The following is a 144,179-nucleotide window of genomic DNA, read 5'->3' as shown; positions in this document are numbered from 1 at the left end:
TCCCCGACCAGGGATCGAACCCAGGCTCCCTGTGGTGGAAACATGGAGTCCTAACCACTGGACCACCAGGGAATTCCCTAAACTTTTGTTGTTTAATACGCCTGTGGTACATTGTCATGGGAGCCTAGGCAGCACATACACAGAGACTCAGGGTCTCAGCGTTGTCACCTTCCACCTTGAACTTCACCCTGCCTTCCGTAGATTTTCGTATCCTGAATCCCACCTGGTCCTCTCTTCTAGGTTGAAACAGCCATTTCCTAAAGTTCTAACTTGATGGAATCCTGTTCTTTCTTCCCACATGGTGGGAGACAGTGTGTTTCTCTAGGCCTCTGGCAGACCCCAGGGACAGCAAGCCAGCCTCCCCTCGGGCCATTCAGTGATTCGCAGCCACATTGCCCAGTGACCACCTGACTCCTGTGTATCCCATAAACCCAATTTCTGTTCCCAACTTTACAGGCCTTGCATAGCCATGGGGAGTCCGTGGGAAGGCTGCCCTGGCCAGAGAGCTTCCGTCAGAGCGTTAATGAGATGGAAGAACGAAGCTGTGAGAACTGATGGACCCTTGAGTAAGGGACCCCAGAGCCCAAGATGCTCTCCACACATGCGCTCCCGTTTCTGGGGCAGCCGTAGGAGAGCACAGATCCCTGCGCAGGGAAAGGCTCAGACCCCGCTGGAACCCCCGCCCTCAGAGAGGAGCTGGGAGGGTTTGGCACAGTGACAAGCTCTCTGTGTCTGCTTGGTCCCCTGCAAGTGGGTTTCTACATAGGTGAGAAGCATTTATCCTTGTCCCAGGGCTCGGATCAGACTTACTCAAATTTGGGGACAAATGAATCACCTGAGATTTTGGTGAAATGCAGATTCTAACTCGGCAGGCCTGCAATCCTGCGTTTCGAACAAGCTTCCAGGAGACGCTGATGCTGCTGGTGCAGGACCTCCTTGGGGTAGCGGGGCCTAGCTGACAACCCCAAAAGTCTCACTAAAGCCCCTATTACGTTATCAGTAGGATGCCTGCCAGAGTGAGTGCCACCCCACATACAAGAGCAGGGAAACTCTTAAAATGGTCTTCGAATCATGTGAGAAATAATTGAGCCATATGAGTAAAGAGTAATGCAAAATTTATGTCGACTGTTAGAGTGCAAGCAATCTTAGCATCATTTTGTAGCAGCTCCCTCCCTGGATCTTCCAGACGAGGAAGCTGAGGCCGCAAGAGGGAAGCAATCGGCCCGGGTCACGTGGCCAGGTGGTGACGCCCACGCACTTTCCACCGTGATCTACACGGCACTTGGGGAGCTCACCGGTCTTGAAAATCAAGACCGTGTGACTGCGACACAGGGTTACAAAGCACAAACTATGAGAAGAAGCCTGTACCAGAAATCAGGACCCATTACTTACTCTCTCTGGGCCTGTTTCCCCACGGGTTAAAGCAATTTTTTTTGATAGACCTGTCCTTCCGAATTCAAAGGGCATCACAGGAGGCAGTGATTGTGTTGCATCATTTGAAAATGGTGGAGCTGAGCGCCCAGTGGGAACCCATCACACACAGCTCTTCTTGCAAAGGACTTCAGTGAGGTGCAGGAGGTGGGGGTCAAGCACACGAGGCCGGAGGAGTTTGGGGAGAAAAGGAGAAAGCTAGAGGGACAGGCCTGTGCTAGGCTCTGGGTGAGCCATGAGCAGGCAAGAATCAGGCCCTCTGGCCTGGGGGCTACTTCTGCAGTGAGGGAAATGTCTCACGTCTGTGCTGTCCACTGTGGTCGCCACCAGCCACATGTGGCTGTCAAATCCTGGAAATGTAGCTAGCGTGTCTGTGGAACTGAGTTTTACATTTTAGTTAATTTTTACTAATTTAAGTTTAAATAACCACATGTGGCCAGTGGCTCCTGTATTGGACAGGGAAGATCTAGACCACGCCCAACATTTGTTGGGAGCTGTAAAAGGAAAACTATGTGTTAGCTCTTCTTACCGCCTGATAAAATGCTAATTAACACCACTGCGATGAACCACCGTTCACAGCTCTTCAGCTGCTCTTGTGAGACCTTCACCTTGCTCTGAAATGAATGGCCATGGTGGCAATGGGTGCGGAAGGGGTGGGAGTGAGGATATATGTTTATCCTTTCACACACTCTTTCTGCCCTCAGTCACAAATGCTACAGGCTGGGTAAAATTCCATTAAAAAATAAAGAGGTTTTAGGGCTTCCCTGGTGGCGCAGTGGTTGAGAGTCTGCCTGCCGATGCAGGGGACACGGGTTCGTGCCCCGGTCTGGGAAGATCCCACATGCCGCGGAGTGGCTGGGCCCGTGAGCCATGGCCGCTGAGCCTGTGCGTCCGGAGCCTGTGCTGCGCAACGGGAGAGGCCACAACAGTGAGAGGCCCGTGTACCGCAAAAAAAAAAAAAAGAGGTTTTTTTTAAAAAAAACAAACATTAGGAATCTTGGTTGATTCCTGACTACATATCTGGCTGGAATGGGATTGATAGGCACTCAGAAGTACCGATTCTTGCTAGGCTGGAGGGAGGGATGGAGCCACTGCCCACAGGTTCCTGACCTTGTGTGGAACAAAGACCCCTTGGACAGGCTGTAGAACCCTTCTCCGAAGAATGACTTTAGGCTGTAAAGGACATTAGGCTGAGATATAATTCTACCCTAGGGGACAAGGAACTGCAGATTAAGAGCTCCTTGATTTAAGCAGAGTGACTGAGCCTTTGCTTAGCCACCTGTCCCCTCTCTGCCCCACTGCCCCCTTTGCCACCTCAGGGGCAATCAGGATGAGAAGACCAGTCAAGACTTGCCTTCTTCCCTGGAAGGTAGGTGTGCCATTGAAAGGCAGGGGACCGCCTCCTGTGACACAGTGAGGGACAACACTGCCCCAGGCAGAAGGAGCGTGTGGGCAGGCGAGGGGCTCCCAGACGGCTGCAGAGGCTGCCCCCTTGTTAGCCCTCCCCGACCCCCGTGTCACTCCCTCAGTGGACATAATGCCATGTGCTGAAATGAGGCATGGTATCAGTGACAGGAGAACATAACAAGGCAAATTGAAATAGCACTCTTGATGCAAACACCCTTTTAAAGTTTACCACCCTGATCCTACGCCATTAGACAAAGCAATTATGGACGCTGTTGTCAGGCGCCGCCCCCCCACCCCCCACCGCATAACCACCAGTGGAAGTGAAAGCCTCTAATGGAGACTTGGGCTATGTGGCTGGAGAGGCTGCATGTGCCTGGGGGGCCGGGGGGGCAGGGGTAGGGGAAGGGCTGAAACAATGGCCACAGCTGGGTTAATTAATCCAATGAGGAAATGGGATAAAAACTCATCTTGCAATAGTAACCCAAAGTGTTCAAATGCAAAGTGTGCAAAGTAAACAAAGCAACCCTCTCTTAACAGAAACGCTTGGTGACTGTGAGTGGGAGGACGAGACTGACGAACTCAGCCTTTGGTTGAGAAATGAGAGGGGCCGTGTGCTAATGAATGCTTTTATGATGATCCCAAATAATAAACTGGTAACGTTACATCTGACAGGAATTTTTCCATTCTTTTTTTTTCTTTTTGTTCCCCCAGCATTTATAGTATGCACATTCATGCCCCAATATAACCTTCATGGATTCTGATAAAGCTGGTCTTAAAAGCAAATTTATTTCTTTAAACATTCTAATGCAAAATCAATTTAAAAGGTTCTTCAGATTTTACAAGGCATGAAAGCTATTCAAATAGAATTGACATGAATATTTTAATGTCTGTTTAGTAACGGTTACAATGAAGCTGTTCATGGTTGTGTCAGGTACTAAAAACATACTTTTCCATTAAATATCACCATTGTAGAGCTTTCTGCTGAAAATTTTAATAAAGTCTGTTTCTAAAAGTTATGATGGGGGCTTCCCTGGTGGCACAGTGGTTGAGAGTCCGCCTGCCGATGCGGGGGACGCGGGTTCATGCCCCGGTCTGGGAGGATCCCGCATGTCGGGGAGCGGCTGGGCCCGTGGGCCATGGCCGCTGGGCCTGCGCGTCCGGAGCCTGTGCTCCGCAATGGAAGAGGCCACAGCAGTGAGAGGCCCGCGTACCGCAAAAAAATAAAAAATAAAAAAAAGTTATGATGGGTCAGTTCTGCTTAGTAAATGCAGCCATATCATTTTGTACACAATTCAAGTTTTTATTAAGCTTCAAAATACATGCCTTTTCTGAGTAAATAAAGAGCTTAGATGCAGAATCAAAAACAGACATGGTCAGACATGGCATCTGTGAGGAGTAGGACCAGGATATTTTGGCTTTTCCCTTTATACCTTCTCCACTGTTGGAATGTACATTTCTACATGCATAGTAACTCTAACAATAACGATCCAACAATGATAGCTGAAGGTTTGTCTTTTCAAATATAGAGTTGAACAGAAAAATAGAAGACAGTAGTTTTTTGTTTGTTTGTTTTGGTTTTGGGTTTTTTTTGCGGTACGTGGGCCTCTCACTGTTGTGGCCTCTCCCGTTGTGGAGCACAGTCTCCGGACACGCAGGCTCCGCGGCATGTGGGATCTTCCCAGACCGGGGCACGAACCCGTGTCCCCCACATCGGCAGGCAGACTCTCAACCACTGCGCCACCAGGGAAGCCCGAAGACAGTAGTTTGACGTATAAAATTCTCAAATTATTCCAAATGATTTTTATGTGAATGAAAAGTCTTCCCTTCAGAAAATTAAGGCTAATGCTAACTAAAATATACCCATCTTTTAAAAATTGGATTATTGGTTCTTAATGATTTCAAACTCACTAAAAACCATCCTATACTTTAATAAACCCTCCAAAAATTACAGCTAATGCTATTTAGATTTAAGGAAATTCACCCTTTTCTTCTTTTAACGAGTACCATTCCTTTTTTCCCCCAAGACCAGGAAGTGGTCTCCAGCTTACTAAAAGTGAAACAATGCCCCCTCCTCCCTCTTCCCCAGCTGCCCCCCACCCCGCCACTTCTTGGTTCCCTTGGCCACTCAGGCCTGTGAAACATTTCCCTCCTCCTTCCTTCCAAAGGAGCCCCACATTCAGAGCACCAACCCCACTCTTTCCCTGGCCCACTCCTACCCTGAGTCTAGGCCTTGACCATCTATCAGAGTTTGTATTCTTGACGATAAGAAGCCCACCTGACAACCCCATTCCCAGAAACGAATATATGCAAAGCACCTAGAACAGGGCCCACCTGCCAGGGGTGTATAACACTCGGTCCCTTCCTTTGGGATCGTTCTCATTGTCACCATCGGTATTACTATCTGAACGCTGAGTACCAGTTTAAGGTCCCACCTCTGCCGTCAACTACAGTAATCTGAGCTTAGGTTGGACTCACACTACCCTTCGAGAAACCTCTTCTCCCTCTCTTGATCTGTAGAGAGCGGGTAACATTTACCTAGCCTGGGACACTGGATGGAGTAAGTGTGCTGCTGCACCGAGCCCTGGTGAACCGAGCTCTCAGCCACTCAGACCACTGAATTGTCTTCTCTGTGGTCTTCTTGTCTGCGGTTTTTGTCCCCAGTTCTGATTGGCCGTATATATTGTTTCAAATAGATCTTCATAAATATAACTTTATACATTCTTGCTTTAAAAAGTTGAACGGCTCCTCACTATCCATACAATAAAATACCAAGTTCTGCATCTTGGCCTGGGAGCTTGTCCCATTTGGATGTCCACCCACTTTCCCTCCATCCCCACTGCTGGCCGCCACAGCCTTCAGCCTTAGCCCCCAAAGGTTCTTCATCCACCTGAAAATCCAGCACCTCTTAGCTGCCCTGGTGCCCACTTTACAGGTTTTCCTTTGGCTGATGGGGGCTGTGCTCCTTTGCTTTCATCCCACTCTTGAGCCAGGCTGGTGATGACTCGGGACAGGATCAGGGCCCCATGGGCCTCCATCAATGTTTGCTGTTGCTGCTGAAATAAAACGAGAAAATGCTGTCAAACCCACAAAGCAGGGTGGAAATTGAAGGTGTTAACTAAAGTGCCACTTTCACATAGATCATTAGCCATCGTTGTGAGGAAAGAACTCTGAGGCACATCCACAAGGAATCCGGGGCTCTTGCAGGTGGCCCGTCCTTCTTCCTGCACTTTGTGTCACCTGATGAATCTTAAATGTTTGACTGTGAGAGCTCTAGTTTACTATGAATCCAAGGAGGAGGCTAGCTCAGCTCTCCTGCAGGAATCACTAGGGGTGAAAAGTGCAATCTTTAAAAATCTCTGGACCAGCTCTGTAAAAAGCAAAAAAGTTTCTCAAATAAAAATGCACATTAAAAAATGGACTAGTGATACAGCAACAACATGGGCGAACCCTGAAAACATGCTCGGTGAGAGAAGCCAGATACAAAATATCACATACTGTATGATTCCATTTATATAAAATTTTAGAAAATGCAAACAATCGTGACAGAAAGCTGCCCAGCGTTGCCTGGCATGGGGCGGTGGAGAGGTACAGGAGAGAGGGGTCACCAAGGGGCTTGTGACTATACTCACTGCCTTGAGTGTGGTGAGGGCATCACGGGGGTACACGTATGTCGTGTATCCATCTGTACACTTTAAATGTGTGCAGTTTCTCGTATGTCGGTTTATCTCTCAGTAGAGCTGTTAAAACCAAACACTTTGTATTCAATCAACAAGAAGAAAAATAAAGCCACACAGTCCTGTGCCTTCAGCATGATTAGAAGACAAAAAAAAAAAAAAAAAAAAAATGCACACACTTCCCGATCTCCCCCAGTGTCAGCCCCTCGGTGAGTGTTCAAGCCTGGTAACCAGGTTGGATGAGCCTTTGTTTATCTTGCTTTCAGCTTTAACTGAAGAAAACACTACTGGGTTTCCCCACCAGGCTTTCCAAAGTCAAGATTTGGGATATTCTTGACAAGATGTCAGTCAGACAAATATAACTCTCTTTTCCATACTGCTATAATACATTTGGCAGTACACTAGTGTGTGACACTTTCACCAATCAACAATGACACATCTTGTCATCAGGAATTGCTTTACTTTTTTGGTATTTCAATTGTTCTCTTCAGGTAGGAAGAATCTGTTTTGAATAGTTCTAGAATTTTTGAAGCAATTTTATGGCTGTACAACTGTAGGCCAATCAAAGTTGCCAAAGCAACAATCTATATTTGGAGACTCCCTGTTCAAAAGGGCACTTTTGAATTATGTTTTAAAATTTAACTTTGTTTTAAAATTATTTTAAGCTTTCAGAAAGTTACAAAAATAGTTCAGAGAACTCTTCATCTGCTCCTGACCCAGATTCCCCCGAGGTGAACCTATTACATAACCATAGAATGATCATCACTATCAGGAAATGAACCAGACTCCCAACTACAGACTTTGTTTGGATAGCACCACTTTTCCACTGATGTCCTTTTTCTGGCCCCGGACCTACTCCAGGATCCCGCTTTCCATGTAGGTATCACGTCTCCAATCAGGGCAGGTCCTCAGTCTTTGTCTTTCCTGACTTTGAAACTTTTAAAGTGTACTGGTCAGTTATCTTATGAGTGTCTTTCAGTTTGGGTTTGTCTGATGCTTTCTCATGAGATTGAAATTGTGCCTTTCGGGAAATGCACGGAGAAGAAATGTTGGATTCCTCTCAGTTCATGACGTCAGGGGTACATGGAGTCGATGGGTCTCATCACTGGTGATGTTAACCCTGATTGTTTGGATGAAGTGGTGTCTGCCTGGTGTCTCCAGGGCAAGGATACCAGCTTTCCATTTGTAATTAACAAGTATCTTAGGGGGAGGGGAATATTTAAATATTCTGTTCCTCCTCAAATTTTGCCCTGATTTTGGCATCCAGTGAAGGATCTTGCCTATGGCAATTTTTATTGTGATGTTGGCTTAGTGATGATTTTGTATTTCTCTCATTCACAAGGACACTTCTGCACAGATGTGTAGGTATTTCAGAATAGAGTTCATGTACTTGAAGATTTCGTACAATGATCTCAAAACCTCCAGGGTCAGCTCTGGGTATCTGTTCCCCTCCTCTCACCCTGCCTATGATTTCTCACGGTGGAAGTGGAAGTTTGGTCTTAATAAATCAAACATTAAAGGTAACCCCAAAGATGAAAGGCTACGGGAGTAACACAATGATGGTGAGAAACAGGGGGAGGGAAGCAGAAAGGTGGATGCTGTGCACCAACCCCAGGATGCTCTGCCCCCCCCCCCAGTTTTTATACACTTTTGGGAAGCAGGCAAGATTTTTTTAATGAGGTAAATTTAAAATGTGCTATTTGTATCTCCATTTGTGGGTATTTATTTTTGTGTTTATTAACTGGAAATTTATTTCAAAGAATATAGCGGCTTCTCCTCAAAACAACTAAGAATGTACCAAAGGTGGCCACAGACTTCTGCTCTGCCCTGTTTCCAGGATAGCTCTGGATACTCACGTTCAAGGAGAAGAACTTAGTCTCTGGTTTCCCAAGAGTGTGGCCAAGGGGCGAGGGTTTTTTCTCGGGAGACGGGGGATAAACAAGCTTCCAGCCGGAAATACAAAACTTTGTAAGAAAGAACTTGTTTTGAGTTACTCAAAACCCACAGGGAAAGTAAAGGTGGTTTCGATCTTCATAAGCAGATATTTGGAAACTATGCAGATTGAGAAAAGGCCCGTTCAAAACATGATCTGCCCAGCTCAGCTGAAATCCAAAGTCTTGATTTTGAAGTACCCTTTTGCTTCAGAGTGATCCTTACCTGGCAAGGTGAGTTCTTGGTACTGAAGAAGGGAAGTGATGTGGGTGCTGATTTAAGCTCCAGCATTGTGCAGGGGGCTGTGTCTTTTACAGTCTTTGTAACGAAGGGTAGTGAGGTCACAAGTCAATTTTACATGACAACTGCTCATCTAAAGAAAATAAATTTTTATAATCATACTGCACATTTGTTTAGTATTTACTATGTTCAGGCACTGTTCCAAGTGGTTTATATGTATTAGTTCATTTACTACTTATAACATCCCTGTGTGGTAGGTACCACTTAGTGCACCCACTTTAGAGATGGGAAAACCACATCATGGGAACGTTTAAGTTACTTGCCTGAAATTGCACAATAAATGGCAGATGTGGGATTCAAACCCATGCCATCTGGAGTCAGAGCTGGTTCCTTAGCCTTCCTGTTCTACTAGCCACAAAAGAAGTGGCTCATCAGGTAGTATCAAATAAAAGGCAAATGTTATCTTTTATAATGTGAAGTGTCAGAGGGATGTTTAGAAAAACCACCATCAGCACCACCTGTCAATCAAAAGTCCAATCTTAACTGTTACAACTGTATCGCATAAGCATCATGCATGCCTACTGGGGGTGGACAGCTCCTCTGGGCCATACTGAAGGCATGCAGCAAAGGTGCATTTTCACACCTTAGTGCAGCCTTACCTAAAACACCACTCCCTTCCCCCTTGCATTCCATCAAGGAGGGGGCATGGGGATCAGAAAGGATCCATTTGTCATCAGCACTCAATGTCCTGACAGGCTCCAGACAAAACCAATCTCAGCTAACATGAGGGCTTTTTCAAGGAAAATAAGCCTCAAAGCAGGCAAAAAGGTGTTTTAATTATCCTGGACAGTTGTGGACACGGGTAGGTTAAAGTAATGCTACTAGAAGGAACGTGCATTCTTTACATGGGACTGGAGCCTTTGGAAGGAAATGAACAGGCCCTGGCTGTGGCTCGGCGTGTTCTCCTGTAGGTGAACTCCAGAGGCGAGGAGCAGCAGCATCACTGCCAGGAATGGAAGCAGGAGGGCCACGTCCACAGTGTGCTCCCAGCCCCCAGGACCACAGGCCGTGTCCACAGCGTGCTCCCAGCCCCCAGGACCACGGGCCACGTCCACAGCGTGCTCCCAGCCCCCAGGACCACGGGCCGCGTCCACAGCGTGCTCCCAGCCCCCAGGACCACGGGCCGCGTCCACAGCGTGCTCCCATCCCCCAGGACCACAGGCCGCGTCCACAGCGTGCTCCCAGCCCCAAGGACCACAGGCCGCGTCCACAGCGTGCTCCAAGCCCCCAGGACCACAGGCCGCGTCCACAGCGTGCTCCCAGCCCCCAGGGGCCACAGCCTGGGGGGGGCCCCACTCTCTGGATCAGCAGAGTCCTGGGCAAGGAAAACCCCGAGCTACTGGAGTTTTCAAGAAAGAAGGAGGAATTGAAGTCTGGGACTTCTTTCCTTCTTCCAAGAAGGAGGCAAGTGTGCTAGAGGAGAAGGCTGGGAAGTAGCGACAAAAGAGAGACAGAGGAGGAAAGAGGGTGGGGGAGAGGTACCCTGCCATGTCCTTCACAGGGTCCACACAAACATCACCTAGATTTCCACTCATTTTTCTTTCAAATTTTTTATTTCCCCCAGAGTAGCAGCTCTGAATGTCAGGAGGAAAGAAGTATCATTGAATTAATTCATATCACATACAGAACACCCACCACTGAGAGACACTGGTTCTGTCAAGAACCTGCCCTGGGCTGGCGCTCCAGACCCCGAGTTCTTACCGGTGTTCTCGGGCTTCTTCCCACCATTCACACTCTATGTGGACTATAAACAAACAAACAGAAAAACAAAATAACAGAACAAACCAAGCCAAACACACACAAACATGCAGGTACAGAGTACAGAGTAGTGGTTACCAGGGGGGAAGATGTAGGGGAGGGTGAAATAGATAAAGGGGTCAACTGTATGGTGATGGATTGAAACTAAATTTTTGATGGTGAGTATGCTGTAGTGTATACAGAAGTACAAATATAATGCTGTGCACATGAAACATAATGGTATAAACCAATGTTACCTCAAAAATAAAAGACACATATGATAAGTGTATGACTTGATGAACTTCTACAAAGTGAACACATCAGTGAAACCAGCATCCAAATCAACAAAGAGAACACTCCCAGCATCCCTACAAAGCCCCTGCTCCCTCTCGGTCACTCCCACCCAAGGGTAACCACTATCTTGACCTCTAACAGCAAAGATTAGTCTTGCTCGGTTTTGTAGTTTATATAAATGTAATTCTACAGTATGTATTTTCTTGTGTCTGGCTTCTTCTACTCAAGATAATAACTGTGAACTTCATCTGTGTATTTGCATGTAGTTGTGGTTCGTGCATTCTCATTGCTGCATTTGTTATGTGAGTATGTATAGCACGATTTACTTATGCATTTACTATAGATGGTCCTTCAGGTAGATTCCAGTTTGGGGGCTATTATGAATACTGTTTTTACGGACATTCTAGTCTATGTATTTTGTTGAAAAGATGTATACATCTCAGTTGGATATATACCTAGGAGTGGAATTGCTAGATTTTTTTTAAAAAAAATATCACCTGTTCCCAAAAGAAATTTATGATGGATTTTTAAAAAGTCACAGATAGACTAAAATTCAAAACTATTTTATCAAAATGAAAGGTCCTGAAGTAAAGAAGGGAGCATAGTTTTATACACACCAACAAAAAATTCACTACTGTTCACAAACATGGTTCATTGTTCTTACCTTCTTTTCTTTAAAGAACTGAAACAAACCCTACCTTTTAATGATGAATTAAAATTTACTCCTGAATTACCAGGCTACTTCATGTGCAATTTTCACTCCTAATTACTTGAGGGGTGGGGATAGTCTATTATGTATTATATAATATATATTATAAAGTGGTTTATATTTATCCCAAATTATCACACAGTAAACACAGACCAACTTCAATCATATTTTATTATAAAAATAGTAGAGTAATAGGTCTATATTTGCCTTAATAGTATTGTACAATGTCAGTTTCCTGGTTTTGACAGCGTACTGTGGTTCTGTGAGATGACTATTTTTGCAACTTATGTCTTAAGTTATTTCAAAATAAAAGGTTTTAAATAAAAAATAATAAAATGTTTAATTAGCCATAATTCTTTGCCTATCAGAACCATCTTAGTATAGCATATTTCCTTCTACTTTTGTCCCTATGAAATAAGTGCAATTTTCTAGTCTACTCTTTTCCACCACCTAATATATATTGAAAAACATTTCCCCAAGTTTTCTCACCAATCTTCTCTAACAGCTTAGAGACGTTTAATCATCCAAGTTTCATCATCCTGACTATTGAATGTTTAAGTTGATTTCCATTTTCAGGCCAAGGTAAACAACAGCTATCCTGCAGTTATCACAGTCTCGCTGGGGAGAAGCCAGAATGAGCCTGAGGCCCCCAGGTGTCTCTGCAGGAGTCCCCTCACCAGCGTTGGCTCCCCACAGAGCAGAGGGTACACTGGCCACGCCACCTACTTTGCAAAACAGATGTCAGGTTCTTGCCAGGCAACTCCACTGCAAATTTTAATGCAACAATTTTTAAAATTTGTATTCTGAGAACTATTCTGTGTGCAACAAGCTCCCCAGTCCACTAAAGACAGAGAACCTAATATTTCACAGAGACAGTACTTAACGAATCACCATGTCCTCTGGCCCATCAGTTCCACTCAGCTCTAGACATTCATCCAGCAGACACCACCACCTCTCTTCTAAATGCACTACATATGTAAGGCTGTTCTCAGTGGCAGTGGTGGTAAGAACCGCAGTGCTCACCAACAGGACCTTGGTCAGGTGACCGACGGCAGCTCCTTAAGATGGAACATTACGCTGCTTAAAAGAAAAAGAATGAAGAGGCTCTCCCTTTGAACTACTGTGGAAAATCTGTAAGATACATGATGAAGTGTAAAAATGCAAGTTGAAGTACACCAGTGTGCTACCACAGAAGGAATATAATCATATTTATTTGAATTTACATAAAGCGTCCACACAAGACATGGATAACAGCAATGGCCCATAGGGAGGAAAATGTGGAGGCTGGGAAAGGGGATAGGAGGACAGAATGTTCACTGAATATTCTTTTTGGTAAATGATCCCCTTTGATTTATGAGGGGTGATATTTATGAGGTAGGTGATATTTTCTGTTAAGGAAATAAAGTCCCAAAGTTTTCCAATAAGACTGAATTTTACATAGATAAAAGCAGCCGCAGAGCACAGGGAGATCAGCTTGGTGCTTTGTGACCACCTAGAGGGGTGGGATAGGGAGGGTGGGAGGGAGGGAGACGCGAGGAGGAAGGGATATGGGAACATATGTATATGTATAACTGATTCACTTTGTTATAAAGCAGAAACTAACTCACCATTGTAAAGCAATTATACTCCAATAAAGATGTTGAAAAAAAAAAAGATTGCATTTTACACAAACGAGTACTGCTCCAGGAAGGAAAGAAGGAATGGAGAAAGAAGAGAGAGCGAGAAAGGGGGAGGGGTCAGGATGGGGGTGGGGGAGTCAGAGGGAGGGACTGAGGGAGGGAGAAAGGACAAAAGGGAAAAAGAAAGAACCAGACCCAGAAGCAAGCCCTTGCTCAGCCTCTGGAGTGGCTGTCTACTTCCTGAATACGGAGTGAGCTGTTGAAAGAAGGACTACTTTGAAGACAGGAGTCTGATAAAGCTACTGTGAAAGCATTGGCCTCATAAATCCCTCCAGTGGTAATGGCAGGGCCGACACAGGGATATCATTTACCAAGGGGCCAAAAAGCAAAAGGAATTTTCATTCTTTTTCCCTATCCCACCATGTGAAATTCATCCTCGGTGTCACTGAGTGTCAGTGGTATTGGCTCTGCCATGATGGTGCTCTCTAATGCTGCCCAAGCCCACATTTGCCAGAGCCCGAAAGAGGTGCCTTGAGAGTATCTGCAGCAGCTGCTGCTGCTACAGAGGTTCAGAAGCAATATGAAAGCATAACAGTAAGGAGTAGGTTCGTCTGGGAATGACAGGAAATTCCAAATGAAAGTAGCTTATATCAGATACAGATTTCCTTTTCTCTCTCACAAAATAAATCTGGAGGCAGACAGTCCAGGATGGCAGAGCTGCTCCACACAGTATTCAGGAACTCAGGCTCTCTGGAGTTCTCTGTTCTACTACCCCTATAATGATCCTTGTCCTCATGATCCAAGATGGCTGCTGGAGGCCCACCCATCACATCCATGTTCTAGGCCAGCTGCTAAAGTAAAGAACAAAGAAAGATGTGCCTCTTCTCTTGAAGGAACGTCACACAACACTTCTACTTTCAACTCATTGGCCCAAACCTAGTCATATGGCCACACCCATCCAGGAAGTTGGGAAATGCTGCTTTTCAGTTGATCACATGTTTATCCTAAATAAAACTGAGATTCTATTATAAAGGGGGAAGGAAAGAAGAGGTTAGTGGTACGCAAACAGCAGCCTTCTGCAGGAGCCAATGTATATGAAGAGTTTACAATAATTTTATCCTCAACACATATTTTTATCCACCAAGAGTTAGTTATATTTTTTCAAAAACTCTTTATGGCAGTCCACATTTGGAAAAGATGCTCATAATTGTTTTGCACTTAAATTGAGTCTGTAGAGTTGAAGCTAGGGAATTATCTTCATAACGGTATTGATAACAGCGAAGCTCGGGACCTCCCTGGTGGTGCAGTGGTTAAGAATCTGCCTGCCAATGCAGGAGACATGGGTTTGATCCCTGGTCTGTAAAGATCCCCCATGCCACGGAGCAACTAGGCCAGTGTGCCACAACTATTGAAACCCGTGCGCCTAGAGCCCATGGTCCGCAACAAGAGAAGCCACCACACTGAGAAGCCAGCGCACTGCAACGAAGAGTAGTACCCGCTTGCCTCAACTAGAGAAAGCCCGCGTGCAGCAATGAAGACCCAATGTAGCCAAAATAAATAAATAAATAAATTTTTAAAAACTGTGAAGCTCAGTGAAGAATTAGCAAAATTCTTATGTCCCTCCACTTTCGAAGGCTCATGAAAGGAAATGTAGTTTTGATATTAAGGTAATGTTGCTTTGGTCATAACTATGACCTTAAACAGAACCCACTGTTCTCCTCGTGACTCACATTGTAGTTTAACAAAAGCCTAAATCAAGAGATTCTGATGCTCCCTCTTTTTTCTAGGTGGCAGTCCTTGGTTAGACAAAGAACAGGCTTAGATTTAGCTGTAGTTTACTTTTCAGTAGCAGTTATTTATGAATCTGCTGTTATGCCTATTCTAAACTCTACTATTTAAGCAAATTTACTTTCAACTCTCAACTGAGTTCACCAAAGACAAGTAATCCTTCTGCAACTGGCAGGGCTGAAGATTAAGCCACCCTGGGCAATTAAGCGTATCCCAAGGTTCAGCTGGTATGCTGCAGTTTACATTAATTACAGGCGTTTAGCAAGGTTCTACAGCTTACACCCCTGCTTTGAAGGAGGATTTGTAGCCTTCATTAGCATCCTGTATCAGGCTAGGATGCTGTGGCATACGCCACCGTCAGGCTGTGTCACAGTATTATGAGATTAGGGCTGCAAACGTCATCCTTCTGCCACTAGTGGAACCCTCTAGTACTTGGCCTCCGGGAGCAGCTGCACCAGTTTTTGAAGGCAAAGCCTGAGAGGGTGCCAGTAAGGAAGTGCAAACAACCAGGGTTAACACGGTTATGAAATTTGAAATTGGGGATTCCATTTTGAATCAAAGCCCCAAATGGGTACAAATGAACATAACTTTCAGGATGTCCAATTTGGTGTTTTTAAAAGGAGACTACAAGTATGGCAGCAATATCAGTTAACTATTGCTGTGTTATAAACGTTTCCAAAAGAGTCTCAGCAGCATACAATAATAAGCACTCACTTAGCTCCCAAATCTGTGTGTCTGGGCATCGACCAATTTAGCCTGGGCCTGGCTCGGGTGACTCAGCTGCCCCCAGGATTCTCATTCCCCTCCTGGGACTGGCAGGTTAGCCTAGGCAGGCCCTTCTCATGATGGTGGCGGGAGCAAAAGAGTGAGAATTCACAAGTGCTGTCCAAGAGTTTGCTTGTGTCACGTCTGCTGACATCCCATCGGCCAAAGCAGGTCATTTGGCCAGAGCCAAGGTGTATGGAAGTATGCCCTGCCCTACAAAGTTACATGGTGAAGAGCACAGATGTAGAAAGGGATAAAGAATGCAATGCAATCTACCAGGTGGGACAAAGAGACTTGAAAATATACACCTGATTAATGATGAAGAAAGGAAATGAGTCAATGAAAAATGAAGTCCCACATTTAAAAAAAATTACTAATGGAAGACTGCCAACTATGTTTAGGACCTAGAGGATCATGTTCTATATGGCTGGAACTCTATTAATTTAGGGTCATCTAGACCAGTTGTTCTTAGCATTCCTGAGGTCTGGATTTTTCTTACACACATGCATAAACATACAACATTTTATAAGCCTCCTGTGGACTGTCTGAAAACCATCTATAAGCCCTGGTTAAAACTGCATTTTAAGGCAAACTTCTCATTGTGACAGGTGGGGAAACTGAGTTACATTATGGTTTCTTTATGCTTCAAAGAGGTCTTTCAGCTGGTGTAAAATGTATGTGTTTGGTTGGATTTGCTTTAAAACCTCCTGAGGCGTTCCTTCACACAGTGTAAAATCCCTGACCCTTCCTGTGGCCTTCAGGGCCCTCCAAGAACTGACCCCTGCCTACCTTCACAGCCTTGCCTTCATCCCCCATCCTCCCTACATCCAGCCACACAGCCTTCCATTCTGTTTCCTGCACCTGCCAAGTTTGAGGCCTGTGCAGTTGCTGTTCCCTCTGCCTGGAATGTGTGTTTCCTGCATATTTACACTACTGGCTCCCCTGCTTCATTTAAAATTCTGTATAGAGTCTGAGAGTCTGTCTCTGAACACCTCATTTAAAGTGCCACCACTCAATCGCTCTTGCCTTGTTTATAATTTGAGTCATTTGTTGTTTCTCTCTCCATCTGGGGGTAAGACCAGAGGGCAAAGACTTTATCTTGTTCCCCAGTGCATCCTTGGCAACCAGCAACAAGTCTCAAACAGCAGGCACTCAGTAGGCATTAAATGAGTAATTTGACATGTTACACTGTAAGGTGTACATCCACAGAGAAACCATCTCCACAGAGGAGATGAAAACATACTGGAATACATTCCACAACCAAATAAGAGAGAGAATTTATACAGCTCATTCTTGCAAAGAAAGTGGAACCCTTCTACAAGTCTTCTGGGTGGCTTTCCTTTAAGAAACTTAATGTTTAATATCAAAGTAAATAAGGACAATTCATTAAGTCAAACTATTAACCATAGCTAACTAGCCCTCTCAAGGATTTTGTAGGGTTTTTATTATTGAGTGATAGCTCTGTTGGTACAAATGGGAATGTTGTCTGAATAAAGCTTTGGGGTAAGAACTTGTAACTGACAGACCAAGGGGCATGTTGGTCCCTTTACAGGTGGGTGCCATATGGCTCCGTTTCTTGGTGTGTGGCTTTCTTCTGTATTACCAATTTGAAATTTGGAGCATCTTATAAAACACCAAATGGAAATGGTGAGTTGGCTGTGAGGAAGTTATAAGCTATTCTTAGCAGTGATTTATGGAAGTTCTGATTTCAGAGGTTAACAAAGATTTGCTTTGGGTTTATGTGCCATTTTCCGAAGTCATTCTGAACTGAGAGATAAATATGTAGCCCTCTTTGCTGACGCCTTTTATGGGTAGGTGCAGCTGGATGAAAATCAGCCACAAAGGAGATCCCGGTGTTATCATTAATGGTGACTGTGTAACAGATGTTGTCTACATATTAGAGGAGGCTGCTTAATTTGTCTCTTGCAAACATGAAGCCTCTTAAAACTATTATGTACTAAACATTGTCTGGAAAATTCCATTCTTTTGTAACACAGTCCTCCTTCAGGAAGAGCAGCAGTTGAGAATTAAAAGAATAAAAGCGGGACTCAGATGAAGGAATACTACGCCCTTTACATTTGTGTGCATCATGATTACGGCAAAGAGAGACCAAAGGGGGGAAAAAGACATTATGGTATTGCCAAAGGAGAATACATGTATTAAAAACAAAAGTCTAAATGAATTCTGGGCAAATGGTGACAAATTAGGGCGGAAATGGGGTTTTGCCTCCTGCCATTTGCAAGGAGGCATCCCCATTGACTTTACTAGCTAAGGACAGAGTGATGACAAAGACCTAGAAATCTTGTGCACAATGTTAGGAAAGTGACTTCATCCCACTCACCATCTGGTCAGCTCAGCCTATTTTTCAGGCAAAAGAGTAATCTCTTGTTAGGCACATTAAGCCCCAATTCTCCACACTGCCTACCATGCACACACACACACACTGTTGTGATAGTCCTATACCACACTTCTCCACCTTTTCTTCTCTCTACAAATATGTGCGAATTCCGTTTTTATTTTGGGGCATCTCTGGGGAAGGTATCATGCATATCATCAAACAAGTTGCTTTCACCTTTTTCTCAGTAAATAAAAGGAGACTTTCACGAGACCATTAAAAAGAAGGTTGTAGATGGTAGAGTTATACATTGATATAACCACTTTGGAAAGAAATTTGGCAATTTTTATCAAGAACCAAAAAGACTTCAATTTATAAAAATATTGAACCACTGTTGCACACCTGAAACTAATATAATATTGTAAGCCACTATATTTCAGTAAAAAAATGAACCAAAAAGACTTCAAACATTGTGCCCCAAAACTTCACTTCTGAGAATCTACTCTAATTCAAAATAATTCAAAATAATAAAAAGACATGTCACAGAAATACATTTTTATAATAGCAAAAATGGAATTTTTGTAATAATAAAATTGGAAGCAAGCCCAAATTCTTACATTAGGTTATATTTAATAAATTATTATAAATTACCTAACAAAATATTTTTCAGCAATTAGAATTATGGTCATCAAAACTAGTAACATGAAAACATTTATGCTAGATGTTAAAGGAATTAAAAAATGAAAAATTGTATATATATGATTATTTATATCCTTGTACAATATGAATATGAAAAAGACTCTAGGGAAATATACCATAAAGATAAATATTTTTGTAAAACCTAGAAAGATATAGAAAGGAGGCATGGTGCAATCTTAAGAGTAATTATTTTCCTCAGTAAGCACCAGCTAGTATATATGAGAAACAGTTTTCCGCATATTAAACTACTTCATTATACATTTATCGTTCCTGGCAACCCTCCTCCCTGTGGCCATATTTTCCGACTGTTCATTAGATCATCAGTATATATGAAAGAGTAAATGTTTGTATCAGCACTCATTTCAACCCTAAAAACAGCACACTTGTTTCTCCTCTTGACTTAGAGGAGGGGTGCAGAAGCCCCTCCATCATGTTCCCAAGGAAACTCCAAGAGTCTCAGAACAAAGGTCGATACAAGAGAGTTGAGGCAATAAACTGTCCTGCAATGTTTCATCTAATTAATTCCTCAGCACAATGATTTCAAGGTGTGTAATTGCAATATATACTCAATAATAAGGACCTTTCCACCTTGGAATCCATTTTAGCATTCTAAATACAGAGAGGTTGGTTGACTTAAGACATTAATAAAGACCTCCAAGACTGCTCACACTTTGAGGGTCAATACAGAAACACCTGATACCCACAGGCCCTAAGTGTTATCACTGGCTGCCAAGGAGCACCAAGAGCTGGCAACAGAGACTATCTGTGGACTCATAGATGACCAGCCTCAGAGTCAAACATAACCTTCTAAAAGTGTAAAGTAGCTTACTTTTTGTTGTTGTTGCTAGTGCCATATTGCTCAGGTATTGCACATAACTTAGCTCAGAGATGTATTTATTTTATAATAACCTCCCCCACTCCAGAGATGAGAAGTCCCTAGTTTAAAACAAACAAACAAACAACTGCACCACCAACAGACTAAGCAGAATGTAAATACTACCCAGGAAATGGGGCAGAAGCCAGGTGGAGAATTCCTCCTCAAGCATCACATGTCCTGAAGGTCCTACTCTTGCCCAGCACAGAGCTGGCCTCGGGTTGCTTCAAAGGCATTAGGATCATTCCCTGCCCTTAAGGACCTTAAAATCTGGTGGAAGGGCATGATACATGAGTAATTGATGGTTAAGCAGTCCCTACTAGTAAGCCATGGACAGAAATTGTTTTATTTTTCTCCAGCCTCTGCTTCCAACTGGGCTGCATCAGATGCCCCTATTCTGGTCCTTAACATCTTCAGTCCATCACAAACTTCCCTAGTCCAGCCACTATGGAAAACAGTATGAAGGTTCCTCAAAAAATTAAAAGTAGAACTACCATATGATCCAAAGTCCCACTCTGGGTATATATCCAAAGGAAATGATAACAGGATATCAAAAAGATATCTGCACTCCCACGTTTATTGCAGCATTATTCACAATAGCCAAGATATGGAAATGACTGAAGTGTCTGTCAACAGATGAATGAACAAAGAAGATGTGATACATATATACACAAAGGAATATTATTCAACCATGAGAAAGAATAGGCTGCCATTTGCAGAAACATGGATGGACCTTGAGGGCATTATGTTAAGTGAGTTAAGTCAGACACAGAAAAACAAATATTGTATGATCTCACTTTTATGTGGAATCTAAAAAAGCCAAACTTGTAGAAACAGAGTAGAATGGTGGTTACCAGGAGCTGAAGGTGATGGAGGAATTGAGGAGATGTGGTTCAAAGGGCGCAAACTTCCATTTAGAAGATGAATAAGTTCTGGAGACCTAATACACAGCATTATACACAGCATTATTATAGTCAACAATATCGTATTATATTCTTCAAAGCAGCTAACAAACTAGATCTTAAATGTTCTCATCAAAAAAGAAAAGATAATTATGTGATGTGACGGAGGTGTTTAGCTGAAGCTACAGTGGCAATCATGTTACAATATATAAATGTATGAAATCAACACTTTGTGCACCTTAAATTTATACAATGTTCTATGTCAATTATATCTCAATTTAAAAAAACTTCCCCAATTGCTTCTGGTTATTAAATTAAGTACATATAATTCTACTGAAATTTCATTTTCCTTATGATAATTTCAATTTTTTTATATTTGATATTTGGTAAAATACAAATGTAGTATGTTGTATTCCTAATGAACCAAATAATGACAACAATAATGATAATACTGCAGTGAACAACTCTGTATTTCTCACTGCATTTTGGATGATTTCTCAATAATCCTGCTCTTGGTACACACTGCCAAGTCCTTTTCCAGGTTAGCTGTACCAATTCACACTCCCACAAGCCATTATGAAAGCCCCTGTCTTAACACAGCCTCAGTAGCATCATCTATTTTTAATCTTTTGTAATTTCATCAGCAAAATGGTATCTCATAGCTGTTCTGATTGACATTTCTTTCTTTACAGATCAGTCTGAATTTTTCACAAATTTATTTTTCATTTATATTTATTTTGCAATATTACTATTCTTGTTCTTTACCCATGTATCTATAGGGATTCTAATGTATGAACTTTTTATAATTTAAAGCCATTATATTTGAAAGTCATTTTTCATAAATTGTTTACTTTTAGTATTTTATCATTTCTTAAGCATAGAGATAAAAGTTTATGAACTCAAAAATACTGATATTTTCCTTTGTGATTTTTCATTATGTTTAGAAAATGGTCTATTCTTCTAGAGATCAGTTTTATATTTATCAATTTTTTTTCAAATACTATTACTTAATTTTCTTATATTCAATTCTAAATTTATCTGAAATTTATCATAAGGTTTGGGCAGAGAAGGAGAATCTATATTTTTCCCGCAAATAGCCTGCCAACTTTTTCAAAACATTTATTGCATTATCCATCTTTTACCTACTGACTTGTGATGCTTTTCTTATCAAATGTTGTTTTCATGTACAATTACAATCATGTAGCTAGCTATTCTGCTGCACTTAGCTATTTTTAAGCCTTAACCACTGTGTTTTAAATAGCATACCTTTAAAGCATGCTTTTATAGGGGATATCCCATCACTGGCTTGACAGTATCTGTCTTTTTATCTCTTTCAGATTAACTTTAGAATTATTTTCTCAAAGCCCTCAAAAACAGACCTTAAATTGCCTTAAATAAATTATCTAATTTGAGAAGAATTAGGTCTCATTACTCATGGCCACTAGCCATCCTTCCCAGAAACACAAGTGTCTTCATTTATTTGAAGCTTCTTTTATATTTCTTTTTCATTACTGAGATTTCTTGTTAAGAATAGAGATTTATTTTTTTAAATTAAGTATACTAGTCCCATTATCTGCAATATTTTCATATTAGATGTTATGTAAATAGTCTTGAAGCTTCAAAGAGTGAACTGATTTTTTTTCCTGGTTGGCTTGTGTGTGTGTGCTTCCATATTAATTTCAATAATGTAAACCTCTAATTGTCTCTTTTGGGTTCTATCTATACAGGCAAAATATAATAAAGAAGCAAATTGAAAACCAAAAGAAAATAAAAGGGATAAGATAAAAAAGATAAAAGGGAAAGAAAGGAAAGTGCTGCTTATTTCAACTGGATCATTGGTACAGGTCTTAACTTTCGATAAGGAGACATAGCTTATTAAAAGATATACTACTGGAATTCCCTGGTGCTCCAGTGGTTAGGACTCAGCACTTTCACTGCCATGGCCCGGGTTCAATCCCTGGTGGGGGAACTAAGATCCCGCAAGCCAATGTGGTCAAAAAAAAAGATATACTACTTAATTTTGTAATGATTATTCTAGCTTAATATCCATGCATCTGTGTAGCATGTACAAAGTTAAATGCTCAAAGTGCTTGTTGAACATAGCTAAAGCACTGGGTTTGAGCTAACCTGACTCTCTAACATTAAAGCCACTGAAGAATACATTTCCTCCAAAATGCAGGGGTCTATATGGAAATATAACATTGTATTATGTTTGTTATTACTATACTGTATTCATAATCCTCCCAAATAGTTTTGTTTCAGGGTGATTCATTTTCCCTGGGATTTGGACTTCATACTGGTGATTTTGTCATCATGTTCTTAGAGAATTGCAGGCACACATATTTGTTAATATTGAATACATGAGTGTCACCACTGGCTTCTATATAGAACAGGTGCATTAATTACATCCTAAAATGAAAAAACTTGTCTTCTCAAACATTTTTTAACTCTAGAAAATATGATAATGGTTTTTTATATCAGAGAGTTTTCATTCTTCACTTAGAAGAAACTATGTCTTCCAAATGCAGAACACTTTGCTAAAGATGATGGCACATAAGAGAAAGTGTTTTATAGATAACACTAGTTTTTCATTCCAAATGTTTATAGTTTACGTAACAGTATATATGGAGCTTAACTGCCACAGAAACATTTTCCCACATGCCTCTTACTCTGCACTTGAATTTTCTACCTAGAGTCTCAGCAATTGCAACACTTTAAGTACTTGATTGTGGTGAGTGATTTTTGAAGTTTTTTGACAGTTTGCTTAAGTTCCACTTCAGACACACCTCGACAGACGTCTGTATCAACTCTCCCCGCTTCTCTGCAACAAATGTTTTCTGCAGGATGTTCACAGGGCTTGATCACATCTCTGCTTCACACAGGGTTGAACATCAAGGTCATCTGACCTAAGTTCAGGAGAGCTGGACGCTGCTTGATAGGGACAAGTCCAATGATGTATTTTTTATCCAGAAGGTTAAGCAATTCTTTTGAAGAATTTTTAAAGAGGCCAAGACACATGGGCCTTCTTCTGAAGGCAGCTCTCCAATCAGACTGAAATTTCAAACTATCTTATAACATTGGTCATACTGTCAATACCATTTTGAATATCTGTGACTAGTTTTCTGAATTTCACCTTGATAAAAGTCTATTGGTGAGCAGTTCTTTTTCTTCCGCTGCACCTTCAACCTACAGCCTACAGCAACCACCCCCTCTAGAAAGCTTTCTTTCCAGTTAATAGCAGTGTTTTGGTGAGTTACTGAGTTTTAAAAGTACACATAGTAGACAGAGGTATAGAGTATGTATGTTATCTTAAGGCCAGGAAACACCTCTCTATTATCATACACTAAAGAATGTTAACAGGTTTTTGTTTTACTCTACATAATTTTTTTGAAGAAACTAGGAATATTAAAGAGTCAAAGAGGTAAAAATGAGAAACTTTTCCTCTAATGACCTTATAACTACAAGCCAATCTATATACAATTCCAGAATTACAACATATTTTGGGATCTCTCTCTCACTCAATGTCACCATCATCAAAATCACCAACAATATTCACAAATATCTGTGGTATATTTTCTATGTGTCAGGCCCTGTGATTAGTATTTACTTATATGGATTAACTCATTTAAGCCACACTATTATCCTTTCAGGAAGATGCTCCTACTATTTCCATTTGCAGATGAGAAGAAGGTTAGGCTCTCGGCTGTACTTCTCACAGGTAGTTGGAGCTGGGGCATGAGCCCAACTGGGTGGATACCTGAGCCCTCAATCTTCATCACTTGTATACTGTCTTGCTTTCTGTCCTTGAGGTTCAGCCAGGAGCCAACCTTTGAATCTCCCTTTCCTCCACACCCTTTATTCAATTACTCAGGTCCCATGGAGTCTCACTTGCTCTCAAACCTCCATCCTCCCCTTGGCTGGGCTCGCACCAGCTCTTAACAGGTCTCCCCTCCATGACTGCAACTGTCCCCTGACTCCAGTCAACCCTTTGCACCGGCACAAAGCGAGAACCCAATCAGCCCAGGTTCCACTTAACAAAAGCAGAGATGTGACCATGTCACTCCCCAGTGAGGACAGAATAAAGTTTCAAACCTTGAGGATGGTATTCAGAGTTCTTGTGTTCAGGTTCCAAGCCACCTTTCCCGCTGGATGGTCTGACACTCCCTCTTGCCAGCCTAAGATCCAGTAACCCCAAAATTACCAATAATCACCCAGACAAGCCAGGGACTTTCCTGACTCTGTGACTTTTCTCAAATTCTTCCCTCTATTTGGAATGTCCTTTCCTCTATCCTACCTCTAATCCCCAGTTTCTGCTAGTCAAAAGCCTAGCCCTTCTTCAAGACCCTGCTCAGGTGCAAAGCCTTCCTTGACTCCTTGAGTTGGGAGTACTTGCTCTCAGAGGACTGTTTACATAGGTCCACACTCTTTTATTCACAGTTCAGAAATGTAAAATGCTGTGAAAACCAAAACTTCTTTTTATAACTTTGATGCAAACTTTTTTGGTGGCCTCATCTAACCCAAACTGATGTGAGACTGTCATTTATAGTCAGTGTGAAAATTTGCCTTTCACTTTAGAAATGTTGGCTTCACTTTAGAAATAAAAACTGCGTGTGATTACCACATACTGCCCCAGATTCTGCTGGGGTGTTACATAAAATATGGTATATGTACCATATTACCATACGTTCTGAATTCCATAGTGCCTCGGGCCTCAGTAATTTTGGATGATGGATTGTAGACCTATACTTAGTGCTCTCCACAGTATTTGATATAAAAGGTAGTTTTATCATTCATCTCACCAGCCACCTAAGGTTCGTCTTAATAGAATCAGGCACATGTGTGGCTGATGTCACCACATACTTCATGTAAGCAATGAGGGGCATCAGGAATGAGTCCCCTAACCTTCCTGCTGCAGTCCCCTGCCTTTTCTTCCGTTCTGGTTTTACTTTGCTTAGTTCCCACACCTGTGCAGGACCAGCTCCTTCAATTTGCACTCTGAATCCCATCCCTTCTTCAGACTTGACTGCTTTAATTATCCCCTATATATTCCCTACATTACCCATTGGGTCTTTTCATTCCATCTATAAGAAAATTCAAGTCTTCCCACATTCTTTTTAAAAACATTTATCCACACTGACATAAATAAATAAATAGTTGCTCATCCTTATAGTAATAAACCGACTAATAAATGCAGAAGGAACACATCTTTTTAGAAAAAAACACATTTTATAACCATTATAGTAATAATTGATTTAGGCAAAAATCATCAATGAATACTAAATATTAATAGTAGGTGACTGTCTAATGAGGAGCAGGATATTTACATAGTCTCAAAGTATCTTTCCATAAATTACTAATTATGGAAGGAAAACAGCTACTTTACAATGGAGAAATATGGCAGACCCCACATCACCAAGTAATGTAAGATCATATCCCCAATAAGGGAACAAAACAACATCATGTGCTTCCTGATACGATGCCTTGAGAAAGACACATCACTTCTGGGGCAGTCCTGGAAAATTAGAAACCTTAATCAAATCTGGAGAAAGCATCATCAAATCCACAGTGAAGGACATTCTATAAAATAACCAGTCTGTACTCCTCAAAAAATGTTAATGTCATGAAAGATAAAGAAAGACTTAAGAACTGTTCCATTTCAAGGAAACCAAAGAGACATGACAACTAAATGAAATACACAATCCTGGCTTGCATCCAGAATGGAGAAAAAATAGCTATAAAGGATTTCTTAAACACGATTACTGAATGTAGATTAGATAATGGCATTATATCCGTATGAAAGTCCTATTCTGGTAACTGTACTGTTGTAATGGAAGGTAATGTCCTTATTCATTGGAAATCTGCACTGAAATATCTGAATGTAAAAGGGGCATGACGTCTGCAACTGACATAATTCAAGAAAAGAGAATAAGAGACAGGATGATAAAACAATGAGGCAAAATGTTAACAAATGGTGGATGGTGAATTTGGGCACATGGGAGCTCTTTGTACTATTTTTGCAACTTTTCTGCCAGTTTGAAATAACAAATGAACCAAACATTCCTTAGACTCTAGCTTCACCTAAAGCCAACAACTTCTTTGTCTCCTCTCTTATGGTCTCATCCTTCTTATACTCACTGACTTCACTTCGTTTTGTGTTGACTTAAGTTCCAATTCCATTACCTCTTTTTCTCATCCATCTTAACCTCCTTTGAGCTTTTTAAAAAATTCCCGACTCTTCTGTAAAATCTTAACCTCCTTTGGGTTCCACAGTACAACTCTCTCTTGTCTTTACCCTACTCTCCTCATCTTTCCTGGTATGTTCACTGACTCCTCATCAGGTGGTTTTCCCCCCAAGACATCTTCACTTTCTTTTCTTTCTGTTCACCATTCTCTCCCGAAGCATCTCATCCACTCCCACTGCTTTCTCCTGAGCAGTTAATCCAGCCCTGGCTCTCTCCCAAATTCCAGAACTACATAATCAATGGCCTAATGATGAGCTTCTCATGGATGCTGCCAATTTTACCAAATTAAATTTACCATCTCTCCCTTCAAACTTTCTTCTGTAGCCCATGTCTCAATCAGTAAAGTTCCTAACCACTCAGTCTAGCTTGGAACCGCAAGGCTGCTGTTAACTCCTCTTTCCCTTCCTCTCTCTGCCCCTCCTTCTCTCCTCTCCTCTTGGACACTTACAGCGTCTGGGCTTGGCTGCCTAGACACCTGTGGGAATGGCTGGTTGAATGACGCCATCCAGCCTCTCACTGGGTTGTGGCCCAGACTCCTTAGCATGAGAGTCAAAGCACCTCCCAGTCCCGGGGCAGCCTCTCTTCTGGCTCCACCTGCTCCCACCTCTGCGGCCCTCCTCCTGCTCCAGCTACACTTACCCTCTCACTGGAACCAGGCACATCATGTCATCTCATTCCTTCACCCCTCTTCACCTGCTGTTTTATCTACTCTTCCCTAATCCTCCACCTGATGATCCTACCCATCTCCCAAGGAAGGTCCAGTTTAAATATCACTTGCATTACAAAGCCTTCCCTTATCCTTCCCAGTTTAGTTGAACCAGATTTAATTCTCTGAACTCCCACAGCACTTGATTTAGACTCTTGTTTTAGAGCCATCTGCAGAGTAAAGTATAGCCCAGTTAGTGGTGTACACACCTGTCTCTCCAAATTTTAAACTCCTAGGAGGCAGGGCTACATGTGATTCACTTTTGATTTCCAGTAACTCCCAAGCACATGGTAGGCTCCCAGCAAGTGTTTACGTGGACTTTCATGTCTGCTTGCTGCGATTATGGCAGTTGCCCTGAGACAGTTCTAACAACATCTGTGGCTCTTACTTTGAAGTGCCTTTGTTGGGAGCCCATTGGCCAATTACAGTTCCTTACTCCTTTCTCTGCTGCTCAGTCTTGGCTCCATGCATAAGCCTTGGCTTCCACTTTGGCTCCTACCTCTGCCCTGAATATCAGTCAGGCTGATGTCCTGCACTGTCCTGATGTCCCATTTTCCTCTTTCCTGCCCTCTTCTCTGGAACCTGAGCTTCTGGAAGAGGTGGGGTTATACCTTGACTTGGAACGATGGGTAGAAGTAACCATTCAATTCTCTTCAAAGACTTCCATTCTGTTCTTTTGTCCCCATAGCCCAGCCCCCGCCAGGTGAGCCGTGCTCTGCTCCGGGTCCCTCTGGGTTAAACAGACATTGACTTTAAGCTCCCAGTGAGACCTCATGGAGCATCTGGTAGAAACCCTTCAACACACAGAGAAGGGAATTGAGACTCAGAGAGATAAATAGACTCGTCTAAGGTCATCTGGCAGTTGGCAGCAGCCTTTTGAGCTCACTTCTTTTTCCACTTTGCCTCTGTGAAGAGAGGTTTACATATCATCACTCATGATTATGAAACAGACTCCCCTTATGTTATTTAGTACCAGACAGTCATGTTCCAATATTTGATTGCTGAATATATTATATTTCTCTATGTTTGCTAAGTAGGTTTTCATGTATTATAAATAATGCAGACGGACAATGTCTCACAGATGGGAACTGACTAAATATTGGTCCTTATTTTGCCAGATAATTGTAAAATAATAAACACCTGGGGAAAAAAATCAGATATAGTTTTCTATGCCATATTGTCTTCAATAACATTGGATCTGATTAACATGGAAAAAAAAACAAAGCTGAAATGAGAAAAATAAAGAGGGTTATTTACATCCTGCTCTGTTTTTATGTCCTCAAAAAAGCTGTAATGCAGCACAATTTCAATGATTGTCACAAAATTGGTAGTTCTCAGCAGCACCTAAGATTCTCCATTGACCTGATTGTTCCTGGAATTCATTATAAAAGAAAGATAAGGATAATTTTCCTGGGATTATTATCAAGCGTCTGATTGTATAAGCAACTACAATTTTCAGGTGTTTTCTGAGCATAAAAGTACAGCAAACAGAAAGCAGTGATTAAGAAGAAATCCACAAAACATGTTATATTCAAACCTCCTTGTGTCTGTATTTGTTTTGTCTTCTTTAGAATTCAAAAATCAAAGAAGGCAGAAACTATTTATTTTGATTCACTTTTACTTAATACTACCCTTCCTGTAGCTTATGTAAATGCCTTTTCTACTTCTTATATTTTGGCATGTGTTAAGTGCTTTTACCAAAAAAAAAAAAAAAATCTTCTAAACAATGCATGAGCCATTTCCAAAATAAAATGTCTTCCCCAGCACTTAAACTATATTCAGTTACAAACAGGAGTTTAATGATGTCCAGTATGAATTTAATTATACAACCGTTCGTGTGATGATTTGTCTCCCTCACTCTACAGTAAGTGACATAATGTTTTAGTTTGGGTTCCTCCATAAGCGGGTCCTGAGCTGAGGATTTTAGTGCAAGTAGTTTACTGGGAGGTGAAAGCTGGAAGCACCTCTGGGAGTGAGGAAGTGAGACAGAAAAGAAGGAAGTAAAAAGAGGGTGTATTACTGAGCAGGTCACCACTATGGGCCATTGGGCTCAATGCTGCTGGGGACCTCTGGGATGCTATGTGGAACATGCCTCAGACTTGTTCCCCCCTTGGGAATACCAACCCACGCCCATCTGGCATAGTGTAAGGGCAGCTGGGGTGGGGAAGCATTAATTTTGCAGTTTTTTTGGCCTGAGGCTAAATAAAACTTTCAGCAAAGAAGTCAAAGTGCTGATGGTTGGAAGCCGTAGTGTCAACATACACAGGAATGATGAGTGCAAAGGACATCTGGGCAGGGCACCCACAGTTGTGCTATCATAGTTTATGCCTATTTAGGGACTTCCCTGGTGGTACAGTGGTTAAGAATCTGCCTGCCGATGCAGGGGACATGGGTTCGATCCCTGGCCCGGGAAGATCCCACATGCCACGGAACTAAGCCCATGCGCCACAACTACTGAGCCTGCGCTCTAGAGCCCGCAAGCCACAACTACTGAGCCTGCGGGCTGCAACTACTGAAGCCTGCATGCCTAGAGCCTGTGCTCCGCAACAAGATAAGCCACCACAGTGAGAAGCCTACGCACCGCAATGGAGAGTAGCCCCCACTCGCCGCAACTAGAGAAAGCCCGCGTGCAGCAACAAAGATCCAACACAGCCAAAAAAAAAAAAAGGTTATGCCCATTTAAAAAAATAATGGATGTGTTTATTATTGAATAGGTGACACACACATGGTTGAACTTTTTTACCTTCTTAACCATTTGTTTTTATTGAAGTATAGTTGATTTACAATTTTGTGTTAGTTTTAGGTGTATAGCATAGTGATTCGCTTTTGTTTTTGTTTTGCAGATTATATTCCATTATAGGTTATTACAAGATACTGGGTATAATTCCCTGTGCTATATAGTAAATCTTTATTGCTTATCTACCCTATGCCCATTTTTGATCACCACTGCATCACGCAGCAGAGAGTGTGCCACGTGGTAGATGCTCAATGTGGAAGGAAGGAAGGGAGGGAGGGAGGAAGGAAGGAAGGAAGAGAGGGAGGGAGGGAGGGAGGAAGGGAGGAAGGAAGGAAGGAAGGGAGGGAGGAAGGAAGGGAGGGAGGAAGAGAGGGAGGGAGGGAGGAAGGGAGGAAGGAAGGAAGGAAGGGAGGGAGGGAGGAATTGCCCTTCTAAATCCATAACCAATCTAAGTATCACAATGAAACTGAATCATTGATGGATATGCTGGTTCTTAATGTGTCCCTTTATTCTATTTTATGTATCAATATTTTCTACTGTACATTTGCAGCCTCCCAAAAGCCTTTGTGGAGGTAAGAAATGCAAACAGCATAAGGAAGGGCAAAAAGTTCACTTTTCAGATGACCGGGAAAAATGGGCAAGACTGTATTTAGAGAGAGGTGAGGTTGTCCTCGTGACCAGCAGAGCCTTAAAGGATTTAAATCAGCTCTTGGAACTAATGCATCTGTAATGGAAGGGGATTCTGAGGAGGGGGATTAAGACCTGCCCAGGCAAAACTCTTCAATCTGAGTTGAGATATTACTCCTCAGTTTGTACATTTTTTCCCTTCTATTCCTAATTCCCATACCCTCATCCTGACCAAGGCGCCTGCCTTCACACACAGACTCAATATCAATCTCTTTCCCACCATAAAGGCTACTCCCATGTCCTAGTCAGCCCTAATTCCTCCTCATCAAAATGTACATGTCCTACATCCTATGGAACACTGCCCCCTCCTGTTCCAAGTTCAGCCATGCCAAATAGCACTAAATACGAACAGGTGAAAGAACATGTGCATGATCTCTCCCAACCGCACATGTGCATTTTTTTATTAGGGTACAGTTGCTTTACAATGTTACGTTAGTTTCTGCTGCACAACAAAGTGAATCAGCTCTATGCATACATATATCCCCTCCCTCTTGGACCCCCCTCCCACTCCCTCCATCCTTACTCCAAAGTGGTGACTTCTAAATACCACAAGCTTATAAGGGAAATTCTTTAAAATAAGATACAACCCTTTTATTTGGGAATCATTTAAAACTTACAAAAAGCAGCAAAAATAAAAATAGCACAAGGCAACCCTGTACCCAGATTGTCTTCCCTCCCTCTTTTCCCTGCATACTTTTTGCTGAACCATGAGGGTAACATACATCATGGCCCTTTATCCCTAAATACTACAGTATGTATTTCCTATGAATAGGAATACTCTTTTTCTTTAACTTTTTATTTTATATTGGAGTATAGCCGATTAACTATGTTGTGATAGTTTCAGGTGCACAGCAAAGTGACTCAGCCATACATATACATGTATCCAATTCTCCCCCAAACTCCCCTCTCATCCAGGCTGCCACATAACATTTAGCAGAGTTCCCTGTTCTATACAGTAGGTCCTTGTTGGTTAATAGGAATATTCTTTGGGGGAGGGTTTGTTTTTGTTTTTTGGTACGCGGGCCTCTTACTGTTGTGGTCTCTCCCGTTGCAGAGCACAGGCTCCAGATGCACAGGCTCAGCGGCCATGGCTCACGGGCCCAGCCGCTCCGCGGCACGTGGGATCTTCCTGGACCGGGGCACAAACCTGTGTCCCCCTGCATCAGCAGGCGGACTCTTAACCACTGCGCCACCAGGGAAGCCCCGCAAATGGAATTTTGACTCAAGAATCTGGTATATGACAAGCTTTTACAAAAGGCACAAATTAATTATATAACATAGCATTAAGTGGTGAAAAAATGAGTAATATTTGATTCTTCAGTTTTCCCAACCAATCATTCAGGCCTTGAAAATTAGTATTGGACATGAAGCCCAATATATCTCAGAACTACGTATGTTCACAAAGATATACGTAACTAATCTAAGTCAAAGAACCCACTGAAATCAAATGGCCATTTACACTCTCAACAAAAGCAAGAATATCTAAGAAATAAATACTCCATTACGTCAGTTTGTATTGTTGAAAGTGCTTACTGAGAAAGCAGAAAATCTATAAAGCAAGCAGTCAAGGGCAGTAACTGCTGTCTAAAGAGAGAGAATGAAATTACTGACAATGATGAAGTGATTTCAGGAGGAAATGAGAAAATCACATATCAACAAATAGAATTTTTACAAAAGAAAATAGTTTATCCAAGCCTTGATACTCAGCATTCTGGAAATAAATGCATTGCTGACATCTGATTCATATGACATTAGTAACTAAATCACCAAGTAATGGAAAAACTCAGGACTGAGGCATTATCGTTAGAGGAGTATAAGGTCATGTACGTCAGTGTGGCTGAGGAAGTCATTTAAAATCTGTTTCAACATAAATGTCTAGGCTATCAAGGAACCTGAGGTTAGGTGTGATGAATACCTACAACATTAGTATTTGGAGTTCCTGACACATATATTTTTAGCTTTTTAAAGGTGTTTGGGGACTTCCCTGGTGGTGCAGTGGATAAGAATCCATCTGCCAATGCAGGGGACACGGGCTGGATCCCTGGTCTGGGAAGATCCCACATGCCGCAGGGCAACTAAGCCCGTGCACCACAGCTACTGAGCCTGCACTCTAGAGCCCGCAAGCCACAACTACTGAGCCTGCACACCACAACTACTGAAGCCTGCACACTCCAGAGCCCGCGTGCCGCAACTGAAGCCCGCGCACTCTAGGGCCCATGTGCCGCAACTACTAAGCCTGTGTGCTGCAACTACTGAAGCCCACGCGCCTAGAGCCTGTGCTCCCCAAGAAGAGAAGCCACCGCAATGAGAAGCCCATGCACCGCAACGAAGAGTAGCCCCCGACTCACTGCAACTAGAGAAAGCCTGCGTGCAGTGACAAAGACCCAATGCAGCCAATAAATAAATAAAATCAATAAAAATTTTAAAAATTAAAAACATAATAAATAAAGGTGCTTCGTTTGTTGGTTGTCTCCAGCTATTAGCAACTATAGAAACACCTTTGAGCATGAACTAGCATTTTGTGGGGGATGGACTCTTCAATATGCAAAGGTGCTCCTACCTTTCGGCACTTCTGGGAACGTAAGGATATATAAATGTAACTGTTCAGGGATTGGTGGTTACAATAAGAAATCTGACTGCTATCAGCTTTTAAGCCACACCCTTCCCTCTGCCCCTCTGCCCCACATTTGGGCAAGTGGATGGGAAAACCTTAGTGCTCCCTCTGCTGACGTCAGAGGAAGGTTCAAGCCAGGCAAGGCCCTGCCCGCACGCAGGAACCCTGTTCCCAGCCCCACCCCAACCACAGGAAACACGCGTATCTCCTTTCCTTACTCTCTCACCCATTCTGGACCTCTTTGGCTGCCTGCCCTGCTCTCCCTAGAGACTTCCTATTGTGGACATAATTACACTTTTCATACCCTCTTGGTGTGTGTGTGGCACCATCAGTGCTACAACTGAAACAAATTTTGAGAGGGTGTCCATTCTGTTTCTCAGAGTGGCTGCAACAGTAATGAATAACATATTGCTTAGCCAGGCTTCTTTCCCCTTATACAGAAAACTCTAGGCCAACTGGTTAGTAGCTTAAAAATTATAAAGCTAGTATATATTTGGTCAAAGCTGGAAACAAAAGATTTGTTCAACTTAATAACAAGAGGATCATATGTTCTACCTTTCATTTACTTATAAAACATCTGGGACAATTGTATTAACAACTCTGTAGACACAACCAATGGTCATCAAACTGGGCTCTTGGTTATACTCAACTTCTGTGGTGCTCATGAGAGTCTCCTTCACCAGAACTGTCAAGAAGTAACTTCATACTACCCTCCTCCATTAAGCCTGGAAGAAGATTTTTTAAAAATCATCAGTAGCGGGCTTCCCTGGTGGCGCAGTGGTTGAGAGTCCGCCTGCCGATGCAGGGGACACGGGTTCGTGCCCCGATCCCGGAAGATCCCACATGCCGCGGAGCGGCTGGGCCCGCGAGCCATGGCCGCGGAGCCTGTGTGTCCGGAGCCTGTGCTCCGCAACGGGAGAGGCCACAGCAGTGAGAGGCCCGCGTACAGCAAAAAAAAAAAAAAAAAAAAAAAAAATCATCAGTAGCAATAAATACACTTAAATATTTTATAATTTTTGCGTGGGAAAAGAGTGAAAAACTAGAAGCCACAAAGGAAAATAACAACACATTTGACTGTACAAAAATTTAAAGTCCTTTTGGCAAAAGACACTAGAATCTAAATTAAAAGACAAACAACAAACTGGGGGAAATATCTGCAATGTATACACAAGACAAAGAGTTAACATCTTTACCACATAAAAACTCTTACAAATCAAAACAGAAAAAATGTTACCAAGTTTGGGATTGACATTTACACAATGTTATATTTTAAATGGGTAACCAACAAGGACCTACTGCATAGCACAAGGAACTCTGCTCAATATTATGTAACAACCTAAATGGGAAAAGAATTTGAAAAAGGATACATGTGTATGTATAACTGAATCACTTTGCTGTATACCTGAAACTATCACAACATTGTTCATCAACTATACTCCAATATAAAATAAAAAGTTAAAAAAATAATTTAAAAAAACAGAAAAGATGAATATTACAGTAGAAAAAATATATGAACAGGCAATTGACTATTAAGTATATGAAATGATGCTCACCCTATTAATAATCAAAGAGATACAAACTGAAACAATAAAATACTCTGTTTGCCCTAGTATGGGTATGGTCTGAGATAGATGAAAAAGAACGATAAAGCTCAGTGCTGACCACAGCATAGGAAAAAAGTGAACCTTATGTACTGCTGGTGAGAGCATAAATGGTGCTGTCTTTCTAAAGCGTAGTGTGTATCAAAATATAAATTTTATCTGTTCCGCCTCTAAGGATACATCTTAAGTCAATCATTGTTCAGGTGCACTAAGATGTACCTACAGGGATGTATGTGGGAGTATTGTTCACAATATCTGAAAATTGGAGCAACGTGAACATCAGTCAGTGAGGCACTGGTGAAGTAACCCATGCTATAACTAACTATACAGTGGAATTTCACACAGCTTATAACATGAAAAATGCCATCAACACAGGAGTGAACAAAGAAGACTACAGTCTGTGTAGTATCACCCCATGTATGTTTTTTTTAATGCATAAAAGAATCTAGAAGACTACACACTAAGTTTTTAAATGGCTGACTCTGAAGTCATGTCTTGGAAAAGGGCAAGAGGCAGCATGACTGAAGGCCCTGGGATCATTTGCACACAGGTGCCTTCCTAGAAGACTGAAATTTGGAAAGCGAAATGGAGTGATGAAGACTGCAGGTAAAATCAGCTTCTCCTCTGGCCCCAGATGGCTGCTGCTCCAAGTATTGGGCCATTAGGGTAGAGGGAGATGTCTTCCACTGACAGCAGCCCTACAAATAAGGAACCATGAGCTCAATAAGGATGGGTGGCTGAATCAGGTGGCTGAGATGCATTTTCATTTAACACCACCCAGCCAGTTATTCCTGGCTATACTGCCCTCAAGAAAAGGGAGATGAAAGCACCTGTTGTAACACTGTGGGATGGGGATGGGGGCTGGGGGGTGCTACAAAGTTCTGAGGAACTCTGTAAACAGCCCAAGGCTGGCTTCGTGAGTTGGCTCTGACCTAGGCAGAGGGGACGGTAAGGACGACTACTCACTTTATCAGGGAGGGAGGGAAATGACATCAAGAAAATGCAAGCTGTCGATGGGAAGAGAGAGAGACAAGCTTTGTCAAGCAGGAAACACCACGGTATAGTGGAGACAACCTAGTGCCACCGTTAGCAGGTGCAGTGAATGTCCCTATCTGTAAGCCTAGCTGCAACATTCTGGAATCTGGTGCTCAGCGATGTGCATGGAACAGAGTGGGAGGTCCCCACAGTCTGTGAGTGACCGTGCTCATCCAGTGTCAAGGCAGAGGTGAACGTTTCCAAGGCTACAGAAAGCCCACCCAATGGCAGCTAGAGAACAAGAGTCACTGAGGAAGAGAATATAGTAGATCAGGGTTCTCTGGTCAAAGCAAAAAACTTCCCCTCTCATTCCTCTCTCTTCCATAGCCATGGGATCCCCAGGAGAGAGTGACTAATTTAGAAGCTCAGACCCTGGAGGTGTATGGAGCATAGTTTTTTAGTGGTTGGTGCTCCAGCCCTTGCTCCCTTCACCCCCCCCCCACCACCAAAATAGACAAATCCACCTACAGCTAAATATGGACTCAGAGAGACAGTACTTTAGAAACAAAATCTCTGATGAAATACAGCTCTTGTCAAAGAAAGCAGAGATGTCTTGCTTTGAATGTAGGCAGGGGAGAAGCTCCATCCTCCATCTTGATGCACACTCTGCCATTCAAACTCAGGCCAGAAAAGATGAAGTTAGACAAAAACAAAGAGACCCTTACTAGGAGTTCAAAGAAAAAAATATTTCTACTTTCTTTGTAATGTTTTACTCTTGAATACGTTTAATATCGAAACAGATTTTCTGGAAACTAGAAATTATGGGACCAAAGACATTTATAACTTAACCACACTAATGAATTTAAAATTTTTGAGATTTATACTCATAGAGATCAGTGAAACAGAAATGAGAGCTCAGAAACATTAGATATACCCATAGATGGTGAATTAATTTTCAACAAAAACAGAAAGGCTATTCAACAAATGGTCCTTGAATGACTGGATATCCATTTGTGAAAGAAAGGAAGAGAGAAAGGAAGGAGGGAGGGAGGGGGAGAGAAGAAAGAGAGGAAGGAGGGAGGGATGGAAGGAAGGAAGGAAATAACTAGATCCACACTTCCTCATAGTCTCACAAAAGTGGACACAAAATGTATCACAGACCTTAAAGTAAAATCTAAACCTTTAAAAGGGCACAGTTGATTTTTTTGTTAATGGAAATATTCTATATTTTAATTGTAGTGGTGATTACATGACTGTATACATTTGTCAAAACTCACAGAATTGAACACTAAAAAGTGTGAATTTTAATGTATGTAAATTATACCTTAATTTAAAAAATTTTTAAATTATGAATGTTAAGGGGGCTTCCCTGGTGGCGCAGTGGTTGAGAGTCCGCCTGCCGATGCAGGGGACATGGGTTCGTGTCCCGGTCCGGGAAGATCCCACATGCCGCGGAGCGGCTGGGCCCGTGAGCCATGGCCCCTGAGCCTGCGCGTCCGGAGCCTGTGCTCCGCAATGGGAGAGGCCACAACACTGAGAGGCCTGCGTACCACCAAAAAAAAAAAAAAAAAAGTTATGAGTGTTAAGAAAGGATCACTTTACATAAAACCTATCAACTCTGCCACTAACCATCAAAAGTGATTTCGGCAAAACCCTAAACTTTCTGGGCTCAACTCTTTAGTAAGTATATTGAAGTCAACGTAAGTGGTTCCTGAAACATATAAATATGTTTATAAATATATCTGGGGTTGACTAGAGGAGAAAAAAACATGAATTGTACAGAATTTAGAGACCATGAATTATATAAAATTCAGAAACATCATTACTTCAAAATATTTCCCAGCCCTTGAAAACAACATTTAAAAGATTTGGTTTACTTTTTAACATTTGGGAACATGTTTGTTTCTTCAAAATAAAACAGTAAAATGTAAAACAACCAACCAAGGTCTTTCTCTCTTTTGTCATTAACAAATAAAGCTTTTAGTACAAAAGCAATACAAAGTAGCTATATTGACCATAAGCTTTGTATTTTCAGCAAGGTTGCTACACACAGCAGTTTCCCAGCAATGGAGATAAATTTTAAGACATCTGAGCCTGTCTCTTCCCTGCACATAACCTCCTGCAAAAGGGGAAATTCACTTCACAGGAGCTTGGGCACAATTCATATCCTCTGTCCTCTGCCTCACAGGCATATTGTAAACAATGTCACCACAGCCCAGCACTACACACATATGCAAGCTTGCCCACTGGGGTCTCATTTAGATACATGGCTCCAGGCTGGGCTGGTACTCATAACAATCTCCTGCTGCACAGAAGCTCCATGCCTAACCCTTAGCTCCAAAGCTGGAATGGGATTTAGGACACTGAATATCAGTTTCCCCTAGGCCATCCCATTAAAAGTGTATAAATGGATTTAAACTCTACTTAGAAAAATTTGGAAGAGAATTGGACTTTTCCACTTTGGGAGGTTTAAAGGGCACAGTGTCTGAGAATCAAAGAATATCTACATTGGAAGTTATATAGTGTCCCCTCACATCCAAGATAGTTATGCCTTATTGTAAGTACCTGAAGAGTTGTCGCTTAGCTTCTGCTTTTACAGACTCACCTAGGGGAATAGGAAAAACTTAGTGGCATTCCCAAATCAATTCACAATTAGGAATGGATTTTCAAATTTATCAACTACCCAACACTGTTGAATAATTTTCCCAGAAGTTTCTTACATTGAATTAAGATCTGCCTACATATATAAAATTTCCACCAATAGATCTTTCAAAAAAATTTTAACTGAAGTATAGTTGATTTACAATGTTGTGTTAACCAATAGATCTTTTGATGCTCCTGATAACAAATCTAATCTCCCTTTTATAACTCTAAGTATTTTCAGACAGCTTTAATTTTGCATTAAAATTTTTTTAATGTAAGCTGGCAATTCCCAGAACAGCAAAAAAATAAAGTTCTTAAACAAATACATAAAATTCTACTGTCTAATAAACTGCTTATTTAGTGGCTACTAAGTGCTTATTAGCATATTTCACTCCCAAAAGTAAAGAGCTTAGAAGTCATCATTCTCTTCTTTACAGCGAGCAAAAAGCTGAACAAACTGAAATATCAGTGGCTTTTCTTGGACCCATTAGAGAACTGAGGATGCAAGGCTATCTGCCACCTTGAAATCTGGCAAGATGGGAGAACTCTCAGAGTCACACCTGAGATCTGCTTAACTGGAGCAGAAGTGCTAGAGCCATAAACTGGTAGGGGCACATAAATGGTAAATGTGATGAATCGCTGGAGGCTGAGGGTAAACTAACATAAGAGTGAGAATCTCTTTGGGGGGTTCAGCCTTAGGGGGGTCCACACTTCTGTGGGTTTTACCTCCAAGAACCCCACCAGGTTCTTGTGATAAAAAGCCAAGAAAGATCCCTTCAGGGCTGTGGCAGGGGGAGGGGAAAAGTAATCACTGTGAAATATACCCAGAGCACTGCCCTACAAATGCCCATTCTTCAAGGGGAAGGACTTTGCTGAAGACTTATCTGACCTGGGGGAAGGGCATTTCTCCAACCCCAGCCCTCTCTAGTTTTTCTGCCTCACTGAAGGCTGGGGAGAGCTAAAAGACACTTGTGAAGGTCACATCCAGGGACACAGGCCCACTAAAAGACTGAGATTTAATCATAAGATTATAGAACACTTCCCCTCCCCTATGCTTTACCACTATATCATTAGTATTACAGTATAGTAACAGTGGGACTGCAGCTGAAAGAGCTTTGAGACACAGACTGTATTTAAGGAAGTCCTTAGTGCAGCCCTAAAACAACGAGAGAGACAAAAGCAAGGACTTCACTAGAAAAATGTGAAGGCCTCTGGCACCTACAACTACAGAAAACATTAAACACAGCAAAACTCCTAAGCAGATTAATATTAAAATGGAAATCGAAAAAAAAGCTGGGGTAGCAATACTTGTATCAGAAAAAATAGACTTTAATACAAAGACCATTCAAGAGACAAAGAAAGACATTACCTAATGATCAAGGGATCAACCTAAGAAGAAGATATAACAATTGTAAATATATATGCACCCAACATAGAAGCACCTAAATACATAAAGCAAATATTAACAGACATAAAGGCAGAAACTGACAGTAACACAATATTAGTACAGAGCTTTAACATCCCACTTACATCAATGGACAGATCAACCAAACAGAAAATCAATAAGGAAACACTGGCCTTAAATGACACATTAGACCACATGGACTTAATAGATATATATGGAAAATTCCATCCAAAAGCAGCAGAATACGAATTCTTTTCAAGTGAACATGGAACATTCTCTAGGATAGATCACATGCTAAACCACAAAACAAGCCTTGGTAAATTTAAGAAAACTGAAATCATATCAAGAATATTTTCTGAACCACAACACTATGAGACCAGAAATCAAATACAAGAAAAAAAAAGTAAAAAACACAAACACGTGGAGGCTAAACAATAGGCTATTAAACAACCAATGGATCATCAAAAAAAATCAAAGAGGAAATTTAAAAAAATACCTGAGACAAATGAAAATGAAAACACAATGATCCAACATCTATGGTACAGAGAACTTCCCTGGTGGTCCAGCAGTTAAGAATCCACCTTCCAATGCAGGGGATGCAGGTTCGATCCCTGGTTGGGGAACTAATATCCCATATGCCACGGGGCAACTAAGGCCGCATGCCACAAGTACTGAGCCCATGTGCCACAACTAGAGAGCACACATGCCACAACTACAGAGCCCACATGCTCTGGAGCGCAGCCACCACAACTAGAGAGCCCATGTGCTCTGGAGCCCATGAGCCACAACTAGAGAGCCCACACACCACACTAGAGAGAAACCCACATGCCACAGCGAAGATCCTGTGCATTGCAATGAAGCTCCCACATGCCACAACTAAGACCCAACGTAGCCAAATAAATAAATAGATAAGTAAATAAATAAATAAGAGTTTTAAAAAATTATAAATATTGGGCTTTCCTGGTGGTGCAGTGGTTGAGAGTCCACCTGCTGACGCAGGGGACACGGGTTCATGCCCCGGACTGGGAAGATCCCACATGCCGTGGAGCGGCTGGGCCCGTGAGCCATGGCCACTGAGCCTGCGCATCTGGAGCCTGTGCTCCACAACGGGAGAGGCCACAACAGTGAGACGCCCACGTACCACAAAAAAAAAAAAATTATAAATATTTATTTATTTATTTATTCTTGGCTGCATTGGGTCTTAGTTGCAGCATGTGGGATCTTTCATTGCGACACGTGGGCTCTTCGTTGCAGCACACGGGCTTCTCTCTAATTGTGGCGCGTGGGATCCAGAGCATATGGGTTCAGTAGTTGTGGAGCGCAGGCTCTCTAGTTGTGGTGCACGGGCTCCAGAGCGTGCGGGCTCAGTAGTTGCAGAGCGCAGGCTCTCTAGTTGTGGCGTGTGGGCTCTAGAGCACATGGGCTCAGTAGTTGCAGCACATGGGCTTAGTTGTCCCATGGCATGCGGGATCTTAGTTCCCCGACCAGGGATCGAACCCACGTCCCCTGCATTGGAAGTCGGATTCTTAACCACTGGACCACCAGGGAAGTCCCAATAAATATTTTAAAAGAAAAAAAAAATCTATGGTACACACCGAAAGAGGTTCTAAGAGATAAGTTTATAGTGACATAAGCCTACCTCAGGAAATAAGAAAAATCTCAAATAAACAACCTAACTTTACACCTAAAGGAACTAGAAAAAGAAGAACAAACAAAATCCAAAGTTAGTAGAAGGAAAGAACTCATAAAGATCAAAGCAGGAATAAATGAAATAGAGACCAAAAAGATAACAGAAAAGATCAGTAAAATAAAGCTGGGTCTTTGAAAAGATAAACAAAATTGATAAATCTTTAACCAGATGCATCAAGAAAAAAGTCAGAGAGCTCAGATCAGTAAAAAAAAGAAATGTAAAAGAAGTTACAACCGACACTACAGAAATACAAAGGATCATCAGAGATTACTAGAAACAACATATGCCAATCAAATGGACAACCTAGAAGAAGTAGACAAATTCCTAGAAATGTACAATCTCCCAAGACTGAACCAGGAAGAAACAGAAAATAAGAACAGACTAATTACCAGTAATGAAATTGAGTCAGTAAATTTAAAAAAAAGCAAAACAAACAAAAACCTCCCAACAAACAAAAGTCCAAGGCACGATGGTTTCACAGTTGAATTCTACCAAACATTTAGAGAAGAGTTAGCACCTATCTTTCTCAAACTATTCCCAAAAATTGCAGAGGAAAGAATGCTTCTGAACTACTCCTGTGAGGCCAGCATCACCCTGACACCAAAACCAGACAAAGATATCACAAAAAAAGAAATTTACAGGCCAATTCCACTGATGAACATAGCTGCAGAAATCTTCAACAAAATATTAACAAACTGAATCCAACTATCTGTTAAAAAGATAATAAACTATGATTAAGTGGAATTTGTCCCAGGGATGCCAGGATGGTTCAATATATGCAATTCAATCAATGTGATACATCACCTTAACAATATGAAGACTAAAAACCATATAATCCCCTCAATAGATGCTGAAAAAGCTTTTGACAAAATTCAACATTGGTTTATGATAAAAAGCTCTCCAGAAATTGGGTACAGAGGGAACATATGTAGACATAATAAAGGCGATATATCATAAGCCCACAGCTAACATCATACTCAACAGTGAAAAGCTGAAAGCATTTCCTCTATGATCAGGAATGAGAAAGGATGCCCACTCTCACCTTTATTCAACATAATATTGGAAGTCCCAGCCACAGCAATCAGACAAGAAAAAGAAGAGGAATCCATATTGGAAAGGAAGAAGTAAAACTGTCACTGTTTGTAGACAACATAATACTATACATAGAAAATCCTACCAAAAAAAAAAAAACTACTAGAGCTTATCAATGAATTCAGTAAAGTTGCAGGATACAAAATTAATATACAGAAGTCTGTTTCATTTCTATACACTAAAGATGAACTATCAGAAAGAGAAATTAAGGAAACAATCCCATTTACAATCACATCAAAAATAATAATATACCTAGGAATAAACTTACCTAAGGAGGTAAAATTAAAAAACCTGTACTTGGAAAACTATAAGACACTGATGAAACAAACTGAAGACAACACAAACAGATAGAAAGATATATACCATGTTCATAGATTGGAAGAATTAATATTGTTAAAATGTCCTTACTACCTGAAACAATCTACAGATTCAATGCAATCCCTATCAAAATACCAATGGTATTTTTCACAGAACTAGAACAAATAATTTAAGAATTTGTATGGAAACACGAAAGACACCAAATAGACAAAACGACCTTGAGAACGAATAACAGAGCTGGAGGTATCATGCTCCCTGACTTCAGACTATGCTACAAAGCTACAGTGATCAAAACAGGATGGTACTGGCACAAAAACAGACACATAGGTCAATGGAACAGAATAGAGAGCCCGTAAGTAAACCCACACACTTATGGTCAATTCATCTATGACAGAGGAGGCAAGAAAATACAATGGAGAAAAGAAAGTCTCTTCAATAAGTGGTGCTGGGAAAATTGGACAGCTACGTGTAAAAGAATGAAATTAGAACATTTTCTCACACCACACACAAAAATAAACTCAAAATGGATTAAAGACCTAAACGTAAGACCAGATATTATACAACTTCTAGAGGAAAACACAGGCAGAACACTCTTTGACATAAATTGCAGCAATATCTTTATGGATCCATCTGCTAGAATAATGGAAATAAAACAAAAATAAACAAATGGGACCCAATTAAACTTAAACGCTTTTGCACAGCAAAGGAAATCATAAACAAAATGAAAAGACAACATAGAGAATGGGAGAAAGTATTTGCAAATGATGCAACTGACAAAGGGTTAATCTCCAAAATATACAAACAGCTCATACAGCTCAATCTAAATAAAACAAACAACCGAATCAAAAATGGGCAGAAGACTTTAACAGACATTTCTCCAAAGAAGACATACAGATGGCCAGTAGGCACATGAAAAGATGCTCAACATTGCTAATTATTAGAGAAATGCAAGTCAAAACTAAAATGAGGTATCACCTCACACTGGTCAGAATGGCCATCACCAAAAATTCTACAAATAATAAACGTTGGAGAGGGTGTGGAGCAAAAGGAACCCTCCTACACTGCTGGTGGGAATGTAAATTGGTACAGCCACTACGGGTATGGGAAACAGTATGGAGGTTCCTTAGAAAACTAAAAATAGAGCTGCCATATGATCCTGCAATCCCACTCCTGGGCATGTATCTGGAATAAACATAATTCAAAAAGATATGTGCATCCCAATGTTCATTGCAGCAGTACTGACAAGAGCCAAGACAATGGAAGCAACCCAAATTTCCATTGACAGATGAATGGATAAAGAAGATGTGGTATATTTATACAATTGAATATTACTCAGCCATAAAAATGAATGAAATAATGCCATTAGCAGCAACATGGATAGACCCAGAGATTACCATGCTAAGTGAAGTAAGCCAGACAGAGAAAGACAAACATCATATGATATCACTTATATGCAGAATCTTTTTTAAAAAATGATACAAATGAATTTATATACAGAACAGAATAGACCCACCAGCATAGAAAACAAATTTATGGTTACCAAAGGGGAAAGGTGGGGGAGGGATAAATTAGGAGTTCGGGATTAACATATACACACTACTATATTTAACACAGATAACCAACAAGGACCTACTGTATAGCACAGGGAACTGTACTCAATATTTTGTAATAACCTATAAGGGAAAAGAATCTGAAAAAAATAGATATTTATGTATGTATAACTGAATCACTTTGCTGTACTCCTGAAACTAACATGACATTATAAATCAAGTATACTTCAATAAAAAAAAAATGTTAAGGTACTTCCTTTATGCCTGAAGAGTCATGTTTTCCCCAAAGGGAGGATAATGTTATTCAACATTTTGGCTGTAGAGGGGCTTACCTGGTGGTGCAGTGGTTAAGAATCCACCTGCCAATGCAGGAGACAGGTTTGAGCCTAGTCCAGGAAGATCCCACGTGCTGCGGAGCAACTAAGCCCGTGCACCAAAACTACTGAGCCTGCGTGCCACAACTACTGAAGTCCGTGCGCTTAGAGCCCATGCTCCACAACAAGAGAAGCCACCTCAATGAGACCATGCACCACAACAAAGAGTAGCCACCGTTCGCAGCAACTAGAGAAAGCCCATGCACAGACATGAAGACCCAATGCAGCCGAAAATAAATAAATAAATAATTTTTTAAAAAAAAGTGGAAGGAATCACTACTCAATATTGAGGTTTAAAAACAAACAAACAAACAAAAATTTTGGCTGTAGAATGTCATGGGACAAGAGGAGATGACTTGAAGGGGCAGTGTCAGGAGATGGTGAGAAGACTCAGTCCTCAAAGGAATAAATCTTTCTCTCCACAAGTCCATATCCATTACTATACTAACGTTACTTCTCAGCTATCTCCTTTGACGTATCATGGGTTGCCAACCTCTGCAATAAAACATGGTATTTTAGGAAACATGTCTTTTTGTTGTTCTCAGAAAGAAAGCAGTGAGAGAAAAAGGAAGGAAGCAATAAATAAAGCAAACACTTTATGCAACAGCTATGATTGGTGACTTCATCTATTATTTAAACCTATTTAATCTAACCTTCACGTTTTTACAGATGGGAAAACTGAGTTCAGAAAGATTTAAGTAAAATTTTCCATCAAATTTTACAGTTTGATAGAGTAGGAGTCAACTGAAGTCTAATTCTAAAGCATGACTGCATTTTACTATGCCATATTCCTCTCAAAGAAAACTAATCGGGATGAAAATACATTTGTATTTTCCTAAGCTAAATCTTCTAGCTTGAATACTTATTTAAGAGTGGTTATTTCTGAATGTTATTTCAGAGGACTTTCCCCTCGCACTTTATATATTTCTTGGTTAATTTTCTTTTCTTTTTTGATTTTTTTAATGAGCAATAGTACTTTAGCAAATAGAAGACTATTAAGGAAATACTAAGTTATGTATGTAAAGCTGAACTAGACTGGTAAAAACCATTTTTTTTAATGATTATCCAGTGTTGGTGAGAGATGTAGGGAGAAAAGGTTACATCACACACCACTGACACATTAACTGATACTGGTTTTTTTTTGAAGGCTAATTTGGCAACTCCTACCAAAATGTATAATAAACTTACCCTTTGATCCAATTTTACTTCTAGAAATCTATCCTGCAGAAATATTTGTACCAGTACACACAGATCTGCATGAATGTTCACTGCAGCACTGTTTGTAATAGAAAGAGAGAAGGAAAGAGGGAAAGGGAGAGACAGAGAGAAAGACAGGAGGGGAAGAAATGAAAGAGCCTAAATTCATTAACATGGGACTGAAAAAATAACATATAGTAAACCTGAATCATGGGATATAAATAAGTAGATTCTAGAATGAGAACATCTACGTGCACTGCCATGAAAGCACATATTTGTACTAACAAGGAACATATGTATAAGTACTAATTTGGAGGGACTTCCCCAGTGGTCCAGTGGTTAAGATTCCATGCTCCCAATGCAGGGGGCACAGGTTCGATCCCTGGTGGGTGAACTAAGATCCCACATGCCACAGAATGTAGCCAAAAAAAAAAGGTACTCATTTTGAAACTGATATAAAATATCATTCAGTGAAGAAAAGAAATCAGAATATATATGAAATGATGCCATTATATTTTTAAAGTGTGAATATAAGTTCTAGATACATAAAGAAACAGAACTACAGAATATGTGTAGTCATACAGATCTAGAAAAACTCACACAGAAAACCCTTCATACCTTCATAGTGATTACTTACGGAGATTGGCGTGGGATTGGGTATTTGTAAAGGTGAGTTTCACTTTCACTTTTACCTTGGCTGAGTTTGACCAACATTTTCTGTAAAAGCACCAGCAAGTAAATATTTTAGGCTTGTGGGCCATATGGTCTCTGTTGCAACTACTCAACTCTGCCACTCATAAAGGTGTGTGGGTATATTCAATAAAATGTTATTTATGAGCACTGAACTTTAAATTGCATATAACTTTCACATGTCACAAAATATTATTATTCATTTTTCAACCATTTCAATGTAGAAACCATTCTTAGCTCCTGGGCTGTAGAAGAACAGGTGCCTGGTTGAATTTGGCCTGGGGGCTATAGTTTTGGAGCTACAGATAAAATTTTAATATATTGGGTTAAATAAAATACATTTTTATTTAATCTCACCTGTTTCTTTTTACTTTGTTTAATGTAGCTACTAGAAAATTTTAAATTATGTATGTGATTCACATTGTATTTGTATTGGACAGAACTGTTCTACAATAATACACTTCAACAGTATTTTTCATTGTTTTTCAACAAGATTCTATTACTTCAGTAACTGTAATAATATTGAGCAGATATCAATAATGCCTATAATCTACAAATCAAATATTCACATAATTTTGAGAAATTATATTGTAAATATTTTTAAGGAGATTGTTTTATTACTGCAGTAACTACAGAAAAAACTCTTTTTATCACTGCTCTATTAACTCTGCTTATAGTCACTAGAAACTTCCAAACTTTCTGCTGTCCTTATAAAGAAAATGTACAGAAAACAAATATCCAGTTGAATAGTAAGTTTTTAAACTTTATCTAGATAGCCATCAGAATAGTCTGACAATGTAAGAATAGTTTCATTAACAATAGCTACTCAAATATCACATAAATCCTAATCTATCACCCTTGTAGAGATGCAGGAAAGAAGTATCTTTGAGATCTCTTTCCCACGCCTTTTCAGAATATTTTTTCATTAGAAAAGATATATGCACCCCTATGTTCACTGCAGCATTACTTACAACAGCCAAAATATGAAAGCAACCTAGGTGTTCATCAATAGATGAATGGATAAAGAAGATGTGATGTATTTATACAGTGGAATATTACTCAGCCATAAAAAGGAATGAAATCTCGGCATTTGTGATAACATGGATGGACCTGTTATGCTAAGTGAAACAAGCCATACAAAGAAAGACAAATACTGTATGAGTTCATTTACATGTGGAATCTAAAAAAAATGAACAAACATAACAAAACATAAATAGAATTATAGATACAGAGAACAAACAGGTGTTTGCCAGGGTGAAGGGGAGTAATGGGAGAAAAAGAAATAGGTGAGGAAGATTAAGAGGTACAAACTTCCAGTTGCAAAATAAATGAGTCATGGGTATGAAATGTACAGTGTAGAGAACATAGTCAATAACTATGTAATGTCTTTGTATGGTAACATATCAAAACTAGACTTATCGTGGTGATCAGTTTGAAATGTACAGAAATATCAAATCACTATTTTGTGTAACAGGAACTAACATAGTGTTGTAGGTCAATTATACTTCAAAACCAACCAACCAACCAAACAGACTCATAGAAAAACAGATCAGATTTTTGGTTACCAGAAGTGGGGGCTGAGGGGAGGGAGAATTGGATGAAGGTGGTCAAAAGGTACAAACTTCCAGTTATAAGATAAATTAACACTAGGGATGCAATGTACAACATGATAAATACAATTAACACTGATATATGTTATATATGAAAGTTGTTAAGATAGTAAATCCTAAGAGTTCCCATCACAAGAAAAACAGTTATTTCTATTTCTTTATTTCTCATATTTTATACCTATATGAGATAATGGAAATTCACTAAACTTATAATCACTTCATGATGTATGTAAATAAAATCATTATGCCGTATACCTCAAACTTATACAGTGCTGTATGCCAACTATATCTCAATACACCTGGAAGAAAAAAAAGAATATTTTTTCACTTGAATCACTGTCAATGTCAATCACACTTTCTCTTCTATTATAACTATCAAATGAGATAAACACCTAAAGTTCACGAACGTACCTAGCACATTAGTAAAAGATTACTGTTAGTGGGTTTCAGGATTTTAGCCTTATCTCCACCTTACAAATGGGATATGTTCTAAAAAGTTCATTAGTAAGTCAATTGTTTAGAACCTGGCGTGTGCATATATATATATACACATATATATGTACACACAAGCATATGTTCATATGTACATATAATTTAAAATAATAAAGTAATAAACACATACATACATACAATTTAAAAGTACCATTTCAAGATCAGAATATGGATGCCAAGAATAAGTTTCCTCTTTCTGGTACCAGAAGGGCTCCCTTCCCAATTTTCTAAAGCATTCAGGACACTCCTGATAATCACCTGATAAATAGTAATCACTTGATAAATTCTTGGTTAATAATTGTGTATGTTCACTACAAACTTTTTTTGTTTTGGGGCACTTTTTGTATGAAAAGGAGAAAACATAATATGATAATATGATTAATATAGTATCTTCTTATATTTAGAGGGCTTTATGGGAGACCAGACTTATAATTTGGCATCAAAAGGTTGAATTGGGACTGATATCTGCAAATGAGAGGGACATAGTTACCCTCAGTATAAGAACTTTCTAATAACCAAAGCGTAACAATGTTGTGGTTTTTATGAAGTCTTCTTTGAAAAGTGTGGAGTTCAGTCCTGGAACATCAGAAGGCTACACATCTGGACCATATTACTTACTTTGCTCCCACCCCTCAGTTACCTTAACTGAGCTGATTTGGTGTTGAGGTCTCAAATTTTTGAGGAATGGCCACTAAAACAAGCTAACTTTAGGAAATAACTCTGCTAGAAAACTATTAAGAATGTTACAGTATTCAGTGTTTCCTATATGAAGCCCCCTGTGAGGACTTTCTTTTAGAGCGCTTCTTTTCCTGAAGAGTCGAGGCGGGGGTGGGGGTGGTGTTTGTTTTTGGTTTTGTTTTGTTTTCTCCCCTAAAAATAAGGAAAGTGTAACTGGCTTTTTCAGCTGACCACTAGGACGCTTACAGCCAAGGTTGAGGTTCAACTACAGGAACTTGGTAGGCTTTATGGCCCATAGATTTGATGATTTTTTCAGCCATATCTTAACTTCTTACTATTACAAGATCCTTATTTACGAGGTCATAATTCTTACTAAATGTTTAAAGTACACAAACATATTTATTTAAAAGCTGCCTCATATCCTTTATGAATCAAGTTAGAAGAAGAAGTATATAATTAAGCTTTTCTTTTTTGCATCATATAACTAATTCCCCCTGAGTCTATGTCAAAACATTTACATGAGAGATACAATTTTATGCTTGAATATATGGAAATGTGGCAATCTATACGTACATAGAAAGCTAAGGACAATTGTGGTTAGACTTTCTGGGGTATGAAAAGTGTTTGATTTTCATGAGTATTTACCTATATTCATTTATTGCCTACGTAGTTAAATGCAGGCACATATGGGATACTGAATAGACGGAACATTCTGCATTTCTCCTTTTGAAACGGGTATAGAATAGACGCTCTGATTTGATCATTTAAGATCCATGACCAAGTCGTCTCTTTATGCCACATAAATGTTTTTTTTCAAGAGCAGAGTACTTAAACAACACTTGTACCCACTGAACCTGGGTTTTATGTGAAAATGATTTCAGAGGGCGCTGGAAACCCCAGGTTTCTTTTCGATCCTCTCGTGTCTTTAGAAAGCACTTCCTAAACCACCATTTCCATCACCCTTTTAATCTCTGCAAATGGTTCATAAGAGCTGCAGCAAGGCAGTCTGTCATCAATTATGTTCATAATGACAGCTCAATCATATATGCACTACCACCGATTATTCTAAAGAAACATTGCATTTAAAAGAATTAACTCTAGAAGAAATCATCACACATACCAGACTTTTTATAGAAAACTTCATATGTGAAATAGTTTTCTTTCAGATCTTTCAGAGTATTTTATGTGTTTATAACAGTAAGCATACAAAACACAAATCAAAACAATGACTTTGTATTCCATCATCTAACTCCTAGAACAACTTATGCACAACATTCAACCGTAATACACCCTTCACAGTTCAAGATTTATCCTATTAAAAAGTGAACTTTAAACAACTATAAATTCTATTTTACATTTCTTTTATACTGTGTAATTTTTAAAAAATCTTTCACCCACTGAAGTTTGCCATTTATTCTTACAGTTAAGTTAGTTTTGTTAGCTTTTTAAACTCTTTTGCATATACATATATGCTTTTTATTTTAGAAGAGATGACCTACTCCAATTTTTACCTATTTCTTCTGTGAGATAATATTTATTTCTAAAGACATGCTGTATACCAGTGATAAATTGCTTTCATTCAAGCTGGTACTGATTTTCTCAAGTAATTCTTACTTGGCATTTTTGGCCAAATTCCAATAGCTAGTAGCTTGTGACACTTGTGAAATTTCCACTAATTCTAAAAGCAAAAACAAACGTTTGAATCATCTTTTCAGTATTACCTCATGTAATTCCCTACACAGCTACAAGATCAAATTTAGTACCTAATTTTCAAATACTTAATAAACACTAGGTTTACTGAAGAGTCATCTCATTATTAGTTCACTGAAATGGGTATTTTGAGGCAATATTTAGTGGCCTTCAAGTCCATCTGACAGGTATGTTGTGATTTAAGACTCATTTTACTAGGTTTTTATTTTTTGTTTTTTTAAAGGAAACCTTAGGAGGAAACTTTCATCAATCAGTTTCCCTCACCGCACTCAGTGTCTGTATAAAGTAGATTAATAAAATTATTTCATATCAAGCTTTGTAAAGCAAATTACTGAACCAAAAATTAAATTGTTTAAAATCTACCAAAACTCACATTGATGAGGTGAACACTAGCTTACTGCATCAAGCACAATTCTCAACCAAGAATGCAGATAGAGACATAACAAATAGCTCCACAACGTTCATAGTACACAGAACAAAAAGGGCAACATTCTCTAATTATGTTAACTTCATAGTTCTTTCTTTTAAAGTGTGTATAGTAAAACTTTATTAAATGCAACAAATAATTTATCAAAATGCCCCAAATTGGGGGCTTCCCTGGTGGCACAGCAGTTGGGAGTCCGCCTGCCGATGCAGGGGACACGGGTTCGTGCCCCGGTCCAGGAAGATCCCACATGCCGCGGAGCGGCTGGGCCCGTGAGCCATGGCCGCTGAGCCTGCGCGTCCAGAGCCTGTGCTCCGCAATGGGAGAGGCCACAACAGTGAGAGGCCCGCGTAAAAAATAAATAAATAAATAAATAATGCCCCAAATTGAAGTTTCTCCTTCAAGTAAATGATAGCAGGTGTAAAGCCTGATACGTTCCTTGATAATCACAAATCAATTTGTAAATGTAAGGTGATACATCTTTAATGTGACGTGTAGGAGAGAAAGAGACTTTAAATTCAATGAACCTTAGATTTGGAAAAACTGAGTGCACTTGAGAAAAAAAGTTATAGAAGTATATATTTTAAAAAGCTATATGTATTCACGCAGGTATGTGTAGAGATATGGTACAACCTTTAGAATGACTAGCTCCTCACACAAAATAATAAATAGAAATTCGATTTTGCTTAAAATTCAAAGCATTATTTTTTCCTATAAAAGAACCATTTAATTACATTCCAAGACATGTAAAATATGTCAGATATTGTTCAATGGAAATGCTATTATATTCTACAAAGTTTAAGCTTTCTGTGTAAGCAAGATATACAAGTAAACCTGTTATCACAATAAAGAATATATTTCAATATTGCCCTTGTTTCCCATATCATGTATTTATTTTAATACTTACTCTAAAAATAATTTTTATGGACTTCCCTGGTGGCACAGTGGTTAAGAATCTGCCTGCCAATGCAGGGGACACGGGTTCGAGCCCTGGTCTGGGAAGATCCCACATGCCACAGAGCAAATAAGCCCATGTGCCACAACTACTGCGCCTGCACTCTAGAGCCCGCAAGCCACAACTACTGAGCCCGTGAACCACAACTACTGAAGCCCGCGCACCTAGAGCTCGGGCTCCACAACGAGAAGCCACCGCAATGAGAAACCGGCGCACCGCAACAAAGGGTAGCCCCTGCTTGCTGCAACCAGAGAAAGCCTGCCAGCAGCAGTGAAGACCCAACACAACCAAAAAATAAATAATTAATCACTTTAAAAAATAAATACATAAAAATAAAAATAATTTTTAAAACATAGAAAAATTTAAATTTCTAGCTTAAGCTCATAATCCTAGGGTGAGAGAGTTGTGCCATACTGGTCAATTTTCATATTTTTACCCCTTTGGTGTAGCCTAACGTGATTATCCCCTAGAAGGGGAGGTTTGTAGTTTTTCTTTTTGCTTTTTAAGAACCATTTAATTGGCCCTCATTATTATGATGATTCCAACAACAGTCATGTCTTAACACCCTCTACTCAGTCTCACATTGTACTAATAATCATTTAAATTTAAAACGTATTCATTGGTCAGAAAACTATTTTCAATCTAAAAATCTGAGTATCAGGAAAGAGTGACTCAAGATTTTTTTTAATAGGAGTTAAACTGCAAGGAATTTGCATTTGTGAAGAAATTATGAAAGGATGAGGTGGGGGGTGTCCAGGTCTCTAGCCTCTTCCTTCTGTCCTCCCAAGGAGAGAGAGTCCCACTCCCCTCGGCCCTAGCTGCATTTCAGCACACCAGGGACAGAGCTGAGGGTTAAGAGAAGGAGGCTTGGCGGGGAGGCATGTGGGTATTGTGGAAACCCTCCCCTCTGCCATCCCCCGCTGCAGGAGGAGGAGGGAGAAATAACAAAGTCATATAAATACAAGTGTAAAATTATCATAAGAGACATAATAATCGAACATTCAAAACACAGAGTCTTTTAGAAGGACTAAAAAGAAACCAAATTTCAGAAATTGGCAAACATTTTAAAAATAATTTTTTAAAAACTTTGTGTGTCATCTCTGTAACAGTTTTGTTTCCTCTTTATAATCACAAATTTTGCTACAAAATACTAGTATCCTGACCTGCTTCATTTTATTCCTCCCCAACTGCAAAGACAATATTTTAAAGCTACTTCCCAAAAGTGAGAATTTTACCAATCAAATTATTTCACAACTCTTTTAAACTAATCACAAATGTAGCAAGTGTCTCATTTCTAAAAGGCACTTATCTTCTTGAGTGTCAAGCAGAAAGTTATATTTTCCAACACAGTTTTTCTTTATAAGGAAATTCAGGATACATTAGAAATCTACTTGCCACCTTAGAAAAACATTTCCCTTTAAGTAACTGACTGGTTTTCTCAAAGTCTCTCAGGCCCCCTTCTCTGAGCTCCTGTCTGACAACAGCAAATCCTCTATCTGGGGAAGCCTCCTACTTCAGGGTTGTTTTTGCTAAATAATGTTGGCCCTAAGGTTAACAAACACATGAGAAATTTTCATTAACTACCACATTTTTGTCAGAAAGCTAAGAGATTCTACTGAACCTTTTTATCTAGGAAATGTTTCTATATGTCTGCCACAGCCCATTTATTAAGTTTTCAGTGGTGTAATGTATAAAATTACAAAAACCTAAACTGGGAAAAAAGCAAGGTATCAAACTATATGCTACCCCCCTGTGTGTAAAATGGTAGTATGCTTCAAGAGGTACAGACTATGCCAGAAGAAACAGGTAATAGTGCCTCTGAGGAGGGAAAGTGGGAGGATGGGAAGGGGAGGAACATCTCTTTTCACTGCGTTCTCTTTGGTAGTATTTGGTTTTTGGGTTTTTTTCTGAGTGGCAGCATTGTTTTTAAGGAAAGAAAAAAAACAACAAGAAAACATTTCTCAGAAACATATTTCCTATGAAATCCAATTTCACAAGTCAATAGTATTTAAGAATCTACTGAGTATAAATTTCCATGCGTAATTTAGGCAGACAGTATGATGAAATGAAGTTGATAAAGAGCTTTAATGGAGCATCAGTTGGATTATTCTAATTTGTATCTGTATATAAATGTACATACACATCCTCCAGACTACACCTATTTCCAGAATCATCTGCACACATTCAAACAGTGTTTCCAGCATGAAGCTATGTAACTTCTGGAATGAGACACAAACAACTGATAGGGAAAAATGTTGAAGACTGTGGATTTTTTTTCCAGAACTGTTCACCTCCAGTAAAGGAGTACTAATTAGGGTATCAAGTTCCCAAGCAGCCAGAAAGTGACTATCTGCAGAGAGCCCCCAGATATGATAAAGTGCTTTTTTATTTAAAGGTGGGAACTTTCCAGATGTAAATGAACTTGTAACAGGACCCACTACAGTTGAAAAACAAAATAAGCAACAAATTGTAGTTTAACCACTCAATGTGAACTGCTATCCTAAAGTTCTATAAAAATATTACACAAGATGAAATGTATAGCCTGAAAACAGAATAAATAATAATTGTCTTAAAAAAACTATAATTGTAAACACTTTTGCCCTTTGCGTAACTCAACAACACGAATGAAGACTGTGATAATAGGTTTCACTTCTAAAACACGTTTCGACTTGAAAAATAAAATATAACGGTTCACAAATGACTTTTATATCCATAGATGTTATAAAAACTACTTTTACTTACTCTCTTGTCTCTGAGGAAAGCTTGAAAGGAAAGACTTCTTACTATTTTTAAGAGAATCAAGTAAACAATTCAATTTGAATTAAACCAAAACTTAAAAACCAAACTGCAGTTTTTAAGATTCTAGCAACTACTTAAATACATACAATACATGAATACTTCTTTGTATTAAATCACTAATTTTTAAAAAATTAAGTAGTCAATTCCAGTGCAGGTGAGGATGAAGACCTAGCCCAAGGTTTCAAGCTGAGGAAAGACCTGTAAAAGTAGTGTGGTGTAAAAATTGTAGCAATACTAATCTTACTAAGTCAGCAACTGACATCTGGAAACAATCATGATACCTTGTCTTTCGGGTCTTTCAGTTTTTTAAAATACTAATACTCTAGCACTTGCCTGGTTGACACTTTTTTCCCATAGGTGAATACTGGTCCCTCCCCCCCAACCCCACCCCCAGATTCTTTGCAAAGCTCACTGAAATGAACAAAACAATGATTAAAACAATAAGAGCAAAACCGTGGAAGACATTTCAACCAAAGCACTGAAACCAAACAAGGAAAAGGTAACTGTTCTTCCCTTCAAGACTGTGTACTATTAGGTTTTATGTTCTATCAGGTTAAACTGGAATTGTTTTCATACATCCTGTTCTTTTTTTAAACAATAAAATCTTGCTTAAGAAAGCACTCTCCTTGTTTTTCTTTCTCCTGCCCCAGTCTCCAGGAAAACTTAAAAACTGCATCTTCATTTCCCTGGTTGTTTTGTTTTTTTAACTGCAGGGCTGTTTTAAAAATTTAGTCAGTATGCTTCTCACACTTCTTTTGTCTTATTCTTTGTCGTGTTCAGCATTCAGAGGAAAGTTCACAATGTCTAAGTTCTTTGCTATGCAGGTAAATATGCAAATCAAAGGATGACAAAGTTTTTTTAAAGAATCTGTTTATCTACAGTATTTTTGAAGAGAAACTACCATTTTCACCTGATCTGTGCATCCATTTCATAATCCTTGAGCAGGTTATATTTTTCAAAGAACAATAAAAAGACCTATTTCGACAAGCTAGAAATATCTGGATTTTTGGGGTGTTTTCTTTCTCTTCTTTTTGATCATTGTAGTGATAGGTCAGTAAACCCTAAGTTGGATATTTGTACTTGGGGGGACGGGTGCGGGGGGAAAAAGGCGGGGGGGGGGGAAAGAAACCTGTAAAGAACTTTGCAGGTGCAAGCTGAACAGGAAACATTAGAAAAGATAAAAATGTACCCTCTTTCCCTTACCCGACCTCCATCCCCACAGAGGAGAAACAGAATACTTACAAGTTAGCATCTGTGTATTTGTATCTCTATGTGTTTTCTCTCTTCTTTGGATTTGGATACTTGGAGCTAATCTGGAAGTGCCCGTTTGGTTGTCCACAAAATGATGCTTGAGAGTCTAAGGATGCATAAATTAGAAGCCCTAAAAAGGCGCAGGACGGTCATTGTACCTCACTCTTTATGCGCTCTTACGGTGGGACCCAAGAGCCTTTCCTTTTCTCTTTCTTTCTCTCTCTCTCTCTCTTTTTTTTTTTTTTTTTTTAACACTTTAGATGATGGAGCGAGTGAGAGGCTGGTAGCTGGAGACGAATAGGCGAGCCCTGCACCATCCCCACCCCTCAACTTAGCACCACATCCCCCCTCCCCAATTACCCTGGACTTTGCTACGAAGTCAGTAGTTTTAGGAAAACTGGGGTCTGGATAGGCAGAGGCGCGGAATCCTTCACTTCAAGCCTCGACGCCGGCCTCGGAGTTTCTATTTCTGGTGGTCCAGGATTGGGATAACGGCCGGGATGGAGGCGGGAAGCATGGAGAAAGCAAAGGGGGGTGATCTTTTCAAGAAACACCCAACTGCCCCCTTTACCTTTTTTGTCTCCACTATGGGGAGGTGGGGGGCCGAGAGAAAAAGATGTCAATGACCATTGTTTGCTCGTTTGCGATGTTGCTCCGCCCCCCGAGTCTGTCGTAAACCTGGCGCGGGACTAAAATAAACCCCAGATCCCGCAGCTCCGGGGGCTCAACGCGCCGCCGACTCCTGGTCACAGGCGCTGCCGCCCCGGCCCAGGTGGCAGCGACCCACGGCCGCCGCGTCCCGCCCGCGCCCGCCCCGGGCCCCCCTACCTGGCCGTCCGCCGAGCCATGTCGTTGAGCCCCAAGCACACGACGCCCTTCTCCGTGTCCGACATCCTGAGCCCCATCGAGGAGACCTACAAGAAGTTCGGCGGCGCCATGGACGGTGCGCCGCCCGGCCTGGGGGTGCCTCTGGGGGCCGCGGCCGCCGCCTACCGCGCGCCGCCGACCGGGCCCTCCTCGCAAGCGGCGGCCGTGGCGGGCATGCAGCCCCCGCACGCCATGGCGGGCCACAACGCTGCGGCGGCGGCGGCGGCAGCGGCGGCGGCGGCGGCCGCCGCCACCTACCACATGCCGCCCGGCGTCCCGCAGTTCCCGCACAGCGCCATGGGCGGCTACTGCAACGGCGGCCTGGGCAACATGGGCGAGCTGCCCGCCTACACGGACGGCATGCGGGGCGGCGCGGCAGCCGCGGCCACCGGCTGGTACGGCGCCAACCCGGACCCGCGCTACTCGTCAAGTGAGCGGGGCCGGGAGCGCGGGACGGAGGGCAGCGGACCGCGCGGACTTTTCCCGCCACAGTCCGAGGCGCGGGGGGCGCTGGGACCGGGCCCGGGGCGCGCGGGGTGTCCTGGGACCCTGAGCGCGCGGTGGGCGCTGGGACCCGGCCGGGGTCGCGCGGGGCGTCCTGGGACCCTGCGCGCGCGGGGGGTGCTGGGCCCCTGGGCGCGCGGGGCGTCCTGGGACCCGCCGGGGCCACGCCGGCGTCGCGGCCGCATTGGTGTGAAGAGAGCTGGGTGGCGGCTGACCGGCATTCCCCTTGGGCCCCTCCCCAGTCTCCAGGTTCATGGGGCCATCAGCGGGAGTGAACGTGGCCAGCATGGGGTCGCTACCGGGCATCGCGGACGCCGCCAAGTCTCTGGCGCCCCTGCATACGGCTGCGGCGGCGGCGGCGGCGGCGCCGCGGAGGAAGCGCCGCGTGCTGTTCTCGCAGGCGCAGGTCTACGAGCTGGAGCGGCGCTTCAAGCAGCAGAAGTACTTGTCGGCGCCCGAGCGCGAGCACCTGGCCAGCATGATCCACCTGACGCCCACGCAGGTCAAGATCTGGTTCCAGAACCACCGGTACAAGATGAAGCGGCAGGCCAAGGACAAGGCGGCGCAGCAGCTGCAGCAGGAGGTCGGCCTGGGCCCGCCGCCGCCGTCCCCGCGCCGCGTGGCCGTGCCCGTGCTGGTCAAGGACGGCAAGCCCTGCCAGAACGGCGCGGCCACGCCGACGCCCGGCCAGGCCGGCCCGCAACCGCCCGCGCCGACGCCCGCGCCCGAGCTGGAGGAGCTGTCGCCCAGCCCGCCCGCGCTGCACGGCCCTGGGGGAGGCCTGGCGGCCCTGGACGCGGCGGCTGGGGACTACGGCGGCGGCGCGCTGGGCGCCAACCTGCTCTATGGCAGGACGTGGTGACGGCGCGGGCCGGGCGGGGTCCCTCCTGACGCCTGAGGGTCGGCTTGGACCGACGGCGGACGCGGAGCTCGCAAACGGACGGACGGGTCGTGGAGGCGGGCGGGCGCGGAACCTCTCTACTGGGGGTGGGGACGCGACAGCCCCAGGATCGAATCACGAGCATCGCGCCAGGGGGCTTTGAGGTGGTCATTTCCTCCTTCCAGAGGTTCCTAAATTATGTGAAAAGCCGGCCGAGTCCATATGCACCACGTTCCTAACCAAAGCTCTCAGTTTTAAACATTGGAGACTTCGTTGGTGTTTGTTGCTCTAAAAACCAACCCAGCTTTAGCAATGAATTCTTCTTGGAGTGGAACTTACCTTGGGAGATTAATTTTCGAATCCCCCTCCCCTTAAGTGCAATTTCATTAATGTTTGATGGAAAGTAAATTTAATTGTAGCTCAAGGTGGATCATGCACATAGCAACATTATTGCAGAGGAGTTATTGCCATTTACAGAAATGGAATAAACTTAATCAAAATATTGCTTATACGAATTGATACAGCGTTTTAAATTTAATGCTGTTTTTTAAATGTTTCGATCATTATCTGGCAATGAGTGTTTGTATATTACCCTAAAAGAGGATTTTCCCCCTAATATGCAGTTCATCAAAAGAAAGAAGGGTTGTAAGCTACTTTTTATATGGAAACTGGTCTCCCCAATGAATGGATAAAATAAATGACACCCTGTCTTTCTGTAGACATGTTATTTACTCTTTCTAAGGCATTTGCTTATCTTAATTTGAATACCGTGATAAAACATTAGAACAAGTAAGCAAAATTGCTAAGATAGACATCAATTAATTAACCTGTTTGAAAGCATGTCAAGAAGAGAATAAGGTGATTTACTGAATTGTAATCAGTATGTAAAGAATAAATAACTAAAATATTTATAATTTTCTCATATTTAGAACTTAATAGGGGTTACACACCGATTTTGTTGGTGTTTTCCTGTACAAATAATGTATTTACTCTTTAATATGATGATTTATATTTCCTGTGTTTCAAAAGGATATTTAAATATAACTTAAAAGAACCTTAAGTACTTTTTTTTTTTTTGGTAAGAGTCAAATGGTCATTTATTTTTCACTAAGTTGTATAGGTTTTTTTTTTTTTTAACACTACTTGGCATGATGGGACAACACAGCTCAGTTGACTCATGATTTAAAGAACTGGTAGCGAAGTAAAAATACTAAAAGCTGAAGAACGTGAGCTTATGAAATGAAGAAAAATTAAAGACGTTAACATGGGTAAAACGTGATTTATAAATGACCAAAACATCTACCAGAGACCTTAAAGCTCTTCTACATTTGAAGTTTTAGAATTATAGTTTGAAGCGAAACATTTTATTTAACTTCATTGTTTGGGTGTTTTTCTGAATGTGCAAAGTGCATTCTTTAAGAAGGTGTTTTAAAAGTTGCACTTTCTCGAAATGTATTTTATATAGTAAATAATAATAATAGTAATTTAAAACTCCAGTTCCTTCCACAAAGAGGAAAAAAAAAACACTAAAGAAGCAAGGGGATCAGCCTTTATCAAGGGGCTGTGAATGCATTTTTGTAAAATGATAACTGATTTTTAAAACATTTTACATAAAAAAAATAAGCAGAAAAAATAGTATGACAATGGTGCAATACACCTGAAGGAAATTTTCCCAATTTGGGTTTTTGCATACTAATAAAATTGACTTTCAGAATATTAGCCAAGCTAGCATAACTATTACTGATGTGCCACATTTCAAAATGATTGTTTATATTGATCAGATTCCTTCAAATTCTGAAATTTTACTTCTAGAAAACATGTTTTAAAAGTTCACATGGTTTGTAATTTTTTTTTTTTTTACAGCCCAATACTTAACAAAAGCAAGAATATCTTATGGACTAAGGGCTCCAAGTAACATTTAAAGAAAATAAATCTTCATGGACAGTTTTTTCCTTGCTAATTTCTGGAACAAAAAATCCCTTAGACTAAGTGAACTCTCTATCAAAAAGACCATTAAGAAAAAACAGCCTTCTTTATACAATATTTTCTGAAAGTGTATTTGGTACAGGCGTATCTCTTTCCTTTCAATGTTCCTTTAAATAGTAAAGGACCCAAGCCAGAAGTAATTGCTGCAGAGGGCTTAACATTCTACACCCAGAAACTTACTGAGTTTATGTGTGCACATCCTGAAATTAGGACAAGGTTTGATTTTGAAACATTAAAACAGAAAATGTTTTTATTATAGAATTCCACATTCTGATTAATGCAAAACAAGAGCTTTTTTCTTCTTTTGCAATTAGTGCTTTGCAGATCTTTTATAAAAACACAAACGGCCAGACTAGGTGAAACTCATTAACTGAAGAGGAGGATAAGTGTCCACGACCAAGAGGGAGGGCTGGCGCAGGGTCTAAGTGGAACAAAGCCCCTCCAAAGTTTAGCAGAGGCCACAGTAAAACTCGGTTTCAGAAATGCGAACTGCAGATGTGACACTTTCCTAAATGTTTTGGAGTTTTACAGCATTCTAATGTATCTTTTCCAATTGAGGCACAGAAACCAAGATCCAGAATCAAAGTTGCAGAGAGGAACGGCAGGGATGGCAGGTACTTTTCTGAAATCTGTGTTGGGATGTAAATTGAAGCGGGGTATGTGTGTGTGTGTGTGTGTGTGTGTGTGTGTGTGTGTGTGAGCGCAATGTTGAAGGATACAGGAAGAGTGTTTTGTATATGGAAGGGGGGATGGTGTGTGTAACCCAGTTGTCTTCTATTTAAGGCTTTGCTTAGAACTAAAACCTAATGGTCGGAACAAGTAAGTCAATCAGACTTTTATCAACACAGATGTTGTGTTCAAACTCCATTCTGCTATCGACTGTTTACTTTCAATTTAAAGCAAATCAGAGATGCAATCCTGTTCACTAAATGCAAGCACCTTCCAAAGACTTGCTTTGTTAACTGCACTGAATACTGATGATTTATAAACTTTTAGAATAAACTGGTGAACCATTGTCACATAAAGACCCATCGATTGGATTTTTAGCTATGAATTTGTGCATCAGATAGTGCACTGTGTAGTGGCAGTATAAATTTCAGATGTAGTTTAAAGCATGAATGATACTGCCCAACTGTTTAATATAACACTAACGTGTGGATAAAACCCTGTATGTTAATTACTCAAGTCCAGTTTTTAAAAATAACTGCTGCTTGCCATGCCCAAATACAATGGGACAGGGCACTATGATACATTTTATTAAAAATGAATTAAATAAATAGACTTTTGCTGCTAGTGAGAACTGGTGAGCATCTGGACAAGATTCAAAGAAGACTTGAAGTCAGGAATTCGCTCTCTCCAGTAAGTATTAAGATAACTTTGTGATTTTAAGATCACTTTTATGTCATTATTTTTAAGCCTGGAGGTAAGCTTAAATGGAAGCTTCTGAAAGAGGTGTTTTGGTTTCATTTGTCTTTGCTTTAGAATGTTTACCTGCAGTTGAATGAAATGCCTTTTATTTCAGTTTCTAAATTCCATGTAACCTCTTATTTCAGTAGTTGCTTAAGTGATTTCTAATAAAAGTTTAACCATGAATTTGCCCAAGTCTTAAGTTGTGCAGGCTATTTTGTAGTAGTGAATAGCTCCATTCCCATTTCACACACACAAATTAAAGCATGTTCCTCTTTGGCCCTCGTGCATGTATACAGTGTCAGACAACACGCAACGCAGGCATTCACTTCACCCCGAGTGGGGCGTTTGCTACTTGATTAGTTTTACTTTTTTCCCGGTTAGAAGTAGCAGAGCCGTCGCTCGCGGGCACGCATCCGGTGGGTCGGCTCCAGGCCGCCCTGGGGGCGGGAAGCGGCGCCGACGAGTCGGATGCGGCAGGGGCCGCAAGCCGCCTGCGAACCTGCGAACCGGGCGTCCAGGTGACTTCGGAGAATGTCTACATTCTAATTTCGAAGCAAAGCGAAATTCGTTTACGTTCAGGCTTGGAGCTTAAATCAGCAGCCTCGGGAGAAGACCCTTTCCGTTCTTTCCTTCCAGGTCCCAGTATTCGAACGCGTGCGGAGCTGAGACGACGCTGGGCTGGCGGAGAAGCTGCGGCGCGGGGGCCGCCCGGGGATCCGGGCCAGGATGCCGGGCCCCCTGAGCCCCGGGGCCGCGGGCGTCCCCGTCCCCGCCGAGCGCCCCCCGAGCCCGCCCGCCCGGCCCTGGCTCTAGCTCTGCCTGCCGGTCATCTCCCCGCCTGCCTCCCCGACGCTACACGGCGGCCGGACAGCACTTTCGATGGATGGCCGTGGGCTCTAAGGCTTTGCCTCACTGGACCCTACGGAGAACAGCTGCTCACCACGGGCTCTTAGCGCCGCGATGAAGTCGGGCTGTTTTCAGGTTCTAAGATTCTTAAAAATCTTTAATGAGACCCTGAAAAAACTTGGCCCTACGTAAACATACTACAATGGAGTTAATTACATAAAATTGACCCGTTGACTTTACACCCGAATATGGAGGGGATAGTTATAGCTTTAAACATGCCATTTAAAGTTCTAAAAAGCGTTTACTTGTCAAAATAACAGGGCATTTTTCTGGGAGTTAGAAAGAGATGCAGAGTAAGGAGAGGGAAGGAAGCGAGGTCTCACCACCCGCTAGTGGGACTCTAGCCGGCTTAATTTTTCCATCAGGCTTTTTGCTTAGGTGTCTTCAGAACACTTTAAACATAATTTTCAAACTTGTTTTGATCCGTTACATGTAATGGTGAAAGAGCCAAATCAGAAACAATTATTTTAGACACGCTCATGATAGCTTAAAACAAAATTAAAAACTAGACCAAAACTAAAGATCTGAGAAAATACAGGTTCTGCAGAAGTGTGGGTATGGGGTACTTACGAAGCTCTGTACACTAAGTAAGACATGTATGTGGACTCCTTTGGAGTATGCAGTACTGATTTAGGCGCTATACATTTTCAGTATTTGGAAGATAGAGAAATCTAACAGAAGGTATTATTCCCACTTTAATGTATTGTGAAGTAATATATAATGCTTGTGTTAATTCCCAGCAGAGACTCTTTATCTCAACAATAAAGGACCCTGCTCTATTCACCCATCATCAGCAATGAACTCAATAGCTTCAAAATACCTTCCTATCCAAGGTTAAGGTGGGACTTTTTCTGAATAGATTTAAGATTAACAAGTGTGCCTTTGTAGAATACTAAAGCAAGAATGTCCCAGGTCAGAAAGTCAGAGAGAAACCTTACTTTACAATCTGAGGCTAGAATGGAAAGGTGGAAACAAAGCAACAAGTCTTCATACGTGTGTCTGGGTTGGTTGTGGCAATGAAAATGCATATGGAAGTGCTGCACGTGAACTGCAGGCATAAATGTAAGGAACTATAGTGTGCTTAGTAGCAAGAAAAAAATAAGTACAAGTTGAAATCTATTGTAAAATAATGCAAAAACTTGCCAAGGAACATAGGCAATTTAGCTAGGAATTAAACTTTAAGTTTTCTTTCTTTCTGCCCTCCCACTGGGTTCTGTGTAGTGTTTTTTCAGCTTAAGTACAACTGACCTTCACCACTGTGTTACTTCCAGGTGCATAAAATGATTCGATATTTCTATACACTATGAAATGATCACCACAATACGTCTAGTTACCATCTGTCACCACAAAAATAATATTATTGATTATATTCCCCACGTTGTACATTCCATCCCATGACTCATTTATTTTGTAGCTGGAAGTTTGTACCTCAATCCCTCTCACCTATTTCACTCATCACCACTCCCCGGAATTTTTCAACTTTTCTTAGAGATTTAAAACTAGTCCTTAAAACTGCAGTATAAATCTACATGAAATTTGTAAAATGTAAATAATTTATTCTCATGAAGATTTTATAATTTGCCAGATCAGTAGCAGACACATACATGGGTTGGTTGGGTTGTCTTGCTGACCATATCCTCTTAAAATCTACTTCTTCATTTTCTTTTGACATCTAATTGTAGAAATAAATTGTTTTCTGATATACTGATTAAAAAACACAAAAAAACAACAACAAAAAACACATGCTTGGCCAAGATTTTCAAAGTTTAAATACTGTAAAAGAAAAACAAGAGACCAGAGTTTTAAGTTTTTTTTTTTTTACTAAAGTCCAGAAATTTCCATATGACAAGTACATTAATGAAATGTTCCCAAAGAAATACTGAACAATATACACTCTAGTTGGCTGAGAGTTCCAGCTCAAGAGTTCATACCTAATTTTGCATTAAAAATCAGCATGGATCTTAGATGATCTAGAATACACTGTGTTTTGAAATCCACAGCTGGTTTGATTTTTGAACATAATGAAAAACCAGTATTCCTGTTCCATCAAATGTGTTTTACAAGCAATAATAAATTCAGATCCACTGTATTATGCAACACACATCTTTGGAAAGCAACATAAACAGTGAGATCGGATCAGTAGAAATATACACAGTTAAAAGAAATACACAAAGTACTGTAGTTTTATTAAAAACTACTACTTGAGAAAGAAATCTTTCCACAAATAGCATAAAACTGTAGAATGATGAAAGGATTTGGGAAAGCTTTACAAAAGCCTAATTCCAACTGTATCTTCCTGAAGGTGGTGGCAAAGGGTATTTCCTTCCTTCTCTGGGATATCCCTGGAAAAAAAGAGCAAAAGAAAGAGTTTATCTTCTGGATTAACACTCCTGCAAAGAAACTAATCTTACTTCTCTGTGGAAAAACACACTATAAAGAAGGTGAATATGTCTTACAGGTATATCACATGGAAGGTCTCCATAAACGGGTACTTTTGGTCTGCAGCTTCACAGAAAGCTGCATGCAAAGTGGGACATCAGCATAAATGCTCACTGACAACTAACCAAACAAGCCTTAACAAGCGCTTGAAAAATTCCTTAAAATGCACACAAATGAAGGATAGTTAAGTGTCTTGTGTATAGCACTTGTCATTCTCAGTTCTCCCTACCACCCCCTCCCCAGCTGGTAATTCAAGCCACACTGTGGTAAGGTGCCCACATCATCTTCACACATATTATATACTAGGAAAGTCATTTTGCTTAACAAAGGCAGGAGCTTGCTGCCTCAGTTGAGGCCTAATGAACTATTAATTTTAGGGTTTTTTGTTTGTTTAGCTATAAATAATAGTGTACCACATTAGGTTATTACATAATCAATTACTGGCAGTATTCCTAACAGTTCCTAATATGCTTGCAAATAACATTTCTGTACAACCTGAAGGTAAATGTGATGTGTCTCCCATCATAATTCCCTTTCTACGGAGGATTCTGAAATGGACCCCCTTCCCCATGTTGCCACTCAGAGCACTTCACTAGTTTAAATTATAACATGAATATGTGTAGTCCTTCAAGGTCATAATGTAGGCTAAGGACTTGTTTAGTCATATAAACTCCACTAAAAATATAATGAAGTCATAATTTTACTGCTTTTAACAATAAACTTCTAAATTTAATAGCGCTTCAAAATTCTGATTTAATTTTTTAAAAATCTCCACAGAAAAAAAGACTAAGAAAGAAATTTATTTCCAAAAGGTCCTAAAGGAATTATAATGTACAACCGGTTTGCGTCTCCTAAGTGAATAAGAATTTTACCTCGTGTAACAGCAAAAAGCTCCTTTAAAGGGACGCGCTCCCCTAAAGGAGGCAGGGGAGGCGCTGAACTGGGGTCAGAAGTCACAGGCGTCCCCAGCTCTGCTGCCCAACCCAAAGGCAGGAGGGTTAAGCTTTCGACTCCTGACTTGGAAAATGAGGTGACTGGACTAAACTTCCTCCAGAGCTTCTTCTAGTTGCAAGTGTGCCTTCCTTTCAAAAATATTCATCATTTAGGTTGCCCAGTGTCCCCTCGACACTAGCAGCATCAACAGTCTCAATCTACTGAACCTACCGATAGCATCTGTAGAGATCTCGGGCTGAGAGTATGCAAAGTCATATTCTACAAATTGATTCTAAAGAACTGTAACAAAATTCTCTCAAAAGACAAGATGATTACTTTCTTGTAAAGTGAACTGAGACTTGTAAGAATACACCAAGAAAGTATGGAAAAAAAGCTTTTTCTTAGCTGGCAGAAGATTTTTCTCAGCTGTCAGAACAAAGGGACACATGGCAAGAACCTGAGTTAGAAAATTAATATTCGAAGCACTGCAAAAGGCTGTAGGCGACACCAGGTAAGCAATTTAAAAACCACCTCGCATCACCCCAGGTGCCAACTCCAGGAATAGCACACACTCTGAATCACTGCATTCAGATCCTGTTCTCTGGCAAGCGTTTGATTAAAGAGCATGTAAATACTGGCCAGGGTGTCAAATGGCTGGGGGACAAACAGACCTCAGGCTTATATGTTGCTAAAAGTGGATGCTATAAAGAGAAGGGAATAAAGCTTACATTTACTGAATTTGTCTAGGAATTATTATACTCACTCAATGTATAGCTGTTTAAATTTAGTTAAAAAAAAAAGTGGGTAATTAGATAGGAAAGATTTCTTTCCATGCAGACAGAGAACAGATGAATCAAGACAGAAGACTCCCAAGAGGAATAAAGATAACGGCTGAAAAGGTGAAATATTACTTTCAGCTTCTAGAACATTACCATTTATTTTGAGAGATCTAGTTTCTATGAAACTAAAAAGCAATACCCTAAGGATAAATACCCTAAGGATAATGTTTTGGTGATGGACCAAATTTGTGCTAAATATCAGATTGCTGTGATTAAAGGGGCTTTTGGTCTGAAAATTCTTCAGCATCATCAAAGGATAACCTATTTAGTGAGGCAGATACTCACCCCGTATACATTTTTAATGAGGGATCCAAGTTCGGCTGAGCTACTCTATCAGTAACTTATCCACAGATGTTTAAGAAAACCAAAACCAAACCAAACCATGGAGTCCCAAGAGGCACGGTTCAATTCAGAGTGAGCAGTAAGCTTTCCATGCCACAGCCCCCGCTGCATCACCTGTCTCCCGCCGCGATCGTCACGTCTGGGTGCATACCCGCCCGGCCCGGCGAGCATCTGGTACTGGTTTGGCTGGAAGGCTGCGTTTGGGGTTTGAAGCATCCGGTTCCATGGCAGCAGAGGTTCGGCCCCAACGCCTCTGTGGAAAAGCATCATGTTTGCATTAAAAGTCAGAAGGCTAAAACCTGGCAGGTATCATCATCTCCAAATCTGAGGACAATCCAATCTGCCTGGATTTGTCGTAGGGGATATGTAGTATCAGAGTGGCCTTTATGTCTCTCACAGTGAATGTAGTTTAACATGTTTCAGGAAGTATCAGCATTTATTTAAAAGGATGTTTAAACTCAATTGAATCAGAAAGGTCTGACTTAAAAAAAATTTTGTTCACCTTCAACTGTCAAGTTTCCTTTTAGTCACTTAAAATTTTGGACCCAAGATCACCAAGTTGGCTACATTTTAAGATGCTATCCAGGGCTTCCCTGGTGGCGCAGTAGTTGAGAGTCCGCCTGCCAATGCAGGGGACACGGGTTCATGCCCCGGTCCAGGAAGATCCTACATGCTGCGGAGCGGCTGGGCCCATGAGCCATGGCCGCTGAGCCTGCGCTCCGCAACGGGAGAGGCCACAACAGTGAGAGGCCCGCGTACCGCAAAAAAAAAAAAAAGAAAAAAAAGATCCTTTCCAAAGAGTAAACATGTACAAGACAGGAGAATGAGGCTTTATTTTTAAAAATGTCCAGGCTGGTTCTTGGAGTCCATTCTTTCTAGTTAATTGCACACTGCAAATGAATTCTTACTGCTGAGTATTTTGAATCTAGGGTAGGGGACTTGGCTGTTTTTTCCCATCCATTATTCTGCTCAATATGTCAGAAGGTCTGATCAGGAGGAAACCTTTTCAAGTTCTATTGATGCAGCTTTCAATTGACCACGGTGACCTAGCAACATGAGCACTAATTGGCATGGGCTGACTGGCATTTGGTGTACAGTTTACATGGGAACACAGATTCAACAGCTATTATAACCCAGTTTGCTGGCCCAGATTATGGTCAAAAGAAATGTTTTAATTGTCTTCAAGTGCCTATTTTAACTTTGCAGATACAAAACAACAGGTATGATGTATTAAATCATAACCATCTAAAACTGTCACATAAATAATGTAGCAAAGATTTACCCTCTAAAAGCAATCACCATGTATGACATAACTTTCTTGAGGCATTTTCCTCAACTTCTATTTTACAGAACAGTCATTACAAAGAATAAACAGTAGCAAAATTCTCCAATATATTTTAGCATTAGAAGCTTTGGGGCCATTACAGATGTTGGGAGGAATTATAAGCAAACTTTAAATTTGCTAAAGCAGCTATAACTGATCAGCATATGAATTTCACTTCCTAGGTCTTAGGGGGAAAAGCCCAAAGCTGGGCTCACTGGGTAATGCATTCTTCTCACAGCTATTCAAGCTTGAATCCATCCTCTCTACCCCCCACTCTCCTCCCTTCACTTGGAGCTTGCCCTGTTTTTTTTTTTTTGTTTTTTTTTCAAACACCAAAGATAATTATTTTTGTGTGACGGCTCTAAGAACAGCTCTTTTAAGAACTCTAGAAAGGCCAATTCTATTCTTCACAGTTCGTGGTGAAACCAGGACTCTAATAATATAATTTTCTGGGAGTCAAAATAAAATGAAAAATCTGTACCTCAGAAAGAATATGCATATATTCAGGGTTTTTAATTATTTTTTGGATTCATTAATAAATATATTTTAGTGAGAAGGCCTCATCTATTTAGCTAGAACAGCTCCATATGTAGAGAACATATGGTCTCTTCCACTCTCTGCAGGACTGAGGGGTTAAGGTTTGTGCTGTGACCAAGGAGGCTCATCAAAACTGAGCATGCAAACCCCACTTGCATTAAGTACAACTCACACATTGTATTAACTGTGATCATTTTTTCTTTCCAGTTTTATAATGCTAAAACTCACTCAACTGAGTTTCAGGAAAATCTGCTGGTATGGATAAAATACATTATAAACGCAATTTTACATTATTTTATGATTTAAAAATAGGTTAGGAACAAAGCCACAGTTTAAAAGCACAAAGTTCTCCTTTTTGTTTGAAATGATTACTTGAAATGTTTTTGACAAGAACAGTATTTATAAAACTAATTTAATTAAATGGAAATAGCAGGTAAGAGGGACATGTACACTCTCTTCTGCTTGTTAGTGGCAGAAAGGCCTTCATTTTACACAAGTTTATCATTTTTCTACACTGTACTAATTATATTAGTTTGCAAATACTTACAAACTGAAATTTGCCCTGGAAAATACATTTTAAATCTGGGATGGAAGCGCTGAAGCTGACACGTTTTAACTTTTTAAAATCAGTAGCCATCGATTGAGGCAACTTATCTGAGGCATTTGGCATCATGAATGGCAACAATATTCTTAAGTTTCTAAATTACTGCTCTGGAAAGTAGCTGGTAATGCGATGTAACTACATACTACCACTGGGGTATCTTTAATTTATATATATATATATATATGTGTGTGTGCGTGTGTGTGTGTGTGTATATATATATATATATATATGGCAAATCAGCTTTAAAAAATTTTCTGTGACTGAGCTTAGCACCCATTTAAGTTAAAAACTAAATGGCCACCTTGGATACGGCCAGAAAAGAGAATGTTCCGCTGGCAAAGACACACACAACAGGGCAGAAACTCAGGTGAGGAGGAGGCACACGCTGGACCTCACTCGCCATCAACACAATGATCGCCCGGTTGTCTCTGTGTGGGGAGAAGAAGGTGGGGGCAGGGATGCGCCCAGTGTATTTTTAAGTGAAATGAATATATGAATTATATATACTATTTCAAAGTAGGAATTAATTCAAGAAAGTGTAGTTTATTTAAAAAAAAAGTACACTCAAAATTTTCTTCTCTAATAGGGTTTTCAACCAAACACTCAAAACTGCAGTGGAAAAGTACTGAACTAATGATCAGTAAAACCTGGTTCTAGGAAGAATTCTACTTACCAGTTGTGACATCTCAGCAAAGTCAAAGTGACTGTGAGTTTGTATTTTCTCCTCTATGCCTTGTAAGGTCAGGAAGGTTAGACTGACACGTGCTATAGAAACGAGTGATGTACTACTGTATTTGCTAAGAGGCTGGCTAATAGAGAAGTTTAGGAGGCTGAATTCAAACTTTGTTTTCTTTATGAATAAATGATGTGTTTCTTAAACGACCATGATTTAAGACATAAGAAAGAATTATATTACGCTCACACGTAACTTCTGCTTTACAGCATGACTTTAGTTTCTGACTAAAACTAAACCAAAAACATCCACAAAATATGTCCCAGATCTGTTGGGTTCACAGAGTCAGTCCAGAAGATACCAACTTGGCGAGGGCAGAACAAAAAAACCCGATGGATGTCAGGACACAAGGTGATAATCTTAGGGAAACAATGGGTAGAGGGAAGGAAAGCTTCAGGACCGAAGAAAGGGTGCCTTGGAAGTGGAAGGGGCTCCTTTTCTTCTATGAAGTCCCCGTGGCATTCAGGAATATGATGCTTAGAGTCAGTTTTCTGATGAGTTTCGCTTGAGTGAAAAGTTTCTTAGTAAAGGATGGTGAGGAAGAGAGACCTCAGATAAGCTACTGAACTGTGTGCCTCAGTTTCCTCATCTGTAAAAATAACAACGTCCACTTCAAAGGGTCGCTAAGAGGAGTAAGTGAATTCATGTTTCTAAAAGCCTGTTAGCACAGTGCTGGCACTTCATAAGCAGATGATAATACTGGTGATTAATAATATGGGAAAAAAGCAAGCAACACAGTGGAGAAATGAAATCTTAAAATCAAACTTGACAAACGGAATGGAGAAAGACAGTTATTAAAATGAGATCAGTGTGAATGTGATAATATGTAATTTAGAAAAAAATTTACCCCTCACTCATTTAATCTGTTTGACAATGGTGCTACTCTGAGGATGCTGAAGTGGTACATACCATGTGCCTTGAGCACTTATACTGAAAACAAAACATAAACACAGGCAGTAGCAGTTATTTTAAATTAAAATGCAGCTTGCACGAAGTAGCTGATACTATTAATAAACAATTGAATAACATAATTTCTTTTATCTTCTTGAAGAAAATAATGAAATGAGGTTTTGGAGTCTCTAAAGAAAGACCTTTCTTAAAGGGGGTAGGGGTTATAACCCTGTTCAAATAACAACACCTCATTCATTTCAGATGTGAACAGCTCAGACTGCTAAAACGGCAGAAGAGAGGCAAACAAAACAGATCAGAACTGGGAAGGCAAAGAAGGAAGCCGTACTATGAGGGGGCTTAAACTCGTCTTAGCATTGACTGGTGCTGGCAAGACCAGCATGAGACGACAGACTTTAAAGCTGCCCTTAAAAAATTATTCTTCAGATGTTAATATAATTATTCATAACACGCCCGGCTGCCTTGTCGTGCAGAGACCACCTGACTTCGGAGAGCACAACTTATCAATGAAAGAACACATGTCAAACATCCCTTGTTATTAAACCATGTCACATTCTTCCTCGTCCGTGGTACTTATTAGACTGCAGATCCCATAATCCTCTTCTGAGTCCCTTCTGCATTTAATTCAGTTCAGTCTTAAGTAGTTAAAGAAACTGTTTTCAGTGGCAACTAATAACTACTGACCTACAGTGACACTGCACTACAATAGGCCTGTCAGCCCTGAAAAAGTTGTACCAAAGAAGCTGATTAGGACTTCAAGAGGTTTGCAGCAAGAATCAATGGTTGGTCTGTACTGATGCTGCGCTGCCGGCACAGAAGTGATAAAAGTGGAACCCCATTAGTTATGCCTCATTAAGCTGCACAACACTTCTAAAAAGAAATTTGTTTAGCCTGACCAAAACCTAATACAACTTTAAGCTCTCTGTGTTGCATTTTTCAGGGCACCTCAAAAGCATCAATAAAATAAAGGCCAAGAACCAAAAAAAGCAGGAAAGTATACAGGCATGAATCTTTTACTTCAACGTGTTAACCATCTATTTTCCTAAAGAAAGGGCACAAGAGAAACTATTTAGAGGGAAGAAAGTACATTTCATACCACAGAGAAAGCCCGAACTTCAAATGCTGATGTGAAAGTTACTGAAAAGTCATATTTGCTTTAATATTACCTGTCAAATCTTTGCTGCTGGAAAAGGGGAGGAGGACCTCGCCAGGAATCCTGGGGCCTCATATCTGGAAGATAAACAGGAAAGGGTTGAACAGGAGATTTTTTTTTTTTTTTGAAAAGTAATCACTATTCAGCTACCCACATATATTATAATTAAAAATTCTTGAAAAAAGTTGAGACTGAATATAAATTAAATAACTAGCATAATTACACACCCTGGAAATGTAAAAGGATATGAAATCAACAGGGTCAGTAAATCTGTCTGTTAAATTATTTCTCCTTTGATAACAAAACATAGTTTTAGAAGCCTTGGTCATTAAACTCACATTTCTCTCTCCCTCACTATCTGTGTACGTACATATGTAAAGGTGTTTTACATTTATATTTTAAACGCTGTGCAAAATGATGGTATTTTGGTTTTATCCGTAAATACAAACTGAACGAACAGTAACTTTAATAGAAATCCTAAGATTTGCCCCCGAAACGTGTAAACAGGACAGAATGCTGACTTGCCTAGCTGTGCTAACATGAAGCAGACAGTACACAATCTCTCCAACACAGGTCAGAAGACATGTTCATAAAGGGACTGCCCACTTCCCTATTGTTTTCTGAGAGTCAAACCTCTTCCCCTAACAGAAGCTAAGTTGGGAACATCGAACGAATTACAAGGAATAGTTAAGTGGCTGCTGGTCCTCTGTGTAAATGGGATGAAGGGCACCCCCAGCACAGTCGGCAGGTTGGTATGAACCAACCACTATTCCAGTCCCCAGTCTCAGTCATCTCAGCCACCTTCCAGAAGGGTCTGAGTGTGACCTAATTAAAACAGCTGTTCCAGGAGTTGTCTAATGAGGTCTCCGCGTGAGGACAGTAACCTCCTCCAGACTCCCAAGGCCCAAGGACAACAAGGCTTACCATAATGTATTCAGGCTCACATTTTAATGGAAACACAAACTAGAAACATGCTTTTCGAAATTACTTTCTTAAAGGAAAGAAGAAATGAAAGCTTATCTCTGGTTACCAACCAAAAAAATGCAATCTGGGTTTACTTGGGGGTGGGGGGTGGAGAAAAGAAGAAAGAAAAGTAGAATTGTGCTTTAAAACCCCCTGCAAAGGAGAATCTGGAACAAGTAAGGCACCTGGCTGCTCACAAGGGTTCCAGCATGAAACACCCAGCTGCCGCTGCTCTGGAAGCAACACAGTCGAGGTACTGGACCAAAGAAAGCCTCCTAGATGGACAAGCCACCCCAGGGGAGCCACCCCAGCCCCTGGCCCAACGATCAGTGCACGCGCCAGGCCTTCACCACCATCACTTCCGAGCAGAATTCCATTCTGAACTGAAAGAAAGGTGGCACCCCTAGTCAATCTGCATTAAGTCCCCCTTTTATCTCTTAAAAACCAAATTAGTAGCGGTCAAACTGAGAACAATGCTGAGGAGGTTTCCCGTTGGTCATTAGATATTCAGAACCTGAATGGAAACTCAGGAAGCTCATTGCCACACAATCCACAGGAAACAGGGCCAAGATCCCTAGTCTAGGCCCAGAATAACTTCTGAATCACTATGCAGACTGTACACCACCAGACAATCTAAATCAGAGGAGGTAAAACCAGAAATTCTTACAAGACAGCAAACCACCTGTGCAGTTTACTTCTATAGAGAAACTTAAAATACACTATACGATTTTCAGTGAGTTACAAGAAAGCAATCTACTGAAAGTAAAGCCAACATTTTGGCCACTTTTCCTGATGATTACTTTGTTAAACTTGTAGTCCATAACTATTCAGATACTGCACAAAACTTACGTCAGTGAAAATTGGTTAAAATGTTCCCAGGAAGTATTGTATTTTAGTGTCTTATTATACAAAATTAGCTAATATAGCAAAGATCAAAAGAAATACAATAAATTTCATTTGGACCCCTGTCTAGCTCTGTACTTCACATGTCCCAGAATCACTGTGTTCACCTGGAAACATGCCTCTTTTTAACATAAAAACTTAATTCCGTGATTCTGGTTGCATGGTGTCTCTTTATATACGATGTCATCACAGAACACACTCTCCATGGTACTAATAAAAGCTTCCACACAGGATCCCTAATAAATATAAAATTGAATGAAGGTAATAAAAAAACACATTTATATTAAGAAAAGCCTTCAGAAATGTTTATCCTAATGTTTTATGAAAAATAAAGTCAGGGAAAAAGCTGGTATATTTCCTCCCAGGAACAGTATTAAGTGGAGGGAAAGTTCTCACCATCAGGAATACATGTTCACTAGATCCAAATACGCTGCGTGTTAGAATAAGCACACCGGTATTTCTAAGTAGAATTGGAATGTAATGTTCACTAAGTGTAAATGCTTTTTTTGGAGAGGGGGAGCCCTTCTCAGTAGTCTAATTGTATACCTGTAAGTGTCTAGAAAAACAGCCAGAGCTCCTACCCCACCAATTCTGGTATGCCAGATGCTGCCCACTCTGTTTTGCTTTCACTATTTCTCACCTCCAGGACAACTTTTTTTTTTCCACACAAACTCAGCACATGCAAAAACTATAGTTTTTTTGTTAAAAACCTAAGCAAATTGTGTTAAGACTTTAAAATATCTCTTGCTTTCAACCCAAGAAGAAAAATAAAAAGGACTGAAGACAAATTTCAAGGCTACCTTTAAACAAATCTCTTCATGTGGCTCTGAGCAATATATATGGCCCTTAAGTGTTCATAAAGCAGAAATATTTCCTGGCTGAGAAGTAATGAAGTAGAATGTAAAACAAACTTATTATCATTCATTTGTATGGCTCTAAAAGAAGATCCATTTGAGAGGGAGAAAAAAAATCTAAGATAGTGAATTGCACTTCACAAAGGTACAAACAAGAGAGAGAGAAAAAAAAATGACAGCTAATTTTTTCCTGTGGTCTTTAAAAACGTATCCCTTTTCTAGAGCTCTATGGCCACAGAAACCAAGGCTTCACCAACAGCTCCTCAAGTGACAATTTACCTAATCAGCGCAGCAATCATGGAAAAGATTCCATGTTTACTGATTGCACTAATCAAAAATCACTTTTCAAATGCAGCTAATTGACAAGTTTACCGACTGAAATGAAGAGAAGTGACATGTCACGTTCTCCAGGTTGCAGAAGCGAACGCTTTATTCATGCTGAGCACTTGGGGCTGCACTTGACTCTGACAAGTTCCCAGTACCCGGACAATCACCCGTCAGCCAAAAACTGACACATCAAAGACAAATCAAAGACTGACAGTGAGAAATGCCTGCAGCAGACGCTCGACAGAGCTGCAAGTATGACCAATGGCTCTCCTTGATGTAATTCTGCACCACATGAAAAACCAGCTGTGATATTGATACTACAAATATTTTTAAAAACTGACTAAATAGTTTAGATCTCAATTTTACTAAAACTATTTCTAAACAAATTTTAAAGTTCAAAATTCTACAAAGAGGAATGCTATCTTTTATCACTGAATACTTTCACAGTATCTACTATGTGCCAGGCACTGTTTCAAGTACTTAATAACTTAAACTCACTTAGTGTGGATATTTTGTGAGATGGGTGTTCTCTGTACCATTTTAGACGCGAGGAAAGGGAGTACTGACAAAAGCCTGACTGAGGTCACAAGGCTATTAAGGGGTGGAGGGAAAGCCAAGACCACCCCCCCAACACACTATGCGGCTCCATGGTTCACGTGCACTTGTACTGTCAGCTGAGGTGACTCTTCATGTTATTTTATGTCAGAAGGACCAGGAGAGCTGCCTCCTCAACCAGGAGGCTCAGAAGCTCAGGGTCTCAAGAAGGCAAGACCGGGGATCTGCAAACTACTTTCAATATTTCCAAAGTTTAGAATTCACATGACTACACACACCCAATTAAGACAGGAAGGAAAAATAAACATACTTATTAACACATGCACTTCAGGAGTAAGCATCTTGACAAACACAGATTCATTGGGAGAAAATAAAAGATCTTGGGTACAACATCTGGAATCACTGCTCTTTTTTTTTAATACCATTTTTACATTCACTTTATTAGTAATTGAATGTGGAAACAGTTTAACATTAGAAAATAATTCTTTTTGACATCTGACATTTTTTTGAAAGTCCATCATTACTTTTTTTCTGTTTTGTAAGTTAGTTCATTTGTATCCATTTTAATTTTTTTAATTTTTTTGAATTTCATTTTATTTTTTTAATAAAACAGGTTCTTATTAGTTATCTATTTTATACATATTAGTGTATATATGTCAATCCCAATCTCCCAATTCATCCCACCACAACCCCCCGCCCCGGAATCACTGCTCTTCTTAAAAGAGTAATACTACCTTAAAACACTTTGTATTCAAAAAAGATATGTAAATATAAATGTAAATGAAAGGGATCAGATACAAATTAGAACAGAAAATACACAGAGAGAGAGATGAATGGAAGACAGATGGATCAACGGATGGATGGATGGACTGGTTGCCATATACAAAAGGATTAGGTCTGTCTGCATAAATATGAAATCTAGAGGTCACAAGAGACCATGAAATAAATATGCCAGAAAAATATTAATGACAGTAAACTAAAAAAAAAAGAAAAAAGAAAAGAAAAACCAAATCTTATGTTGAGCCACATGTAAAGAGTATTGGGGAAAATATCCCAGAACATGGAATTTCCTTTCTTGACAGTTGGCAGCATTTGTCTGTGCTTATCATACAACTGTGACCAGTTTACTACCATGCAACAACTATTCTAGATTAGGCCGATCATTTCTCCAACACATCTCTTACAAAGGTATCAGGGAATACTGTGTGAAATGACATGGTTGCCTTCTAGGAAGTCCAATGTCACAACCCCAGGCTTTTCTAGGTTCTCGTATAACCAAGAGCAATTAGAAATCTTTAACCTATCCCAATCCTGCTTAAACTTTCACACTTCTGGCTTATACGGATATGATTCCCAATTTCCTCTCTCCTGAGCAGGTATCAGATCCTTATCGCTACCTCCAGGCAGATGGCATCAATGTCTTCAGGCATTTCAACCTCCACACAAATCAGAACTATCATGTTCTTCCATCTTCCTCCATCCTCCTGTGCTTCCAAACTCTCTAGTCCCCCAGGTGCCCTCAGTGCACAAGAAGCCTCATCTGGAATCTTCTCTCTCCCGCACTTCGCACGTTCAACCCTTTAGTGCCTCCATTCCCACCTTCTCCACTTGGAATCCACTTTGCCACAGATCAGTCCAGACTTTCAACATCTCCCCCTAAACAGAACCACCACCAAGTCTTTCCACAAGCAAGATGTGGTTCTAGAAACGAGATGTAACTCCACACTTTTTTGCTTTAAATCGTTTTTAAAAACTCTTGCCAAAAAAGAGATAGAAGAATTCAGTGGTTTGTATGAGTCTAAGGATTAAGACACGACAACAATCTCACAGTAACCCTTACTAGAGAACAAAAATGTAGGAAACACTTTCTAACTTGTTTTATGAGGCCAGACATGTGAAGAAAGCTATAAACTAATCTTTCGTAACACAGAGATGAAAAAATAACCCACACTATACTGACACACACACACAAAAAAATTGATATATTACAATTAGGCTTATTCCAGTAATGCCAGGTTAGTTTAACAGTCAAAAATCAATCTGTGTACATTCACCATGTAACAGAAGGAAAAAAACAAACAAACATTACCATCTCAAGAAATGGAGGAAAAGCATTTGATAAAATTCAATACCCACTAGAAACAAGGAATAGAAGGAGACTCCTTCTATAAGTGAAAAAACTATAGCAAATATCATATTTAATGGTGAAATATTACAAGTTTTCCCCTTAAGACTGGGAATGAAACAAGGATGCCCACCATCACCACTTACACTGACTCACACTAGAGGTCCCAGGCAGTGCAATAAAACAAAAAGACCAAAAGACATCAAGATTAGAAAATGAATATATAGAACTGTCACAACTCACAGATGACATGACTGAGTGGGGAAAAAATCCAAAAGAACATACAGACAAACTTTCAGAATACACGAATTTTAGTGCAGTTGTTGGATAAAGTCAATATTCAAAAATCAACTCTTTATATATACAAGCAAGCAACTGGAAAATGACATTTAAAAGATATTACTTACAAAAACATCAAAATACACGAAATATCTATGAATTTCTTTTGTCCTCGATTTTTTATCGTGATTCAAGACCCAGAGAAAAGCTACAAGAGCACAAGGAGTTCCCACATGCGCCTCACCCACTTTCCCCCAAATGCTGGCTCATCAGATGACGCTAAAAGGAAAAGGCAAGTTTTCAAGTGGAAAAAGATACTTCCAATACGAAAAACCCCAAACAAACTCATAACTGGACTATAAAAGAGCTCCTACAAAGTAAAAAGAAAAAGGTAGACAACCCTGTAGAAAAATGGACAAAAGACCCAAACAAGCACATCACCAAAAAAGATAATCCAAGCAGTCAATAAACATGAAAAATTGCTCCAAGTCACCAAGAAGAGGCTAATTCAACGTGAGTGAGCTTCCACTACCCGTCCAACAGAGTGGCTAAAAGCAAACAGGCTGACAACACCAGGGGCTGGTTAGAGCAGGGAGCAGCTGGACCTTCCCCACACTGCTGCGGGGATGTAAACCAGGCTGCGTCTGGCACTTCTCACGAGAGCTGACCGTGCATATAGCCCTGACCCTGCAGTTCTGGGAACGGACCCACCAAGGACGTGAGAGCTTCACAGCGGTCCGTTCCAAGCACCCCCAAGCTGGGGACCAACTCCACACTATCCCAACTGGACAGATAAATGATGGTCAGTCACATAATGGGACACAGGAAGCAATGAGAACAAATGAACTCGCGCTACAGCGACAGGTGGATAAATCTCAGAAGCAAAACATCCAACTAAAAAGGGCAAATTTAAAAAGGGTAATGGTGTTAAGAGACTGTTAGATACTATGTTAAAAAAAAAAAGACAAAGCTAATCTATGGACGACAGGTTGCCTTTAATGGGCAAGGGCAGTGCCTGGGGGAGGACACAATGGGGGGCTTCTTGGGCACCAGTAACTTTTTAATTAATTTATTTATTTGGTTGCATTGGGTCTTAGTTGCGGCAGGCAGGCTCCCTAGTTGAGGCAAGCGGGCTCCTTAGTTGGAGCTCGCCCACTCCCCGGTTGTGGCATGCAAACTCTTAGTTGAGGCATGCATGTGGGATCTAGTTCCCGGACCACGGATCGAACCCAGGTCCCCTGCATTGGGAGCGCGGAGTCTTAACCACTGCGCCACCAGGGAAGTCCCAACTTTCTGTTTCTTGATCTGAGTGGCGGTTACATGACTGTGATTATTTCATAAATAAAGTGAGAGGCCTGCGTACCGCAAAAAAAAAAAAAAAAAAAAAATTAAACTACATTTATGATTTGGCACTTTATGTATGTTACATTTTAATAAAAAGTATATGTGAAAACACATGTATAATAACCTAATTTTCAAAAACTGCATATATGAAGAATTAACAGAAGAAACACTGCTTATTTCAGGATCATGGATTTATTGGTTTTTAAAATATGTTTTACTATTATGCACCATATTTTATTTAACTAATGTGTATTACAGTAACATACATTTAAAACATCAGCTAAAAAAAAACAGATCAGCCTCCCTACCTTCATAATCAGTTCCAATGCATACTCTCTGACTAATTTTATATTCTAAGCTTAATACCACCTGACTACTTGCAATGTACTTCAAGCTCATTATTTTCTCTCAGCCTGGAGTATTCCAAATTCCCCCTTGTTGGCTCAATTTAAATATCGCATCCTGGTTGGTTTTTTTCCATAAACTTTTTCACTCCTCCCATCCCCAACCCCTTTGAAAAGATATGCTAAATACAATGAGAGTCCCAGCACTGATCCTCAGGTGACTCAATGTTTACAAGTCACCAGGCAGAGAGGGCCACTTGTTTCTTGCTCAAAGTGAATCCCTACTTTACAAAGCATATTTCCTATTTTTTAATGATGTAATTAAAGAGATTCTAAGTGGAACAGATTCTAATCAAAGTTTCTAATCAAAGCTTCTTTGTAAGTATAAACAAATTTTATCTAATTAAGTGTTATAAAACAGCAAATAACCAGTTAGTCAAAGTAATAAAAGGGAAGAGGGGACCCCACTATTTTAAATAAAATGCCCAGATGCTGACAAGAGTCGTCTGTTTCCAAAAAAGGCAAACTAAGAACTCTAGAATTGCAGGCCCCAAAGGGTATGAAATTCTTTACCTCTAGTATGACCTTGATAAATAAAAGAACTTTCTGACTTCTTTCTCTTACTGTTGGGGCAGGATCCTGCAGGGTGGAAGGGGACCTCGGATGCAGTACTTGGATTTATATGAATCCCGCATTGAGTGATTTTCTGGGAAGGGACTCCATGACTTTTACAGATTCTCATAGGGTCTATGATTCCCTGATTAAGCACCACGGATCTAGGCAATATTTCCCAAAGTGTGGTACATATCACAGGTGGTACAGAAGATGATTTTCTGGGGGTCCATGAACAAGCTTGTTCTCTTCGTGATTGTATTCATTTTGATGTATATTTGAAAAAATACAGCAAGCACGTCAAACCCATAATGTATTGATACACTTCACAAATTAAAAATAATAAGTCAATTTAAGTCAGTGGGGAAAAAAAGACTTCAAAGTTGTAAGTAAGATGTTCAGGTGCATCTGGGTAAACTATGGTGGCAACAGGCCAGCAACTGGGCCTCAGGAAACAGGAGGTGGAAGGAAGACACAACACAGAGCACGTGTGCTTTCACCTCTGCTCCTCAAACCTCTTGCCACACCTCGGAAAGTCTACTCAATGCAACAACCTCAGAAATTCCCCACAACCATGCTCTTGAGAAGTACTGGCTAAACTAAGCCACAGAGATTATACCTGGTTCTAGCACTTGCATCTCATTTTATCCCTGTATTTGGAAGCTGTGATACCAGTAGAGATAGAAATAAATGGCAAAGAGCCACAAGGAAAAAGGAACTGATAAAGAACGTGTGAGTAAACAGCTGGCTTCAACAATTAGCTGGAGATGCTCTCACAGCTCACTGGTGAGATCTCAGGGCACAGATAACTCCTACAAAGTGATTAGACTTTTCTGTTGTATGTGGTACATGTTGATACATATTCCGCATGCATTACAAATGGAAAATACTCAGAAATGCTATTTGCTAAATTTTCGGGGGAAAGCAGCTGAGGGAACTACTGTACCAAGCAGATCTCCAAGAAGCCCATTAAACCCTGTGCCCCTTCTGTGCTTCCTTCACTAGATAGAATAAAACCGCTGAAGTCCACAGATTTCATGGTGGAGTCTAACAATGTGCCATTCAGTGTCATTAAGCCACACAGACAGACACACAGACAGACAGACAGACAGAACACAGTGAAAACAGGACCCTGAGAGAAGGAGACCATCAGAACTCCTTTCTTACAGGGCTTCAGGTTAAAAATGGTTTTGTAACTAAATCAGCATGAAAACAATACTAAGTACAAAGCACAAATATTTCCCAACAATCCTCACTTTAATCTGGTTCTTTCTTTGACAGGTGTAACTTTGGTTTAAAAGGAGTTCTAAGGGTTCTCTGCAATAGAGTAGCCCTTCCTGTTTTTTCTAAACTTAATTTTTATCAACTATTTGAGACATTCAGAAAAAAACTTAAATGCTACGACACTTGGATTTAACAAATGTTAGCATCTTGCCGCATTGTCTCCCTCCTCCCCACGCAGGGGCTGACTGGTGGGGCAGCAACCAGACAACCCAGAATGCAGAAGCACAGGCTTCACAAAGAAAGTGGCTCTGAGAACTTGGCACATGACCTACACTTCCCTGAAAATGAGCCCGGCCACAGAGCTCAGACACAACAGTTAATGGGGATACAGTTTAAAATTAATACAAAATCCGAAGCCCAACACTCAACTATTTCCCCCCATTTCCACTGCAATCCAAATGCCATACAATCACTTTCACAGTTACCATTTCTGATTCACTTCTGCCCACAAAACAAGTTATAAGGGGTCAAGGAAAGGCCACAGTCTTCACAGAACCACAAGGTTAAAGGCATATTTCTACCTAAAGCAAAGCCTGTCTTTATGTTAGGCAGTTACTAAGATACAATTTGAATTAAGAAACAGATACTGTTGTCTTTCAAGTAATTTCAATTCCATGTCTACTGCACCTGATTTAATTGCCCCATTACCTGTATTAATGGAATAAACAGGAGCTTGTTTCGCATACCTTTTTCTGCATATGTTCACCCAGAAGCAGATTTAGAAATGAAAATAAGAAATCCAATTCATATTATTCAATTAACTATATACAGATAAGATAAAAATATCTGAAAGTCTGTATGAAGTATTCTCTTATAATTCTTCTAAACATTATGTTTTTAAGTCCACTATGTCTGCACTGACATAATAAATCTTTTTAGCAATGAAGATCAGAAGCCACCCTTTGTTGCAGTACTTAATTTAGCAGGTAAAATAATCCATTACTGAAAACTTACTTGACATAAGCTTTGGAATCTGGGCTTGTCCTCTCAACAGTGGCCGGTACAAGTTTCCCTGGTAAGTCGCAGGTGGTGGTGCAGCACTGCTGTAAACGCCAGTTCCAGAGCCTCTGGGCATAACATGGCTATAAAAGGACCCCCCAGCCAGCAAAACAGTTATATAGACATATATCCAACACATAATAAATAAATGTTGGCAGCCATTTTTTTACTACTAGATCTGATTAAGACAATGCAAATTTAAAAGATTTATAGTGGACAAAGTTCAAAACAGTACCTGATAATGGTGACAGCAAATATTCACTTAGCACACCAAAGATTTTTAATATTCATGTAAATATTTATTAATTACTTTATGCAAAAAATAATTTGAGTCTATTTCTCTTTTTTTGCATTATATTTAGTTTTGCCCTCAAAGACCCATGCTGTTGCTATCACTATGCAGTTGACCCTTGAACAACGTGGGTTTGAACTGCACAGGTCGACTCATAGGTGGATTGTTTTCAACAGTAAATACTAGAGTCCTATACAATCCACGGTTGAGGATTGTCGACTGCTCAGAGGGTCCGTGCCCCTAACCCCAGAGATGTTCAAGGGTCAACTGTATATATTACTACTCTATATCTTACTATTTTCAGTTTACTATTGATATATCAAACATTTCCCTGTATCTTTCATAGTCTTCCTAGGTGTTAACATCTATACCTATAGAATATTTACATGTTGATATCTCATATTTTACTAAACCAGTCCACCATTTAGTACCAGTAGTATAGACAACAATGCCTAGAGAGATCTGGGCATATAACTAGGCTCCTCTAAAATATCTTCTCAGGATAAATTCCAATAAGCAGGAATCTGGATCAAAAGTTCAGAGTACCTTCAGAACTTAAAACTCTATTTAGAGGTATTTCTATGTTGCTTTCCAAAATGGCTGAAATAATGCAAAAAAGAAATCTTTTAAGAATATTTTAGATTTGCATTTCTTTTACTATTAAGAATGAAGATGACCAAACAACCACAATACAAACTATCCTAAGCAGTTAATCCCCACAACAACTTCATGAGTTAAGTAGGTGTGATTATGATTCCCATTTTACACGTAGGAAACGGAGGCACAGGGCGGTTCAGTAACGTGAACAAACATACCAAGTGGTAGACAAGGCATCTGATCCAGACGTTTAGGATCCAAAGTCCATGATCCCACTGTCCCTTACTAGCCACTGTATAAAGTACACGCTGCTGATGGTAACCTACTGCCTAAGTCCCATTTTGAATCTTAAGGTTTTCCTATGAATTGGAAATATCTATTTATGAGTTATCATCATTAATTCATAGATGATAACTCATTAATATTTACCCCAGCACATTGCTCTTTTTATCCCAGCTTTACGTGTTACTGTTTCAAAGCTCCCTCTTTTATATACGGTTGTCTCCATAACTAGGAAAAAGACAATTTGATAGCTAATAAGGGCAAAGGATAAAAATCAGAAATTCACAGCAGAGGAGATACAAATGGCCAGCAGACACCTTAAAAGACACTCGACCTGACTAACAGGCCAGGAAACACATTAACGCAGCACGGAGACTTCAGTGCTTGGGTACAGGCCCCGGAGGTGATGGCTCTGCTCAGAGGTACTGGGGATACCCGGACATGAACTCGGCCAGAACTTTCTTGAGGGTAAAGAGCACGTTTTATTCTTTGGAAATAACGGTCTTCTAGACAGCAAAATCTCTTAAGAGAAAATAATGGAATTCTCAAGCAACACATAAAGCAATATATAGACCAAAGAAACAGAAGTGAACTTTAAAAAATGAAGAAAAGCAGAAAAGTATCAAAGTCATTAAAATATCTGCAAAATAGTTGTATTTAATGGTCTTAAATATTTGTGGCATAAATGCTGACTTAATGCTTTGTGGAAGACCCAGAAAAAGCAAAATACACACACAGAAAAACCTACCACTCACCCCAAAGCCCTGAAGGCTGCTGGATCCAGGTGGACGGGCCGCCGGTCCCGGTTAAAGCCGAGCTGGGGCTTCCACTGCCGCCCATTGCTGGATTTCTCCCAGTCGCCAGGTTTCAGTACCGGTGCAGGTTTTCTAACCATTTGAAAACACAAAATTTAGTTATAGGGATGAACTTCGTTTATACAAAATAAACCTAGAGAGTTTTATAAATGCATTGTTGCTTACCTTGCTCCCGGAAGCATTATGGCTTTAAAAATGTAATCTTCAGCAAACTGTGGGTCTTTAAAATTAATACTAGAAGAGAACAATACACAATTTAATGATTATACTGGATTAGCCTCGCTTAACTACTATCATGTAAACTCAGGTACTTTTCACCTTTATTTTATTTATTTAATTTTTTTAAGTTTTTTTTTTGGCCACACTGCGTGGCTTGCAGGATCTCAGTTCCCCCACCAGGGATTGAACCTGGGCCCTGGCAGTGGAAGCCTGGAATCGTAACCACTAGGCCACCAGGGAACTAGGTACTTTTGACCTGTAAACAGAATAAGTAAAATTCAAAAGTGTTCTCCAAAAATGATCTTAGTCACTAGATTTTGCCAAATTGCCAAATGGCTAAACATTTTCCTCACCAAACTGCCACTAATTTCCAGGATGGCCCTCGTGTAACTTTCTGTGCAAGAGTCATGTTCAAGCTAATTGTGAGTGATCACAGAGAAAGAACAGACATTGCCTGCCCAACTCTTGAGAAATTCCAGTATAATATCAGAGACAGGTCCAAGAGGTTTGCAACAACCAAAAATAAAAAACACCTTTCATTTTGTTCAGTCCATGGCAAAGACCCTCCCCTCTGGCATCGTAGAGGAGATGTTACAAGAAAGATGCAAACAACAACAGAAACATCTGCAAAATCAAAAAAAAAAAAAAAAAAAAAAAAGAACACAAATAATCCATAGGGGGAAAAACACAAAACCTCCCAGTTGGAAGCCTGTATCCTGCTCTACTAATGTGTGTTTCTGTGATAATGTAACAGTCACCATTTGAACACTACACAAAGGCTGTACATTCAGACTAATCAAGCTGGGCCAAACTGCCTTTCTGGTGGGGGGTGTGCGTGTGTGTGTGCACGCCCCTCCCTAAGTACACAAGTCTTCCTTCTGACACAGCAATGTCTCTTCTAGGACTCTGGATACGCGCCTGGTTTATACTTAAGGATGCTCATGACATCAGTATTCATAATGTTGAAAAACTGTAAAACCTAAGTGTATGGACAATAGTGGACTGGTTAAAGAAACTATGGTTCTTTCTAAAAATGGTATCCTCAATTGATATTTTTAAAAATGTAGTAACAAAATACTTAATGACATGGGAAAAGTACACATGCAACAGACTAGACACACATTCACCAAAAGGTTATTTGTACACTCAACCATTTCCTTTCCTTCTTTGTGCTTTTTTATATTCTCCAAAGATCCGCCAAAGATTACAAATTACAGTTGCAATCAGTGAAAAAAGGTTTTATTGAACTGGTTGACATTTTAGATAGCTAACTTTTTTTTCCTCTTCAAATACTGCCACTTAAAATAATTAGGGCCCATCTGTTATAGAGAAATTTTGTTGCAGTAGGATTTAACTGTATATTTTAAGTACACAAAAATAGTTTCATTTATAATAAAGATGCTATAAGCTCAAGAACAGCTGAACAACACTTCATTTATTCAATCTGTTCCTCTTACAAACTCACTCTTCACCGCAACTGTCTTTAACTCAGATGTTCTCTATTCCAGTTGGCTTAGGGCAGGGCCAGGCACGACAGGCAGTATGAAAGGTTTAAGAGGGTGAGAGAGAAAGAGATAGGTATCTGGGTCTGTTAGGGCTTTGCAGATACATAGTAAAGAGAGAAAACTGGGGACTTCACTGGCGGTCCAGTGGTTAGGACTCCAAGCTTCTACTGCAGTGGGCACAGGTTCAATCCCTGGTCGGGGAACAAAGATCTCACAAGCCATGTGGCGTGGCCAAAAAAAAAAAGAAGAGAGAGAAATCTGGTGATAAAGCAAGACTTGCAACTGAAGTATCTCAAAATAGTTCTCTTAGTGTCAGCAGGCCTTTTCGGCAGTTTACCAAACAAATTTTCAGAGTGCCCACTGCATACACGGTCTCAAGGTGGGAGCAGGGGCACAGGCACTGACCAAGCACGGAGCCTGCCTCCCCTTCTAATAGGGGAAATAGATAGAAAAGGTTTAATAACAGTTTAATAAGGAAGAAAGTGGAAAAGGCAACAACAGGCACAGGAAAGACGCTGAATCAAAGCATGTGAGTGCACATGCCTTCCACATACACGCCCTTGTGAGTGTGGGCTAAATGCATGTATGTATGGGGGAGGGGGGCCTTTCACCTGGGACCAAGGAAAACAGCACCCAACAGGCTATGGTTGAAGGTGGGACAGGACTGGCTGCAGGATGGAACAGACATGGAAAGGGGAAAGCTCCGTTTAATTGTAGCAGCCTTCTCCATGGGGATCTGGGAGAGAAGTAACAAGCCCTACAAAAAATGATTTCAGTGACTACATACATTCTCAGTTCTCCCAAGGAAGATACATAACCAGTGCCATTCTAAAGGCACAGGATACAAACTGGTTCATTACATGCAGTAAATGCTTTAAGTTCTCAAGACTTAATTCTCAGGTGGGACCCCGGTTGAGAAGGGCTGGACTGGAATGAAAAAGTATGTGAACAGAACTGGGCAGTAAGACAGCCTGGTTGAACTGGAATGTTGTCATGAAGGGCTTGTTCTGACCACAACGTAAGGCCACTTCAAGTTGTCAGAGAGTTAAAAGCAATCCAAGATGCAATTCAGAAAGAACCACCCGGCCACACTGCATTAGAAAGATGGGGCGAGAACCAAAAGGAGGTCACAGTCCTAGCCTAGGGAATGCTGGGCGAGCTAAAGAAATGGCAGGGCTGGAGCTGGAAGGAAGATCATGCTTAGGTGAGGGCTCTAGGGGAACACCTGCAAGGCACGCACAGAAAGAGCTGAAACTAAAGTGAAAGAAACAGCCAAGTAACAAGCTCCCAGGGAGAACTCTGAATCCCAGGTCATAGGGATAATCTCTCTCGAAAGACAACAGTTACAAGAGGTTTAATAAGAGAGCTGAAGCTAATGTTTGAGAAAACAAATCCATTTATTCATCAAATATGTGCAGTTTATTATATGTCACTTATTCCTCAATAAAACTGTTTTTAAAATTCCATTATTCATGTTCATGCTCTGAAAGGGAAAAAATTTCCAAGCTAATAAGAAAACAATCTCCATGATCTCTCCCACTTCCCCTCAGAACTGCACTCAACAGAGTGATCTTATACTTAATATGGTTCAAGCCATTGGGAGACAGAAAAGGAGCATTTAAAAATAAGTTTGGCGGTCCCCCACTGAAGGGACAAGGGACACTACTTATGATCTGAAAGATTAAAGCATTCTTCCTTGGAACTTTGAGAACAATTTGAAGACTTATTCTCTCCTAGAAAGAGTTAAGCTTTTACTGGTTGTGAGATTTTTTGTATTTTAAAATTTGTTCCCCAAAATATATACTAAGAACTATTATGCTTCTAGAAATTAAAGTAACAACAGAAGCTAAAGCACAACTCTACTGTACTTTTTTCCAATGTGATAACATCAGCCACAACTTAAACTTCCTAAAAGTAAAACAGACTTAAGCAGGAACCCATTAGACAAAGGCCCAAAGGGTATCTTTTTATTTGGATCCAAACTTTCAAAGTGCCTTTGTTTTTTTTCAGGTTAACGTAATTCAAATCTTTATAGGTAGAGCATTAAAAATAATGGAAATAATTCCATTATACAAAAATATATAAATAAAAATAATGGGGAAAAAATATAGATTACTCTGAGAAATTCCCACCATTAGAAACAAGAGGCATTAATTGTGGAGAGTTTACTGGGGAGGGAAAGCAGTAACATGGAGATAAAGTCAGAAGCACCCTCAGGGAGGAGACGAGTTAACAGAACAACCTCTGGACCCAACAGGCTGCCCGGCTAAGGTCAGAGAACGGTGCGTAGATTCATATTGTTTCATCGAACTGGTGAACAGGGGAGGGCGTTTAACCACTCCCTTGAGGGAACAGCGCCGACTCAGCCAGCATAAGCTCCTACCCTCCAGACCAGCTCCGACGAGGGCTTGTACAGTAGATCCCCTCCTTGGTAGGTAACCTCCCTATTATTTTAATCACTTAATTGTCTTCATAAACACACTAAGGACAATATAAATAAAAAATTTTAAACCTAAGCATAGTTGTAAAGTAAGGAAACTGAACAGTGCTTTTATTTTTATCACAAGTAGCACTTTAGACACTTTGCAGCAAAGTCTCAATAGCAAAAAAACAGAATGCACAACACCTTTTCCAATTCCATTCACTTTAAGAATTATCTTAGAAACGCTATTTAAGTACTACTATTGTTTGACAGTGCTAGGACACATCACAAAGAAAGCAGAAAACTCCAGAAACCTTTTCATTTTTACCTTTCCCTGATACATTCCATAATTAATGCTCAATCAGCAAACCACTGCAAACTGTTCACGATTCATATACTTGACATTTTAAAGCACTTAAAGAGTTTAGAGGACTTCACAATGTCTTTTCTGACATCCTATCAGAAGAGGTTAACCAGTTGTGTCCTATGAAGTATTACAGGCAGTGAAAGTTAAACCCTCCCAAGTGTTCCCAACCATCAAGTCTGTTACTGATTCCGTGTCCTCCACTTCTTCAGGTTTTGGATCTCAAGTTACCTGCTTGCCAACCATGAGTCTTACAAACACGGCAGTAATGGTCATTACATTAAAAATCTATCTTCACGTACATCCACATTTTAAAAACATCTCCTTGAAGACAGAAAACATTCTATCCCTTGCCTGATCCATCCAAAAGTGAACACAGAACATTTGAGAAGCAGTCCTCTGAAGAAGTAAGTCTGGGCTCTTAGAAGACTCTGGCAAACACGGGTTCCAACACTATGAACAGCCAAGCTTTTACATGGGTTTAGAAGGATGCCAGGTGCCATGAGAGAAAAAGAGAAATCTGACAATGCTACTAATGAAAACATCTCTGAAGATTACATAAATCCAGATTACCTTTGAGAAGGGAAGAAAAGCAATGAAGGGTAGGCAAAGGGAAGAGCATTCCAAGCACTGGGAGGCAGGCACAGAGATGAGCAGGACATGGAAGGGACCAGCCTGGAGAGCAAGGAGGAGGCGTCCCTGTGGAGCTGTGGGGACTCAGGCACAGAGCAGGGCTCCACCAAATTATGGCAGGAACCAAAGATCGCCGAGGGGTGGCAGTCTTTAAGAAAGATGAGACAACAGATTCAGTGGGAAGGAAGGTGGCATTAAAAAAAAAAATCAGCTGGGAGAGCACTACGGTAATCCAGGAGAGAGTACAGAACAGGCTCACTGGGAAAAGCCAGATATGAAAAATAACTGGGAAGAAAAAAATATTCCAGAGCAGTGCTGTAGGTACATGGAGTCGGGTAAAGTGAGAAGCCAAAGCTCCTAAGTCTGGGCATCTGGGGGAACAGGAGGTCGAGGGACAGAATGGAGAGATGGGCAAGGAGGCGTGTGAGGGGCGCAGAACAAAGCAGCCACTGTGGACACAGAGTCCGAGGTGAGACCAAGGGGGTGTGCGTGCATCCACTCCCCCAGATGGATAGAAAATTGTGCTGCTACACCAGGAAGATAACTTTTTTGTAATTTAAAAATCATATACAGGTTTTATATATTTAAATTTGACAAAGAATTATTCTAAAATACTATGCTAAGCAAATTACAATGGTGGACAAACAGCAGAATGAGGAAAATTCAGCGAGATAGCTCAGTTCTGTTCAAAGTTAAACTACTACTATGTTGAACGGTTTATGGAATCAGAACTGGAAAAAAAAATCCTAGGTAACAGCTGGTTGTATTCTCTAAGAACCCTTCTATGAATTTAAGACACTTCAATAACTTCTCAAATATACTTTCTCAATACTACAGGTAAGACCTAACACGATGCGAAGAATCTACCTAAAGTCAGTGTGAGGAAACGTCTCAAACATGGAACGCAATACCAGATGCATGCAAACAGAGAAGGGGGAAAATATCAAGGGTCAAAACAGAACTGGCAGCTGACTATGGAGGCTACCTTTTCAGATTTTTTTTTATAAAGCAAAAAAAAAAAAACCACTGGGATACACAAGAAACCCTGAAACAAACACACACAAAACTACAGTAAACTGCATCTCAGCCTCAACATGACCCCTCAGAGAAAACACTGAAAATCACCTCATACGGTAAGAGTTAACACTTCGGTCTTTCATGAATCTCTAGGAAATCAACTCAATTAAGTCAATTTTATTATGAAGTTATATTCAATACATACCTGAATATACAGCTGAATCTGAGATTTCTTTTATAAATTAATAAATCTTGTGAAAATAGTGGATACCAAACAACACCAAAGGCCATTTCAGGCTCAGAAATCACCACTACCATATCATCATACAAACAAAAACTCCAGGATCTGTCAAGTTTGTAACTCTTCCCTTGGGCAAGTCTCTATCCTAATTAGATATTTAAGAAGAATTAACTATTTCTAGAGGGCTGTGAAGGAAGGCCCTTGAGAACATGCTGAGAAACTGAGGAGCACAGCAAACAGAGAGGACAGGTGGGAGTAACTGGCCTGAAGCTCGGCTGGGAGGCAAAGACCCCAGGAGTTAATACGCAGAGTCCACACTGGCTCTGCCGCAGCCAGACTGTCTGTGGTGGGCACAGCAGCTTGGCTTATGGTTCTGAATCCCACCCTTAACAAAAGAGCCCACAGACAAAGAGCCAGGATAAATTATGTGCAAAGATAAACAAAAATTGTGGGTAGAGATAAATAAAGGCAACTAATTTGGGAAGATTTTCCAAATTCACAATGGTTTTCTTTAAGTAAAAGCCTTTCTAGAATGGCAGTTGCTATCTAAATCCATGAAAGACAGGAAAGTAAACATGCTTATACGTCACAACGAGAAATCTAAGTAAAATCCAAAATATTCCCTGAGAATGAGAGGAAGAATAATGTGTGAGAAAGGAGTATTCAGGAACAGCTTTTACAAAATCCTTGAATTACTAGAACATTTGCCCTACTCTCATCTAAAGACTGAACAAAAACATAAACCCTGCTATCAAGATTAGTAACTACAGGGCTTCCCTGGTGGTGCAGTGGTTGGGAGTCCGCCTGCCAATGCAGGGGACATGGGTTCGTGCCCCGGTCTGAGAAGATCCCACATGCCGCGGAGCGGCTGGGCCCGTGAGCCATGGCTGCTGAGCCTGCGCATCCGGAGCCTGTGCTCCGCAACAGGAGAGGCCACAGCAGTGAGAGGCCCGCGTACCACAAAAAAAAAAAAAAAAAAAAAGATTAGTAACTGTATACAACAGTTACATAAGTGAGTAGTAAGTTTGTTGATTTTTATCTAAATAGCTATATTATATTTTACATACTTAGTAGAAAATGCTGTCACCATTGAAGAAATGAAGTATAAGTTTTCCAGATAGCAAAAATTAGCCCCTTAAGTTTATAATTGTTGATTAAAAAAATCCCAGAAATTCGTTCTATCTTATCTTAACCAAAATAAAGTATATTAACAGTTTTGTTTTTAAACTCAGCAGGGCCACGACTATAAATGTAATAAACAGCCTTACAATACGGTGAAGCTGTGTGGGCTTCTGGGGTGAAGAGGTCTGTTTGCACATACACAGCAAACTACTCCTGGAAACTCCTACTTTCTACCTCCCACTTTTCTAATCCAAGAAGAATTAGAGGTTGTTAGGGGAAACCAGAAAGCAGAGAAGCAAGCTTGTTAAATCAGTAACCTTAACAATATACGTAATTTAAAGTCAAGAGGCTCTACTAGGAGGTCTGCAACACAGGGACTCTCCAATCTCAAAGCACTGCTGGAATAACAGCTACCATTTCCCGGTGAACCAGTCTTCTTAAACTTATGTGCAAGTTCAGAGCTGCATTCTGGGCAAATGTCAGCAGTTTGGGGAAACTTACCTGATCGCAGCATTCTGTGTCAGATCCCTTAACATGGGAACAGGAGAACATACTATTCTAAAAAGAAACAAGAGAAGAACCATCTATTTGTGAATGGTAACCTTTTGGATAAGTGGAAGCAAGATGTTGCTATGTTTCTGAGGAATCATTAAAATGCACCAGCAAAACAACATAATTGTATATATCTTTAGAAAAGGGCCTTGTCTTCCTTGCTTGTATTCTCACTAACAGAAAACAATTATGGGCAAAGGGCTTTTATCAAAATTTGTAAAGAATACCTACAAACCAAAAAGGGGGAGGTGGGGGGACAGATAACTTAACAGAAAAACAGAACAGGTGTTTCATAAATGAGGAAAACCAAATAGTTAAGAGGTATACCATACGGCATTCAATTTCATTAGTAATCAGAGAAATACAACTGTCAACCACAAGATCCCAACAAGCATCCACCAAATTGACAAAAATTAAGGTCGTGACAATCCCAAGAGTTTACAAGAACATAGAGCAATAGGATCTCTCACAAACTGATGCAGATTATAAAACAGTGTAATCACTTTGGAAATTATTATCTGATATTATTATCTGATTATCTGATATTATCTAGAAAAGATGAAGATACACATATTTTATGACCCACAATTCTATTCCTGGATCTATATACCCTCGAGCAGCAGTTCTCAAACTCTGATCTCAGAGCCCCTTTACACTCTTAACAATTGAGGACCCCAAAGAACTTCTGTTCATGTTGGTTGTATCTGTCAATATTTACCTATTAAAAATTAAAACTAAGACATTTTTTAAACACTAATTTAAAGATAATACTAATAAACCTATTATTGAAAACTTAATAAGACAGTTTAGTAATAAACCTACCATTAATTTATATAACATTTTAATGAAAAAAACACTATATTTTACAAAGCAAAACAAAAACAAATGAGATGAACGTTACTGTTGTAACTTTCTTTAATACATGGCTTAGTATCTATTTCAATAGCTGGATTCTGTTCTCCGCTTCTGATTCAATCTCTTGAGATATCACACTACATTTAGCCTCTGGAAGACTCCACCATACACTCAAGGGAGGAAAAGAGTGAGAAAGGCAAACAGCATCATAACACCTTAGTATTATTATGAAAATAGTTTTGAACTTGCGGATTGCCCCAAGAGCTGGGCTTTGACCCTAAGTCTTTTTTTAGTCCAGGGGTATTCTGTTGTTGTTTTGTTTTCTCACTACTTTCTCATTATTACTAGAAAATGAAACATTTAGGCAACGAAGTAAAAATGCTAACTATACATCCTCCCAATCGCTTCAATTATATACAATGAATGCTTACTGATCTGGAAGAATGGCTTCTTCATCCAAAGAAAACTTTCCTTGAATCCCATGACATAGTTCAGGTGGTACATCCACTGACTGTGGAAAAACACAGCCCTGATTATACACCCGAAAGAATGGAAAGCAGGAACTAAAACATATGCTTGTTCGTCAACGTTCACAGGAGTAACATTCCTAACAGCTAAAAGGTGCAAACCACTGAAGTTCCCATCAACAGATGAGTGGATAAACAAAATGTAGTGTATACACACAATGGACTATTATTCAACCATAGAAGGAAGGAAATTCTGACACAAGATGGCTGAACCTTGAAAAATTATGCTAAGCGAAGTGAGCCAGATACAAGAGGACAAATACTACTGTATGATGCGACTTAGTGAGGTATCAAGATTAGACAAATTCACAGAGCCAGAAAGAAGAAGAGAGGTTACCAGAGGCTGGGAGGAGGGGAGGATGGAGGGGCAGTGTTCAATGTTGTTTAATGGGTACAGAGTTTCTGACTGGGAAGACAAAGAAGTTCTGGAAACGGACAGTTGGTGGTAGGTGCACAACTTTGTAGATGGTCTTAATGCCACAGAATTATACACTTAAAAATGCTTAAAATGGTAAATCATGTTTATATTTTACCAAATTTAAAAAGGTATTCCTGATTAATTAACTAGGTATTCCTGATTAATTAACCAAATAAATATACTGTTTAAAAACACTTCATGTTGGAAGGGAGACCGTACCTCTGTGGAACCTGTCTTGTACAGCTCTAAAAGGAAGTCGTTCAGTGGGTGATGTTTCCCCACAAATAAGACATCGCCTCCAAGACTGTTTCTTCTAGCTGGGGGGAAAGTAGGAAAAGGATAAAGATCAAACAATTATATCTGCAAGAGCAATTTTTATGACAACAAAATTAAAAGATGCATCGAAATTTTAAAAACTTAAAGTTTGTGAAAAATAATTTAACAATAATAGGTCTAAATAGGTGACATGTCTCTGCAGAAGAAAAAAAAACTTTGACGATAAGGTTTCAAAAATCAATGACTGGGGCTTCCCTGGTGGCGCAGTGGTTGAGAGTCCACCTGCCGATGCAGGGGATGCGGGTTCGTGCCCTGGTCCGGGAAGATCCCACATGCCGTGCAGCGGCTGGCCCTGTGAGCCCTGGCCGCTGAGCCTGCGCGTCCAGAGCTTGTGCTCCGCAATGGGAGAGGCCACAACAGTGAGAGGCCCGCGTACCGCAAAAAAAAAAAAAAACAATGACTATCAAAAAAAATTACTAAAATATACCTGAATTATTATGGGATTGCAAGATAAGGGTCAGAGTTTTCTTATTTATACAGAACTCAATTTCTAATTATAAGAAATAAACATTCCCTGAGGAAACACAAATTGTATCACCTGAGAACAAAAATTATCCTAAGGATGGTTGATGGAGATATTATTTCTATACGTTTGTTACACTGGTATTAAATAAATTTTCCAATTGACCCCAGCCTTGCAATTTCCCAATATTTTAACTGTCAGTATTAATGACAAAATCCCACTTTTTGTGAAAAATAACATTTCAAGTTAACACTCTGAGAGCAAATGCTTTTGACTCAACCTTCAAGCAAAGTTATTGTTATTTGGGGGGGTAGGGGAGGAGGAAGAGAAGAAGGGAGATGGAGGAAATCTAATACTTATAACTTAAAAGTTTCATTTAATTACTATTCAATTTACAAATAATAAATTTTAAGAAACAAATTTAACATTTGTTACAAAGAAGTAAAATCAATGATTTATGCCCCCTTTGTGAAAAATTCACAAATGAAAAAAAAAGGTCTAATTTTATAAGGAAACGTGAAGTCTGTGTCCCCACAGACTCACTGCTGCCTGAGTGGGGCGTTGGCCTTACTCTCTTCCGGAGTGAGGTCCGGGTACACCTCTTCCAGGGCAGCTCGCAGTCTTCGCTCATCCACGAACGGCAAAAGAGCCACACCTGGGGACATAAACACACACCAACCGCCCAGCTATTAGGGTCACCTAAATTCCAACTGGTCCAAATGAACATTTCTAGTAGAATATCCCTGCTAATATAAAAACATTTGGGAACTGAACTCTAATCTTTAGCCCAAATTCAAATGTAGAAGAAAAAATTCCAAATTTCCCACCCTTAAAATGGCTCATATGGAAAACCATGTTTGATCTTAACTCTGTGATAATAAAATTTTTAAATTAAATGAACAAGTGGCCACCTAGACACCAGCCTCTCTCTCTGTTCTCGCCCTCCTTACTAGATGCCCTCAGGCAAACCAGTCAATCTCCCAAAGGCTTGAGTTCATCCTTTCATCTTTTTAGGACCTTGGTTTCTTCTTTTGTACAGAGATCATTCAACAAAAATACTCAGAAGTTCTGTTTAACTAGAATACTTGAAATGACTCTTGCAGCTCTAAAATTGCATAATATTCTTTTATATTTTAAGACCTAATAATTAACTTATACACACAAAATTTTTAGACACTTGTTTGCTTAAATTAACTTTGGGGGGGGGTAGAATAGATGATTATTTTCAGGCTGAAAATTGTCCCCTGGCGTGTGCTAGAATTGAGATCATTGCTTTATCTGGATGCATGTGCATAATCTTCAAAGAAACACACCAGTAATACAATATCTATTACTAGAAATATATACGAAGTTATTGAAGCATAATAAGTGCTGCTGTATATAGTAAAAATAGTATTTTGGCCAAACAAAAATTTTAAGATAAATAGCAAAGAGAAATGTTAAATAAAGCTAAGTAATTTTGAAACTACTGCCACTCAAAACTGCTGTATTTGTGATTTTTTCCCTTTAAAATGAGAAATGAAAGGTTTCCAAAGTTGTCATTAATTATTTAGCTACCATATTTTCAAAGTTAGGAAACGTCTTCAATTGTACTACAAGTAAGGAGAATACCTAGTTAAGGAGAATACTAACTTCTAGTGTGCATTTTATGGGACCTAAAAAGCTGGTAAACACTCAGATGGAAAAAACCTAGAAAGTTGTTCAAGTGGTAATTAGTCATTCACTTAACAAAAGTTGTAACATGCAAAACGACAACATTATCTAGCTTTCCTTTTCTACCTACTAGATTTAGGATCTAAACAAATTATCAGAAAGACTTTCCTACGATATCAACTCCAGAAGCTAATTCCAAACAGTCAGCAACTTGCAGTGATCATGACAGCCATATGGTTAACAAGTAACGAACGAGCCCTACTGGCCGAGGGAGGAAGGAACGCCTTGCGCCCAGGTGTGACAGTGGTGGTGCTGGAGAATGAGTTGACAGTAAACATGACAGTAGCAGCAGCTACTTTTTTCTGAGCACCTGTTTCCTATGCTACATGCTTTGGTTTATTGAAACCTCTCAACAGCCCAGAGGCAGCCCAAATGGTGGTAATATTTAGTTAAACACAGTGGTCAGACTCTCTGGGTTCAGATCTTAGTTCTGACACTGTGTGACTCTGATCAAATTACTTAAATTCTCTGTTCATATATAAAATACATAGCATTCGAAATATCTATGCTAAATTATTATATATAATAATTGTAAGTACACATGGTCAATAAATGTTGGAAAAATACCCAGATACATTTTATCATCTATCATTTTAAGATGTACTCAACGTAGGCAAGAACTTAACTAAGAATTATCATTACTTTCCATACAATTTAAAGATATGTATGGAGAAAAAACTACATCTCCTAACAGTAGTAAATTTTACCTCAAGAAAGGTATGTTCTTGCTACACAGTCTAATAAATGAAAATATTTATATAAAATATAAAAATATTAAAGATCTGAGTTTAAACCCATGCTAAAATTCATCTGGAATCTTAAGAGACCCCAGACAGCCAAAACAATCTTGAAAAAGAAAAATAAAGTTGGAGGACTCACATCTCCTGATTTCAAAACTGACTACAAAGCTACAGTAATTAAAACAGTATGGTGCTGGCGTAAGACAGACATTCTGACCAATGGAATAAACAGCCCAGAAATAAACCATCATATGCACTCAAATGATTAACAACAAGGGTGCCAAGACCACTCAGTGGGGAAAGGGCAGTCTCTCCAACAACCGGTGGTGGGAAAATGGATATCCACATGCAAAAGAATGAAGTTGGACCCTTACATTACACCATATACAAAAATTAACTCAAAATGGCTGAATGTCCTAAATGTAAGAGCCAGAACTATAAAACTCTTAGAAGAAAATATAGGGAGCAAGCTTCATGGCACTGGATTTGGCAGTGATTTCTTAGACACCAAAAGCAAAGGCAACAACAACAAAATAGTCCAACAAAAACTGGACTTCATCAAAATTAATAATATATAAAGTACACCTATAATAAAACAACAAAAACTCAATTCAAAAATGGGCAAAGGACCTGAAAAGACAATTTTCCAAAACAAGATACACAAATAGCTAATAAGCACATGAAAAAAGAAACGATCAACATAATTAATCATTAGGGAAATGAAAAATCAAAACCACAGTGAGATACCACTTCACACCCATCCAGATGGCTATTATCAAAAAACAAAATAAATACTGGCAAGGGTGTGGAGAAACTAACTGATGTGCACTGCCTTACTTTTCCTTGGACAATTTATACTACAGTGATAGTCAGCAAGTCATCTGCATGTTTATATATTTACTTATTCATTTAACAAACACTTACATAAATAACTTTACTTATTTTTACTTTACTACTTCCTGTTCTCCTATGCCTCCTCTCCCTCTATGTTACTCCTCTACAAAGCATTTCAAAAACAACCTAAGACCCCAATCTTTTTACCTATAACACAATATGCCCACAGAGTACAACACTTGCACAGCCCCAATCAACGGGTTGCATTTCCCACTATCACTGTTAAAGTAATAGGAAATTCCTGTTACTACATAAATCAAAAGTCAACTCTAAAATCTCATAAAATAATTATTTCAATTGGAAAATTATTATTTATTCCCCTTTTCCTCCACAGTTCTCCTTGAGTTATTTTACTGGTCTCTGTGCCCCAGAGAATAATCAGGGAAAAAGAATGAAAGCATGGTATTACCAAACATGCTTATCACTCTAGAAAAATATATGGTGGAAGAAGAGGTTAAAATGATTTGCTGAAAGGGACTCTGGTGTGAAACAACAATTGGCTTACTGTGTAAGAGGCCTTCTTGTATTTTACTGTCATCACACATTTTTTGAGTGGGAAATATCACCTTACATTTAGTACTAATTTTTATTGCCATTCTTTCTACAAAGTCTGTGAACAGAATGGAATGAGAAAATAATATACAGATAAATAAGAAATAAACTTTAAGCATGATTAATGTTAAGTATGTAAACTAAATTTCTAATACATTTTTCAAAAGTTTCCACCGAGTGTAAGTAAATCTCCACATGGACACTCTCATGTTTCTACATTGCTCAGCAACCTCACAAGGTGTCAGCGACTGAAAGGAGCAAGTCCCAAGTCCCATTAATTAATCACAAAGGAGATAAAAAATATGATTAATGTATTTCAACCCATTTGTTTACCATAGTGTGACTATTAAAATATCAATCATTGCTAATCCCAGTTTGGATGGCAAAATATAGAAATTCTTTCATCCCATAAATCATGTTTGTGCACAGTTTTACCAAGAGAAAATTATTTTAACGAAAAGGAATAATGTCTAAATTTTACCTTGCCATGCATACTTCTTCCCATTCAAATCAACAGCAAAGTCTTCCGGGTAGAAGTCAATTATACTAGAATCCTATACCAGGAAGACAAGTAAAGATTCAAAAAGTGAAGTCACATATTTCTGTTACAAAGAATTTGATATAACATTTGATCACGTTATCATGCCTGATAAGAAAATGAGCATCCTTTCCTTTTAAAAATGGTATTCCTTGGGCTTCCCTGGTGGCGCAGTGGTTGAGAGTCTGCCTGCCGATGCAGGGGACACGGGTTTGTGCCCCGGTCCAGGAAGATCCCACATGCCGCGGAGCGGCTGGGCCCGTGAGCCATGGCCGCTGAGCCTGTGCGTCTAGAGCCTGTGCGCCGCAATGGGACAGGCCACAACAGTGAAAGGCCTGCGTACCACAAAAAAAAAAAAAAAAGTATTCTTTAAATTGCAGGTCTAGTGAAACAAAATGAACTATTACATACATTTTTTAAAATAAATTTATTTATTTTTGGCTGTGTTGGGTCTTCGTTGCTGCACACGGGCTTTCTCTAGTTGCGGCGAGCAGGGGCTACTCTTCTTTGCGGTGCACGGTCTTCTCACTGTGGTGGCTCCTCTTGTTGTGGAGCACAGGCTCTAGAGGGCAGGCTCGGTAGTTGTGGCGCACGGGCTTCGTTGCTCCGTGGCATGTGGGGTCTTCCCAGACCAGGGCTCAAACCCATGTCCGCTGCATTGGCAGGAGGATTCTTAACCACTGTGCCACCAGGGAAGCCCCAACAATTATATTTTGAAAGATGAAAAAAAAGGCATTATTATAGAGGAATTTTAAAGCCGACAGCTGTGGACCCAGCGTAGAGTGAAGAGCTTACTGACAACCCCATCTCCCAGCTGGGTCTCACTCCTCGCCCACAAAACCAGCTGGGAGGGGATTTCAAGCGGGCCAGCCTTAGCTCTAGCAGCCACCGCACAGGCTGGAACAGCCAAAAATAATGGCTTATATACAGGTAGGCTGAGAATAAAAAAACTGTTCTAAGAATTTCTCCCAAACACACATGATTTTTTTTTTTACTAAGTTGGGTCCTGATGGCCAAGGAAAGCAGAAAAAAAACAAAGTGGTGAAAAATACACGGAACTCAAATACTTTTACTTTTTTTTCTGCACTTCGCTCTCTTAACTATGAGACGCAAGACGAATTGTGGCTAATGTTGGTAAAATGTACGACAAAAACCCAGTTACCAACACACTCAAAATACTAAAAGACTCACGGGATCACTCATGAGCTTCCGCCATGATGGAGGTAGAAAGTTACCACTTGCAGCTGGAAAAACCCCCATAAGTTGTTCCAGTGGTTTAAACTGTAAAAAAGAAAAAAAAAAAAACTTTAACATACAACACACAATTTTTATCTAAGCCAAAATTCTGTAAATTTTATGGCTCTAAATAGTTAAGCTTACCGGTTTCGTACCCTTCTCAAAATCAGAAGCCATATCTGCAATACCTTCAAAGTCTGAAGCAAACGGTGCATAATGGAATGGATAATACCACTTCCAGGACGCACAACCCTGGAATCATTAAAAATAGCAAACCCAAAAATCTATGTTAATGATATACACAGAAAAAAACAAATAAAAATTGACTATTAACCTATATATTCTATTTATAAAACACGACTTCTAGTTTATATTCCATGCATTAAGTTTTTCCATGAGTCCTAAGTTATTCTGATTAAATCTGAACTTTTTACTTCGTATCAATGGCCCCTTGATTTAAATAATACTGCAAAACACCTTTAATAATCAGTAGTTAATACCAAACTTTATATTCACAAACACAATTTGGTGACGATTTTTATTCTTATAACGTGTTTGGTGGCATTTCTTTCAACTCTAGAGTTGCCATCATCAAATAAAATGAAGAGCAGTTGCAGCTGACACTTACTGAGACTACAGGTGAGGAAGGGACATCACTGTGACTGAGAGTAAAACAGGCAAAAGCTTCATCTTACTATTCCCTATATTTTCAGGGAAAACTTTCTCTTTATTATAAAAATATTTAAGTATGCCCATCAAAACGGAAACAAGTTATACGCATAGAAAAAAGAAGTCCTCTAATATATGTTTTGACTCTGTGCCTGGTGAATTAAAATCTTGGTAGGAGTAAAACATGAAATTAAAATATTTTATAGTTGATACTCAGCACATTAAATTACTTTCTACTTACTAATTTCAGATCACACCAAACTGAACTTGCTTCACTCTCCAAGCCCAAAACCAGATATTAGCTATCTGTGTTACAATCCCCATGTCTACCTAACCTCTCATCAATCTGACATCCCAATTATCAAAGGCTTTAAGTCAGATACAGATGACTCCAATTAGAAAGCACTTCAAGTAACATCACTACCTTATACGGAGGAAATGGTATCATTCAAATTCCTTTCAAATTCTTACTAGTATTTTGCAGGCTTTGTCCTTTGTTCAGTCATTTAGTGACTATCTATTAGTTCCTCGCTTGTTTTTTTATTCCAATTAAAAAAACACTACACTTTAGTCATTTGAAAGACAAAGTATACTCAACCATACTCCCTGGTGTTGAAATCTTTTGACACAACAAAAAAAATAGCTTTGTTTATATATTAACACCTAAGGAGCTTTAGAAACAAATATTATTCAAAGTAATGAATTTCTAAATAGTAAGCTTAAAGAAAAGTCTAGGTTTAATCTCAGAATACAGCTCAATAATACACATTATTATAGAAATTATGATCCTAAAATGACTAACTAGAGGTTTAGAGGAAAATATTCTCTTCGTACCTGGTAATAATATCGAAGAACCCAGCAGAGTCCTTCAACGTAAGACTGCACAACTTTACGTCGGAATTTCTCATCAGCTGCATCAACATCAAATTTGTTCTTGTAGTACCGCTGTTTCCAACCAGCTTCCCATAACCTACAAACCAGGCAAAGCCAGTGTATGCTGAATTATTATGGTAACTGTCTACCTGTTTATCACCAAATCAATTTATATTTAATGTCCAGGTGAAATGTAACTGAGTTAAACAGTAATGCTAACAAACACGGTTTCATTTAACTATTTCTAAAAAGTCCACTTTCACAGGATTTATTACCAACTTAAAGATAGTTAAACATCAAAAACTCAAACACTGGGCCTCCCTGGTGGCGCAAGTGGTTGAGAGTCCGCCTGCCGATGCAGGGGATACGGGTTCGTGCCCCGGTCTGGGAGGATCCCATATGCCGCGGAGCGGCTGGGCCCGTGAGCCATGGCCGCTGAGCCTGCGCGTCCGGAGCCTGCGCGTCCGGAGCCTGTGCTCCGCAACGGGGGAGGCCACAACAGTGAGAGGCCCGCATACCGCAAAAAAAAAAAAAAAAAAACTCATTTAAAAAAGAATAATCACTTATGCTAATAAAGTAGATACAGAACACTTGTTTGCTCAAATTTTCATACTGTTTTACATGCTTTTTGATTGCGGAATAATTCTAAAACTACATTTTTTTTTTTCGGTATGCGGGCCTCTCCTGTTGCGGAGCACAGGCTCCAGACGCACAGGCTCAGCGGCCATGGCTCACGGGCCCAGCCGCTCCGCGGCATGTGGGATCTTCCCAGACCGGGGCACGAACCCGTGTCCCCTGCATCGGCAGGTGGACTCTCAACCACTGCGCCACCAGGGAAGCCCACTACATTTTTTTTTTTGATTAACTTTTTGGCTGCATTGGGTCTTCGGTGCTGCGCGCGAGCTTTCTCTAGCTGGGGCACGTGAGCTTCTCATTGCAGTGGCTTCTCTTGTTGCGGAGCACAGGCTCTAGAGCTCGCAGGCTTCAGTAGTTGCGGCACGTGGGCTCAGTAGTTGTGGCTCACGGGCTCTAGAGAGCAGGCTCAGTAGTTGTGGCGCACAGGCTTATTAGCTGCTCCGCAGCATGTGGGATCTTCCCAAACCAGGGATTGAACCCGTGTCCCCTGCATTGGCAGGCGGATTCTTAACCACTGCGCCACCACGGAAGTCCCTAAAGCTACACTTTAAAATTTGCTGAAGATATTTTTATATAGTTCAAGTTCCTCAGTTTGTTAAAATATATTTAAACTATACAGAGAAAGTCATTTAAATTACTTAAAAAAAAAGACTTGCATGGGTAATTCTTTTAAAGGTAAAAAGTGATTTATAAAAGAATAATCTAGAAACCAGGCAGAAATTATGCATATACCTAACCTACTCTCCCTATGCTTGGGCCTCTTTGAGCTAAGAGTTGAAGGGAAGGACACGCATGCACATGTGCACACGTATGTACGTATGTATATTCTGGTAAAACTTAGAAGCAGGTCAATTAACTCACTAAGTTATCATTAATCACTGAAAGTACAATGTGAAGAACCACAAAGTACTCATTTCTCATTCTCCAAGAGATTAAAACATTTTCTTGAAGGAACACAAAGAAGCCAAAAAAATTTTTTTTAATCAGGACAGATCAAGAACATCAAGATGATTCTACAGTAAGGCCATTTTCTACCATGTGCCAGATCTTACAAATTAACTGCAGTCATATTTCAGAATACAGGTATGCCCTGCTTTTCAAAAGTTCACTTTACACCACTTTGCTTTTACAAAAGACCCCCATTAATACCCGTTTTCTCTAATAGAAAGAAATGCAGAGATTTCGCTTTCAAAAAAAAAAAAAAAAGGCAGAAAGTGGGAATCTCGTTTAGCACGTTTGTTTTCAGCGTGCACCCCAGGAGCAGGAGTGGCCCCGCCAGCCCCTTCCCCAGGAATCACACTCAGCGTCTTAACATCCGCCGCCAGAGCTGTGAGCTGTGTCTGTGAGCATCTGAGCTTTATCTCCATTTATTTTGTGCAGCAAGATGTGACCTAAGGTAACTGCTTCTTTACGCCATTTCGGCTCTGAAAGGTTTTATAGGCCCCATCCACTTTCGAATACTGGGGAAAACCCGCACACATTACCAATTTTAATTTCCCGCATACACAAAGGATTCACAGAACATCAATCAGGAGAACTATCCTCTATCCATAATGTGGATTATCACCATTTTACAGAAAATATGAACAAAATAAATGCTAAGAATCCCAAGCATTTCTTGAGAAGCATTTCTACCTTGACTATCCCCAGCACCTGAATTAAATAATAAAGTACTAAATAAATCAAGTTTACTATTAAGCTAGTATTGATCATGATGACCTCATAGTAAAACAAAAGACATTCTAAGAGGAAATCCATTGTTATAGAAGCAGAGGATAAAAACTCAGGTCAGGTAAATGTTTGATGACCAGTCATCACCGATATTAGAATCTAACATCAAAGAACATTTCTAATCATAAATATAAACACACCACCCACATTCTATATAAGAAGCACGAGATATGGACCACCATTGTTTGCTTAACTTTGAACTATATCATTTTTGCTAAATTCTTAATGAGTTACATTTATTAAGACTGTTGGCCTTTTGCACTTGGAGCCCAGGATTCAAACCTAGATTTAAACACAGCAGAGGCTGTTAATCTTATTATATGATGATCTCCAACTTCTGGACAAATTAAAGAATCAAAGTTTCCCATTATAAATGTTAAGTATGGGACTTCCCTGGTGGCACAGTGGTTAAGAATCCGCCTGCCAATGCAGGGGACTCGGGTTCGAGCCCTGGTCCGGAAAGATCCCACATGCCATGGAGCAACTAAGCCCGTGTGCCACAACTGCTGAGCCTGAGCTCTAGAGCCCGTGAGCCACAACTACTGAAGCCCACGGGCCTAGAGCCCGTGCTCTGCAACAAAGAGAAGCCACCGCAATGAGAAGCCTGCACACCACAACTAGAGAAAGCCCATGTGCAGCAACGAAGACCCAATGCAGCCAAAACTAAATAAATTCATTCATTCATTTATTAAAAAAATAAATGTTAAGTATACAGCTACAGGTAAACTTCTCTGTCATGAAATATAACTATGCATATACAAGCCTGTGGTTTTTAAAAATATACATATTTATTTCTTAACCAAATAAGTTCTACATATTTCATCTTGAGGAAGAAACTTTTCAACTAAGAAGATTAAAGCGAACCATATCAAGTATCCAAGTGTAACTGAACTTTCTGGGTTAAGCAGCTTGAAAATGTAATCTCCACACAGTGACCTTCAGATCACACAGTCAGAGCTAAACACCTCATGCCTAGCCCATCTAGCGCCTGCTCTCAGAGGGAAAAGTGGCTTGGAGGACGAAAACCTGCATACTAATCTAGATACTTAGGTTTAACAGCTATAGCTTACACATCTCACTGGAATTTACTGACTATTCTAACCCTCCACATTAATTACTGGTGGATAAAAAGATCACAGGCAAGCATCTGAAGGTACTGCTGCTCTGAGATAATAGCATTAATTAGACCGCCTCTATTTCAGCCATTTGCTAACAAAGTGCTACCAAAAAATGGCTTTACCTGACGTTATCCTCTGGCTCAGGTTCACTGTCACTGTCTTCCGCTTTTCGCTTAATTCCTCCTCTCGGAGACGGGGAGCCATCAGAAGTGAAACTCGCATTAGGAGACACTGAAGGACTCTGCAGACAATTATGACAGTAGAGAGGAAGGACTTAATTATTCATTTCACATAAGAAGTTACATCCAACTGCTACTACCACCATGCTTCACGGTAATACATTTTTTAAGGCTGTTAAATAGATATTGGTAAACGTATTTAGAAAGCACAAAGACTGATCTTGGCCTATTGCACTTCCCCAAAAAAGAGTAATATGGTACCAAGCTTCCTATGCTTAAACTCAAAAGAATCTGAACATTCTTAGAGTAAAAACTGCTTCAGAAGAAAAAAGAAAAATTTAATTTTATAAATTTTAAAAATTAACTTAAATATTTATTTTCTTTGGTGATTCGCTGATCTTATGAATTCACGATAACTTTCCACCAATCAGACAGTAAAGGGGGAAAAAGATAAATAAATAAATTAGTAATACATAAAATAGTCAAGTTGGTGAAAATCAAGTTAAATGGTATGTGTTCAACCTAGTATAACCACTCCAGAAAGCAACAGTTTAGTAATAAGACTCTGCCAGATAACTGTTAAATTATTTTACAAACACTATTTTAAAATTCAATGTACAAATAAAAATCTATTGGTCATCTTAGAAAAATGCACATCTTATTAGTATTTCAAAGACTTGGATACCACTTTAAATTCAGTATTATCTCTTCCCTTTGTACTTAATTCAATGAAGATAGGCACACCCTACAGTATTTTAATTTTAACTATAAAATTAAAGTCTTCTGCAACTTTAGTTTTACGTTAAATGACCAAAAACATAAGTGGCAAAAAAGGTTTTCATAGTAAAGGTTTTGTTCTATTATTCACAATGTATTAGATATTTTGAGTAAACTGAATTTTTTAAATTGAGAGCTCAGGAGGCTATTTTGTTGATACTATAATTAGCATAAAGGTAGTTCATACCACAGGCTAAGAAAGTTTGTTACAACAAAGTAAAATTATATTTCACATAGAGCTTATAACACTTTCCTTTTAAAAATGTATAGTATCAATTTTACTCATGATACTGTATGGCCAATACTGTCCAAAACCCCTCACAAAACCTAGTAAAAAAAATAAATCCAGGAAGGCACTGTTGCACTGGGAAAATGAGACGGGTATTTTCAGTCAGACAGACCTGAGTTTGAAATACCAAACTAGCCTTTCTCGGTGTATGGCCTTGGGCAATTTATTTAACCTGTCAGCCTCAACTTGAAATGGGGATGCTACTGTTCTCTATCTTCACAGATTACTGCAGGGATTAAACGAAACACCACATGTGAAAGATCAATAGCACACCTGACTCACTAAGTCATCACTTTCATTTTTAAACCCCACGCTAATCCATTTGGATTAAATTATGAGAGGAAGTTGGGTAAAAAGCAAACTTTCCCAAATTGACAAAATATAATTTCCATCTTTGGGTAACAAAAATAATACACCTTCAAGGAAAACACGAAAGACGGGTGTCTGCTCTTTAATGCTAACCGCCCCCCCCCCCCACTGCTCTTTTCTCCTCTCCCTCTACGGACAAAAGGATTCCTTCCTAAACATACCAGATTCATAACAAGTCATAAAATTTTTTTTTAAAAAGCTGTTTTGTAATCATATTCTGTTAATTGAGAATGGCTGCAAATGTTGAAAATCATTTGCACCAGCTTGGTTATGTGAATTGCTTTGATGTTTGGGTTCCACATAAATTAAGTGAAAAAAACCTTCTTGACTGTATTTCCACATGTGATTCTCTACTGAAACGTGAGGAAAACGTTCCGTTTTTAAAACGAATCGTGATGGGCGATGAAAAGTGGACACTGTACAATAACGTGGAACGGAAGAGACTGTGGCGCAAGTGAAATGAACCACCACCAACCACACCAAAGGCCAGTCTTCATCCAAAGAAGATGATGTTGTGTATGTGGTGGGATTGGAAGGGAGTCCTCTATTATGAGCTCCTTCTGGAAAATCAAACGATTAATCCCAACATATACTGGTCCCAATTAGACCAAATGAAAGCAGCACTCGAAGAAAAGTGTCTGGAAAACAGACAGAAAACGCATAATCTTCCATCAGGATAATGCAAGGCCGCATGTTTCTTTGATGACCAGGCAAAAACTGTTACAACTTGGCTGGGAAGTTCTGAGTCATCCGCTCTCTTCACCAGACATTGCACCTGTGGATTTCCATTTATTTTGGTCTTTACAAAATTCTCTTAATGGAAAAAATTTCAATTCCCCAGAAGGCTGTAAAAGGCACCTGGAACAGTTCTTTGCTCAAAAAGATAAAAAGTTTTGGGAAGATGGAATTATAAAGTTGCCTGAAAAATGGCAGAAGGTAGTGGAACAAAAGGGTGAATACGTTGCTCAATAAAGGTGTTGGTGAAAATTAAAAATGTGCTTTTATTTTTACTTAAAAACCAAAGGAACTTTTTGGCCAACTATATATAAGTGAATCATTTTGCTCTACACCTGAAACTAACAGAACACTGGTTTTTTTGTTTTGTTTTTTGTTTTTTAATTAATTTATTTTGGCTGCATTGGGTATTCATTGCTGCATGCGGGTTTTCTCTGGTTGCGTCGAGCAGGGGCCACTCTTTGTTGCGGTGCGCAGGCTTCTCATTGCGGTGGCTTTTCTTGTTGTGGAGCACGGGCTCTAGGTGCGCGGGCTTCAGTAATTGCAGCACGTGGGCTCTGCAGTTGTGACTCGGGGGCTCTAGGGCACAGGCTCAGCCATTGTGGTGCACGGGCTTAGTTGCTCCGCGGCATATGGGATCTTCCCGGATCAGGGCTCGAACCCGTGTCCCCTGCATTGGTAGGTGGATTCTTAACCACTGTGCCACCGGGGAAGTCCCAGAACACTGTTAATCAACTATACTCCAGTATAAAATAAAAATTAAAAAAAGAAAAAGAAAACAAAAATCAAACAGAACAAAAAACACACAATAGAAAGGCAGGCTTCTTCTCTTGGGAGATGCAAAACCTCATTTCTCAAATTCCAAATCTAAGGTCCTAAAACTTCTAATTGTGAATTTATGGGAATATAAATTCAATCAGTCTCTTGATATGGCAAAAATTCCACATATAGGATTGCCCTATAATAAGGAATTTTATCATCAATAGGATAATAGAAAAATAAAACTTAAATATCCAAACTTATGCAATTTCCTTGCATCTATCATAGTAAAAGTTTACACAGTATCTTTTCTCCCTTTACAAAACTCTCTCTCTCTCATGCCTACTAGCCTGAAATAAGCAATAGCTTTATCTCCTGTATGCGTGTGTTAGTTCATGGTCTATTCCCTCACCCCTGCTTGCTGTCTTGCCATGTGCTCTGAGCTCTTGGTCTTTTGTCAATACAACAGGAAGCTAATGGACAGAGTAAAGCCTTGCTGGCTGAAACGATCTGCTCATGCAGTTTGGATTACAAAGTTCAAATAAGGAGGGACACCATGAGGCAAATCCATTCTGAGTTCAGTAGTGAGAGCTACCTTAAAACACATACTCAGATCTATTCTATGACTGAGTTGGAGAGTGAAGCTGAGGCAGTTAAGGAGTACCTGTATTTAACAGACTGAGGAATACCATTCTGCAAAATGCCCATAACTGATCCCTGGAAGGAAAGGGGAAATTAGGCAGCAAAATCCTCCCTTGTCTCTCACGCCAGAGACGTGAGACATTTGGATGTCCCCTCATGCTTCTAGTACCATCACCACTGTACCTTCGGGGGAAGAGGGAAGCACTGTGGCCCATGTGCATTACAGAGACACTACAGCCACTTAGCCATCTGTATTTACATGCATTTTCTTTCTTTTCACATCATTTAGATATTTTCATATTGATAAAGAATTTGATAGAATTAAAAATATCTCTCAAAGCAAAAGAAATTGAGAAAAACTATAAAACAAAACCACCCCAGGCTAAATGATCAAATTCACACACAACTACAGGGGCATCTGTTAAGTCACCACCCTTCAAAGCTACATAAAAGTGAGTCACTTACAGAGTTATTCTGCATCCTCATTTCATAGGCTGCTTGTCTCGGATTATGCGCTACTTGAGATCCTGGTGAGTTTCTTGAACCAAGGGCATGAGGGGTTAATATTCCACCAGGAGAGAAAGATGGTTGATCTCTCTAACATGGAAATAAATGAATGTAGAAATTAAAATTAAATCACAACACAGTTAGATGACAGGAAGAAAAGAGGGCTATAGAAAGACTCCCCACTGTAAGCACTTAAAAGACGAAATGGATTTCTGTTAACATTACAGGGTTGTCTACACTTTGATATAATGGTAACTTACCCTGTAAACCACTGTTTGTAATAGTAACTCTGCTCTAAAAGTACACAGAATTCACTGTTCTGGTATATACACGTGGAGTCCGAGAATGCCCGTCACTTGCAGTTCCACCCTGTGGAACTATTCAAGTCTCATTAGGCTGTTCTACTACGTTTACTTACAATTTCTGAACACATTCAAGACATAATTTTAGGCAAACAAAAATAACAAATAATAAATAACTATAACATTTATCTTAATGGTAAAAAAAATAAGTCAAGAGTTTGATTTCTACTCAGGAAATACAGGTTTTTTTTTACCCTTCACCTTGCTAGAATTTAACTCTTTATTGCCAATTAATTACAGCTATCACTATAGCTATACTAGGTGACGGTTGTGGCTGACTGATAAAACAGATGTTTTAAAAACAGACATTGACTGAAAGGAAATAATAATATATGGTACAAACTATTATATATAAAATAAATAAGCTACAAGGATATATTGTACAACACAGGGAATTTGGCCAATATTTTATAATAACTGTAAATAGAATATAACCTTTAAAAAGTGTGAATCACTATTATATATACTATACTGTACATAATATACTCTAATCACCTGATTATATAATATTATACATCAAATATACCTCAATTTTTTAAATTAATTAACAAAAAGGAAAAAAAATAAAGTAGAAACCAAATATGCTCCTCCCAATCTAAGTGGTTTTGCAACTACCTGCAACAATAAATCACTCTTCTCCCTTCTAGGTTCCTGAAATTGCTCAAATCCAATAAAATATGATAATAAGAGGCAGTCCCTCAACTCCATGAATTTAAAATCCAGGAAGGAAGACAAGATTCACCAGAGATAAAGGAAAGGACTGCTCAACCTGGACCACAAGCAGAGGCAGCAAGGGAGGCCGTGGAGAAGGCAAGGTGTGTGGGGCTTGGAGTAGGAACCTTCTGGAGGAGCCAAAGGGGGGGCAAGGCTCTGGGTCAGGAGCAACATGGTGTATTTAGAGGGCAGCAGGGGAAGAGCTGGCGGCCGGAAATCAACCAGACCATGGTGCGCTCTGCAAGGCAGACTGAGAGAGAACTGGATTCTGAGGGGACTAAGGAGTCACTGGTGATTTCCGAGCAGAGAAACAACAAAGCTATGGGTATCTTGTTCTAGGAAGATTAACCTGACAAAGATATAGACAGAGTATAGTGACTTGTAAGGGGAAACAAAGGGTTGACTGCTTTTATTACAAAAACAATATGATTGGGCTTCCCTGGTGGCACAGTGGTTGAGAGTCCGCCTGCCGATGCAGGGGACACGGGTTCGTGCCCCGGTCCGGGAGGATCCCACATGCCGCGGAGCGGCTGGGCCCGTGAGCCATGGCCGCTGAGCCTGCGCGTCCGGAGCCTGTGCTCCGCAGCGGGAGAGGCCACAACAGTGAGAGGCCCGCGTACCGCAAAAAAAAAAAAAAAAAAAAAATGATTATTGTAAAAAAAAAACCCTCTTAAACAGCTAAATGCAACCTGCCCCCTCCTGCCCATCAAGTGTTTCCCTTCAGACTCCAGAGAGCTTAGAAAGGACGTCTTTAAAATCAATACCAGGCAGGAAGGCAGCTGGGTGGGCGCCACGTCCCTAACCAACTCCCAGCCGGTAAGGAATAAAGAGCTATTGTAATGAACATCTTCCTCCCAAATCGTAAACTGATACCATTGCCAGTCTTATGATATTAGCTAAAACTCACCTTCATTCTCTTTCTTTTTTCTTTCTGTCGTCTTCTAAAACTGTCCTAAAAGTATAAAATCCACATATTCTGTCAAATAATTACACAAAAATGTAAGAGTTAAACATTACCAGGAATGATTCGGGAGACAATTAAAGTTTTAAAGGAAGACCCCAGAAACCTAGGTACATAATTAAACCAGGCAATGCACTGTATGTTCAAAGTGCTGCTTATCAGAACTGCAGGTGGATAGAGAGCATTCTAAATTGAGTTTAGATACAATTTAAAATGTTCCTCAAATTTTTTTTCAGGTAGTTTTTAACATCATTTCAGGAAAGAATGCAAGAGTCATGACAAGGACCCTTGGTTTTTCCCTGGAGTGAACAGGCTGCCAATAATGGAGAAGATACACATAAGTAAGAAAACAATTCTTTACGTTGTAGCTGAAGATAGTTAATAATGAAGATGACAATTTAAAAATATCAACACGACAATTTAATAATGGGCCTCTATTACCTAAAAAGGCCTGGACAGTTTCTAACGCTGTCACATGTGGGGCACAAGTGGGTAAAGAGAGCAGTGGGGTTCTATGCAAACACTACCCACCAAGATTGCAACAAGTCGACCTAATGAAAGAAGGAAGAAAATTCAGATGTCTCTACTGCTTATTCTGGGCCAGTTAAATTCACAGGAAAGTGTCCAGTCTGCCTTGATTCTTCCCTCCACTCATTTTCAAAATGTAGCCATGGTTTCAACTAGACAGGATTTAGGGTTGACCTTGCTCCCCACCAAGTGAGCCATTCAAAGGCCCCCTTTCCCCAGAAAGCACTCCTCCCACACCTGCATTTCTGTTGAGTGTCCAGGCACTGAAACGACAGCTAAGGTGACCACGGCAGGTACTATACTGACTGTCACCCTACTCGCAGCACTTCCACCCCTCCAAGGAGTACTGCCACCCGCAACAGGACACCTAACGAGATGTGAGCTTTGTGCTTTCTGCAGGAGGGGCTGAATGCTGGATACATGGGGACCTACTCCTGAAAACCTCCTAAGACGTGAACACCACCCACTTCTCTGATGAAGCTTTGCCCCTGTCGTTAAGGAAACGTCTCTTATCTGACCACGACTCCTCCTTCTGGAATGGTGCCCTCTGCACTGGGCTGCCAGGACACCACACTCACCTGGTTCTTTCACTCCTGCTGCTGCCTTCACTCAACAGCCTCCCAACCCCCACACTGTCCCTGTAACGCTGGAGCCCCTCCGGGCCCGATACTTGGACCTCCCCGCTTCCCTGCGCTCACAGAAGGAATCCTCTCGTCTCATGACTCTCCAGCCAGAGCCTCTCCCAACTCAACACCCCCACCCTCACGTCTCAAGCGTGACGTGTCCAAAAGAGAACGCCACCCCAAGCCCTGCACCTCCCAATCTTCTCATCACAGCTGCTCAGACCAGACTGTCTTTCATCTGCTCAGAAAAAAGGCCTTAGAGTCATTCTTGACACCTTTCCTTCTCTCACACCTAGGATTTCATCCCCCATTGGTTCCTGCTTCAACATACGTTCAGAATCCAGCCACCTATTCTCACCTTCACTGCCACCATGCTGGCTCCCCTGGATTATTGCAAAGGAGCCTCTTAACTGGGCTGGCTGCTTCTGCCTTTACCTCCACACAGCAGCTACAGTGATGGCTTTACAGTACGTGTCAGGTCTTTGTCACTTTTATGCTTAAATGATGCAGACTGAAAGCTGAAGTCCTGTCCATGACCTAGAGGGCGCTACCAGATCCATCATCCTTCTGACCTCTTCTCCTACTCGCTTCCCTTTGCTTCCTCGGCTCCCCCCACAGCGGCTCCTGGCTCCTCACTGTCCTAAACATCCTGTGTACGCTCCTGCCCTAGAGCCTTCGCACGGACTATTCCCTGTCTGAAATGCTCTTTCTGCACACATCTGCATGGCTCACTCCCTCCCATCCTTCAGGTCTTTCCTCAAAGCCATCCGTCAGTGAGGCCTTCTCCAGCCACCTTTTCTAGGGTTGCAACCTCCCCAGACACTTCCTCCCCTGCTTTAGTTTCCTTCATGGCACTTAGCACTCTCTAACACCCTGCACACTACACTTCGTTTTTGTGTTGATTGTCCATTTCCCCCGGAAGAATGTTAGCTCCATGAGGTCAGAAATTTCGTGTGCTTTTTTGTTTCATTTTTTGTTGTATCAGTAACACTCAGACTACCACCTGGCACACGGTAAACAAGAAATATTTGCTTAATAAATGAACAATTGCAAGATGAAAGGCAAACACCAAAACTCATTAAATAAAAACTATACATTTCTGACCTAACTGTTCAATTTTAGTAACAAATATTGATTCCTATTCTACTATCTATTTTGTTATTTTAAGGGAGGTGGCTACGTAAGCAGAACAAGTCCACCTGGACGGACCTTACTGATCTTTCATCTTTTTGTGTGCGATCACGTCCTTTGGAAATCTGTCAAAAGCCGTGGACACACTTCCCTAGATACTTTTATATTGAATTTCCCAGATCCTGCCCCACCAAGTGAGCCAGATACTTTTATATTGAATTTCCGAGCGTTCATTAATTTCCCCAATGCCCAACCAACCATGCTAACAGACATCATATGATGTCAAGGACACCAAAAAAGATCCAAAGCTGTAAAATGCCCTCTCTGCCAGGCCAGCTGGAAACCACATGACACACTTAAATCTGAAGCACTTTGGAATCTAGCAAATCCTATACATCCCATTCTAATGCCGAATACCATCGATATTTAATAGTACAGAATCTGCTAAAGCCACATAAAAGGACTTGTCTAACAGGAGATTGTTATACCAAGTAGTACACAGTATATATAGTTTGTTTCTTAAGCACAATGGCGGCAGTTCAAGGGGAGCCACTGTAATTGCTGAAGACGTAGTTACAAACGGCTGTTCTGGGAGACGTTTGATATCCCAAAGTTAGTTATCGGAATTTTACATGTGAAGATTATCAAATACCAAAGGCTTTGAAAGAATGCCTACAGTCCACTCACTGTTACACAAAATGGTACCCAAAGTTCTAAAGAAGAGGCCACTAGCTACAGTACACAAAATGGAAGAAAACATAAAATCTTGTCAGAGACAATGACGTGTTCTAATCTGTTAGGAAATCATGAAGCAAGGTAGTGACATTATGTTGCTATTTGTTCACAAGAGCCATATGACTTGCAGAAAATCAGTTTCTAAGGGATCTCCTCCGCTTTCTCTCTGCTCATTTTACCCACTGCTGGCCTCCCTGGCGACTCCCCAGGGTCATCCGCCAGCCCACTCTGCCTCCAGGCTACTGCCCCTCCAGCCCTCAGCTCCCGAGGGCATCTCAAGCCCCGGCTGAAGACTAGGGGCCTGTCCATCCCGCTCTACACCTCAGGCAGCACCGAAGGCTTCTCCTCTCTCTAGGGACCTCCTCCCCCGGCCCCGCCTTCTCCTTAAACGTCCACACTCCTCAAGGTTCCTGATGGAGGCACTTTCACACTATCTGAGCTTCCAGGGACATCAAGTTCACACTCATGATGGGAGGTATCTCCCACATGCCAATGGTTCTCAAATCTCCTTTCAAAAGACTTATGATCTGCGCTCCACATATATCCATCTAATTGGTTCATGGACTTTTCTCCTCTCAGGTGTCCTGTGGCCCCTCAAACTCAGTACCTCCAAAATGAAACTCACTTCTACCTTATCCCCACCCCACCCTGCTCCACCCCTGGGGCTTGCTACCTTGGTGAATGGCACCAGCAAACTCCCAACTACCCCAGCCAGAAACCTGGACTTCTCACCTAAGCACTCACCCTATCACAGGTAACTAATTCCCGAGTGCTTTGTGACTTTATTTCCTTTTTTTATGTCTACATTTCTTATACAGAGCTGCAACCACCTGCCTTGACTGATGGAATCCCACCCAGACCCCCTATACTCTGCCACCACAGTACAGAGTTCCTAGGTCCAGAGCATAAATAGTGCCTATAAAACACACTAGTTCAATTCCAGCATTCTTCTAGCTTTGGAACCCTCATTTCATGTCCTATTGATTAGACAGGTGTTTGGATTTATACCTTAATTAAGATTAAGAGAGAAGAAATTACAATGCAACTCACACGGGGTGCAGTACATAGTTCCACACAGCAAGCATCACAGCCTTTATAAAATCATCAAAGCACTGACCACTCGTGATTACATTGGTGTTTGATACACTACAGTGATTTAACAGCGCACTCAAAGAGGTTAAAAGGACAATCACAGGATCATCACAGCCTATTAGAGACAGGAGCAATTTAGCTACTGCAATAGAAACACTTTACCTCATCATCCTTTCTCTTTTTAAAAATGCTATCCTCAACTTCACCAACTGCTAACATGATCATCTGTACTCTCTGCAGATTGACATAACCACTTTCTGTAAGGTAACCCTGTAAGTGATAAAATACATGTAAAATGATCTTCTTATAAAAGCAAATACTTGTTTTGAAATTATTCAAGAGTGAACTTACCCCAGTTTTGTGTACCACATTTTTGTATATGTTAACCAAACGGTCAATTGCACCTTCCCTGCCACCAGGAAACAAACATTATGTATTAGGACCAGCGTGCACTGTAAAGGCAAGAAGGCTAAAACAACAGTTTGGAGACTGACACAAACACACATACCTAATCTCTAAGGACGGCAGGTGTGGAAGGAAGTCGTTTCCCACAAAGAAGCACATGAAGACCCAGTCATCAATGCTCCTCTCAACATCAAATGTGAACGGCAGGCTGGCCATGGTGAGCTCTCTTTCCAAATACTGCAACCACGAAGGAACGTTGCCATTAAAGCCATGAAAAGGCGCCCTGGTTTAGTGGACCGATGCCAAGAGTCACTGCTACATACCTCACGAAGAACACTGAGACGAATGAAGATAAACTCTCCTTCTGCACAAGGAAGGCTGTCTGCCAGTTCATCGTGCTGCAACAAAGGGGATGAAGACTCAACACATCTACTCTGAACCCTGGAATTCTCTCCACCCACACAAACATTATGGCTTTTTCTAAAGCAAGACCCACTTTAAAATTACAAGTATTAAATAAAAAAGAACTCACTAAACCATCTTAAAAATAAAAATTACCCATAACCTCAATCAGACCTAGACCAGTGATTGGCCAACGTTTTTTGCGAAGGGCCAGACACTAAATATTTTAGCCTGGGGAGCGGGACGTATATGGTCTCTGCTGCATATTCTCATGTTCTGTTTTGTTTTTACAACTCTTGAAAAACCGAAAAAAACCCTCTTAGCTCATACGCCAAATCTGGAGAGCTGCAGTTCGCCAAACCCTGACCTTCATCCAACTAATGTTAACATTTTAATGTATATGCCTCATCCTTCTATGTGAATACGTATACTTCTTACCTGTTTTTTTCACTCAACATGTCTTTTAAAGAGGTACCATATTCTTAAAACAGAAACCCCTTTAAAGGAGAATGGATATCATCAAGGGAACCCAGAATATGTAGAAACTAGGAGTAACTTAAAAGTACCTAGGGGACTTCCCTGGTGGTCCACTGGTAAAGAATCTGCCTCCCAATGCAGGGGACGCGGGTTCAGTCCCTGGGCGGGAAACTAAGATCCCACATGCCGCAGAGAAACTGAGCCCGCGCGCCTCAACTAGAGAGCCTGCATGCTGCAAACCACAGAGCCCACATGCCACAACTACAGAGAAGCCCAAGTGCTGCAACGAAGAGCCCGAGCCGCAACAGAAAAATCCCGTGTGCTGCAACTAAGACCCCGACACAGCCAAAAAATAAATAAATAAAATAAATAAATAAAATAAAATAAATTTTTTAAACTAAATAAATAAAATACATATGCCGTTAAAAAAAATTCCAAGAAGTTTAACATACCTGATTTATAGTTCCTTTTAAGAAGAATAACCATTTGAGACAAATAACTTCTACAAACAAATCAAGTGCAATGGGCATTATTACCTATATGACCTCAGCCTCATGTAGATATAAGCTGTGTTAGGCAAGTGGGGAGTAGAAAGGATGAGTTCATGCGTGGTTGTGAATTTGTGTTTACTTTAAAGAGCTTTGAAAGATACATCTCTGTGAGGGGTAACGGAGCAAGGAGGTAAAAATCTAATCAACCACCGTCTTCCCTTTATCCATTTTTACAATGAGGCAACCTAAATATACTTAATGCCATCGCACTGTACATTTAAACGTGGTTAAAAAGGTGTATTTTCTGTTGTATTGATATATATCAATATTTTATCACAATAAAAAATAAAGAAATTTTAAATGAGGTTACTACCGCCTCGAAGTTCTTACCTTTCCCTTCTTTTCTCTTGGCAAACCTTCACAGTCTTTGACCTCATGTCCAAACTGATTACAAAGACCACAGGGTTTGGGTTTGTTTGGTTTGAATTCTTCTCTGATAATGGTAAAGTTGGGCTCATGTGTAGCAAGGCCGAGCATAATGAGATCAGCTATCAAGCAACAACAACAAAAGAGCAAACAGTGAGCACTCTAGAAGACCCTTACCCCATAACCAAAGGCAAGACATTATCATAACACAAGACACCAGCGCAAAGAAAAGCCCAAATGAGCACACAGAGGCAGCAAAGCCAAAAAGCCTAAAACTTCCTAGAGGCCAACAAGATCTCCTACAGAAATGTGGGCCTAGAATCTAACTGCCACTCAGGAGTCAACACTTGGAAACATTCCATTTTAAAGATATGTGCGGCCATATTAAAAAGTTGAAAAAATGTAACAACAACAACAACAAAAATTCTAGATAGGTGAATGTTAATCACAGATTGAACAACAACTCTATACTAGTTCCCCCGCACACATAAAATAAGCAAGGCATTTTAGAATTTCCAGGCAAAAACCACAAATAATCCATTACTGCACACCAACCCATCGACTTGCTATGGTTTAATCCAAGAGACTCAGATCCCAAAGAAGAAACTTACCATCTGCTCCACATAAGCAATGATGAGTGTTTGGGTCGTGGTTAGGCTGGGCTAGAGAGAAGGGAAATATATATTAAAGTAAATATATTTTATACTATAGGAATATCACATTTTACCAAATATTTTCTATACAATGGCTTGTCTTTTTTGAAATGGAACATATAATCAAATATTTATAAGTGAATTTTACCTCTTTGTCTTCTAATGTAATCCATGATTTTATGTTCCCCTTCACCAGGAGCACTAGCATCAGATAAAATAACCTATAAAAAACAGTTTTTAACATCTGTAGCTCACGCCCAGTTTTCTAGCACAAAAATCAACAGAACTGAATGTCTTAAAATAAACTGAGATAACTCTATTAAGATAGTGTTACTAATTAGAAATTTTTCTTAATTAGGTGTGCATGTGTTAGACATCAAAATTATTTCATTGGTTAACTTACTACTTGGAATAGAAAAAAATGAAATGTTTGTGTCCAACTTAGCCATTAGAAAAACAGATGCAGTTCACAAGTTTCTACTCTTCTCACTGCTACTCAAGTATACAGCATCGAACGATATAAGCCCTGAGAGTAATCAGTAAGAGATATCCATTAAATATAATGTACCATATCTAATTAACAGGGAAACAAGCTTATTATAACTTTTATTATATAAAAGTTTTGCTTAAATTCTCAGGAGAACACAGCCATTATTTAGAGGCAGTCCCATGACTGCTGTATTTTGATTTCTAGTAACAGAAATGACTTTCATATATATGTATGTTAAATCATGAGTCCCATCTTATGGCTTCGCAGTGACGATAAGAGTACAAACTTGGCACTGAGAGAAACTCAGCTGTCTCCAACTGGACCGTGCGAGGCACCCCATCTCTAATAACCCTGGAAGCTTCTCCTTCCTCTAACAGCCAACCAGTATTTTATGGGGGGAAAAGGACAAATAATATCAGTCGTATCAAAGGACAGCCTCAAATCGTCGCCCTCATCTTTTTGAAGTACGAAAATATGAAACTTACTGTCAAATTTTTCCACCCTGGGTCATTATTTAAACGATCAGCTATGTAATAGCGAAGGCATTTAGCAAGATTGTCCATGAACTCAGTTCCCTAAAATGATAGAAGGAAATAAATTAACCTATCATTTAAGAGTTAGCGATAACTAGCAAAGTATGAGACTACTTACTGGTGTAATGCAGTTGCTGTCAAATCTTTCCTTTATTTCTTCTGGAGGAAGAAAGCCACCTAGAGAAAAAGGGGCAATGCTTTGTCCTCCCCATAAACAGTGAGGTAACTATTCGATATTAGGCCAGAACAACAAAAACAATAAGTTGAAATACAAAAGAAGGAGCAGCATTGTCACCTGGGGAACAACGATCTCCCTTTCCGGAAGAAAATAAGATTCCTCCCCTCAAATTTAAAGTAAGCTTTAACATGACTGTCAAACAATACATGGTACACAAAAGAAGATACTATATTGTTACATAGAAATATAAAAATTATGACATTCTTCCTAATGCCCCTGGCAGCAGAACACACACACACACACACACACACACACACACACACGTTAGGGGCTCTGATCCTACTAACAGTTCTTAAGATGAAGGGGCCTTAGAAAACCAAAGTTAAAATGCTGAGTTTATCACAGCTTTATATCACCTAGAGGGATTTAGAAATCCTATTTTATCCTCTGTATCACTGATTAGCTTTTTCTCAAGACACAAATATATTTTATAACATCTTCAAGAAAGAGGACATGTCTAAAAGCAAAGACAACCTGTTATAAATATAAACAGGTTTTAGAGTATTAATTACAAGCTGCAGCTAAAATACTCACATACTTGCACACTTCCAGCAAATTAAAATAACAATAAAGGCAGTGTAATTATAAGCTTCAGCCAACTACACTATGTCTCTTTTTCCACTTGCCAAATGCAACATCCTGAATCAATAATCGTGGCTTTCCTGGTCTATCATTTTGCCTCATGGAACAAAACACCAAACAAGCCACCCTGCCAGCACCGCCCTGCACCACACCGCACCCACAGGCGTCTTGGAAGAAGCGGTCCTGGGGCGTCAGGGCCCTGGTCATCCTCCTCTCTGACACTCAGCCAACTCCCACCTCTGGACCCATCAGGGCTTTGAGGAACTGCCAAGATGACCACATTCCACCCCACAACCCCCTCCCTGAACTGAGGGAGCCCTGGGCACCTCATTACCTCGGTGCCTACCTCCTCGACCCAAAGTGAGAGTACAGTGTGCATGACTCGGGGAAAGCCTGGAAACATGGTCCCATCATCCCAGGCCTCCTCATCCAGACCTGAGATCGAGGGAGAAGCAGCAAGCATGCCACCAAGACTGACTTGAGGAAAATGCTTACAGAACTGTAGCTTCCTAACAGCCCCCATAGAAAAAGGAAGTAAGAAGCACTCTTCATGTGTTTCTAGTTTACAGATATATAAAAGTGAGCTGAAGGGTTGCACTCGCCCTGACAGAAGTTGACAATTTGCTCTCCCTCCTTTTATTCCCAAGTTTCCCGTTTACTATAGAGTTTAGAAATGAACAAGCTTATTAACGCAATAAACGATTCTATTAACTATTTTTCCTCAACAGTGGACATCAATTTCCCTTGGCTATCCTGGGGTCCTGATTAAATTAAAACCATACCTCCTTGTAAGGAGAAGTCTCCACCCCTACCCCCATCTGCATACATCTGATAAGTTCAACCTAAAGGTGCACGTTCTTTACCTTTTGCCAGTATTTCTTCCTTGACTCGCTGCTTCTCTACTGCTGCTTCCATTCCTTCTTTGGATGCTCGGAACCTCCTTGAACGCTGCTGGTTCATTTTAGCGCGTGGTGCCTGAAAACAGGTATTTCACAGTGATGTAATACTGTTCCAAACATTCGTAAGTACATCTGTACATTATTTTGAATCCGTTAGTCTTACAAAAATAGTATGCGAAAATGGAAAAGTTAAGTAACATGTCCAAACAATCCTTTCATGACAGACAGTAGATCCTGGGAGCTTATATTTGGACCAAGAACCTTGAACGCTGAACTTAGGTGAGTGAGTGACATGTCAAAAGGACAAACATCCTATGAGGCCACAGCACTTAATACTGCAGGGTCCATGCCCCGAGGCCAGCTCCACTGGGTTACGACGCTTTCAGGCACCCCAAATGGAAAGCTCACTTTACTCAAAAGACTCAGCACACAGCGAGTGAGTGGTTTCCACAGAACCAGGATCAGGAAGCCCTTCCCTTTGTCCACGACTAAAAGGAAGGATGGTCTCCAAATGGCATTCACAAGACCTCAAAAGCCGTTTTGTATTTCCCACAATAAGGTTCATAATTATCACTCTGTGTCTCTAATAAGGCACAGCAGGTAGAAAAGGAGCAAGGTTTTAATCAAAAGTACTCTTAAATCACTCGAACCAAATGTAACTTCAATCACTGGGTAAGCCTGAATGAAGTGAACTGAACTGCAAGGTTTTGCAGTTACTGAACTGGGTTTGGGGCTGGAAGGGACTCTCAAGTATCCTGTCTACATGAAATAAGTTATTTCATATTCTCTTTAAACAGTTCCCTTTCCTGTAAAATGAGACCACCTAATCTAACTCTTTCAGGTTCTATGATCTACATTTCTATTTTAACACAACATGAGTTATAGACAGGAGCGTGTACATACACATACGAATGTACACATAACTTAGACCTGCTTCAGCAGAAGCGCACAGCGGAGCACAGGGAGAGAGCTTCTGCAAGAAACTCAGCTAATGTTAACTGCAATCTGCTCCAAAGAGGACATATTCCTGTTCCCTTTACTCCTCACTACACTTGAACTGCAACTTCCGTGTTCAGGTAGCTAAGAGTTTTCTTTGAGGAAATAGTATCTCACAGAAAAGTTAACCTTCTTGGACCCAAGTTTCCCAGATTTTCAAAATTATTTCATTAGCCACCAAAATTATTAAATCTAAAAGAAAGGGAATCAATGTGCATATGGCTAAATAAATTTAGGGTTATGATTTACCCTAATTTTCCCTGAACGCTGATATATAGTTTGCTGGTCATGTATAACTGAAACCACTTGATATTATTATAAGCTAGTCCCCTCCGAAGTTACTGTGATGACTACTCACTGCCTATAGGATAAAAGCCAAACTGAGTGTGACAGGAAAGGCCTTCTCAAGCCCCTCTCTCTACTTCTCTTTCCAATCCAAACACCTGCAGTTGCCCCAGCATGTCAGTGTGGCCAAAGACACAGGAAGCGTGTGACCTGGCACATCTGCGACACCTGGAAGGTCCTCCTTCCCCACATCTGCCGCATCCACCTCCCTCCTCTGCCCCTGCCCTCCCAATCTCCAATTATTCTTAACTCTTCAAACAGTGGGACAAAACCCCCTCCTCTCTATTTCCTCACTCCCTTGTAGCAATGACTCCCCCTCCCTCAAGGCCCCCCGCAGGTGCTGTCTAACGCCCGAGGAAGGCCCTGGGTAACTAACCTTGCACGTCTACCTCTGCCTCTGGCCCTTGAGTGGCGAGCCCTTCAAAGCAAGGGCAGTCACCGACATCCCCAGCCCCTCACGGGATGCGGCACCAAACAGGCACATACACAAAATACATTTGAATGAATAACTGAAAGATGAGGCTTTCTTTCTCAAATTCACTATAGTCAACATTTTCCACGATTTAGCTTACTTTTCATTCTAGACACTGGGAACACAGCAAAAACAAAAATGGGGGATTCTAAGTCATTTAGCACTTACCACTCCGTCTATTGCCATGTAGAGAAGTCGTCTTGGTCTTACAATATTGAAAAGCCTGTCAATGTACTCAAAGATTGCAACCATCATTTCATCCTCGTTTTTCGGTGCTGGTCTACAATGACAAGCAGACAATGTAGTATCATATAGTACTCCTCCGTAATTTGTGACATCAGTAACAAGAATGGGTTACATACTTGTCTTCAGGATGAGTACAGGGATGGATGATTCCATTCATATCCAAATACAGATTATCAAACTCCACATCATTTGGATTGGGTTTACTGGCATCGACAGGAATCTTTACACCACTGCATTCTTTTGGCTATAAGGAAGTGATAATTAATAGTAGTTTGACCGTTCAAGTCTGAAACTGACACATCGTAGGATCAGTATGAACCTGCTTCATTTCTGAATTGGAAATAAACTACTTTTAGTAATCTTTAAATTATAAGATAGGCTATTTTAGTCCTTAAAGATTCCACTGCAACACGTTACTCTTGACTACGTGGGGGACAGTTACCAAATTCCCAAATCACTCAGTTGTCCAAGACAGAGACCATGGGAGTCATCTTAGAATTCTCTCCCTTACCGCCCATTACCAGTAAGTCCTGTCAATTTAACCTGAAAAATGCCTCTCCACGCCATCTCCTCTCATTCCCATTACCAACATCAGGCATCACCTCTCACCAAAAGTTTGGAACGGCCTTCATATGGGCTGCCCCACCTCCAGACTCTCCTGTCTCCAGCCCACACTCTATGCTGTCAGTTTTCTTTCTTAAATACAAATGTGGTTGTGTCTTCATCTTCCCTAATTTTTCCAATGATACCACAGCAGGTGCAGACCACTGAGCCCAGCCCTTACCCACCCTGTCCTGCCAGGCACTGCTCAGGCCGCCAGATCTCCCCAGTTCCGGGAAGACGCCCTTCCATCTCTCAACACCTCCGCTCCTCCGCCTTCTTCCTCCCAACCAACACCCACTTCCGGAAACCTTCTTAATTTTCCAAGGTCTAGACTCAGATCAAATGCCACTCACTTTATAACACTTTGGACACATCCCTCAAGAAATTAACTGCTCCGCCTGCATTTCCTCCCAATTTTGCTTATTCACTTGTAGCACTTTTGTGGTCTTATAATTAGTTTGTCAGTCTAACCCCCAGCTACACTGTGAGTTCTTCCAAAGGCAAGGACCACGCCATACTCACTCCTGGAGGCACTCAGTTGTATTTCTGTGGTAAGCATTATCTTTCTCTTTTTCTGCCAGAGCTTCAGCAAATGATAACAATGAGACTGGTTTTTACTCTTACTAATAGCAAAGTCACTTAAAAAAAACATAAAAAAATAAAAATAAAATAAATAAATAAACAACATAAAAAGTATCATTTGTAATAACAAAAAATTGTGAACAACTTAAAAGCCCATCAGGTACATGCTACGTCATGGATGAACCTCAAAAACATTCTGCTAAGTAAAAGCCAGTTACAAAAGACCACAAAAGGTCCCATTTACAAGATCCAGAGCAGACAAATCTTTAGACAGAAATAGATTACCTTCAATCTGCGGTTGGGGGAAGGGTGAGGGAGACAGGAAGTGACTAAAAACGGTTACAACATTTCTTTGGGGAATGACGAAAATGTTCTAAATTAGATAACAGTGATTGCTGTACCACTGCATATATACTAAAAACCGCTGAGCTGTATAGTTTTAACAGGTGATTTTTATGGTATATAAATTATATCTCAATAAAGCTATTTAAAAAAGAAATAAAAACAAAAGATCAACTTAACTAGGAAAAAAAAGAGCCTGTAGAAAGGACTGATGAACTGTGGTACGTCCATACACCGGAACGCCAGACAAAAAGTTAAGATTCAAAGAAATAGGGCTGGAAGGTCATAAATATCTTAAGCCAAAAAAAGCAAGGTGAAGAATAAACATAGTATACCACTTACGGGAAGTTATAAAATACACAAAACAGTATTAGGCATCGTTCAGGGATGAATACGGATGCAGTGAAAGCACAGGAAAGAGCAGGGGAATGATGAACACCAGTTTCAGGACAAGTGGTGATCTTCGAGAGAGGGAAGGAATAAGACTGGGTTTCAGTTTGTATTTATAATGGGGAGAAACGGATATCAAAACAGGGAAGAAGCTATCAGTGATCTGTGCAGACACCCTGTAAATCAGGAAAGAGGGGCTTGATCAGAAGCAGTGAATGGGATAAGTGGGAAGGAAAGCAGGAGGTCAATTTAGGAGGTCTATCAAAGAAGATACTCTGATGAGTCCAAAACAAAAACAAGCTCTATGAAGGCAGGAGGCTCTGTGCCTCTCCACCTCACCTCTACATTCAAAGTCCACATTTTCCTTTCTCCTGAGCCAAGCAGACACCACACTCAGAAGAATCCAAACCCACTTTCTTTATGCTCTCCAAGAAGCCACATGGTAAGTATTTTAGACTTGTTGACCGAATGATCTCAGTTGCAATGACTCATATCTGCCTTTATAAAGTAAAAGCAGCCCTAAACAAGATGGACATGAATGAGTATGGTTGCATTCTAATGAAACTTTACAAAAACAAGAAACCACTGGTTTGCTATATTGCAGCTCTTCAATGAATGCTGAGTGCAGCTGAGTGAGAATTTCCACTTCCACTACCTAGAAAGTATAGCCTAGGGAAGGAGGTATAGGTGGGTCCTAATTTTGAGGAAAGAGCTCCAAGCATTCCCAATAAGAAAATGGAACATATTTTTCTCTCCAGAGTTCTGAGGATATCTTCAACACATTAATTATAGATTTAGAGTTTCTTTCTTCAAGAGAAGATTCTGATACTCAACAAAGGAACTCACTCTTCAAAAGCCTTGCCATTAAATCCAATGCCAGTTATCTCCTGCTAGGTTCAAGAGAGATTCTTAATCAATCAAAGAGTAGCTAAAAGGAGAGCTACTCTGAACCCTAAAACCAATTCATTTCAAATAGCTTTTCATCATCTTTCAGGTTTTCCAGATGATAAACTGGGCACACATTGCAGCGTTCCCTTTCTATCCCCGGACCACATAAAAGACTAAAAACAGGGACTTCCCTGGTGGTCCAGTGATTAAGACTCCACGCTGCCAATGCAGGGGGGGGCCTGGGTTCGATCCCTGGTCAGGGAACTAACTGAATCCTGCAACTAAGAGCCCGTTTGCCGCAACTAAAGATCCCGCACGTGGCAACGAAGATCCCACGTGCTGCAACCGAGACCCAGCGCAACCAAATAAATAAATAATTTTTTTTAGAAAAGACTAAAAACAAACAAATAACCACAACTGCATAACTATGCTGAAAAACCAAAAGGAGATCCGTCTGTGACTGATAAATCACAGGGGATGCCCAAAATGTGGAAAACTAGTAGATCTGATCAGATGGAACACACAGCCTCAAACACGCAGAAGTGGGAGAACACAAGAGGGCTCTGAGCCCAGAGGGGGCTCACAGGACAGCGTCTGGATGATCCCGCGGCAGCAGCAGGAACAGCCCAGCGGGTCAAGCCCTGCACTCTCCTCTCCCCTGGCCCTCTCAGGCCCCATGGGGACCAGTCAACTTGAGACAGTTACTCCCAGAACGCACGAGTGCTTGCGGAGGAAGGGCGGTCAGCACCCTGGCTGAGCAACAGCTCCCCGCAGGGGCAGGGCGCACACCCGAAGGCTGGCCGTCAAGGCGGTTCTGCCCTGCAGGAAGCCCATGCATGGAAAAAGGAAGGGATATATGTATCCCAAACAAGCAGTTGAGAAATTACCCTGGTTGTGCACAAATATGCCAAGGAATCAAGGTAAAGAAGGTATCTGAAGAAGTAAAGATGGTACACGTACACAAACAGTGAATCTGTATAAAAATACACTCCACAGGTTTTGAAGTAAACCCCCAGAATGAACTTCACACCAACCTACTGTTCCAGTCAACCTTATACGGCTTTCTGGCTCTTCAAATGTAAGGCGGAAACCACTACTATCAGTAATACCTAACTAAATACATTTTTGTGTAAGTCTGCACAATATTTAACAGCAGCACTAGGAATATCAGGACTCATGCCTGAGGTTCCACTGTAAGGAGAGCTCCCACTGTTGGACGGTAGATAACATACTGTATACAACTTGGTTTTAGACTTCCCTTAAAGCAGCTCAGAACTCCAGAAAAGAACTGCAAAACACAGGTGACATTTTGGGGAGAAAGGGTCAAAAGGCTACTGAAAAATTTAAATTACAGTATTTGCGTTAAAAATTCGGGCCATAAATTTTGATGTAGTTGTCAAACAAAAAAACTTAGTATTTTTAGTGATTAGTGTTTTTTTCAAGTTGCATGTATACCAGCTCTCCATTTTTATACAGTGTTAGTCAACAAGGACTATTAATTATCACTAACATTTACGGAACACTTAAAATGGGATAGATACTGTTCTAAGGGCTTTTACTCATGGATTGTTTCCCTCTCTCCCCAAAACAACCCTGTGAGGTACAGAGTATCCCACTTACAGATGAGAACACAAATGCTTAGAGGGGGTAAGTGGCTTTCTAAAGTCACACTTCTGCCAAGTTTAGAGGCCAGGATTGAACCCAGTCATCTGAATTCAGAGCTCGTATCTTAAGCGGTATGTCAGACTGATTAATTGCAATTTCACTAGATTCAGCATAAACTTACTGAACACCTATAATGTGTGTCAAGGACTACAGCCAGAACTATGGGGGACACATAATATGCAAGATGTGTGAATCTGATCTTCACTCTCCAAGACAGAGATCATATTGGAGAGAGAGCTCGGCTACCAGCATGACTGCATGAGGACTTCTGCCCACTTGCTCCCAAGCTGAACTAGAGAAAATCTTTTAAAAAACCAAAATATTTAAAGCCTTTGGAAACAGTCCAAGAAGCAAACAGCAGTCTAGTCAAGAAAAGCTTTGAAAATTCAGAAATGACTTCATTTGCAACAGAGCATGGAGAAGTTTACACCCAAGGGCATTCATTCTCAAGAACGGCATAAGGTGTGGTGAAAAGAACTGAGTAGAGAATCAGGGATCTAATGAAGATACAGCCTAGACCACAGAGCAGCTGGTCTGCAGGAGAGAACTGGGGAATAAGACAGCTGGGGGGAAGCCTCCTGGGGTTAGAACAGATACCAAACATTAATCTCAGAAACAAATCCCTGGAAGGTGCCACAATTTCACTGCATTAGTCTGTAGAGGAATTTATTCCCTGAGCGCTGTTGAAAACAATGCGCAGTGGACAAAAATCCATGGAATTTAACTGCTGGGTGATCACAACCAGCAGTTAAGCGGGTGAGAGTAGGAGACAGCCCTACGTGTTCCACTGTCATCGCAAGGTGACTGTGGGCACATCCAAACTGCACCTCCCTGAGGATCAGTATCAGAGGCATAACAACATGTTGAGGAAGAAATTCACCTCGTTAAAATAAGCCAGCCAGTAGCTACATGAACAACAATACCGTATCTGGGAAGGGTTTGGGGGTACCAGCACCTAAAATATCCTGTTTGCAGTAAAAAAAAAATAAATAAATAAATAAAAATAAAAAGTAAAAAATTCCAGGCATGCAGAAAAACAGAGAAGTATGACCCACGTGCTGGAAAAAAGTCAGGCAAAAGAAACTACCTGTGATAGTGTCCAGATGTCAGATTTAACAGAATAGAGTTTAAAGTAGCTATTATAAATATGGTCACAGAATTAAAGAGACATATCGTTAAAGGATTAAAGAAAGGTATGATGGCAACTTTTATCAAATAGAGATAGTAACAAAAACAAGAATTATAAAAAACAAACAAATGGATACTCTGGAGTTGAAAAGTACAATAACTGAGATCAAAAATTCACTACAGGAGGGCTTCCCTGGTGGCGCAGTGGTTGAGAGTCCGCCGATGCAGGGGACACGGGTTCGTGCCCCGTTCCGGGAGGATCCCACATGCCGCGGAGCAGCTGGGCCCGTGAGCCATGGCCGCTGAGCCTGCACGTCCGGAGCCCGTGCTCCGCAACCAGAGAGGCCACAACAGTGAGAGGCCCGCGTACCAAAAAAAAAAAAAAAAAAAAAAAAAAAAAAAATTCACTACAGGGGCTCCACAATAGATTTGAACTGGCAAAAAAAAGAAGTCTTGGGACTTCCCAGGTGGCGCGGTGCTTAAGATATGCCTGCCAATGCAGGAGACACGGGTTCGAACCCTGGTCCTGGAAGATCCCACATGCTGCAGAGCAACTAAGCCCATGCACCACAACTACTGAAGCCTACACTCTAGAGCCCGCGAGCCACAACATGAGAAGCCACTGCAGTGAGAAGCCTGCACACAGCAGAGAGAAGCCTGCACACAGCAGAGAAGAGTAGCCCCCACTCGCCACAACTAGACAAAGCCCGTGTGCAGCAACAAAGACTCAACACAGCCAAAAAACCCCCCAAAAATACAAAAAGAATCCTTGGGACTTCCCTGGTGGCAGAATGGTTAAGAATTCGCCTGCCAATGCAGGGGACACGGGTTTGATCCCTGGTCTGGGAAGATCGCACATGCTGCGGAGCAACTAAGCCCACGTGCCACAACCACTGAGCCCGCGTGCTGCAACTACTGAAGCCCTCGCACCTAGAGCCCATGTTCCATGGCAAGAGAAGCCACCGCAACGAAAAGCCTGTGCACCGGAACAAAGAGTAGCCCCCACTCACCACAACTAGAGAAAGCCTGCGTGCAGCAAAAAAAAAAAAAAAAAAAAAAAAGAATTCTTAAACTTAGATTAATAGAGATTATGCAAGCTGAGGAGTAGAGAGGAAAAAGGATGAAGAAAAACGAACAGTGCCTGAGAGAAATATGAGACACAAATAAATACATGAACATACAACTGGAGTACTGGAAGGAGAGGGGAGCAAGGAGCAGAAAAATATTCAAGGAAACAATAACAAAAAAGTTCCCAAATGTATTGAAAAACAATAACCTACACATGCAGGCAGCTCTAACAACTCCAAGTTAAGATAAGCACAGTGAGACCAACAGACAGATACATCAGAGTTAAAATGATGAAGATATAAGACAATGAAAAAACCTTCAAAGAACCAATAAGAAAAATGACGAGTCACTTACAAGGGAACCCCAATAAATTTAACAGCTGGCTTCTAGCAGAAATAATGGAGGCCAGGGACTTCCCTGGTGGTGCAGCAGTTAAGAATCCGCCTGCCAATGCAGGGGACACGTGTTCAAGCCTTGGTCTGGGAAGATCCCACATACTACGGAGCAACTAAGCCCCGGTGCCACATCTGCTGAGCCTGCGCTCTAGAGCCTGTGCACCACAACTACCGAGCCCATGCACTGCAACTACTGAAGCCCAAGCACCTAGAGCCCATGCTCTGCAACAAGAGAAGCCATCACAATAAGAAGCCTGTGCACCGCAACAAAGAGTAGCCCCTTAAACTGTATTGCAAAATTGTCAGCCTTCCCTCAAGTAATCTATAAATTTGATATGATTTCAATAAAATCTCCACAGGAAATTTTTTAAAAAAAGAATAATGGAGACCAGAAAGCAGTGGGATAACATATATAAAGTGCCGAAACAGAAAAAAAAATGTTAACCAAGAATCATATATCCAAGAAGGCCACTGTTCAAAAATGAAGGTGATGGCTTCCCTGGTGGCGCAGTGGTTGAGAGTCCGCCTGCCGATGCAGGGGACACGGGTTCGTGCCCCGGTCAGGGAAGATCCCACATGCCGCAGAGCGGCTGGGCCCGTGAGCCATGGCCACTGAGCCTGCGCATCTGGAGCCTGTGCTCTGCAACGGGAGAGGCCACAACAGTGAGAGGCCCACGAACCGCAAAAAAAAAAAAAAAAAAAGAAAAATGAAGGTGAAACAAAGACTCTGCCAGATAAACAAAAATTGCATTTGTTGCTAGCTGACCGGACTTACAAGAAATACTAAAGGAAGTTCTTCAGGCTGAAAATTAAGTGACCCCACTAAAGATAATAATACATTTTTTAATCCTTTCTTTTCTTAACTGCTATTGCAAAAAACAATTGGATGAAATGTTTTGTAAAATACTATGGCTTACAACATACACTTTAACATAAATGTAATATATTTCCTAGTAACAGCCCAAAAAGAGGTGGGTAGAAGCAAAATGGCAATGTGCTATGGAAGTAACCACAGATGGTAAAGTAATAATTATAGCAATGCACTGTTAGGTTTGCAACATTAATAGATATAATACATATAATGACAATACCATATAAAAAAAGGAAAATGGGGGGACTTCCCTGGTGGTCCAGTGGTAAAGAATCCATCCTGCAATGCAGGGGACGTGGGTTCAAAACCCTGGTTGGGGACCTAAGATCCCACATGCTGCGGGGCAACTAAGCCCGCGTGCCACGACTACTGAGCCCTTGTGCCTCAACTAGAGAGCCCGGTGTGCCGCAAACTACAGAGCCCATGTGCCACAACTAGAGAGAAGCCCGCACGCCGCAACAAAAGATCCTGCATGCCGCAACTAAAGACCCGACTCAGCCAAAAATAAAATTAAAAAAATCTAAAGCTGATAAGATGTGTATACTAAGCCCTTAAGATATATTTTTTTAAAAGATCACTAATGAAATCTAAATGCTACATTAAAAATATATATAGAAAACAGAAAGTAAAAGGGCAAATGTAAATTCGGTGGTATCAATAACATTAAATGTGAATGGATTAAACAATCCAATCAAAAGACCAAAGTTGTCAGACTGGATTTAAAAAAATATCCAATTATACGCTGTCTACAGGAGACACACTTGAGATTCAAAGATACACAGTGAAAGTAAATGGATGGGGAAAGAGACTCAAACAACAACCACAAGAAAACTGGAGTGGCTGTACTAGTATCAGACAAAATACCTAGACTTTATAAAAGACTTACTGGAAATAATGACATTTGATAATGATAAAAAGGTCAATCCATCAAGAAGACATAACAACTAGAAACACATGCACCTAATAACAGCATCAAAATACACGCAACTTTTAATAAATGACAAAAATGAAAGAAACAGACAATTGAACAATAATAGTTGGAGACTTCAATACTCCACTTTCAATAATGGGACAGAACTGGACAAAAGATCAACAAGGAAACAGATAACTGCAACAACACTATAAACCAACCAGACCTAACAGACTTTTACAGAACACTCCACTCAACAGGATATACATTCTCAACTGCATATGGAACACTCTGGGAAAGACCAATCGCTGGGCCATAAAACAAACCTCAATAAAAGCACAGAAGTGATGCCAAGTATGTTCTTCAACCACAACAAAGTAATGAGCTCAATAATGGGAGAAAAGTTAGCAAATTCATAAACATGTGGAAATTTAACAACACACTAATGAATAACCAATAAATTGAAGAAGATATCAAAACTGAATCAGAAAATAATTTGAGAGGAATAAAAATGAAGACACAACGTATGAAAACTTACAGTGTAGAGCCCAAAAGCAGTGTTCAGAGGGAAATTTATAGCTGTAAGTGTCTATAATAAGAAAGATCTCAAATCAACAACCTAACCTTCATTGGAATCATGCTGGTTATAACTGATTTGAAGAAGGCCAAGTGAACTGAATAAGATCACTTGAACAGCATGTTTCTTGTAACTATCCTTATATTCTTCTCACAAAAGGTCTATAAAATATTTGTTTAAAATTTTTTGTATCAAAATATTTGGAAAATTAGAAGCTTCTTTTTAACATGTATTGATATGACTTGAATTATTATTTTATGAAATTAAGAGCCCTATATACCTGTAAATCTTTTCACATATCATTTAAGCTTAAAAAAAAAAAACCTAACCTTCCACTTTAAGACACTAGAAGATCAAACTAAACCCAAAGCAAGCAGAAAGAAGAAAACAACAAGTATTAGAGAAAAATTTAATGACAGAGAATAAAAAGAACAATTTTTTTAAATCCATGAAACCAAAGAAGATCAACAAAATTGACAAACCTCTGGCAAGTCGGACCAAGAAAGAAAAAAAGCAAGGTGGGAAACCTAGATTTCACTACATGCAAACAGCACAATTCTATACTACGCAATGTTACCAAGAGTTAGACACAAAAATATCCCCACTTTTACTTGGACATATAAACTACCAAAAATTAACTTACCAAATAAAATTCTGAAATATCAGTGCAAGGCACTGTTTCATGCATTTAACTTGGATTAACTGACTTAATCCACACAACCACCTTATGTGGCACATATATAGCTGATCTTCTTTATTAACAAATTCCATATTTGCTAATTCACCCGCTCACTAAAATTTTTTGTAATCCCCCCAAATCAATATTTTTGCACTCTCAAGGTCATTCACAGACACAAGAAGGGTGAAAAATTTGAGTCCACTGACACTCACATTCTCAATTGATGCTAAACAAGGCAACATTCTGCCCTATTTCAGCTCTCATACAGAGATGACCAGAGCATAGAGACTGTAGGAACAGGGTGGTGAAATGCAAGAAACTCCAGTTCTTCACCATTTAGGAGAGTTTAAGTCATTTTCCCAAGACCAGAAAGCTAATGAGTGGAGGACTGTATAAGCCAAGGACACAAAGTAAAGAAACTGATGGTTGAATGAATTAAGAGTAGTTAAAAAGCCAAAAAGAAATAAAATGGAATCATAAAAAAGCAGAATAATTGTAAAATGGAAACAAAGCACAGATGAGACAGACAGCAAACAGATAGTAAGATTACAAATTTAAATCTAACCATATCAATAATCACATTAAATGCAAGTGTTCGAAATGCCCGATTTACAAGGCAGAGATTGGGAAAACAGTTTGGCAATTCCTCAAAAAGGTAAACATGGAATCACCATAAGACCCAGCAATTCCACTCATAGGTATATATACCCAAAAGAATCAAAAGCAGGGACCACTCATAGGTATATACCCAAAGTACTGATCTATTGTACAAATATCTGTGCACCAATGTTCACAGCAGCATTATTCACAATAGTCAAAAGGTAAAAATAACTCGTGTCGGGATATCATTATACAGACTTAAAAATTAACAGTTATAGAATATATGTATCTTCAGGTTTGACAGATGCTCCCAAACTGTTTTCCAATAAAATTCATTGCATTTTCATACAATGGGTTCCACAGTGAAACACTACATAGTAACGAAACAAATTTAGATAAATCAAAGAAACATGAAATCTCATAAACACAGATACAAGAGAAAGTAGAGGTTACGGTACCATTTTTAACAATATAAGCATTACCAAAACTACTCTTTGCTATTAGAAGACAGGATTGTGGGGTGGCCACTGTCTAGAAGGGAGCAAAGGGGAACTTCTGGGGTACGAATACTACGATAATGTTCTGTTTCATATCTGGATGCAAGTCACACATTTTTATTTTGTGAAAATTAACAAGCTATACACATAGTTACATAACTTCAATATATGAAGAATTTAAACATTTAAGTGACTATACATGCATATATGTATTTGCGTATATATACTTCAATTAAAAGGTTTCCAAAATCCAAAAGAAAAGAGAAAGAAATTGATACATGCTAAACATGGATGAATCTTGAAAACACTATGCGAAATGAAAAAGTGAAATAAACCAGACACAAAATGACAAATATTATATAATTCCACTTATATTAGCTCCTAGAATAGACAAATTCATAAGATAGAAAGTAGGGGGGGAATAGACCATGTTAACACTAGTCAAAAGATCTGGTTATATTAATATTGGACAAAACAGATTTCAGAGCAAAGAATATTACCAAGGATAAAGGTCATTTTATAATGATAAAGGAGCACATTCAGGTACTTCCCTGGTGGCGCAATGGCTAGGAATCCACCTGCAATGCAATGCAGGGGACACGGGTTCGACCCCTCGTCTGGGAGGATCCCACATGCTGCAGAGCAACTAAGCCCACGAGCCACAACTACTGAGCCTGCATGCCACAGCTGTTCAGCCCGCATGCCACAACTACTGAAGCCCACGCGCCTAGAGCCCGCACTCCACAAGAGAAGTCACCACGATGAGAAGCCTGCACACCGCAATGAAGAGTAGCCCCTGCTCGCTGCAACTGAAGAAAGCCCGCGTGCAGCAACGAAGACCCAATGCAGCCAAAAATAAATAAATGTTTTAAAAAAGAAAAGTATCGAATCTTCAAAAAACAAAAGAAACACATTCATCAAGATGACCTCACAATCTTAAGCATTTATGCACTAATAAAAGAGTTTTAAAATGCGAGGAACAAAAACCAACCAAACTGAAAGAAGAAACAGACAAATCCAAAAAAAATTATAGAAGATTTCCATACCCCTATTAAGTACTGATAGAACAGGAGACAGAAAATCAATGTGCTGTTCAAGTTTTCCATATCCTATCAACCAGCATGATAACGTTTACAGAACACTCTACCCAACAACAGCAGAACTTGTGTCTTTTTCAAGTCAAAATGAAACATTTACCAAGACCATATTCTGGGTCATAAAACAAATCAGTTAAGCTTTAAAATACGTAATTCAAATTACGGAAAGTTATGTTCTCTGACAAGGGAACTAAATTAGAAGTCAATAACAGAAAAAGAATGCCTGGAAAATCCCCCAAATATTTGAAAATTAAGGAACACTCTTCTGAATAACCAATGGGCCACAGAAGTCAAGGGGATATGAGAAAGTATTTTTTACTGAATGAAAATGAAAAGACAACATGTCAATGTTTGTGGTGTGCCACTGGAACAGCACCTAGCAGGCAGCTTATGGCACTCAACAGAAGCAACTCGAAGAAGCAGCATCAATACAATGACCTCAGCTTCTACCTTAAGAGGACAAGAAACACAAGCTAAACTCAAAGTGAGCATAAGAAATAAACAATAAAAATAAGAACAGAAGTTGATGAAGTAGAAAACAGGAAAAATAATATAGAAAAATCAATGAAACCAAAAGCTAGTTCTCTGAGATCAGCCTAGCCAGACTGATAACGGAATAAAAGAGAAAGGACAAAACTAGTATCAGGAATGAGAGAAGTGACATCACTTCACTTTCTATTGATATTAAAAAGATAATAAGGAATACTATGAACAACCTTGTAGCAACAAATTGGACAACTTAGACGAACAAAATCTGCATAAGATACGAACTACAAAAGCTCATTAAAAATAATCTGAATACCCCTATGTCTACTAAAAAAATTATATTTTTAGCTTAAACCTTCCCAAAAAACTTCAGGTCCAGATGGCTTCAATGATGAATTCTACCAAATACTGAAGAAAGAAATAATACCAATTCTACACAGATGCTTCCAGAAAACTAAAGAGGGTATGTACCTCACAACTCAATATGAGGCCGAGATTACTCTGATACCAAAACTGGACAAAAACATTATAAGAACACTATAGAGAAACATCCTTTTTGAACATAAATGTAAAAATTCTCAAGAAAATGTTAGCAGACTGACTCCAACAGTATATAAAAATAATACACCATGACCAGGTGGGATTTATCCACCTGAAATGCAAGGTGTGTTTAACATTTAAAAATCAATGTAATTCACCATGGAAAAAAACCCTAAAAAACAGAAAGCATAGTATGAACTAAAAGCATAATAAGACATCTCTAAGAAAACACAAGAAAAAATCTTGGTGACCTTGGCAAAGATTTCTTAAATATAACACAAAAAGCAGGAATACTTTTTGTATTCCTGGAAAAGGAAAAAGGAAAAAGAAAGAAAGCAGACTACTAAAATTAAAAACTTTTGCTCTTCTTTGCACTAAGTAAAAAGACAAGCCACAGATTAAGGGAAAATATTTGCAAAAAAAAAAATCAATATGTAAGAAACTCTACAATTCAGTAAGACAAACAACCTAACTTAAAAATGGGCAAAAGGTATGAATGGACACCTCACTCAAGAAGACATATGGAAAGCAAATAAGCACCCAAAGAGATGCTCAACATCATTTCTCATCAGGGAAATGCAAATTAAAACCACACTGAGATAACACTACACTAGAATGGCTAAAACTAGAAAAACTAACCATACTAAGTGTTGACAAGGAAGTGGAACAACCAGACCTCTCATACACTGCTGGTGGCAATGAAATGGTACAACCTCTTTGGAAAACAGTCTGGCAAGTTTTTCTTTTTAAATACTCAAACACCTACCATACAATGCAACCAATTCACTCCTAGGTATTTTCTCTAAAGAAATGAAAGCATACATTCACACAAAGATTTGTATACCAATGTTCACAGACTTTCTTTAATAGCCGAATACTGGAAACAATCCAAACGTTCACCAATCAGGTGAATGAATAAACGTGATATATGCACAACACTGAATACTATTCAAAAATAACAAGAAATAAACTATTGATACAAGTACCAACATGGATGACTTTCAAAATAATTATTCTGAATGAAAGTAACCAAGTCAGGTTAAAAAAAAAAAGAGTACATATTGTATAATTCCATTTATATAAAAATTGTAGGATATGAAAACTTATCTATAGAGTCAGAAATAAATCAGTGGTTGACTAAAGATGGGCAGTGGGGAGGGGTTATGGGGAGGAACAACGAACGGGCAGAAGGAATGTTTCAGAGATGATGTTCATTATCTTGGTTGTGGTGATGGGTTCATGAACATACACATATGTCAAAATGTATTAAATTGTACACTTTAAATATGTGCAGTTTGTTCTAGGTCAGTTATACCTCAGTGGAGGAGGGAGGAGAGAACAGAGAAAAGAAAAATAAATCAATCTAGGAGGACCAGTATTCAGAATTCAGAGAAGGCAGAGTGAAAGGAAAACAAGAAAAAAATCAAAGAGCATTCCCTAGAACTAAAGAACACAAGCCTCCAGACTCAGAGTCAGCCAAGCACTGATCAAAATGAATTGAAATTTTTTTTAAAAAATCTGTACCTAAGTACATAATTACAAAAGCTTCTATCACCAAGGATAAAGATCTTTTAAAAATTCAGAAAGAAAAGCAGATCGAATACAAAAGAATGAAAGCAAAAGAACAGAGAAAACAAGAGCATGGACTTCCTGGTTTTGACACTGGCTCTGACATGTATTAGCCACAAGACCTTGAGTACCTTACTTAACCCCTGTGTGCTTCACTTTTCTCATCTGTAATAAGAAGAAGGAGAAGGCGGGGGAGGAGAAGGAGAAATAGTTATGTGGTTGTTATGAGGATTTAATAAATTCATCTGTGAAGTGCCTAGTACATGTTAAACACTACATAAGTGTTAGCTAAATAAATAAATCACATTAACATTCAACTTCTCATCAACAATTCTGGATGACAGAAGTCAAAAGAACAATGCCTTCAAAGTTTTGAGGGAAAGTAATTTTCAAACTCTGCCTAGCTAATGATTATTCACGTATACAAGGGTAGAATGGACTTAGAAAACTCACATACCACACGCCACTTCTTAAGAACTCAAGTAAGAACAATAACCAAGGAAGGGTTTAAGCCAAGAGAGATAATTAGAAAACAGTACCTCCAACCGAAGAAATTTTTTAAAATCTCAGGAAGCGGCTTTCCAGCAAGTCTAAATAAGCAGGTGTGACAGCAACAGAAATAAAGACTTCGAGCAGTCTCCAACTAGAAAGAGGACTCGATATAATAACTGATGAAGGAGAGTCTAGATGGGGAACAATGTATAATGGAAAACAGGCAACACACAGAAAAAGACAAAAGTAGCACAAGAGAAGAAACAGAGTCACAGTACATAACCTGAATCTACACAGTGACAATAATCACCAATACTATTTGATTTTTCACGTTTTGAAACAAACCTGTATAGCCAAAGCCCTGACAATTTAATTCTGGATGCCAACGAAACAAGAGCACAGCTGAGAAGCTTGGGATGAAGAGTAAGGAAACAGCAGTAGAAAAGCTAATACCTAACCTCAGAATGTGAAGAATCACGGGATACTTTGTAGAGGAGATGGAATAAAACAATAAAGGAATATTACTTAAATTTATCAAGTTTACCAATAGAAGAAATAAAAATGATTAGGAGGATGGGGGCCGTGTGGGGAAGGGCGCTGTATAAGTGACTACAGCCTCTTCTATCATAGCTGGAATTCAACAGATACACCCAAAATCAATAAATCAGACGTAAGCAGGACATTTAGAGATAGAACCAAAAATAGTTTAAAGCAGTTATCACTAGAGAGTAGAAATGGGATAAGATGTAAGTAAACTTAATAAAGTTTGATATGCGTTTTAAAAGCAAAGGACATGAGCATTCAGTTTAACAGCTTCTCTTTGAGAAAAACACAGGGAGTACTGGAAATCCATCAGAACAAGAGTTTCGGTTCCTCCTAGGATAGAGAACCTAAGCAAAATCAAGATCTCACATCGAATGAACCCTGGAGATCCATCTACCTGTCCAAAAAACAAACAAACGAACAAACAAATCTCACTAGCCTAAGCAAAAAGTTCCCAGTGTCGACTGAGCACTTCCTCCAAAAACGAAGGGGTGGGGAGTATAACGTGTCCCTGAACTTCCCAATCCGGAAATTCTCATTAAGAGTACAAAATCGAACTGGGACGGAAACAAGGAAACAACAAATACAAAACTCAAGAACGGCCAACAGTCTACGTAACACTAACAAACCAACAGCAAAAAGTGTATTGTCCAAGTGCATCCAGGAATTCTGAAAATGTCAAAGGCATGCTGCCCAGCAGTCGGGCACCTAGACAAGGGGGCACTTAAGGGACTTCTGTCCTATCCTAGACATTTCCGAGGTGCTCTCTCCGTAGGACCTGACAACAGCAACAAATGGCCTCTCCCCTAGCAGAAAACCTTTCAGGCTGGGACAGGAAACGACAAAAAGCTGCCTCCCCCCCCCCCCGCCTCCCCAGCATTACTTCACAAAGTGGTCAGAGTCTGCTGGCAGGGGCACCCGCGCATCCCTAACCAGCTAACTCAGCTGACCAGCCGCGCGCTGCCCGACGGACGGGGAGCCGCTTCCGAAACCCAAACAGTGCGAGCAGGGAAGAAACAAAGCCGTGGGCGGGGCCTTCCGCCGGGGAATCTGCGGGCCGGGGAGGAGCATCCCTCCGCGAGCTCCGCCGCTCGGCCCTCGACCCGCCCAAGCCAGCCCCGGAGCCCGAGTCCGAGCGCCCGCGACCGGCGCCCGGCGGGCCGCGGCTGCCAGGGGCGAACGCAGCGCGGGCCCCCGCACGACGCCCCCCGGGCGGGCGGCGGGCCCCAAGGACCGCGGCCTGGACGCGCCAGGGCTCCGGGCGCTGGCGTGGCGGCCTCCGGGCGCCTCCTCACCTTCTCTTCCACGCAGTTGACAATGATGGACGGGTACTTGCGGCTGAGCCAGCGAAAGAAAGCCGGGACTCCCATAGCGGCGGCGCAGCTGTAGGCGGCTGCCCGGCCCGCGGACGGACGTAACCAGAAAGACAGGCAGCAGCGAGCCACGGGCACTGGCACTTCCTCCCACGTGCACCCGGCGACAGGAAGTGAGGTGATGGCGCCGCCGCCGGGGAAGCCGGGAAGGAAGCTCCGGCCCGGCTGGGCGGAGCGGGCCTGGTTGGGGGCGGGGCTGGCCAATGGAGCGGGCGGCGAGGGCAGCAGCCGGCGTGGCTCGGCGCGCGTCCTCGGCGGTACGCGTCCCGGAGCCTCCACTGCGGCGGGCGCCCCTCGAGCGGGATCCGCAGGCCGCCAGGGAGCCTTGGCCGGTCTGGTCTCCTCCTCTTTCCCACCCATCTTGATTCACGTAGAATATAAGCATCTACACGCACTCGTTATTTCTGCTTCCTGCTTTCTCCCGGTTTTATGCCACAGTACGTATCTGGACTAGCAACCGTATTTTTAAAAAGTATTTTGCACTGATGATGGCTGGTTTGCATAAGTAACTCACTTTAAATAGTTATAAAATGGAATGTACCGTTCAGCATCTAATTCAAGCATCCAGCTACATTTATGTGTATAATTACTGGTATCACTCTCCAGCATTTAATTGAACGTTTACAATGTGCTAAAGCATTGGCTAAGGGATTCTCAAATTTGATCTTAGAGCCTTTTGGCATGCCCCATCTCGCAATTTCTCTAACCACAAAAATCCCCCCCTTTTTTTTTGCTAGGCCTTGTATCCCTCAGATACTTTTGGAGTGTATACAGTGTATACAGGCTGCGACTGACGTTTTTGCAAACTTTGGCTGTATGTAGTTCGGTTTCAAAGAACAGGATTTGACCAAAGCCACAAATCTAAATCCATACTTGTTATTACATGGATTTCAATGACAAATCCCGTGCTCTGAAATGTAACCCCAAACAGTCAAAGCCCGCCAGAATGTGACTCGCTTGTAAAGCAGGTATAAGACGTCCTAGGTCAGCACTATGAAAGGGTCCTGCTCCATTTCATTCCATAATATGACATTTGAGAAGATTCTGGCAGATTTCTGTTTAAGGCCACAGGTTGTATTGTCTCCTAAAGCAAAAGACAGGAAGTTGACAGAAGGCACATGTTTCAAGGAGTTGAACAGTAATAATTCCCTTTGGGGGTATAAATGGAGAAACTGGATGGAAAAGACCTCCTTCAAAGGATAATAAAGTGTGAAGCACTAAGAAGTGTTGAAGGTATGACCTCAACCCTACAAGCTGATAAGCAGGCCCAGACTTTTATTTATAGTGACATGAGTGACATTTATCTGCCTTTCACTAGAACATCTAATCCGCTTGTCAAGGTGTGTCTTAAGCGGATACCTGATTTCTGGTCAGAGTTGGCAGGCTTCGAATACAAATGTGACTGCCCTGGCTGAAATTCATGACTGAAAAAAAATCATGGAGATATGAAATCATCGGGGAAATATATCAACTAGATTTCAGTTTGCCACAGAGAGGACATCACCTGAAGAGGGTATTGGCTTTGTGGTAGAAATTACGGTCTGTCAATTAAAGTAGAAATGGGTCCAAAAGGGAGGGGATATCTGTATGTGCATGGCTGATTCA

The 144,179-nt window shown here is 40.4% G+C and overlaps 2 protein-coding genes across 2 annotated transcripts; one reads left to right on the top strand and one right to left on the bottom strand.

Annotated features, from left to right (window-relative positions):
- Positions 1-57,740: 57,740 nt before the first annotated feature.
- On the top strand, positions 57,741-59,139 carry NKX2-4 (NK2 homeobox 4). The gene is made up of 2 exons (XM_060078964.1): positions 57,741-58,203; positions 58,520-59,139. Exons 1-2 carry the CDS (start codon positions 57,753-57,755, stop codon positions 59,137-59,139), a joined length of 1,071 nt encoding a protein of 356 aa, XP_059934947.1. The 5' UTR covers positions 57,741-57,752.
- A 6,135-nt stretch (positions 59,140-65,274) lies between these two features.
- On the bottom strand, positions 65,275-142,672 carry XRN2 (5'-3' exoribonuclease 2). The gene is made up of 30 exons (XM_060078157.1): positions 142,497-142,672; positions 125,396-125,523; positions 125,202-125,313; positions 123,185-123,296; positions 121,620-121,678; positions 121,454-121,543; positions 120,627-120,699; positions 120,437-120,487; positions 119,790-119,947; positions 118,353-118,427; positions 118,133-118,266; positions 117,976-118,033; positions 117,787-117,894; positions 113,462-113,506; positions 111,437-111,568; positions 107,344-107,462; positions 103,698-103,833; positions 102,339-102,446; positions 102,150-102,239; positions 100,902-100,974; positions 97,093-97,176; positions 95,942-96,039; positions 95,209-95,288; positions 93,872-93,928; positions 86,013-86,081; positions 85,788-85,919; positions 83,817-83,944; positions 73,286-73,349; positions 68,127-68,265; positions 65,275-65,801 (listed from the first exon to the last, which is right to left on the bottom strand). Exons 1-30 carry the CDS (start codon positions 142,569-142,571, stop codon positions 65,736-65,738), a joined length of 2,853 nt encoding a protein of 950 aa, XP_059934140.1. The 5' UTR covers positions 142,572-142,672; the 3' UTR covers positions 65,275-65,735.
- Between the last annotated feature and the right edge of the window lie 1,507 nt (positions 142,673-144,179).

This window comes from Mesoplodon densirostris, chromosome 16, assembly GCF_025265405.1.
Source record: "Mesoplodon densirostris isolate mMesDen1 chromosome 16, mMesDen1 primary haplotype, whole genome shotgun sequence".
NCBI classification, from domain to species: Eukaryota; Metazoa; Chordata; class Mammalia; order Artiodactyla; family Ziphiidae; genus Mesoplodon; species Mesoplodon densirostris.
This window is presented reverse-complemented; position numbering and strand designations above follow the sequence as displayed.

Excerpts from the sequence above, each read along its gene's own strand:
- NKX2-4 (XM_060078964.1), top strand. The coding sequence starts at position 57,753 with ATGTCGTTGAGCCCCAAGCACACGACGCCCTTCTCCGTGTCCGACATC. Across the intron at positions 58,204-58,519 it reads GGACCCGCGCTACTCGTCAA|TCTCCAGGTTCATGGGGCCA; the intron begins GTGAGCGGGGCC and ends GCCCCTCCCCAG.
- XRN2 (XM_060078157.1), bottom strand. The coding sequence starts at position 142,571 with ATGGGAGTCCCGGCTTTCTTTCGCTGGCTCAGCCGCAAGTACCCGTCC. Across the intron at positions 117,895-117,975 it reads ATGTGGTACACAAAACTGGG|GGTTACCTTACAGAAAGTGG; the intron begins GTAAGTTCACTC and ends TATCACTTACAG. Across the intron at positions 95,289-95,941 it reads ACAAGACAGGTTCCACAGAG|TCAGTGGATGTACCACCTGA; the intron begins GTACGGTCTCCC and ends GTTTTTCCACAG.